The sequence below is a fragment of the Meriones unguiculatus genome, chromosome 11 (genome assembly GCF_030254825.1).
Source record: "Meriones unguiculatus strain TT.TT164.6M chromosome 11, Bangor_MerUng_6.1, whole genome shotgun sequence".
Lineage (NCBI taxonomy): Eukaryota > Metazoa > Chordata > Mammalia > Rodentia > Muridae > Meriones > Meriones unguiculatus.
Window position 1 is genome coordinate 16729972 of NC_083359.1, and position 121896 is coordinate 16851867.

The 121896-nt window shown below is 49.4% G+C and overlaps 2 protein-coding genes across 11 annotated transcripts; one reads left to right on the forward strand and one right to left on the reverse strand.

The window, feature by feature from the left end:
• Positions 1 to 43340: 43340 nt before the first annotated feature.
• Positions 43341 to 97737, reverse strand: P4ha2 (prolyl 4-hydroxylase subunit alpha 2). Of its 8 annotated transcripts, XM_021658242.2 has the most exons (17): positions 73665 to 73797; positions 72983 to 73112; positions 64829 to 64928; positions 64045 to 64141; positions 63504 to 63655; positions 60734 to 60871; positions 57319 to 57558; positions 55705 to 55898; positions 54807 to 54983; positions 49601 to 49671; positions 49233 to 49332; positions 48379 to 48432; positions 47913 to 47972; positions 47799 to 47864; positions 45532 to 45600; positions 45065 to 45161; positions 43341 to 43821 (listed from the first exon to the last, which is right to left on the reverse strand). In XM_021658242.2, the coding sequence occupies exons 3-17, from the start codon at positions 64908 to 64910 to the stop codon at positions 43751 to 43753; spliced, it is 1668 nt and encodes a 555-aa protein (XP_021513917.1). In that variant the 5' UTR covers positions 64911 to 64928; positions 72983 to 73112; positions 73665 to 73797; the 3' UTR covers positions 43341 to 43750. The 8 variants fall into 8 exon arrangements, with proteins under 8 accessions (XP_021513917.1, XP_021513912.1, XP_021513914.1 ...); XM_021658237.2 differs by lacking the exon at positions 47913 to 47972 and having other exon boundaries at positions 57319 to 57597; positions 73665 to 73799; XM_021658239.2 differs by lacking the exon at positions 47799 to 47864 and having other exon boundaries at positions 57319 to 57597; positions 73665 to 73799.
• A 195-nt stretch (positions 97738 to 97932) lies between these two features.
• Positions 97933 to 112161, forward strand: Pdlim4 (PDZ and LIM domain 4). 3 transcript variants are annotated; one of them, XM_021637336.2, is made up of 7 exons: positions 97933 to 98116; positions 103237 to 103388; positions 106962 to 107040; positions 110809 to 110990; positions 111136 to 111299; positions 111612 to 111729; positions 111850 to 112161. In XM_021637336.2, the coding sequence occupies exons 1-7, from the start codon at positions 98024 to 98026 to the stop codon at positions 112052 to 112054; spliced, it is 993 nt and encodes a 330-aa protein (XP_021493011.1). In that variant the 5' UTR covers positions 97933 to 98023; the 3' UTR covers positions 112055 to 112161. The 3 variants fall into 3 exon arrangements, with proteins under 3 accessions (XP_021493011.1, XP_021493012.1, XP_021493014.1); XM_021637337.2 differs by having other exon boundaries at positions 111136 to 111296; XM_021637339.2 differs by lacking the exon at positions 111612 to 111729 and having other exon boundaries at positions 111850 to 111920.
• Positions 112162 to 121896: the final 9735 nt, after the last annotated feature.

Consider the following 121896-nt stretch of genomic DNA (forward strand, 5'->3'; position numbering starts at 1 on the left):
CTAACTCTAGTTCCAAGGGATCCAGGGCCCTTTTCTAGTCTCCATGAGCACTGCATGCACATGGAACACATACATACATGCAGGCAAAACACTCATATACATAAAATTATATATTTACATACATACACACGTGTATATATATATGTGTGTGTGTGTGTGTATACACACACACACACACATATATATATAAATGGATTTGAGCTAACACCCATTAATCATCAGTCACTGATGACTTTTACCCCTGCTGGCCTCTCACTTTGAACTAATGGCTTCTTCTTCTTCTTCTTTTTTTTTACATTATCATTTTATTTTATTTATTCACACATATACTATATACATAATATAATTATGCATAAAAGAAATATAATACACAATATAATATTTTATATAATTATATAACATGGTTTATATAATTATATAACAAATGATATGTTGTAGAAGTACACACTTATTATATAACTATTATATAATTACAGATGTGTAATGTATATTTATTATATGTGTATCATAGCATTATTATTTATATATAAGTAGATATATATTGAAAAATCCTGGTCAAAGAGAAGAGTAACTTTGCTGGGAAATGTGGGAAGACGGAGCTACACAAAGTGCTCTTTGAGGTTCGTGGCTGTGAAGTGTTTTTCATCACACTGATTGGAAGGACATTTCTAACCATCTGTAAGTAGGAGGTAAGCCAGACTGGGGCCCTTGAACCACTGCATGATGGGAAGTACCAAAAGAAAAGCTGGTCCGCAAGAGCCAGCTGTGCAGCCACGCCATGTTTTAAGACATTAGATTTGAAAACCGTAGGGCTGGGGGGATGGACCAGTGCTTCTGGGCACTTGCTGCTCTTTCAGAGGACCAGAGCTTAGTCTCCGGCACCTACGCTGGCCCACTTGCTGTCAGATTCATCTGAGCCTAGCTCCTGGGCACCATGACTGACAACCCACTTCAAGACAGAGCAAGGGATCTAGGTAGACATTTCTCAAAGATACAAGTGACCAACAGGTACATGAAAAGATCCGCAGCACCGTTAACCATCAGAGAGACAGAAACCTAAACCACAGGGTAGAACATGAAGCAGGGGCTGGAGACATGGCTTAACACTAAGAGAGCTTGCTGCTCTTGTAGAGGGCCCAAGGTCAGTGTCCATCCTTGTGAGGCAGTTTACAACTGCCTGCAGCTCCTGCTCCAGGTGATCTGATGCCCCCTTCTGGCCTCTGTGAGCTGCTGCGCTCACCTGTACATCCACGCCCCCTCCCCACACACAGTTTTTAAGAAATAATAAAATTTTGTAGCAAAAGAGTGTTGATGAGAGCATGAAGAAGCGGGAACACTTGGACACTAGGATGAAGCTTCTAATTTGTCAGGTAGTAGAGACCTTGAACTGATTCCATCACCAGAGAAAGCCAGCAGCTACCCAGCAAGTTTAGCTGGACCCTTGTACCCAGAAATAGAACTTCATGTTGACTGAGATCAGCCTCCCCAGAGACTTGGTCCATACTACCACCCAAAATCAGAGTGCTTCACGCCATCATGGGGTCTGCGGAACATATCCTCAAACTAAGACCCTCACTAACCAAAATGCAGACGGAAATGGGGAAATGACTAAAGCACCCACTGGTCTCATTATACCGTCCATTACCAACAAACTGGAAGCTTGACAACATGAAAGAAGGGTCTCTTGAAGCTTTGGGTAAGATAGCAGCTTGGAGATTGTGCTCTGCAGAGACAGGTTCCTCTTCTGGGCTGCACTGTAGCCAACAAACATGGCATGCAGCATACATGAGTCCAGGAACTGCAGGGTGAAAATAGGAATGACCCCGTGAACACTGGACTGACTCATTGCAAGAGTGTGTTTCTTCTCCCTCCATGGCTGGACAACTGCACTATCTAATTAGGCAGCTATGTGTGGTTATGCACGGGTGTCTACACTTCAGTGCAATTAAAAATTCAGTTCCTCATTCATACTTGGCACATTTCAAGCGCTCAATGGACGCGTGAACAAAAGTAGCAAGGATGTTAGCACAGAAGATTTCCATTATTGCAAAACATCCTACCAGACCGCTCCGCTCTACCGGCCTGAATCCCAGAGGGAAACGCTTACATCAGGCGAGCCGGGCCTGGACTGTCACGTTGGAATTTAAACTATGCCTGTTCCCCTGTCACATTTTGCTCCTCGTGCTTGCACACCACAGGAAACACAGAGTCCCTGTTGGCAAAAGGCGTTAGCCCTAACCGTCAAGAAAGAGCCGTGATCCTGTTAGGTAGAAACAAGGTAGAGCATGACTCTTGGAAACCCACTGCAGACTGTTAGAAGTCCCTGCTAAGGAGCATGTGCATTGCACAAGCTTTCAGAAGACCAAGGTGAATGGGGGCTCAGAGCCCTTAACGATGAAGGTTTGGATCGCCCTCTCCTAGTGAGCGAATACCTGAGACTCAAGGCCCAAACAAAGATCACGACGGTGCTTCGGTTACTGCTCAAAGCTCCTTGGAACTCTGATATCTGAAACCCCCCAACTCTGAAAGCTAGGCGATTGGGATTCTCTGTGGTTAGGTTCTGTAACCACGGAGGAGGTGCGTGACTAAGGATGTAACATTTAATATGAGGTACGTAACTAAAACAGGATGGGCTGCTTCCAAACGTTATTTCAGTTAGGCTTTGCCTTCCTCACGCTCTCTGTATCTGGTTGACATCCGACCTAGGGTACTTACTTTCTAGACTGTTCACAGGTTGTCTCGTTACCATGCCAGTGTCATTTTCTTTTTAAGATTCGATTTAATTGGTGTGTGTGCAGGTGTATATGTTCACTTTAAGACTGTTAAGAGACAAGCAAATTCAGGGATGGTCATCTAGATAGGCCTGCAAGAGTTGGGCAAGCTGGAGCATGCAGGAGGTTGAAGCAGGAGGCTTACCATGAGTGGGAGGCCAGCCTGGGCTACACAATAAGGGTCTCACAAATAAAAAAGAAAAAATGAAAAGCAGGAAAGAATTTGCCAAATATTTGCATCTAGCTTCCAGAAAATTCAGCCTCAGAAGCACAGTTTTGTGGTGACAAATGCCCAGCTCTTTCCATTGAATCATTTACAACAAAGGAAATGACGGATACTGTGATTGTTCTAAGAACATGGCAAGTGGCACTGAAGACAAGAAGATAAGGAAGTGAGCCGTAATTGGTGTCAGCTTTGCCATAGCCTCGGTCCCCTGCCTGGATCACGGAGTGTCTTACAGCTGTTCCCAAATGCCCGCTACAGCAGCAGAGCCTGGGAGATATCTGCTACATTCAGCTCATAGCGGGACACACTCTGCCCCTCCGTACCATCCCCTCTCTAAGTCTTCCTGTTGGTCCTTGATGCCTCATGGGTGTGGCTCCTGGGTTCGTGGTTGAGAGGAGCTGAGGTGAGGTTTTGCTGTGGCTGATCCATACCGCAAACAAAACACTCTGGAAGCAGACCAGTTGAAGAGATCCACAACACCCTAGGCTTGATTTTGGTTTGTAGTCTTATTTCCCTACTTCACCTTGGAAAAACAAGTTGTGATTACTCTTCATTAGATTAATGTATTAAGCCTGTGTTCTGAATCATACACACATACAAAGAGAGCAATCCTTGCAAGAGAAAAAGCACTGCCAAAAGCCTTTGATCAAGATCCTTTTGCCCCCTCCCCCGCCAATCTGCAATGCTGTTACTGAGACCCCTGAAAAGGATGTTGTAGGTAATAACTTCAAACTGGGTAAAAAAAAAAAAAAAAAAAGTAATGAATTTCAATATTGTCAGCCATTTCTTCTAAAAAAGAGGGAGTCAGACACAAGACACTTTAGTTACAGAGAGAAATCAAGCCAAAGCTGGTGTATAAAGTTCTTCCCTACTGTCTAGCTTTCATACTAGAAGGTACCATGAACACTGCGGAAGAAAAGGCATCAACAGTATTTATTACCCATCGGTGAACTGTGAATGCTACCACACTGACCTGCCAGGCAAGATGTGAAATAGTGGCATGACTGTTACAAAGATAGCCAGCTTCTTTCTGGCTGGATATGAGGTTCACTCCACAAAAAGGAGTTTGTGTTTGGTACTGTATACCTTGTCAAAAACCCATGTCTTACTAAACTTAGCCATGTTGCTAAACTGCCTTCTAAACATGTGTGTCTATATCCATCGATCATTGCTGCTCTCAGCATTGTCCAAAGAAGCTGCTTCTGTTCTGGTCAGCAGTTAATAGAGAGACTCATAACAAGGCAAAGTGCCCAGACAAGTGACCATCGGATGTTCAGGCCAAAATGAGACACCTAAATCACACCCTCAAGGCTCAGGGAACATTTTGGAAAGGAACGCAGATAAAATGTAAGTAAGAGACAGAGAGAGGAAGACGCGCTGTGATGTGTTTTCTTCTGGATATGACAAAGATGTCAAACCCTGTGAACTCAGAGCAGCTATGATGCTACACAAAATCAAACCAACAAGATCAGTCAATACTCCAACACAATGGGTTAAAAAAATGAGAAGGTATGAAGATCAAAGGGGACGTACTGGCAGTGAGGGGGGAGTTACATATGATTAATATGTATCTGTATAAAATTGTCAAAAATGAATATGAGATTTAAAAAAATAGCGAGCCAAGTCACCAGTGAAGGGCATATTGTCTAGAGCTGTCACCCACAAGAGTGGAGGTCCAAGTTTGCCAGGCCTTCAGAAATGAATGCTAGTTGATGCAACTTGGAGCAGAAAAAGAAAAGTGTCTTGTGCGTATATCTAAAACTCCCGAGATTCATTTTTTTAATCTCCCATTGTTCTTTTATCAACATTAGCTAAGCCAGGAGCCCAAGAGCTGGCTCAGCAGGTACAAGTGATGGCCATGGAAGAGTGGAGACCTTGGTGTGAGTCCCAGGACTCTTGTGGAAGGAAAGAATAGACTCCATGGAATTGACCTCTGACCTCCATATACGTGCCACGGCACATGTGCCCCCCCCACCAATAATAATAATAGATTTAATTTTTAAAAATTATCCAAGTGAGGTGTTGGGGAGGGAAGAGCCCAGGGAGAGGCTGGATGATGGGTACCAGAATCCAGGTAGGTAGAAAAGACAGGTTCTATGTTCAGTAGCACAGTGGGCTGACCACAGTTCAGTCCAGCCTGGTGTGAAAACAGTTCAAAGGTTCCAGGCCAAAAACAAACAAACAAACAAACAAACAAACAAGAAACAAGAAACACACTCAGTGAAGAGAATGCTAACCACCAGCGCATGCTCTGCACCTCTGTTGTTGTGCAATTAACACATCTTAACAAAACAAAAACAAAAAAGGAAGCTGAGGCTGTAGTGCAGCAGTGTGCATGTCTAACAGGCATGAGCCCTGGGTTCCAGTCCTGCATCAAGCACGCGTGGTAGCGCATACCTATCACCCCAGCCCTGGGGAGGTGGAGGAAAAGTTCAAGGGAAAACAATAAAGATTTAAAATATCTTAAAAATGAACTAAAGGTACCTGGAGAGTTGGTTTGCTTACTTGCTTTTTAAGATAAAAGTTATTGGGTCTTAACCATCAAGAGTTAGATTCACCGTCAACCTTTCAACCCACACTGCAGGGGAATTCTACAGTTTCTGTTGGCCTTACTCAACGCATTTGGCAAACATTACCATACAGTGGCCCGTCTCATCACGTCCCAAAGCTTCAGTCTCTAACGGCCATGAATCTGAAGTGAAAAGAAAGACGGCAACCTTAGACACAGCTTTTTAAAATCACAGAAGACAGCTACTGCCTTTTTATAAATAAGGATGTGGGTGCTATGGAAAAACCCATCTCAGCCAAACAATGACCATACTTCCAGGATAAAGGACAGGAGTAGCCAGGCAGGTTGAGACCAGAGCTGAGCAGAAGGGTGGCCCGGAACAAACACCAGTCCATGCATCTGTTCATGGTGGGAACGGAAGATTCAACACAGGAAGTGAGTTAGAAAAGGTCGCTGTAAGGAATGTCACAATCAAACTATGTTTGGGCCTAGGTCCACACACACCTAGGTTCATGGGCTACTCACAGTGTGGAGAAGCTGGCTTTTGCTTTTAGAGTGCATGTGGCTTTCTTGGAAAAGTTATTTCAACAGTGCTAAGAGTGTGGTAGGAAGGGACATAGAAATGGGATTTGGAGAATAGAAACCTGAAGGCAACTGAGGCACACAGCAGGCGACTGAGGCACAGAGCGGGCAACTGAGGCACACTGCTCCAGAAAGGGCAAGCAGGAGGCCTAGCGAGTCTCTGCTTCAGCTTCCCACCAACAGGTCCATCTCTTTGGCCTGCAATAAGCTGAATTCTTTGGCCATGCACACAGAATCCCTTTGCTTTCAGGATTAGACTAGGTTGAGAAAAATCAGGTGGAAGAGAAAGGAATGAGAGAGCAAGACATGAGCCTGAGAGTCGGGGGAAATGTAGTAAAGATGAGGTGTGGGGACACGCACAGACACACCATCACATGTACACACACAGTGTAGAAAAGGCACCTAAGGATAGCGCGAGAGACAAGAAGTAAACTAGGAGAGAGACGCCAGGTGGACATCTGGCTCAGAACGGGATAAAGGGAAGAACTGCCAAACCAGGCTACTCCCGAGTTACCTTTGGCTGACCCCCACTTTTGACGTGAGAAGCGGAAGCTGAAGCGGCAGAAAAGACTGTGGGACACTTGGCCTGGACAAGGCAGCTTGCCAACAGCTTACTTCACGCCTACTTACACACTTATTGGCAAGGGCCCTAGGCAGAGCCACCGTTTGTTCCTTTCGGGACTTTTTTTTTTTTTCTCTGAAATACTGCAGCATACAGTTAAGTGTGGAGAACAGCACACATTCACAGGCACCCCACCCAGGCCTGTCCATCTTGACATCAGTCAGAAGAGGCAGAAACCAGCTACTCACGGGGCTGGAGAGATGGCTCAGCTGTCAAGACAAGTTCTGGATCCTGCAGAGGAACGGGGTTCATTTCCCAGCACCCATGCCGGGCAATGCACAGCAGCCTCTAATCCCGGCCCCAGCAGACCCAACATCCTCCTCTGTATGTGCAGGTACTTGTGTGCCACGATGCTCATGTGACAGGGGACAGATTGAGGGAGCTGGTTTTCTCCTTCTACCTCATGGGTCCCGGGATTGAACTTGGGCCATCAGCCTTGGCAGGAAGAGCTTTCGCCCACTGAGCCAGCCCCGTACCTCTCTGCCTGAGTTCCACTTTCTTTGAGACACCCATGAGCAGCATAAAGCTCTGATTCCTTGTTACCATTACAACTGTGTGCATAGATCAGCTGGTTATTTACCCATTCTCTCTGATGGCCACTCCATTTCCTACAGCTTTCTGCTATTAAATGGCCTTTGCATTTCAATGCTTTGTTTACATGCTCAGGTGTGAATGAATGGTTACTGGTTTTCAAATAAGGGTATGTATGCTATGAGAGTTACACAGTTTAGTAAGAAATATACAATGCCTGATGGCCAGCTCTTCAGTTTCTCTCATAGCTTTGTTCAACTTCTCTTTTAGAATAACATTCCTTTCTGTTAAAAAAAAAAATGGCTATATTTTCCTTACCTACACTCTCACTATGATGTATTGTACCAGAGAAAGCAATATGAAACACTGTTTTGGTAAACTTTGTCTAATGACTAATCAAGGACCTGTGTGCTGGCTAGTTTTATATCAACTTGACACAGGCTAGAATCATCAGAGAGCAGAACCTCAGTTAAGAAATTACCTCTGTAAGAGTGGGCTGTAATCAAGACCGTGGGACATTTTCTTAATGAGCGATTGGCGTGGGGCAGTGACCTTTGGCAAACCTCTGTCTCCAAAAATATTTACATGATGGTGCCTAACAGCAGCAAAATTACAGCTATGTAGGAGCAATGAAAATAATTCCTTGTTGGTGCTCACTACAACATGAGAAACTCTATTAAAGGGTCACAGCATTAAGAAAGCTGAGAACCCTTGACTGGGTGAGCCCTGCCCATGGTGTGTGGTTTGTTTTTTTTTTTTTTTTGGGGGGAGGATCCCTGGGCTGGTGGTCCTGCGCACTGTAAGGAAGCAAGCTGAGAAAGCCATGAGGAGCAAGTCAGCAAGCAGCACTCCTCCATGGCCTCTGCATCAGCTCCTGCCTCCAGGTCCCTGCCCTGATTGCCTTTGATAATAAACTGTGATGTGGAAGAATAAGAGAAATAAACCCTTCCCTCCCCAAGTGGCTTTTGTTCACAGTGGCTCCTCACAGCAACAGTATCCCTGACTATGACAACTCATGGCATTCAAAGCAGGGTTTTCTGAATTTAACTTTCTTTTGTCAAGCATTGCACTTAGTATTTTCAAATGGGCATTTTAGTCCTAGCTGGGCTATTTGGAATAAAAATCTTTTATAAAGTGAGGCAGTGGAAGTGAAAGTGAAAGATATTGTTAGTTGATGAATTTAATGTTTCTTCTGCCTCTTGATTATTTTCAACAAACATGAGGTACTAGCAGAGTGTTCCAGAAATGCCTAATGAAGAATTGGTCTAGAGCTACAGAGATTATGGTGTCAAACGCAGCTGTTCGTTTGGTAATAAGACAGGCTCTCACTGTGTAACCCTGACTGGTTTGGCTTGGAACATTCTGTGTAAACCAAGCTGATCTTGAACTCACGGAGATCTGCCTGCCTTTACCTCCCCAAGGCTATCATCAAAGGTGTGAGTCATCACACCTAGCTGACATGTACTTTTATTGGTGATGATAGTTTGTAGGATCATCTAAGTCTTGCCTCTGAAAGGAAAGGGCTCCTCTCTGTTGGAAAAACCCCAGGAGAGAGACGTCAGACCATAGCACTACCTTCTGGATATTTTGACACAAGAGCTTAGGAAGTGTGCTAGACCACAGGTCATGATGCAGAGAAGGTGCTATCTGGGGGTGAAAAGGGAACCTTGGAAAGTGAAATGCCCTTTAGAGGTTTGGTGGTGAAGAGGAGGAAGTGGCTGAAAGCAAAGGTCTTATAATCATGTAAGAAACAATTCAAAGAAGCACATTAAACGGACCACAGTTCACCAAAAATAAGAGGAACACTCGCCCTGAGATCAAAGACACAGGAAAGCCCACCACAATACCTATGGAAACCAAGGAGATGTCACTAGTCATGCTACTGTAAATAGCAAAATACAAAACAAAATCGTCTTTTCAGAGGTTGAAAACTCCACGAAACAGTCAAGCCCCGGCCATGAAACAGAAGAGACTATACAGGCTATGATAAAATATCGACTAATTAGTTACAGATGAACAGTTGCTAATATGATATCATAGATCAGAAACTGACAAACTCAGGGTAGATACTGGCAAGAAAAGCTATGGAGTAAGAACTGATAAAGCTCAGCAAAGACTACAAGAAACTCAGCTCAGAAATAAAGATTAACTCATACAGCGTCCAAGAAAGGAGGAGGTATGTCTAAACATGCTTAGGAACACAGAGGTCAGAGAGAAAAGAAACAAAAATCAAGAAAGCAGGGATAAACATTTAAAAAATAAGATCAGAGCCAGACGTGATGGTGGTGACAGGTGACTTTAATCCCAGCACTCAGGAGGCAGAGGCAGGCGGATCTCTGTGAGTTCAAGGCCAGCCTGGTCTACAGATCGAGTTCTAGGACAGTCAAGGTTACACAGAGAAACACTGTATCCAAAATGATTGAGAGAGAGAGAGAGAGAGAGAGAAACAGTCACAAACAGTAACAGACAAAGAAGTGGCAAAAAAAAAAAAAAAGAAAAGAAACAGGTGGATCTGAATGGAGTCCTGAAATTTTTTTTTTTTTTTAAAGAAAAGCCAGGTTGGGCTCTGATGGCAATTAAAACGTTTGCAGTGAAAGCAAGCCTACGGACCTCGTCCCACAGAGCTAAGTGTGCGGCATCTGGGGAAGCAGAGGCAGGTGGCTCTCTGAGACGCCCTAGCCAGCCAGCCCAGCTGATGAGCCTCAGGTCCAAGTGAGAGATCCTGTCTCAAAAAATAACATGAAGGCAGATGAGGTGGTCCATGCCTTTCATCTGAGCACTCAGCACGTTGGCTCTCTTATAAAGTATGCATTTTATTTTATGTTCAAATTGTCTATTGCTATAAAATCTTGGTAAATTATCTAATTTTAACACTAGTACATGTATTGTTTTAGGCTTTCTACAGGGAGGGAAAATCATAGCTATGCTTTCCCTTTCAAACACATATTGACTTTTTTTTTTTTTTTGCCTTAAGCACCAATTCTTCTGGTGTACATTAAAAAACATGAATATTAAGAAGAAATATCTAGGTTTGTTTCTAATTAATAGGAAAATGCTAAGGATTTCACCATTAAGTCTGATGTAAACTGAAGAGTTCTGGTTTTATTTTTGATAAACCCTTTTATCAGATTAAGGACATTCCCCTCTATTCTTTAAGAGGTTTCATCTGAAGCAAATGTTAGATGTTATCAAATTATTTTCTCGATATCTATAAAGAGGATCTTGTTGCTTTTTTTTTTCTTAATTCTTTTATTGTGGTGAATTAGGTTAATTTACTTTTAACAGGAAACCAACCTTCCACTAATGAAACAGATCTAATTTGATTAGAGACTGTCCTACTTTCATTTCTATTGCTATGACTAATACCCTACCCAAAAAAAGCAACGTACGGGGGAGGCATCTGCTTGACTCACAAGTCTAGTTACAGTCCATCATGGCAGAAGCCTCACAGTGGCAGGAGCTCCAAGCGGCTCATCACATCATGCTCATGGTCAAGAGCAAAGAGGATGGACACATCCTTGCTTGCTTGTCTCAGCTTTTTCCTCTCTTATACTCTTCAGGACCCCCGACCTAGGGAATGCTATTAACCACAGTGGGCTGGGTCTTCCCGCCACGATTAAGAATCAAGATGGCCCCATACAGACTTACCCACAATTCAGCCTTATCTAGAACAATTCCTCAGCTAAGACTCTATTCCTAGGTGATTCTAGGTTGTCAAGTTGACAGTTTAAAATTAGCCACCAAAGATGTATTTGTGCATTTTATACGTTGATGGATTTGATTTGCATAAGGTTTTGATCTGTGCTCAAGGAAGATGTCAGCCTGGAGTTTTCCTTTTCTAGCATCTTTGTTAGATTTGTTATGAGGCTCTTGGTGACCTTCTAAAAACAACTGAAATTTTTAGATCATCTTTTAAAAACAGATCATTCTTGTGCTAAACTATTCCAAGACATAAAAAAAAGCAAAAGTGCCACAATTTGTCTTATATTGCCAGCACAAATATTTCATTAAAATCAAATATTTCATTAAAATAATTTAAAAGATACAGTTATAAAATATTATTTAACAGGAAGAAAAAAAGAGGCCCAGCGAGATGGCTCAGTGAGTAAAGTCACTTGCTGCCAAGTCTAATAACCTACATTCAATCCTTAGAACCCACACAGTCAAAGGAAAGAACTGAGTCTCACAGTTGACCTCTGACCTGCACATCCATACACCATGGAGCCTGCCCATGCACGCACACACGCGCACAAACACGGCATAAATAGGTTTATAAAAATTCTCCCATTCTCGCTAACTAAAAATAGAAGCAAAGGTATGAAAATACTGACAAGTAACATTTCCTGATGCTTTCAACCTATCCTACAAGACTGAAAGGAAAGAGACTTTCTAGCTCCTGGAGGGTCACCGAATTTAAAAAACAAAAACAAAACCCACACCTACCCACTAAAGCCACTTTAGAAAGAAAAACAGTTTCAACAGAAGCAGACATGCCCAGGGACATCTATCACCCAGAATTCAGAGGAATGAGTTCTCCTCAGACTCTGGCAGATAAACAGAGAGGAGACCAGCTAAAGCCAAACACGTAACATGAAGCTTAATCCTTGTGGCTCTCTGGAGGATGACAGAGATTTCTGTGGGTGTGAACCAGACTCCCTGACAGCACTCACAAGTTTGTATAGTCTAATGAGGTAATTTTAGGACCTGCTCATAAATGAAATCTTAGGGCTGGGGATGCAGCTGTGTCAGCAAAGCGCCTGCCACATAAGCCTAAGGACCTGAGCTTGAGTCCCAGACCCCAAAGCTGTGTTGGTTTTTCTTCATGTGTAGAGCTGTCTTGTCTGCATGTGAGTCTGTGCACCAAGAGCCCACGAAGGTCATAACACTATGTTGGATCCCCCAGGACTGGAGCTACAGATGGCTGGGAGCCGCCACACTGCTGGGAATCAAACCCAGGTCCTCTGAAAGAGGAGCCAGTACTCTTACCTGCTGAGCCATCTCTCCAGCCCCAGAACCCAGATTTTTTTTAAAGAGGAAGGCATGGGGACGAACACCTGTAATCCTGGTGTTGGGGAGCTGGAGACAGGCAGATCCCTGGGGCGTGCTAGCCTGCGGGCCTTGCCCATGTGCAAGCTCCAGGCCAGTAAGAGGCCCTGTTTCAGAAAACCAAGCTGCCCACACACACAAATGTGCACACAAACATGAGAAATAAGTTGTAATTAAGCAAAAGAAGCTCAGTGTTGTAAAAAAAAAAAATGGTGTACACACGCACGCGCACACACACACAGATTATTCAGTGTCACCTGCTGTAGGGACATCCATCACATCTACCAGCCCTCTGAGGGAAGCCACTCTCACACTAGACTAGATCAGCAGCAACAGTCCCAGCACTCAGGCTTGTGAAAGCCTTCCTCTCCAAACACATTCCCAGGACATCCAGGGATGACTGGTGGAATGAGCGTGCTCTTGAAGCAGGGAGCTGTCAGAAAAGAACCTCTTAGAGCCTTCATCATTGAGCAATAACCTAATGTTATAAGATCCTGGAGTGAGAAGCACCTCCTGCCAGAACCCAGCTCGTACACCACGGCCTTCCCAGCCTTCCACATGTGTGAATGCAGCCTGGTGGCACATGCCTGTGACCCCAGCACTCTGGAAGGCGGTAGCAGGCAGATCTCTGTGAGTTTGAGGCCAGCCTGGTCTACAAAATGAGTTCAGGGTAGCCAAGGCTACACAGAGAAACCCTGTCTCAAAAAAACAAGAAAGAAAGATTAAGAGAGAGAGAGAGAGAGAGAGAGAGAGAGAGAGAGAGGAAGGAAGGAAGGAAGGAAGGAAGGAAGGAAGGAAGGAAGGAAGGAAGGAAGGAAGGAAGGAAGGAAGGAAGGAAGGAAGGGAAATGTTTGGGGCCAGCCTGGGCTACATTGCAGGACTATGTATCAAAAACTCTCTTGGTTATGCATCAAAATTCCACATATGCTCTACCAACATAGCAAGTGTAACTGCTGCATTTCATAATCTTTAAAAGTACAGAGTGTGCTTCCTCACTGTAGATTTGCAAACAGCTTAGCATCAGACTAAAACTGGCCTGAAATATGCAAAACTCTTTCTTTGGGAATCCTCTCCTCTTTTTTTCTAATAGGGACTTTTTTCTGTGTTGTCACCAAGCTTGGCATCCACTGCTATTACACTCAAAGCAACTGGTGTGCATTTTAAGTTTTCCCTTAGCCGACTACATTCTTCCAGGGCAGAGCCATATATTACTCACTTCCAACAGCCATTGCTATGACTGAGGCAAGGACACAACTGGATACAAACTGTGGCTGCTCATCCCCAAACAAACCAAAAGGAACTTTCCGGAGACAGCATACAAACAAACTGTAAAAACCCCACAGAATTAATCCAAGTAGGGGCTGGAGAGACGGCTCCGCCGGTGACGTACTTGCTGCCCAGATATGAGGACCTGAGTTTGAATCCCAGGAATCCCCCTAAAGCCCAATGTGGCAGTAGGCAGTAATAACACGTTACTACCCAGAGAGGGGAGGAGGAGACAGAAGCAGCTCTGAAGCTTGCAGCCAGGGATCCTGGTGCACAGAGCAGCAACCTACAAGAGACACTGCCTCAAACACAGAGGGAAGCGAGGACCAGCACCTGACATTGTCCTCTGACCTCGATACATCCGGGCATGTGCACACCTGTGCTCACACACAAACACACACACAATCCAAGTAAATATGTGATGGTGACACAGTACGGTGGGTGACCCCTGGGATCTCTGCTTCTCAGCAGGCTAAGGCAGGAGAATCACAAGTTCAAAGCCTGTCGGGGCTGCAGGTTTAGGACAGACTGGGGAAGTCAACCAGACCCAATAAATAAAAGGACAAGGGTGTATCTCAGCAATGGGACATTGGCCTGGCACCTGCAAGGTGCTAGGCTCCATTCCAAGAACTGAAAAAAAAAAAAAAAAAAAAAAAAGATGGAAAACGCGCTTCCACAGGCACACAAAGCGGAGTGGACAACCTGCAATGCCAGGCCCTTTGCCAGTCACCACAGAAAGAACTGCTAAAGGGGCTAGAGGACAGCTCAGCTGTTGAGAGCATTTACTCTTCTTATAGAAGACCTGAGTTCGGTTTCCACCACCTACATCAGACACCTGTCCTGTGTGCACACAAGCATGCACACGTAATTTTTAAAATATGAAATTATTCTTAAAACAGTAAGTATGAAACATAACTGTAACGCTCAAGAAGACCCAGGGAGCACTCGGGGGATATTTCAGGAACCAAATCTCACCTTCCCGTGCCTAGATCTCTGAGCACTCATATTGCCAGGTGAGCTCCAGCCTCTCAGGATGTTCAGCCTAGCCAGGCCTGTCTCCGTCTTTACACATCTCTGTCAGTCGTGCCTAGAGTGCTCTGACAAAGGGTCCTGGTTTGCTTTCTGTGGCTGTGATAAAATACTGATCAAAAGCAACCTGGGGACGCAAGTTTCTTCCAAGTTACGGTCCATCCCTGAAGGAAGTCAGGGCAGGCGTTCAAGGTAGGATCCTTAAAGCAGAAACTGAAGCAGAGACCACGGCATGATGCTGCCTGCTGACCTACTCCCTGTGGCTTGCTCAGCTGCCTTTCTTCTACCACCTGGACATTCACAGCAGGCTGAACTCTCTCACATCAACCGGTAATCAAGAAAATGCCCCACAGACAGACACACCCACAGGCCACTCTAATGAAGGTAATCCCTTAATTGAGATTCCTGTTCCCTGGTGATTCTCATCTGTTAAGATGACAAAAACTAACCAGCACAGGGTATCACAGCACGTGCGGTTTACAAACATCTCCCTGAGGCTGGAAAGCCAGGGTCACGGTGTCAACAGGCTCAGTGTCTTGGTAAGGGCCCGCTTTTAGTTCACAGATGGGGCCTTTTCACTGTGTGTTCTCGGGGAGGGAGAAGTGGACAGGTTCCCGTTCTTCATTCCTGACATGGGCCTGTCTTTTAAGGATACTAACTCCATTCAGGAGAGCTTTGCCGTCTCATTCCACATCTCCTAACATCATCACTTGGAGGTTAAATTACAGCATTAGATCCCAGCATATAAACGGTAATTCAGACTACAGCAGTGAGCCTGGTACCCTCTCTGCGGCGAATTCTTGGGGACACTGGTAAATAGCAACTTCTTGGTCTCCGGTGCCCTGTATTCGAGACTTCTTGCCCTTTCTTCCTCTATCAGCCTCGTAAAGTTTGGCAGATTCAGACCGATGGTGTTCCTGACAGGGCCCAGGTGGAGAAAAGCTGAGAAGAGGGACATGGTACAATTAGGGGAGGTCTCTTAGGAAAGATGTAAACAACCCCCTCTATCAAGCCGGTCTGACAAACCTGTATGGAATTCGGACACCGTCCAGAATATGCCTGTTGTGGTTTGAAGGTGAAATGTGTCCTCCAACACTCTTATGTGTGAATGCTCAGTCCCCAGCTAGTGTTTTGATGTTTTGGAAGGTTGTGGAATCCTCACAGGGGACACGGGTGGACAGGAATGGGCCCTGACCTCTGAGGGCCTGCCTCCACTTCCTGTCCAATCTCTGCTGTAAGGTTAGGAGTCCCGGATGCCTACTCCTGTCACCACAAAGCTGCCTGTGGTCACACCATGATGGACCATGTCCCCTCGAACTGCGAATCACAATAAACCCTTCTCCCTTCAGTTGCTCCTTTTCAGGTACTTGATCAAACAAACAAGAAAACTAGTACAAAGGACTGAGAGAAAAAGCCTCATTGCTCCTCCAGCCTAAGGGCTCTAGATAAGACAGGCAGCCGACGGTCCTGCTTTTTCTCACCAAACATGACACACCTGGTTCCTAATGTGCTTCCCATTACTGGTCAGCACGTACCAATCACAGTTAGGATGTACACTAGAGTCCTAGGTGACCTGAGTCTTCCTCGGTAGCTTCAGCATGAGTCACCGCCTCACAGACCCTCACCACATACAAGGCAGAAGTATGTTGGGACCCACTGTCATCAAAGAGCTTAGGTCAAGGTCATAGAAGATGGAAAATGGACCAATCAAAACTATCACCCAGATGTCTAACTCTTAGTCCAAGGGACTTACCAAAATGTTCAAGGGAGTTTCCAACGTCATGAAGAATTGAAGGATAGTTTCATACCAGACAAGGTCAGAGAAAGGCTTTAGGAACAGTGTCGGCACACTGACTCAGAAGCGTGAAGCCAAATTGTGTGAAATCAGCCCAAATATAAAACGTGGTTTTGTGATGGCTTAGTTGCTTTTTATGAAAAGGTGGCACAGGGTAGTCGAATGAGATGTGGCTCCTCCATCATCTAAGAATTCAGCATTTGAAGACTTTTTCCTGAGCACGATACTCGGGATCACCAACATGTTATTTCCCATAATGCATTGCCTAATCTACCAAACCCCGTGTCCAATGAGAACTTCTACCATTCTGAACACAAACTTTAAAAGTCTCACTTGTGTGCCTAGGGGAGCATCTAGTATGCATCAGGCCCTGATAAATTCCTCAAATCTATTAAATTTGGGAAATTTTAATTAGGGTTGCTCCATTCATTTGCCTTGCTTGGTTGTCTGCTCTGTGGCTGAGCGTTTGAAAGGGAAGGGAAGGGAAGGCACTGTCTGCCAGGGAGCCCCAGCTGCTCTTTATGTTTGAAACAGGTGTGGGTGAGTGGGATTGTATTCCTTCATACGCACATATGAAATCCTCCAAGAGAAAAATAGCAGTAACAGAAATAATGATGAAATTATGTTTAATTTCACCTCACTCCAAACTCATCATCATACCCTATCTATGTGTCTGTGGGCCGATCTTCAGGGCCCTGGAGAAGCAAACACAATCAGCTGCTCCACTCCCTTAGTTTGACTTTCAGCAGTGGCAGATGAGAATCCCCACCAGTGCTCCAATCACTCCGTCGCAAGCCTTGGGACTCGTACCCTTAGACCTCCGTGTTGCAGTGTGCCAGCAGGCTTAGGTAGGTAGGATCGATTGACTCCCCTCAGCCCTTGGCAGCATCTGACATCGCATCTTCTGGGCAGGCCTAGGTGTGGGGATCCCACAGCCTCTTTTTCAGCTGTCTGGCAGCCAACCGGCTTGACAATTACTTACTCTCAGTAGCAGGGATTGAACCTGGGGCTGTATGTGTGCTGGGCAGGTGTTCTACTATGGAGCCTTATCCTCAGCTCTGTCCTCCCAGTCTTGGCCTGCTGAGCCCTGGATGTCACGATGCCTCCCACTGTCACCCCTCTGCTGTTGCTCCCCGCCTAGACTCCACTACTGAAAATAGGTCTGAAAAAACAACTGAGTGGAGCCTTTGTTGGGCCACCAAAGAAGGCAGTGCAGGAAAGTGTCTATAGTCAGCTCTCTAGGCAGCCAGCTGACATAACTCAAGCAAAGGTGTGTGGACCAATCACAGCACGCCTTCCTGAGAGAAGGGGGGGTGAGGTTGCGGTGGCCCTCGGGCCTTGTGCTCCCAGGCTGCCCTGGGGGGAAATAGCTTCAGGTTCACGTAGAGTTCACCGAGGCTTGTGACAGCCAAACCCTGTGAGAAACCGTTTCTAACATCCTTGGCTGCAGCCACACCTGCAGGACTCGAAGATGTCTTTTCTGAAGACTTCCAGGGCATTCAAGATGGCCAGCAGCTGGCAGCCCAGCTGACAGGCCTTTCACAGAAGGCAGCCAGGATGGAAGGAAGAGTCCCGCTGTGGATCTGGGCAGCTCCCATCCTGAGAGTCAGAAGGAGTGCTTGCAATAAGGACCTAAAGGTGTTGTCACTAATACTAACTTAAAGAAAATTTTCACAGTGCTTAACTAACCACCCAGCCAACGTCCCAGAGAGTGGAGGGGTTCCCCTTATCTGTCACAATTTCATGGAAGTGGAAGATTCTCAATGGAATACTGGTCACATGTAAGGAGGAATGGAAGTTCTCTACTGCTGTAGCCCAGGAGTGTGCAGAAGCGTGCCCAACGAGGTTGTGAGATGATGGCTTAACTGGAGAAGTGCCTAACGCACCAGCAGGAGGGTCTGAGCTAGATATCCCAGAATTCCCCTAAAGAGAGCTGAGCATTGCAGCTGGAGAGATGGCTCAGTGCTCAAGTGTATATATTGCTCCTCCAAAGGACACAAATTCTGTTCCCGGTGCCCACTGGGCAGCTCACAACTGCCTGTAACTCCAGCTGCATGGAGTTCCAATGCCTCTAGTCTCTGAAGGTAGTGGGAGTAATGTCTACATAACACACACACACACACACACACACACACACACACACACACACAAATAAATTTAGAAAAAAAAAGGAATAGCAATAGGTTAGTGTGCATTTGTAGTTCCAGCATTGGGAAGGCAGAGACAATCAGATCCCTGGAACTCACTGGCCAGCCAACCTCACCTACTTATCTGGCTCTAGACCAATGAGAGACCCTGCCTCAAAAAAACCCAGGGTGGATGGAAAATAATGACACCTTTCTGCTCCTTGCTCCCTGATAGTGCATAAATAAAGCCCAGAGAAGTCCAGTGACTTCTCCCAAGTCATACAACTGTAAGAATAGAGTCAGGATATACTCTCAAGCATGGATAACCATAACTAGTGTTTATAATCATGAGAATATACATTCTCAATGGTGATTGAACAGGCTCAGAAAGGAGACAGACCCTCCTGTGCATTGTCAACCAGAAATGCACTTCTGAAGGGCAACCTTTCAAGTCTAGAACATAGCAACTTCTTTTTCATGGTTTTACCTCCATTAAAAAAAAAAAAAAGCAGAGGATTGAAAACTGGATCTCTCAGAAGCATTGTTCTGAAGCTGTTTCCGGGTACTTTAAACACTCAGCAACCTGATTTTATTGATTTACGATTCAGATGCATAACTGAAAACTATGATGCCACTGAAATAACTATCTAGGGGGCTGAAGAAATGGCTCAATGGTTAGACATGCTTGCTACTCTTACAGAGGACCTGAGTTTGACGCCCAGCACCCACACTAGGCAGCTCACAATCCCACCTTTAATTCCATCTCCAGAATATCTAATGCCCTCTTCTGGCCTCTGAAGGCACTACACACACGTGTGCCTACACATGCAAAGACACATGAAAGTACACATCATTTAATTATTTTTAAGTCTCAAACAATGAACGTTCAGTAACAGGAAGGCACGAGAAGCCATGATGCCAAAAATGAAAGTGAAGAAGAAGCAACAGCGGAAGAAGAAGTCTTTAAAAATAAAGATGAGACTGTAAGCCGTGGGTTGCCTCCTGGAACTTCCAGGTAAGACTGTTGCTGAAGAGACTTGAACACAGGACCGGGAGGAGGCGAGCTGGAACTGGCTTGAAGCCTCTCCCGTGAGGATGAGCTCCCAGGGTATCAGAAGGCACCATGCAAGCTGCTACGGGAGAAAAGTAACCAAGCAGCCTTCCCAGCTGTGAAGCCCAGGAACCACAACAATCGTTGGCCTAGCAAGCTATCTTAAGCGATGGTGGCATTTTTATCTTGTGAGTGACTGACTGCTGTCTAATCGGGTCTAAGGCCCACTCAATCGGAGGTAATTTGTGCTTGGTGCTGCAGATTTAGCAAATTACCTGTGCGAGAGGTCACAGACTCTAGAGGAAAACCTGCTACTGGTGTTTTCTTAAACCGATGTAATTTCTAACTGATTTCTAAATGCTCAACTTTATATCCACAGACAAGCGTTGCTCTCACTCCCAACCAAAGCAGCTTACTTTTGCAACAGATGGAGGTCATTTTACAGAAAGCCACAGCTTTCTGTAAAAATTGAGTGACTTATGGATGCCCATCCACCACGGATTAATTCATAAATCAACCCCTCTACCTAAGGCTCAGGAAATACACAGAGCCAGAGGGCCAGAGTACCAGGATGCTACTCTGTGTGTGTGTGTGTGTGTGTGTGTGTGTGTGTGTGTGTGTGTGTGTGTATGCAAGGGAGCAGTGGAAATTATGTAAATATATTACATATAAAATTCTCAAAATAATTTTAAAATTATTTAATTTTTAAAAAACTAAAAAATTTGAACATTTCATTTTTTTTCTTCATCAATGTAAAAGTCTGAAAATTATTTTAATCTTTTACAAAAAAAAAATCAACTGTTGGCTGCATGGTGGGTTTCCCCCCTTGTTTTCTCTCCTATGTTTGCTGGACGTTGGTTCAGTTTGCTTTTCTACAATAGACACGTGATAACTGATTTGAGATATGTGTTTCTAACATAAGAATTGGCATCTAGAAGCTTCCCTCTTGGCACTACTTCAGCTACACCTGTAGTGTCTGAAATGCTGTGCATTTGCTCTCACTCCCCTCAAAATTTTTCCCAAAAGTCCTCCTTAGGATTCCTTCTTTGACCCGGTGGTTCTTTGGGAATCTGTTGGGTAAATTCCACGCTTGTGAATTTCCCAAAATGATGTCCATTATTCACTTCGTACTGTTGGCTGCTGTGGACTTAGGTTCCGTCTGACTCAGCCTTCTGAATGGTTGAATGGTGGGTGGACAGCACCTAGCTCCTCAGCTACTGTTTCTTCCCTTTTCTTTCTTTGCTTCTTCTGGACTTCTGTTGTTATTGTTCATTTCAGTTTGTTTGTTTGTTTGTTTGTTTTTATACAGGGTTTCCCATGTGTAGCCTTGGCTGTCCTTGGACTCACTTTGTAGACCAGGTTGGCCTCAAACTCACAGAGATCTGCCTGCCTCTGCCTCCCTGAGGGCTGGGATTACAGGCGTGTGCCACTGCACCTGCCTCTTCTGGACTTCCTTTGTGCACAGGTTAGTGCATGGAGTGTTTTCCTACAGGTTGACTTAACTCTCCTTGTTTCCTTTCATACCTTTCTTCACCTCAAATTGAAGAAAAGATTGTGGTTTCTTTTTTCCCTTTTACCAATTTAAATCTGAATGTTAACCCCCTCAGCAAAATTTGTATTCCAGGTAAAATTTTAACACTAGTTTTTCCATCTGGCTACTTTTATATACATTTTTATCTATTTGTATTCTCTATTTGGTAAGAAGACACTCACATCCTTCTGTTCTTTCGACACAGATATCACCAGTTCATTGAAAATATTTATTAATAGCTGTTTTTGGTGTCTTTGTTTAGTGATTTCAGAGTCTGGGCTTCCAGCTTTTTCCCCCCTCACAGCCATACTTCCTGTTTCCGTACATATCTTGCATTTTTGGTTGAGAGCTGGACATTCTTAGCAGGATGATACGGGAATCAATAGTCCCAAATTTCCTGGTGTCCTGCTCAATGACGTGGTGGTGATGGTGACGTTTCTTCCATAGCTTTGCCAGAATGGGCCTGTGAAGCGTGTATTCTTGCATGGCAGCTGACGCCTTCACTCAGGTCAACTTGGTGGCCCACTAACGACTGGACAGAGGTTTCCTTAGAGGCCCAAGCCACTCATTGTTTTCCTGCCTTTGCTGAGAGATTTGTGCCTGGCAGCATGCTTTCGATTCTCTGATAATTATTTCTACTCTCAAAAGCGTCAGTCTGAAACAGCCTCGCTCAGATTCTGGGCAAAGAGGAGTTCCCTGGGACCTGTTGTTACTCTTACTCTCGTCTTCCACTTGCGATTGCTCTGCGACGCTCTCTGGTGGAGTGCCCCAGCTGATCTTCCGGGTCATTCATTCTCCCATCACCTGTGCCTAGTTGGTTTGGTGTTAGTCAAAGTCCCGTCACAAAAACAAAAGCCAGACCACACAGCAAATGAGGAAAAGAGCAGGAACCACACAGTGAAGTCAAAGGGAATTCACTGCGGAGAACGGAACTGTAGAAAGGAGTGACGCAGACAGGGATGTTAAAAGCAGCTCCCAGACCTGCATCTAGGGCACAAGGGAAAAGGGCTGAGTGTTAAACCGAGATCCGTGGTCGAAACATCTGAGTCCCACAGAGCTGTAAACAAGACCTCTGAAAATGTGAAGCTGTCCAGCTGTTCCTGGCACTCAGAGGGGAACAGTGGGGATCCCCAAATCAAGTCTCTCAATATGGAGCACGAGAGAGTGAGGAAATGGTTCACTTGGAGAAGCGCCTGCCTTGCAAGAATGAGGGCCTGGGTTTGACCTCCAGAAGCAATGTAGAAAATGCCAGCTGTGGTGGCATGCACCTAGAAGCCAGGGCCAGGGAGGCAGAGACAGACAGATCCGTGGTGCTCCCTGGCTTTCCTAACTTGGTGAGCACCAGGTCAGTGAGAGACCCTGTCTCAAAAAGAAAGGTAGATAACTCCTGAGGATGATGCCTGAGATTGACCTCTGGCCTACACACACACACACACACACACACACACACACACACACACACATGTTCACATACATGCATGTAGACATACGTGTGCACGCACACACATTCGGAAAGGACATCAATTCACTGGTATTGCTATCTACATACAAGCAATAAACGTATTTCTACAGTAAAGATGCTCCCAGGAGGCTGGCAGGGGTCAAAGTGGGAAGTCCAAACAACTCGCTCTGTGAGGGTTCCAGAACCGTTGTTGGACTGACAGGGACAGGAACAGCCAGCTAAACAGGAAGGAGCAGTGTCTCCTCCCTCCTGCCGTGCTCTGGTCTGCCTCTAGCGCACCTAGTTGGCAGAATCTGACAGGAAACCAACAGACAAAGGGGAAGTGTAGTTTGCCAAGCCCTGACTCAGAACCGCAGAGAGCACAGAGGGGAAGCGGGATGGTGACCTGAGGCCTCTTATTCCTTCCTATCCAGTGAATTCTTGAGTTCAAGAGTCAGTGTTGCAGAGAGTATATTTGGTTCCCGTCCCAATCTCGGGGCCTGTGAGGGAACTGTCACCTCCTTGCAGTCTCCGTATCAGCCATCATATGCACAATCACTTCAAGGTTGCCTCTCCCATAAGCACCTCTACTCTCTGAAGCTCACTAACAAGATGAATTCTTTTTTAGGCCTCACAATTGCGAACTCAGCCGGCAGGAAGCCAGCTGAGAAAGGGCAGGGGTTTGCCAAGTCCTGGCTCCTGGACCACAGAGCAGGGCTGTAGCCTAGATTTCACGGCTTAGACAAGACTTAAACTCTGAACCTTAGTTGTATTCTCTTTAGACTCAGCCTTGAGTTGATGTCTCTGCGGGGGGAAGAGGAGGCCAGTCCGAATCTGTCTGTCAATCAGTTCATCTACCTGTGTCTAACCTGATATCTGAACCTCTGAATCCCCGAGGTTGTGGGGCCCCGGATGGGTCGGTCCGAGGCACCAGTCCTAGTCAGCCTGTCGGTGAAAAGGTTCCTTTTCATTCCGGAGTTTTCCTTCACCCAACAGGACACGTGCTTCAGCACAGGAAGAACGTAGAGGGTACAGAGGGTCAGAACCGGGTCCAGGACTTCCAAGCTTGCTTCCCTGACACAAGAGCTCCAAGCGAAGGCGGGCTCTGTGAGCCAGGAGAGCCTCTTCCCAGGTCCCTGTGTGTTAAGGCTCACAAGTTCTCATGTTCACAGGGTTCTAGCCTCAGGCTTCACAATCAAAGATAAGGATGTCCATCGAGATGTTCAAGGTAACAACTTGCACAGCATATTTGGTGTTCAGGAAGGAGCCTGCACCTCACCCTTCACCTCAAAGCTAACTATGTCATGTGTCACAAGTGGCATAGAAACCCTGAGAGGCAGGGTCTTGTCAACACACAGGAACAAGCGTTGAGTTCTGAGGGCTAAGAAAGCCTCAGGCAAGACTCTAGCCATGCAACACACTCTGCCCATGACCGGTGACATTCTGCAAGGGATGCATAACAGCTTAGAGGCCATGAGACACCTTGCAAAAAGGATATAGCATGATTGTTTGTCCCTAAGGGGGGGGGAATATTTGTATTGCTGAGCTCCAGTCCTTTTATGACGTCCAAAGAAGTATCAATATCTACGCCATCCACACTGCAAAACATGGGGGAATATATGTGAAGGAGGCTTTCCCATCCTGGTGGAGAGTAGCCACATCCTGAAGACATATGCACCCATGCCACCTGACCACTGGCTGCTTACTCCAGCCAGCTTTCTCCTCTCTTATACATCGCAGGCTCCCAAGCCAAAGGAATGGTGCCTCCCAACACAGGCCGGGTATGTATTTCCCCGTCGGTTAAAAATCAAGCCAACCTTCAAAGACATGCCCACAGGCCAGCCTGACCTACCTAAATCCTCATTAAAACCCTCTGCCCAAGCCTGTTTAAGCCTGTTTGACTGGGATGCAGTACGCTCCATCTCTTTGCCTCAAGTCTAAAAAGAAACTGGCTTGTACTCGCCAAGTTGAAGGCATGACCAAAAGAGCTAAGAGTGCCTGCGATTCTCATGTAGCCCCTGGCCCCCGAGGATGTACCTCAGAGTGGTGACGAGATGCTGGCCAAGAGCTCAGATGCTTTGGAGGGGCCACCTGTCAGGATTCGTTCTTGCGAGGGCTCCTTTATACATCTGCTTTTCCACATATAGTCTGTGACAACTGAAAAACACAGGGAAGGCACCTTTGTCTCGGGTCCTGTGGAGACTGCTCTTCACCTCCCTGACTGCGACGATACAAAAGTCACCACTCTTTGACCATCTCCTCTACAGCACCTTCCACATGCTGACACTTTCATGCCCACTGGGGACCAGAAATTAACTGGCCCCTTTCATACCCATGACCCAATGCTAGAGGAGTAAACGGCCGGGGCCAGCCTTGCTCCCATCCCTAACTATAAGGGTAACCCAGTGATTATGTATAAGAGAAAGTGGTGACAAAGGCTCTTTGAGCTCCCGATACCATCTTGTAAATTCTACATAGCTCTTTTGATTCCCTTTGAGATGGAAGGGGCCACAGCAGTGTTACCCCACCATGGCAAGCTCCAAATGGGCAACTGCAGAGGATTTCTACATGAAACTTCAGGGGCCTGGGAACAACAACAAAAAAAGGGAGGGTACCATAGTAAAACCATATTAGGAAGGTACTCTTGTTACCTAACAAATATTGGGGGTCTTTGTAAGACCTTTTGTATGTCTATTGGATACATGTTTAAGTTGGATTTTAGCTGAACTTCTGACTCTCATGGAAGCACACTGTTCTTTAATATCAGAAGAGTCCTGTTTGTCGTACTGAAATGAGACATTGATGAAGGGAGCCCCTTATACAGGTGCTAACAGCCGAACAATTCAGGAAAGATTTACAAGTTTATTTCGTATTTTAATTTGCATAATAAAATGGTCTCCTTCTTTCAAGAACTAAAAGGAAAGGGTTCCACAGCTTTTTGTAACTAGTTAAAAGATAACTGCTGCTTCCTTTCAAAAATTAGTAAAATGAACATATGCCACGCTTTGGTATGTAAAAGCAGCAGAGGTGGCTTTCTGAAACTTTAGTCTTTAATGTATGAAACTTAAAAGTTATTTTTCATTTTGAGCATCAATGTTTGTTTGTCTGTTTGTTTGTTTTTTAAAAGACACTTTCCCCAAGCGATTCTAGGTGTGTCAAGCTAACAGTTAAAATTAACCAGGATGGGAGCTAAGAATCATTTGTGGAAAACACTACCCAGCCTGGTCAGTACCAACAGGTGTGAAGACCTCAGGCCGTGTGCAGCCCAGGAGTCCGAAGCCAGCCATCACTATGGTACTGCCAGGTTCACACTTTCACAGGTCGGCATCTGTGAGGCCTTTAAGAACACTAATTAGTCTGCAGCAATGACTAAGGCTAGGAAACTAACATACATGCATACACATGCAGACACATGCAGTGGAAACTAGATAACAAATGGCCACTGTCAATGCTTAAAGAAGCCTGTGTTGTCATAGGCTCCACGGAAGAGCAGACAGCGAGGAAGCATCCCTCTGGGACGTAACCAGAACTTAAGCATGCTGTAAATTGTTTAGTCTGAGGATGAAGCAATCAGGCTGAGCACGGAGGCCATACCGAAGACGGCTCCAATCTCTTAACTTTGGAGGAGACTTTGGTCCTCACAGTGATGGTCATCCAAAAGAGCAGAGATGGGGGCTGGAGAGATGGGTGGCTTAGCGGTTACGCGTGTTTGCTGCTCTTCCAGAGGACCACATCTAGTGGCCCACAGCCACCTGTAATTCCAGCTCCAGGGGCTCTGACGCAGTCTTACCCACACACAGACATGCAGACATACACACATACACAAAAAAGTTTTTAAAAACTGGCAGAGATTTTCAAGGAAACAGCCTAGAACAGACGGGGAACAAACCTGGATTTAACAAATGACATGACTGGGATATCTCTAATTACATTTGGTCCAAAGTGAAGGAAGCAGGGTGTATCTTCAAAATTTGAGAATAAACAAGAACGTAAGAAAGCATTTTGTCTGTTTATTTATTTTGTTTGTTTGTTTTTAAGACAGGGTTTCTCTGTGTAGCCCTGGCTGTCCTGGAATCACTTTGTAGACCAGGCTGGCCTCTAACTCAGAGATCTGCCTGCCTCTGCCTCCTGAACTATGGGACTAAAGGCGTGTGCCATCAGCACCTGGATTAGAGCATAATATTTAAAAAGCTGTCCATAAGTACACAGGAGACCTGAAGCCACTACTCACCTTTCACAGGAAAAGGTTCTTTATCAGTACAATAACCGATCAGATAGAGTGATCACTAAGGCCACCTCTGGTTCCATTTGCATCTGTGATACTCATCAAAACCCACTTCAAAGAAGAGATACAGGTTGTATTTTTGTGGTATTTTGTCGTAGCTCTAGAGTAAGAAATTTTCCATTTAGAATCTGCAATATCTTGAGCAAACTGGTTCAGCTTCCTAAGTTCTATTTCTTCCTGTGTAATGTGGTTCATGTAATGAGGACTAAAATAGATGTGACATGCCTGGCACACAGTCCTCTGTCCACTGTAACTAGCTAGTCATCGCTGCCTCATAAATGTAAAGTATCTGTTTGTTTTTAGAATTCCCATATTTCCCCAATTCTGCCCTCGCTGTCCCTCTTGCTCTCTCCTTTTTTGAATAATGATAGCAGCTACATTTATTGAGAAGTTACCTCGAGCCGGGCCCTGTTGTGAACGCCAACTATGTATAAGATCATTTAATACTTACAATTGCAGGGAGCTGAGCGAACTTATCGCCGTTTAACAGAGCAGGGAGGTGACCCCTGAGACTTTAGACCTGTCCAGATCTTACAGTCAAGCGGGAGATCAAAGCAAGCTGACTGTGAGGATCGTGTGTCAATCACCGGGCCATAGGCCACCTCAGCTTAAACCAAAGCGGATACTTCCGAGCTCTCTGGAGTCTTGTGGAGCAGCGGGAACAGGGCCACAGTTATGTCAGTGTAACTTTACTTCCTATGGTTGGGTCCCAGGGATCAAAGTTGCAATAACAAAAACACACAGTCAAATCCGTTAATAGTGATAAAGGGCCCAGCAGGTAAGGGTGAATGCCTCTAAGGCGAGTACCCTGACTGGATTCCTGGGGCCCACACAGTGGGAGGAGAGAACTAGAGGCGAGGTGTCCTCTGATCTCCATGGCTGCATACACCCACATTCATGTGCACACATTCACACAATAGATAAAGATAAATGAATAAATACATGTAATTAAAAAATTTTAAATAATGATAAGGCAAAGCTTTTCTTTTTCTTTTTTTTTTTTTTCAGAGTAGGGAGGATCCCCCCAAACCCCACAGCACACTCAGAGCAGGGTCGCACACTAACGGCAGCGTAAGAAGGGTGTTCTTACACTGAAAGACTTTTCTGTGTCCTCAGGCTTGTCTCCACCCTCTGGAGCAATGAGCTTAGGAAGGAGTGTGAAATGAGCTTAGGAAGGCTTTCACCTCGCCCCACAGTAGAACGGAATAGGTTGGGGTCATGGAACAGAGTTGGAGCTTGTTACTTCCTCCAGTGCTGGGCGACCGCAGGGCCCTGCGCATGCGCAGGCTAGCGGCGCGTTCTACCACCGAGCTGCAACCTCAGTTAAGCTCCGCGCTTTTCAAGTCTGCTAGTTCCTAAGCGCAGCGTACCTGCGTGCGGAACACACACTTTCTAAACATTGACCCTCACCTCAGTAATCAACACACTTTTGAGCCCGCTCAAACAAAAGGCAGTTGACTCATCTCTGACTTCTCCTTTTTCCTTTACAGCACTCATGCAACGCGCTGCCATATCCTGTCATCTCTATCTTCTAAATGTAGGCCAGGCCCAACCGGTTCTCACTGCCCACCGCAGCCACTTCGTCCACGCTACTGTAACCTCTCCTTGGATGATGCAATGGTCTCTAAAAAGAGCCGCTTCCTCCCGCCCTCGTTAACTCTCTCCTGTCTTTCTCACAGAGCGAGGACAGGAGAGGCCTGTGACCTGCAGGACAAACCCCTAAAGCTGTTCCCCTGCTTCCTTCCGCGGTCTCACACTCCCTTCTGGCTGATTCATCCCACCATGCTTTGCCTAACTTGACCTCCCCTGTGACTGCTCTCTGCAGAACAATAGTCTCTGGCCTGGGAACAATGGCATGAACTTGCTTGTCACACAGGGGAGATCGAATTTTAGTATGTGTTGAGGAATGAGGAGAGATAAGCCGTATTTGAACCATGGCAACTGTAACAAAACATGCTCCAATAGAGGTAATAGCCTCAGATGCACGGTTTAATTCATGGCTAAACCCTTACTGTAGCCGAGGAACTGAACTGTAACTTAATCAGTTCGAATTGAAATGGCTTTGTGGCTAGCAGCTGCAGGGCCAGACGAGGTGGACATGGACAATTACCTAACTCCAAAGTGGCTACATCTAGAGTCCAAACTTGGGCTGACTTTAGGGACAGTATTGGGATCCACCTGCGGATTTCAGTAGCACCCCCTCAATGAAGACAATTAAAATTCTCTCCAAGTAGGAATCAAATGTCACCCAGGGGCAAGCTCCCCAGCTGAGAAACGGCGGCTCTGGAGGCAGGAGGGAAGGAAAGAGGCTGGGGAGACAACGGCAGCACTTCGCTTACTTCTGAGCGAGCATGTTCACACTCGGTGTGTATACAGTGGCTTAAAGAACTAAATGTATCCTTTTGCTCTCTGTTGCTGCGAGAAACACCATGATGAAAAGCAACCTGGGGAGGAAAAGGGTTATTCCATCTTATAGGTTATAGTTCGCCACTGAGAGATCCCAAAGCAGGAAGTCAAGGCGGGACCCTGGAGCAGAACCCACAGGGGACGGCCCTTCCTGGTTTGCTCCCAGGCTCACTCCGTTCAGGTAGTATTTTTGTACAGCTCCGGCTCATCTGCTTCTGGATAGCACCCCCCCCCCCCCACAGTGGACTGACCTCTTGCGTCGATAAGCAATCGAGGCATGCCCCTACAGACATGTCCGCCGGCCAATCTGATGGAGGCAAGTTTTCAGCTGAGGCTTTCTCTGCTTCAGGTATGTCAAGCTGACAACTAGGACTGAAAATCGCACAGCCCTGGACAAAATGAGAACTACATACCTAAAAACCTAAGATGTTTCTAAATATCGGCAGCAAAATAAAAACAAATCAGTAATTTCCTGATACAGCGGGGAGAAAAATCAGTAAAAGAACGTTCACATGAATAATTAACAAGATCAGAGAAAGGGGAATCTCCACCTACGCAACTTTGAGACTAGGAGAACATTAGTGATTCTTTTTCCATTCACAAAGACAGGAAAACCAGAAACAGGAACCATATAAGGGAAGTACAATTGTCCTTTGAGGTTTTGTGCATGTAGTGAGATGGTTGTTATGGGACGCACATCCCACACCGAAACCTGAAGACCCTCAAGTGTCTTACGTAAAATGGCACAGCTGGAGCTGGAGAGATGGTTTGGTGACTATGAGCGTATATTACATTTGCAAAAGACCCTAGTTCAGTTCCCAGCACCCAGGCCGGGTGGCTCACAACCGCTTCTACCTCCAGAGGATCAGATGCCGTCTCCTGGTTGCCACGGGCACTTGCGCTTAGGTACACACACACACATACACACGTACATAATTTTAAAATATTAGAAGTTAAATCTAAACAAATAAAATGATACAACATTTGCATACAATACATATACAATTCTCCTGGATACTTCAGGTCCTCTTTAGAGTGTTATAATATTTAATACAGTGTAAATGCTATGTGAATATTTGTTACGTTGTGCTACTTAGGGGATGACGGCAAGGAACAAAACTTACACCTGCTCAGTACAGATGCAATTGGAAGTTATTTTGATGCACAGACTGTGGAACCTGCACAGTCAACTCACTTTAGAGGCTGACTACAGAGCATCCCAGTTTGGGAAGTGTCAGAACGGAAGAACTCATGAACTCATTGGGCCAGCTAGATAAATCTGGAACTGCAGTCTGGAGAGTGATAAAAGCTGGAGCAAAAGAGTCAAGCATTATCAACACACGGGCAGTATCTAGAAATCACAGTCACTAAGAGAAAGCAGAATGTCTAGAAGGAAACTCTGACCTATAGGCTGGGCTGTCCCCCTTACAAGTTGTTGGCCGGGGAGGCCTCTGTGGGGGCTAAAACAATCCAGCCCGCTGTCACTGCTTTTTATTGGCCACCAGGACTAAGCGATAGCACCCTATTGCTGAATTCAACCCATGCTTTTATTGTAGGCTGTAGAGAAATCAGGTAGTAACTGAGCTGAAAGATTCCTCCCTGCTGGCTAGCTTCCATAGTACCACCAGACGTGATGCGGGCTGCTGGGGGAGAATTTTCATAACAGTTTTATTCAGCTGTGGACTCTGCATGCTACAGGACTGATCTGACAAGCAAGGTGTACCCGCCATAGAGGAATGTGGCATGACTGTTGTGATAGTAATCAATCGCTTCTCATTGGATTCGAGGCCTACTCCAGAGGACGGAACTCATGTGTACTGTAAGCCTGTCCAAAAGCTCAGGGCTAGGGAAGTCACTGCTCCTACTGAGGAAGCTATGTCCATTTTGCTAGGTAAATATGAGGGGCCCTCCAGCCCATCAAATTGCTTTCTAAATATTTGTGTTTCTTCTTACAGATTACTGTTGGTGTCAGCTTTTCTTTTCTGTCAGCTTTGATCAGGGAATCTTCTCTTTGCAATGATGCAGTTACTGCAGAGACTCACAACTGGTCAAAGGGCTGACAATCAATGATTTTTAATACTCTGTCTTAAATTGGGTGTCATTTCACACACCCCAAAGAATGTCGGGAAAAAATGTGGAGGAGGAATGTTGTTGTAGAACACTGTTTTATGGCCGTGAGATGACTATCAGCCGCTGTGATTATCTGCACAAATCTCGCAGAAAATTGAGCCCAGCAACAATGCATCCTGATGTGGGGAGGGCCCTGCTCATGAGGTCCCACTCCCCCTTGGGGACTATCGTTTTCAGAGTCTATGAAGGCAGAACAAAGGCCCCGGCAGGAAGAGCTGAGAGCTCCCATCTTGATCCACAAGCAAGAGGCCGAGAGAGACATGGGAATGGCTCAAGCCTGCCCTCCTCCATCAAGGCCACACTTCCTAATCCTTCCCAGCCTGGGACTGAGCACTCAAACGTGCTAGCCGATGGTGGTCACTGTCATTCAGACCACCATCACAGGTCAGAAGAAGGAACAGGAAGCAGCTGGCCTCATTGCGCTGCAGTGTGACACAGAGGGAACTGAAGCTTTTACTCAGTCGGTCAGTTTCTCTCTCTCTGTTTCTCTCTCTCTCTCTGTCTCTCACACGCACGCTCTCTCTCTATCTCGTTCTTGCTCTCCCTCTCTGCCTCCCTCCCTTTATTTAATTCAGTCAGGACCCCAGCCTATGCAGTGGGACTGTCCGCATTTTTGGCAGGCCCTCCTAGCTCCGCACCTCACTTCCCACCTCCCCACTTCAGCTAACCTTAGATAAGCCCTCCCAGACAAGCCCTCTAGAGACTTCTTTCCACTGCGATTCTGAACGCCATCAAGTAGTCATCCAGACTAACCATCGTCACAGTGGCGACTAGTTGGGAAGAGGAAGGTGATGAGCAGGAGTAGGATGGGGAAGGACAGCGGACGATGGTCACAGAGAGAAACGTGATCAAAATACATCATATACATGGGGTAAAGTGGCATCATGAGATCAGCAATTCCGTATAACCAATATAGGCTAATAACACTTGAAAACAGGACCTGATCCAGGGCGCAGTATTTGGAAATTGTAGTCAGAGATGAAGAAAACACGGAAGACTGCTGGAGCACAGACATTAAGGTTGGTAGTTAAAACAGAGCAGCTGCTGTCTTCCATGACCTCTTTATAAAAACAAACGTTAGGCAACGTGTTGGCAGAAGCACAAAAGAGCCGGGAGAGCTATACGTCAGGAGACAGGGAGTCAATTTGCACCTCACTGGCTGCGTTACTCTTCACTGTGACCACACGGAGCCTTACTCGGGCTCACTGTCCAGAGGAATAAAGCCCCCTGGGGTAGGGAAGACCTCAGCCCACAGAGCCTACCGGGAGGCAGAAACGGTGAAATGAGAGCGCTCGGCTGATTTTCTCCTTTCCCCCTTTTATTCAGTCCAGTACTTCAGCCCATACAATCGCCACCATGTTCAGGGTGCGCTGCTCCTCGGGGGAGGACCTCTGGATACACCCTCACAGGCACGTGCCTGAGTGCACCTCAGCAACTCCCCAGGGAGTTCTACTCTAAAACAAGACAGGGTTTCCTTCTGCAGCCCAGCCTGGCATCACAGCTTGTGGTGATCCTCCTGTCTCAGCTTCTCGAGGGCTGGGATTGCAGTTGTAACCCCCGGCTCCCTGGATCTTTCCAATCATACTGACAAGGTCAACCATCACTCTGACCATCGAGGCAGTTGCTCTGAAACAGGGAAAAAACCAGGGATGGGTAGTCCTGCCAGAAGAAAGCCCGGGGCTCTATGCTGGTGGCCTGTTCACACAGGAGCCCCCGATATGCTTCTGTCTGCTTAGGGAAACGGTTACACCGAGGGATCCCTGAACGTCTGTGGTCTGAGCCGGCTATGGACTCAGAAACACACAACCCACAGTTAACCCAAAGTCCACCCTAGGCTCCTGCCTGCTCAGTCTCTGATGCTCTTTCTAAAAGACAGTTCTCTACAGATCAGACTTGAGGATTAAACAAGGTTTCTGTCTGAAGGCAGGAAAACTATGTCCTCCACGTGCGTTTCCGCAAAGGCACGCTTTTATTTCAGGGTCCCTTGAGGAAGCTCTAACACAAAAATCTGAATCAGTAAAGACCAGGAATCTCTGAAACCGCAGGGGGGTTGTAAAGGGAAGGTCCTGGAAATCCTCCGATTCTCAAGATCCTGAGTCAGTTACACGAAGGTTTTAATGCACTGGTGACTGGGTTTTCTTACACACCCCAATTTCATTTCTGCTACTGTGATAAAAACACTCCGACAAAAAGTAACTTCAGGGAAGGAGGGCTTATGTTAACTCACAGCTCCTGGCTATCGTTTGTCACTGTAGGAAGTGATAGCTGCAGGGGCTTGAGACACCTGTTCGCGTCACATCCGTTGTCAAGGTCCGAGAGTGAACGCAGGCTGGCTGGGGCTCAGCTAGCTTTGCCTGCTCTTACACAGTCCGTGGCCCTCCGACTAGGAGTTAGGGCTACCCACACGGGCTGGGTCTTCCCACTAGCAATCAAGACACTGTCCCACAGACACGTCTGCCAGCCAAGCTTCATAGAGAGTCTCTTCCCTGGTGATTTCCAGTTGGTGGTTTAAGCTGATGATTAAAACTAAGCATCGCACAACGTTAGGCATCATTTACGAACATTCATAGAATGTGAAACCCGCTCTAGATGTCGGTCCAATAGGGGTGTCCACTAGAAAGCTTGGTGGGAAGGTCTACATACGGAGTTCAAGAGGGGAGAAAAAAAAAGCCCAACTTAGTAAATCACAAGCATACATGTGGTCGCTATAGCAGTGGAAGTGAAAGGGAAACAGGAAGTGGACAAGGCAGAGGAGCCCACAGAGGATGCTGGGAATAAAGGGAAGCTATCAGCTGAAGGAGAAAAGGGAAAAAAAAATGCTGTCAAAAGTGTGTACCAGGCCCTGCCACTAGGAGGACCCAGAACGTTTAATCAGACAGATTCAGGGCCTGAGGTAAAGAAAAGGCTTTGTGACATTTCCAAGAATGGGAAGTGAGAGAGTAATCAACATGCCGCAAGGTTTCAAGTAGCTCACTGATGAAATGAAAATCAAGACCACTGCGGCTGGCTGGGATGACATGGGCATTAAGGCCAGCACCAGAGGCAGGCAGATCCCTGTGCATTCCAGACCCGACCCGCCCGGTCTACACGGGGAGACAATAAGTTCCAGGCTATCCAGGATTACATGGTGAAAACATGTATGGAAGGAAGGAAGAAAGGAAAGGAGGGAGGAGGAGAGAGAGAGAGAGAAAGAAAGAAAGACCGAGACAATCACAGCTGAGTTCAAGGACAGGAGGAGTGGGCTGGGAGACAGATTCGTCCGTGGTTAAGTCTTGCAATCTGTGGTTACCACAAAAGCCTGAAGACCCAAATTTGGATCCCCAGGTATCACCCTGAGCATGCTGGCTAGTCAGAACAGCCATATCAGTGACCGCTGGGTTAGGCTAAGAGACCCTGCCACTATGAATAAGGTGGAAAAACAATTAAGGATGATTCCCAAGGTCCCCCTCTGGCCCAACCCCTGCCCCACCCTCACACGCAAACAGAAGAGAGTTGGGCTGGTACCTCTGCGAGGTTCTGTTGCCTACAGATGACCTCTTAATCCCCAGTGTTTTACAATAGCAACACTGCCAATGAAGTTTTGCTAGAGTTTAGAAGAAGAAGGAATCACTATAAAAGTTAAGAACACTCTTCAACATGTACCAATCACAGGAAGGCAAGAAGCTTTTCAAGCGGGGGTAGGGGGGTAGGGGAGTATGGGGGTAGGGGGTAGGGGGGTAGGGGGGTAGGGAGTGAGGTGGGGGTGGGGATCTTTGGCAGTTTCCATCCCCCCGCGCAGCCTTGAGTCCCCTGAGAGCAGAAGCAGTAGGCAGGCAGAATCAGCAGCCAGTGGCGCCCTCTAGTGTCATAGTGAGGTGCGCACCTCAGGTATCTAGATGCTGAGTCCTTGGTCCAGGATCTCAGACCCTTGTTCCCTGAGACTTCACAGTTATAACTGCCTCTGCTATTTCTTTTTTGTGTGTTATCAGTTCCACTTGCACTAATAGAAGTAGGTAAGAAAAGACCATTCAAGAGAATCTTATTTTGGGGTCTGACGTCGCACATACGAGTATCAGCGGAAGAGTATAGCGGATTTAGCCCGAGTGACCTGCTCACATGGTCCAAGAAGGGGTAGTTGGACCGATCTCAACCAATCAACCTGTTCTTAACACCAATCACAGCCATTGAAGCTTGGGGTTTGGGCCAATCACAACCTTGCCTCTTAGTATGGCACCTCTGCCAGACCACAAAAGGAAGTGTTCTCCCTCTGGCCAATGTGGGAATGCTGCGGAGTCATTTAGAGTTCATCGGGGTTTGTGATAGAAAGCCTGGTAGTTTTAGAGAGCTCTGCACTTTCAGAACTGAGACAGCAGCTGGGTTGGTCATCATGTAGTTTTCTCAAGGTGTTCTTGGAATGTTTGAGATCGCTGCTGCAGGCCTCAGGGTCATCTGGCAGATGTTAAAGGGACAGTCCTTTTTGCATAAGGCAGCCAAGCCAGGAAGGAGGTGTCCAACACCTGCTAGTTTGAGTCAAAGTGTCCCAACCCTGTCTTTAATTCCATAAAAATAAACATCAGAAGGAATGTTTACAATCTTCACTTCAAAGAATCCACTATTACCACTAACCGTGGTTTTAATACAGATTAATGGTTAAGTGCCTAACACTTTCCAGTGCCCCAGGGAGAGGTAGGTCACAGGCTCATTTGTCTCCCCTGGATACTTCCAGGCTCTTTCGCTATCCCAACTGCTTCAGACAGTGACTGAGAAACAGCAGCACCCAGGGTAGCAGCACACCAGATGCTGGCCATCCCAAATGCTCAACTGTCCTTTGGAGCTGACAAAATTTCCTAGAGATGTTATTCATTCCACCAAACTCACACAGTGAAGTCCTAATATATAGTATGCGACTATATATTTGGAGACAGAGCCTTCAAGATATGGCAAGATTAAATGAGGTCACATGGCTGTACCTAAGACTGGTGTCTTCATAACGTAGATTAGAGCACAGACAACAGACAAGCCAGTGACCACTGCAGGCCAAGAGGGAGGTCTCAGAAGAAATTCAACCTGTAACATTTGGACTTTCAGTCTTTAAGGCTGTCGGAGAACAGATCGCATTGTCTATCCATTCAATCAGCAAGTGGCATTTTGTTCTCATGGTTCTTAGAATGCTCACCTACATTATAATTTTATTAGACATGCAAGGAGAAGGTTCCTTTTTACAATTAATTTCAACTTTGTAAGACTGAGTTCAACTAGATTAGGAAACTCAGCACTTGGTTTTGTCTTCTGTTGCTAGGATAAAATATCCTGACAGAAAGGAACTCAGGGGCCAGGCGTGGTGGTGCACCCTCTTAATCCCTGACTCAGGAGGCAGAGGCAGGTGGATTTTTAGGTTTGAGGCCAGTGTAGTCTACATAGCAAGTTCCGGGACAACCAGGGCTACACAGAGAAACCCTGTCTCGAAAGAACCAAAACAAAACAAAACAAAACAAAAAAACTGGTGGTTCAGGAACAAAGAGAGAATGAATGAACACGTGCTCTCTTGCTTGTTTGTGCTCAGCTCAGTGTCTCCACTCTCCACAGTCCATGGCCTGGCCTAGGAAATGGTGCCATCCACAGTGGGCAGGGCCACCCCACATCTATAAACTAAAAGAATCTCCCAAAACATGCCCACAAGCCGGCGAAATCTAGACAGTCTCTCCCTGATCTAGTTCTGGGTTGTGTCAAGTTGATAATTTTCAGCTTTACAAGGCAATTCATCACATACATTAAGACAAAAGAAAACTGACCAAAAACAAAAACAAAAAAACCCCTGAGAGGTGAAAGAGCATCTACTAACTTATATGTCAAACTGACTAAACCATGGTGATCGACTGTTTGATCAAATGCCAACCCCACTTGTCACCTCACACAATAGAATGCCAGAGATACCATCTTAGTTTTGCCAAACAAAAGGGAGATTTATGTTGCCAGGCAATCAAGGGCGGCTGTAAATACCAGACTATCAAAAAGTGGCAGAGGAAAGAGGAGTATAATGGAGGGCAGTGAACACCTCTTCAATGAGTAAGAAAGTGTGGGGGGGGGGAGGCACACAATAGATAGACATAAGATTTATAGTCTGCAGAATTAAAAAGACTGTAGTTTCTAGTAGGAAATTGGGCAGAGGATGAACAGCGGTGGGATGTTATAATGGTGCAGATTATAATTATTTTACTTAATTTATAAGTAAGTGTGCGTGTAGATATGCGGGTGGCTGTATGGGTGAAAAGACAGTACTGGATCCCTTGGAAGTACAGTTATAGGCAGTTGTAGGCTGCACAACAACTGTGAGGCCATCTCTCCAGCCACCACCACCCCCTTTTTTTTTTCTCTTTTGAAACAGGGTCTCACTCTGCAGCCTGAACTGGCCCAGAACTCACTGTATAGACTAAGCTGACCTCAAACTCAGTGATGATCTGCTCTGCTTCTCGGCGCTGAGACTGCAGGCACGCACCACCACGCCTGGCTGGTCTTGATTATTTTTAAAGTCATTTGTATATATTTGAAAGTGGTCTAACAAAGAAAGCAAAAGCTGTTTGTGCTCCAAGATTCAGTCCTAATGCTGTCTGCTCTAGTGCCAGTTTTCTGGTAAAAGTCAGTCCTCACTCTGACCTCCATTCTGTCACACACACACACACACACACACACTCACACAGACACACACACACCATAGGCACTCTCGCATACAAGCACTCTCTCTCAGCCACTCCTGCAGCTTTAGAGTCTCATTATCACACCTCCAACTTCCCACACCTATTTATGAGTTTCTCTGCTGCTCTTAATTGTTTAAAGGAAAAGACGGAGCTCTCTTCATCTTTGATTGCCCAACAGGTGTTTAATAGCTATTAGATAAAATGTAGGGGGGTTGTGTGTGTGTGCGTGTGTGTGTGTTGTTTGTTTTAGAGCAAGGACTGTGAGAAACTTCCAGTTCGGGTTTTGCTTCCCAGGCCTTCCCCTAACCTGTCAGGAGCCCCCATGTGACCTCAGGACCTTACCTAATTGTCCTAACTCAGGTTTACTACCTGTTCCCGGTGAAATGACAGGCTGTAACAGCCCCAGAACAGTACCAGGCACACACTGAAATGCGCACCCAGCTGAGTTGGTTAAAAGGACCTTGGAGAGCAGGCACAGCCTCTGAGGAAGGACTTAGCCCACGTTATCCCTGTATGAACACCGTACTCACGAGCAGACACCAGCACACGGCAGACTCCTTAAGGGCTGATGGGTAATTTAAGATGCTCATTATCTTGTTATAACAAAGCAGGGCATCAGGGACAAGGCTTTATGGATTTGAGTTATATTTCACATGAAAAGGAATAATAATAATAATAATAATTTAAAAAAAAAGATAGACTTCTACTTCCAGCCGAGATGGGATATGGTAGGGCAACTTTCAGGCTCCTACCATCCTCTCAAAACAAAACAAAAAACAGAAAACCCACGTGGAAGCTGGGGCCAAAGAGATGACTCAGCAGTACTGGATGCTCTTGCTAAGGCTCGAGTTTGACAGGGGACACCTTGTACCAACTGTAACTCCTGGTGGGGGGATCCGACGCCCTCTTCTGGCCTCTACAGGCCCTGCATGAACGCGGTGCACAGACACACACGCAGGCAAAAACACCCTTACACATACAATAACAATAACAAGAGGGACGCCAAGAAAAATAATAAAATCTGACTAAAGCTGCTCAAAAAAAATCTCCTGGGAAGCATGGAATTACTAAAGGAGAAACGGTTTGGGTAACAAGATCACGGCAGCTGAATCTCATGTTATGAAACCGAAAAAGTATGGTTTCTTTTATCCTCTAGACAGTCTAGATACCAAATATGTGAGGATCGGATCTGAGGACCTGCTCAATGGTGGGGACAGAGCAGAGAACACTGTAAGTGCTCAGGTGGGAAACCCTCAGGGGACTATAGCTTGGTGGGGGACAGAGAGGACACTACAAATGGTCAACAAAAGCTGCAAACCGACCTTAATCAAGCCAGCGCAGGCTCTGACTGGATCAAGGTCTCTTCTGCCTAGTAAGGTGTGAGCCCCTGTGCAGGAAGCCATGGCCACACAGGGCCTTTATCATTTGTCACAGGCAGCACTCAGAACTCAATAAAATGCCAAGAGTAGACCAAACAACCAGAAGATGGGGTGGGGGCGGTAAAAAGGAGAGAGCCACAGGAAATGAAAATCATGGAGTTATCAGACAAGGACTTTCAAGTAATTGTTTCCATTGATCCAAGAGAAACATAAAAGAAACAAAGGAATAATTAACCAGAAAACTAGGCCCATTAAAAAGGATTGGAGAGATGGTGTGGCAGTTAAGGGGACCGGAGTTCAGCTCCCAGCACCCACTTCAGGTGGCTCACAACTACCTGTAGCCCCAGCTCCAGATCTGATGTTCTCTTCCAGCCACAAATACACATGAATAAAAATAAGTCTTTTTTTTTTTTAAAGGAATAAGTTGGGGTGATCTCAGTAGTAGAAGCGCTAGCCTAGCATGTGTGAGGCTCTGAGTTCAGTCCCTAGCACTGGGGAGGGAGGAGGAGAGCAAAGAAGGTACAGTAAGGGGGAGAGCAGGAAGGGGAGGAAAGGAGGTGAAAAAGAGACAAAGGAATGACAAACAGATAAATGAAATATCTGAGCTTGAGCATCTGCGGGGAGGAGGCTGGAGACAAAGAAGGAAGGGTGAGATATACGTGACAAAGCAAATGCTTTTATCAACCAGGTTTACCAGGGTCTCAGAAAGAAAGGGAGAGGGAGAAATCAGGACAGAAACAATACTTAAAGAGGAAATGTCTGAGAAAATTCCAGAACCCAACAAAGACCTCAACTGGCAAATTCAGGATGCTCTGAAATGCCCAAAACAGGGAAAGGAATCCTGTACTTCATCACAGGAAGCCACACACACACACACACACACACACACAATGTTAAAAAGCTACTAACAAGGAGGGGAGGGGTTATCTTCAGAAGAGCAACAGGAAGATGAGATAGCCTTCATTTCATCAGAACTAAAAATGCTAAAAGACGCCACCAAAAACAGGCATTTGGAAAAGATAATGAACAAATTTAAAATGCCTATGCATCAGTAAGAAAGACTTGAAGAAACCCAAGGACCAACAAACATGAAAAGGTGCTCGGCATCGCCAATAAGCCTCAACAGGTACCATCTCCCTCAGCGAGGCTGCCAAAATAAAATACTATACACTGGACAAAATGAACTATTTCTTTATCTTACATCAAAAGTGAAGAAGTATCAAAACCAAGGTGCGGACAGCGGACTGTCTGACGAGTGTGTGCTTCCTTCATGGCCAACTATCCTCCTGCTATCTCTTTATATGACAAGAAGGTGGAGAACTCTCTGGTATATCGCTCATTTAAAAAAAAAAATGTGTGCTGGCTATTTTTTATGTCAGTTTAAGAGAAGCTGTCCACGAGGAGGGAACCTCAAATGAGAAAATGCCTCCATGAGACTGAGCTATAGGCAAGCCTGTTGGGCATTTTCTTAATTAGTGATTCATGAGAAAGAGCTTAGACCGTTGTGGGTGGAGCCACCCACCCCTGGTCAGGAAGTCCTAGGTTCTATTAGAAAGCAGAATGAGTAAGCCTTGAGGAGAAAACAAAACAAAACAAACAAAGGAACAACAGACTCCTTCAGGGTCTCTGCATAAGCTCCTGTCTCCACGTTCCTGCCCTGCTTGAGTTCCTGTCCTGATTTCCATCAATGATGATGCAGTTTAGTTAATCAGTGGTTTGTTCTAATCCACTGTATACCCAAATCACCAAACAGAGACTGGGGTTTATTTAATTAACCTAGAGCACAATGCTGGGCAATAGTTAGTCCACCCTAGGCTGCATAGTTTCCTCCCATTCAGATTTCACCCATTATACTTGCTTTTAGTTATATCTTAGGTCCGGTCCAGTCTCTCCACATGGTTCCAAGACCTCTCCTGAGGATCTCTGCTTCTCCCTCCTCCTCTCTTCCTTCTCCTCCCCTCTTGGACCAGGACGTCCCACCCCATTCTCACCATTGCACAGCTTTGGGGCTGGTTGTTTAATTTGCAATATAGAGAACAAATGGTAGCATGTTTACACAAACTTGAAACAGGTGATGCTTAGAATAAGCATCACAGTGCAATGTCTGGATTGAAACCAGATAGTGGGATAGACAAATCAGCATTTGATGAATGAACAAGGGGAAATTGTATATATTCCAAAAGAACATTACACCAACACATGACATTACTTTCAAAGACCCCACTATCTAACACCACTTGGGGGTCAGGATTTCAACACTGAGGGAGGGCACAGACATTTGGTCCACAGTGCACATCCAGCTAGCTAAAACCAAGAACAGGACACCACCAGACACTGGAGGAAGGACAGTAAGGACTTTCCTTTACTCCTGGTGACTGTGGGTGTAGACTGACCAATTACCCACATTTTCATTCCTAGGAAAAGACCCTAAAGAAATGTATTTGTGTGAACAGAAATTATGTACAAAAATGCTTATCACATCCTGTGTCATAATATACAAACACTAAGACCATCTCAAATGCCCACTGCTTGAGTGTTGACCGTATTATGATATAGTCCCATTGTGATGATTAATCTTCAGTGTCAACATTATAGAATCTGGAGTCAATGACAAGACACACCTCTGGGCAGCTCTGTAAAGGGCACTTCCAGGAGGATTTAATGGAGGGGTCCAGGACCCTCTCGACGCAAATAAGAACAAAACAGCAGCGCTCATGCTCTTCCTGCCTGCCTTTGCATCTTGCTGGTGAGTGCATCTGTCCAGTTGCTGCTACTGCTGCTGCTATCCTTCACTGCTTCTTCCATCTTCCTCCGGTGTAGACTGAGGACCAGTCACTCTCCAGAAGTCATCAGGCCTTCAGCATCAGATTGGGACAACTGAGTCACCAAACCTCATAGGCTGAACAGCAGCTGGTTCTCAGCCTCTCCAGAATGCAGCTGGTCACTGTTGAACTACTCAGCCTGCACTCTGCAAGATGATCTAATACAACCCCTTCATAATATATATTCTGTTTCCCTAGAGGACCTTGTATGAACTGTTAAAAACAAACTCCATGACAATACAGAGGAACCATTAAAGCAATAGCAAATGAAAGAAGCCAAACAGACTGATTCAGTTAGTTAAAAACTCAGACAGAGAAAATGAGGTAACTGTACTCAGTGACCTGGTCACAGAGGGAAACTTCAATGGGGACCACAAACCACCAGCCCATGGTTATCACTGAGCTTCGGGAACAGGGAAGATGTCAGCCTGGAGAGCCTCCCACATGGCTCTGAGTGCTGACAGAAAAGCGCTCTCCCTCTCTCACTCACACACACACATGCAAGCATGCACCCTTGTCTGTGGGCGAGGACAACTCAGTGTGCACTAACAGCATTCCAGCTGTGAACATCTGTTCTTCCCGTGTTCCCTGGGTGAACAGGTGAGCGAGCTTACCTCCAGTGTGCACTCTGCCGCGGAGGACGCACAGGCGTTAAAACCACTTCCAGAGCCCAGGACTAAAGCTTTGCTCTGCAGAATGTCTGCATGGCAGACATGCATGCACAGGCGGGGGAAAGCTGTAAGAGCGCCTGGATTGTGTGGTACACCTTCACGTGTGTACGTGTTTGTGTGTGCACATGCACGTGGGAACTGGCCATCCACTTCAGGCGTCTTCCTCTATTAGCCTCCTCCTTGTTTTTTTTTGGAACAAGTTCTCTCACTGAGCCCAGAGCTCACCAGTTTGGCAAGGCCACGTGACCAGCAATCCCCAGGGAGGCGTGTCTCCGCCTCCCCAGCTCTGGAATTCCAGGCACACGCTGCCTGGCCCAGCTCTTTCTGTATATACCGGAAGTCAGAATTCAAGTCCGCATTTGCGTGGCCAGCATTTTCATCTGAGCCAGCGCCAGTTCCTGGAAACAAAACAGAATAACAAAACCAAAACACTCCACAATACGGCTATTTGAGGCTTCTGGCAGGACATATTTTATTTTATTTTTTTGGTTAAAGCCACAACAAATAGAAATGTCATAAAAACAAACATGTAAACAGCATCAGAACTTTGGTTTCACTGAAACATCTTCCACCTGAAACATCTGAGGTACACAGGCACCGTGCTAGGTGCTACAGTCCGGCTCTGCTTCGGCCACGCCAATGCTACCCTCGGAGCCAGGGCAGGCGTAGGCCGGCCAGAGTCTGGGGCTCAGGTCACCCAGGACTCAGCCCAGGACACACTCTCTCAAATTCAGACAAGCACTGGCTCCTCCAATGACCTGCCTAATAGGAGCTGGGACATACAAAGGAATCCATCACGTTGAACTTGAGGATGACTTGGTCTGTGGGGCTACGGAGGGGTGGAGCAGAAAAGGACGTCAATCAACTTCCGTTGTTCCACAAGGCCTCAAGAACTCCTGTCCTCGCTCATGGAACCATTTATTGGAGACTGTGAACAGAAAGCAAATGTGATGATCCCCCCCTATCGGTCCAGCAGCCGAAATCAATGCTTCCTCCATGATGCCACTGCAATGTCCTGGGGTGGGGGGTGGGGCAAGCCACCGGTGCGCTCATGTGCTGTTGAAAGCACATGAGCACACAGACAATGGTACAAAAGTCTCCCAGGGACTCGATAAATGTATGCCAATTGCTGCTGGGGGCATACCGTGTGGCTGCCGCTCCAAGCCATACAGGGTGGGTGCGGAAATCCTCAAAGGCAGGAGCCCCTCGGGTAAGTGTGGAGGGTCTCAAGAAGCTGGGATAATGACAAGTAGAAACTGAGACTCGAGGGACGGGGAACCTGTCAGCACTGGGCGGGGCTCGGCCATGAGCCTCGGGCCCTGCGAGCTACAAGACAGAATCCCAGGGCTCCGGGTGCCCTAGCTACTGTCGCTGCCATGTTGTGGGCACGGAGCATGAATGTTCCTCAAACATGGATACTCTCATAAGGAATAAAAAGGTAACGCAGGGCAGGCGACAGGGCTTGTGTCAGGGGCCTCACAGTCTGAGCTTAATGCCCAGAGCCGTCCCCATCCCCCACCCCCATCTTGGAAGCTGAGAACCAATTCAAATTGCCCTGCCCTTCACACATGTGCATGGAACCTGTGTACCCACACACATACCCACAGGTACACACACCATGCACACACACCAACTCCGAGGGTTCTAAAGACACCTGTGGTCCCTTCCTGTCACAGCCTAGTCCATGCCTTTCCTAGCTCCCCACAGCTGCTTCCAGGGTAGGGTTCACCCTCTGCAGTCCAGTCCCAGCCTCCAGTCTCACCTCAGGCCTCCCCTCCTTCAAGCAACAAGGACAGCCAGTCCCCCTGCCCTGTTACCTAAGACGCTGGTTGTAGCCACATGCGTCTTGCTTGCCTTGGACAGACACCCTCTCCCCTCTCTGCTTCCGGTTCTCTCTATGCTCCACCAAAACCCTTGCCAGGGGCCAGGCTTGAGAAGGCCACGATGGACCTATGGTGCTTATGCAGCCAGGGCTTCCTCGGCTCTCTGAGCATCTCTGAGTGCGGGCAGCCAGCTGTGGCAGCCCGGCTGGGTGGTACCAGCAGCAGGGAAAACCTTTTGTGATGTGCAGAACCGACCGCAGTGAGCGGGTGCTTCTACCTCTGCACCTACAGACAACCGTCACATGCCAGGCTGAGGGCACCGTCAAGGGCACTGCCCTCTCCACTCACCCCACTTGCAGCCCACGAGCACAGGGCAGGCTGCGTGTCTCGTCCGATAGTCGCCTTCCCCGCTCCGAAGGAGGTTGTACCAGAACACAGCTGTGCCCTGGCAAAGAGGTGAGTGGTCAGGGCACAGCCTAAAGATCAGTCAGGGGGACCTGATCAAAGAGTCTAGAGCCCCCCCAACACTTGGCAGAAATCTCCCTTCTTTCCTGTGTTCGAGGGATGGGGCCCTAGGACTCTAGAAATGAAGTTTCCCCAAAAGTGCCTCCAAATGGAAGGAGCTTAGAAACCCAGCTGCCCTGAAGGGCCTTCCCCACCCTCCCTTCCCCCTGGGCAGAAGCAGGGAACACACACAGTTCAGGGTGCAGGTGAGAAGGAATTAAGCTGTATCACATTGACAGTGACTGGCTCTGGGGGACGTGGACAAGGTTTGAGCCCCGCTTCAGCATGTGACCCCAAAGAATCGAGCTTACCTTCTTGGGCCAAATTGCAGCTCCCAAGTCAGGGAAGACCGTAGCACCACCAGCCTCGACATCACTCATCTGGGAACATAAAGCAAAGAGCTTGGCCCCTCTAACAGAGAGTGGTAAGGCATGCAATGACCCTATCACAACCACGATCAGCATTGCCCAGAGGCTCTGCTCTAGGCTCACTACAGCCAAGAAAGACTTCCCCTCGCAGCCTAACCAGTGGTGTCCATCAGGGCAGCCTCTAAGCCTGGACGTTCAAGAGCAGACGTCCCCAGAAAAACCACATTCCGGTCGTCCTTGGATGGAAACCACCCGGGTCTATTTTAGGCTGTTTTAGGCTGGCGAGGTGGCTCAGTGGTTAAGAGCAGTGGCTGCTGTTATGCACGCCCAGTCTCTCATTGGTGGCTCACTACCACCCGTAACTCCAGTTCCAGGGCAGCCAAGGCCCTCTGCTGGCCTCTGTGGGGAATCATGCATACATGTGGTACATACAATACATATGCATACATATTTGCAGGTAAATAATCGTACATGTAAATACATCTCAAGAAAAAGGAAGGAAAGAAGAAGAAAGAAGGAAAGAAAGAAAGAAAGAAAGAAAGAAAGAAAGAAAGAAAGAAAGAAAGAAAGGAAGGAAGGAAGGAAGGAAGGAAGGAAGGAAGGAAGGAAGGAAAGAAGAAAAAGAAAGGAGAAAAAGCCGATGCTGGCCCATCTTGAATTCTCACCCAGAGCCTGGGCCTTACTTAAACCACTATGCTCAGCACCCCGGTCTAGACAGGAGTTCCCTATGACTTCCAATCTCAGGAGTACCCCTTTCCCGACGCGGCCATTTTTCTGGCTCCAGCTGCTCTAATTAGACCTTCACCTTCCCAGAATGCCGCACCGCCTCTCCTGTGGTAAGACTGAAACTAAATTACACTTTTACTTGGTGTGGGTTTTTGGTTGTTGTTGTTTGGCTTTGGTTTTGGCGTTTTGTTTTTCTCTGTGCTATAATAAAAATGCCCTATAAGGTAGTAAAATTTAGAGCTAAGAAATTTCCCAGCATGACACATACCAGCCTGACTGAAGGGGCAGGCGCTCAGCGGGCTCATGATAAGAAAGAGTTAACAACCCGGTGGTTTCCGTGGTGCTGGGGTTCAAGCCCGGTGAGTCTCCGAGTCAGTCTGACTTGCCTCTCTCTCCAGATAGACTAGCCTTTGTCTGTTTCCCAACATCTCCAACCCTCTCTCTCCTAGGCCTCCACACACACCTTCCCCTTTGCCAAAAAATATTCCACAGTTTTCCATTCAACTTTCAAGTCTCGATGACATGCTGTTTCCTAAATGAAGCCTTTACTGAACCCCATGCCTGGGCAAATTCTTCAGTGTTCATCTCCATAGTAACTGAACAACAAGCTCTCCCCCGGGCTTCAATGTCAGACTTCACAATGGGGACTGCATAGGGTCCATTCGGCAATATGTGCGCAGAGAGCAGCCTCCAGCACATAGTTAAAACTTAAGGAGGGAAAGGGGAGCTTTCCTTCTAAGCTTCTTGACTGTGCATCCTTAGAGTGGGCTACCACAACAGGGAAAGGTAAACTGACAGCCTGTGCTTGGGGAGGGGCAGCCGGAGGGAAGCTGTTTCCTTCTGAAAGCGCCCCCCGGATTCCCATCCCTCTGTGCCAGGACAGAGCCCACCACGGCTCTCGCTCCCAAAGTTCAGGGCAGCACTGTACCCCTCAAAAGGGAAGCAGGCCATGCCACAACATGCATGTTTGTGAAGGAGAGTGGGCTGAGGGAATCAGCCAGTGGAAAGCACAATTCCAGGACTCCACTTGTGATGAGGTTATGTGGTCTCGGAAAGCAGGGCGGCGGTGGGGAAGTTAACTCTGGAAACACTGTTTAATGCAGAAGAGCTTCCATTTTATGAGGTGAGAAGAGTTACGGTAACGTGGTAAATGATCCACATTAGGGGCGGATTTAATATCCCCGGAGCACACGGAGAAGTTGTGGTGGTAGTTTTTATGTCGTGTATATTTTACCACAGCTAAAAAAAAAAAAAATTAATCATAATTTTTTCTTTACTGTTGGCGTGGCGTGGGAAGGAGCCAGGGAGTAGGAGAAAGGCAAGCGCAGAGATGGGAACCAAAGCCAACTCTCTCTAGCCAAGAAGGGCACTGGGAAACCACTGTGCAACAGCTGATGCTATGAGGCCTGGTGGGGTGGGATTACGGGAGCCCTCTGGCCCCAGGGTCTCCACAGGGCCCATCAGGTGCAGCGGATCATACTCACGTAGTTTAGAAATGTGGCCACACGATTCCCAGTCCCTAAACGCTTGAAAGCATCGCGCTCATCGCTCTATAAAATTAAGTGAGAGTGAACAGATGCGCCCAGCCCAGTACTTACATAGTTAAGAAACGTCGCTAACCTATTCCCCTCCGTTTTGAGGCCGCTGTCAAAGGGGCGCTGCAACAGACAACAACTTTTATCCAAGTTTGCAACTCACTTACCACCACCCAAAGGACGGGGACAAAAAAGATCCAGGGGACGGTATTAAGTGTGCCTTCGGTTGAATAGCCGGGACACGGGACAGGATGGTAAAGGGAACCCCAGGCAGCATACAGGCAGGGGGAAGGGTCAAAAAAATGTTCACAGGGACCTAGAGAGGTCCTTTGCTTTATTATTGAGCCAGACACTCCGACATCGACAGGACACAACCAGGCTCCACCGGGCTCTGCGGGTGATTCACCGACAGCAGAGCTTCCCCCTTTCACCTGGGAGGTGGTGGAGACAGGGCGTGGGAGCGGAAATGTTTCTAGGAGATCCGGTCATCTCAAAGCATCCAGGGAACTACTCGCGCTTGGAGCCTTACCCTAGAGAAATCAAAGTGTGGTTCGTACTGTCCTCCCATCCCGTAGTTTGCAACCTGGTGAGAGATTACAGCATGGAAAATTTGTCAGCGGTCCCGACAGCCCCAAAGCACCCAACTCTCCAAAGACACCATATCCCTAGGCCCCCCCCCAAAAAAAAACAAAACAAAACAAACAAACAAAAAAAAAAACCCAAGCTGTGTGTGTGCACGCCTGTATGCTGTATTTGTATGTGGTGTGTGTACATGGTGGTGTGGGCACATCATGTCTGTGTGCATGCAGAGGCCAGACAAGGATGCTGTGTGTCCACTCTATCATGCTCTACCGTATCCCCTCGAGACCCTGAACCTGGAGCTAAGCTGTCACCCAGCAACCCTCCTGTCAGCATTCTCCACAGCGCTTGGGGTGACAGGAAGAGGCTTAGCCACACACGGCTTTTATGTGGCTGCTGGGACTGTGAATTCAAGGCTCACGTGGGCAGACAATGGCTCTACAGTTGGCGGTACTGTTTCTGGAGGCTGGAATCTTTGGGACCTGGCTAGCAGAAGTGCAGGTGTGGACTATGAAGGTTATATCGACTGTTGGTCCTGGCCAGCCTGAGCAATCCGGTTCCTGATCTGGCAAGTTGTGAACAAGCCGGGTTGCAAGCTCCTGATGCCAAGCCTCCTCACCACGGCGGGCTGAACCTGTGAGCCGAAGCAGCTCTCCCCTCCGCCGATTTGCTTCTGTCGGGTACTTTGGTTAGGAGACTAACTAATGGAGGAGGAGAGCCCTCTCACACAGCCTGAGGACTTTGGGAAAACACCTAGCCCAACAGAACCCTTCCCCAGTCATCCGGCCGCAAGGACCAGCCTACTTGCAACAGCTCCGCCGTCTCCACTGTCAAGCCTGTGATATGCTGCATCCTACGGTTGACCCGGGCCACGACAGGGTCATCGGCCTCCTCTAGCCAGGAGCTGGAAAACCAAGGAGAGGGCAAAAACCGAAGGCATGAACGGGCTTAGATGAAGTCCTACGATCCTTTCCCAGTCAAGGCCACCACTAATGGGTCACAGAGAGTAAAGGCTATGGAGAGCGAGGAGACGCAGCAGACGCAGCAGGCAGGATAAGCTGTAGCAGCAGCAGCAGCAGCAGCCTCTTGCGCCCTTGCTGGGAAGCTCCAGAGCCCGGCTTGAGCAGCTGTACCCCACCCACTCATCCCAAGGTACTGCTACTCCCACTCACCTTTTGGAAACTCTGTAGCTGGCGACAGTGAGGACGCCTGTCTTGGGATCACGAACAGTGGCTCGCGCGAGCTGAAAAGTCAGAGAGGACAGGGTTATCCTTCCATGCTGCAGGCGCCGTTCTGCCTATGAATTCTGCTTGGTCCGTACCTGTATCTCCCCCAAACAGGGCCTTTCTTGAGAGGCCCGCACCCACCACACTGCCGGAGCACAGTCTGATGACTCCACCACGCTCAGACCGGGCGATTTCTGAGCCTCGACCTGGGGCTTCTCTTAGCTTGGTCAAGTTTTCCCACCCTCTGCCAAGAAGCTATCCAAACACTGTCTACTGTGCCTCCTGCTCTGCTGGGCTCCCACTGCTCAGCAAGGAGACAGTTTTCAGTCCCGTGGGGCCCTCCCAGAGTCAACAGAGAAAACGACAGGAATCTGAAGTACGTGAACTGCCACGCAGAGGTCACCCATCACGAGCACGGTAACACACACACACACACACACACACACACACACACACACACACCCTCTTCCTCTACCTCAGCTCCCCAGTCTCCATACGAAGGCTTAACAGTACTGCCGGGAGGGATAGACTTGTTTGCAGCAAGGGCTCAGGGGCCTTACTTGTGGTGTGGACTGTCCTAATGGGCTCGCATGACATGGGCCTGGTAAGGACAGACATGTTCAGGCGGTAGTATAGGTGAGCCAAACGCAGTAGTGCTGACTCTTGCTTTTGACAACTATTTGACGGGTGCCCACTACATGCCAGGTGCCACACTGGCTGACCGAGACATGACCCCTGCCTTCATAGAACCTGGTCAAGAGGAGACAGTAGAGAACCAGCCAAGTAACTGTAGCATAGCACGGGTGTGCTTAATGCCGTGGGAGCGCAGCCACAGGGCATTAAGTGGCTCAGGTCCTGCGGAGAGCAGGGCTGACCCGAGGCATTCTCTGAGGCTCTCGTGTATGAAGGAATGCAGTTGCTTGTCTGATCCTTAGTAGGTCCAGTAATGGCCTGGGAGCAGAGCCTCAGGGAGCTGCAGCTTTGGATCCTAAGAACCAAACCCTCCCACTCTAAGGGGCTCTGGACATCAGTCCCAAGGCTGTGTGCTCCTCTCTGACATCCTTGCCCTTGAGATGTCCTGTCTTCTCCTTGTGCAACACTGCTTGATTACCTTCCTGCTGACTTTGCCCCGTTGTATGATGGCTTTTCAGGGGCACTGTCTCATTTATCTTCTGGAAACAGTACGTAAGATGCTGAACTTTTTAAAAAGCATGCGTGGCATAAGACAAAGCTTATTGGACCTCCTGAGCCCACCCGTTCCATCTTCTTTCTCTCTGATCCCCTGGTCCTTCCTTCTCAGGACCCTGGCACCGAGGAATGACCTGCTGGTCCAGGTTAGGGCACCATATTACAACAGCAGAGAAGAAGCATTGGTGCAAAGGCCCAGGAATGAAAGGGCACCGCCCACAGGATGCGGCTCCATGATGTAGTGAGATGAGAAGAGGCTAGAGGCAAGCAGAGGCCAGGGTCTGCTGCTGTCTTATGGTCAACCTGAGACGGGAAAGGCCTGATGCAAGGCAGGGACATTCCCAGTGGAATGTAAGGACTACTGTGCCACCCTATGGAGAGTTGACAAAGGAGAGACCAGAATGCAAAGATGACTAACGAATGTTAGAACAAGGATCAGGGCAAGAGGTGGTGGTGGCCTGTGACAGGAAATGACAGGAGGGATGGAGAAGGGGAGCCACACTGGAAGTCTGGTCAGAAAGTAAACTGACCCATCTGATCCCTTTGCCTTACAACAGTCTAATATTAAGATGGAAACCAGAATACCCAGGAAAGATGGTTTCCCTGGGCTCCTGTCTGCGGTCCTTTTCTGAGTCTGGTGGATGGCCATTCCTGCCTGATGACAACCATTGTCACTAGCCTGTGCAAACATCTGAGCCTCGGCATTGGCCCGGTGCCCAAAAAAGACTTTGGGCAGCTGTGCTCTGCCCTGGGGACAGACAGGGCTATTTTGAAAGCAGACTGGGGACTCGCAGACAGCTGCCAGGCATTCCCCACAAGCCAAGCTAAGCTTGCTGGCCCCGCTTCAAAGCCGGAATAGCATCTGCGCGTCCGGAAAGAAGAGGTCAGCTCATGACGGCCGGTGTGTATGCTTTGTCACATGGCTCCTGTTCAGAAGCCAGTTAGCCCCATGCCAGCCACCTGCCCCATCCGCGCTGCCCATGTATGCATGTGCACAGAGAGAAAAGCTCAGTGTCTGGGACTAAGGCAGGTAGGGAATCTCTGGAGATTTTGGCTTGACAATGCCAAAATCCCTGGGCTGGAAACCAGCAACATAGTTTTCTTCTCTAGAAACTGACCCAGGAAGTGAAAATGAGTCCTGGTTACAGTTATCCACACACACTGACTAGACTGACCCTCAGTCACATCCTTGATCCCAGCCACAGACCCTGTCTACTGGTGTGTGAGGTCTTCAAACCAAGGCTCTTCCAAGGCTCCCGGGCCCCAGGGCTACCACAGGGACCTATCTTAGGTCTGTCTATGAGTGGAAGCTCCTGGCCACCTCAGCAACCATAATTCTACTACAAACAACACAATAGGAGCCAACTCATCCTCCCTCCCAATCACCTGTGGTAGCAGGAGGCTGCGGAAATGGCAGCCCACAGTTATCTTCAAAAGAGAGGAAATAGGACCGAATCATCTATGGGCTGGAAATCGAAGAATAAACTGTATCAGCATGACACAGATACAAAACGAGCAAATCAATGGCGCACATAGCAGCAAATATCGGTTGGATTTCCATGATACTCAGAAACAAGACAAGAAGGTCCATTGCAAAAAACGTTCTAGAAATTCAAGGCAGCACAATGAGATGGTCAAAACGAAGGAGCTGTAAGTATTAGGAAGGATAAAACATCTTCCTTGCTGGCACATGGCAGTCCTGCCAAGATAACCCAAGAAAGTCAACCAAAAAAGTCAAGGAAGGACTAACTTTTACCACCTCTGACCTACCCAGGTCAGCTTCCTCAAGTGCCTCAAGGGAAAACAAAGATGGAGTCAGTGTCTTTGCAACAGACAACAGTTTATACACATAAAATGCCAGAGACAGTCCCTGTCACACCAACCTCAATAAACACTAGTTATCACTGTGAGAGATATTTCAAAAACCAAGTTTGACATATCAGGATAGGAACATGGCTCAGTTAAAAGAGTGCTGGCCTAACACATATGAGGCCCCGCTCTTGATTGCCTGCACTGTATAAACCATGTAATATTACACATCTGCAATCCCAGCCCTTGGGAGGTGGAGGCAGAAGGATTAGAAATTCAGGGTTGTCCATATATACACATATGAGTGGGCACGTATTTATATACGTATATATATATACACATATGTATGTGTCTATGCATATATATGTATGTATACATATATACACACATGTACATATATACATATATATGGCAAGTTTGAAGCCATTCTGAACTTACATTAAAAAAGAGAAAAATGCTATTCAATAATTAAATATATAATATAAATTATATACTAATATAAAAATGAAACCAGTTAAAATACTCTCAAGAAGAAAATTAATAAAAACAGAATCAATGAGAAATAAGCTTAGTTAGAAATGTGTAAGGTGTGTTTGAACTGAAAATTTAAACACATGAATAAGTAGAGAAGATGAAGAATATCCAGATTATACAGATGTACACCCTCCTCCAAGTCAAACAGTTCACTGTAGTCCGCACTGCAGCCCTCACCTCTCACTGCAGCCCTCACTACCTCACTGCAGCCCTCACCTCTCACTTCACCCTCACCATCTCACTGCAGCCCTCCTCTCACTGCAGCCCTCACCACCTCACTTCAGCCCTCACCACCTCACTGCAGCCCTCCTCTCACTTCAGCCCTCACCACCTCACTTCAGCCCTCACCACCTCACTGCAGCCCTCACCACCTCACTGCAGCCCTCACCACCTCACTGCAGCCCTCACCACCTCACTGCAGCCCTCACCTCTCACTGCAGCCCTCACCTCTCACTGCAGCCCTCACCTCTCACTGCAGCCCTCACCTCTCACTGCAGCCCTCACCCTCTCACTGCAGCCCTCACCTCTCACTGCAGCCCTCACTACCTCACTGCAGCCCTCACCTCTCACTTCACCCTCACCATCTCACTGCAGCCCTCCTCTCACTGCAGCCCTCACCACCTCACTGCAGCCCTCACCTCTCACTGCAGCCCTCACCTCTCACTGCAGCCCTCACCTCTCACTGCAGCCCTCATCCCTCACTGCAGCCCTCACCTCTCACTGCAGCCCTCATCCCTCACTGCAGCCCTCACTATCTCACTGCAGCCCTCACCACCTCACTGCAGCCCTCACCTCTCACTTCATCCTCACCATCTCACTGCAGCCCTCCTCTCACTTCAGCCCTCACCACCTCACTTCAGCCCTCACCACCTCACTGCAGCCCTCACCACCTCACTTCAGCCCTCACCACCTCACTGCAGCCCTCACTACCTCACTGCAGCCCTCACCACCTCACTGCAGCCCTCACCTCTCACTGCAGCCCTCACCTCTCACTACAGCCCTCACCTCTCACTGCAGCCCTCACCCTCTCACTGCAGCCCTCACCTCTCACTGCAGTCCTCATCCCTCACTGCAGCCCTCACTATCTCACTGCAGCCCTCACCTCTCACTGCAGCCCTCACCTCTCACTGCAGCCCTCACCCTCTCACTGCAGTCCTCACCTCTCACTGCAGCCCTCACCTCTCACTTCACCCTCACCATTTCACTGCAGCCCTCCTCTCACTGCAGCCCTCACCACCTCACTACAGCCCTCACCACCTCACTGCAGCCCTCACCCTCTCACTGCAGCCCTCACCACCTCACTGCAGCCCTCACCATTTCACTGCAGCCCTCCTCTCACTGCAGCCCTCACCACCTCACTGCAGCCCTCACCTCTCACTGCAGCCCTCACCCTCTCACTGCAGCCCTCACCACCTCGGTGCAGCTCTCACCACCTCACTGCAGCCCTGATCAAGAGCTCCCCAGATCACTTTTCTGGGCCTACGAAGTTTCTAAAAGTGACGCATACACCAGCCCTTCAACCAGGTGAGAAGGAATCGGCAAGCAGACAAACTGGCCCCCAGAGGCAGCTGGAGGGACTGTGGCCCAGCAGTGCCTCAGCAGGACCCACAGAGACACCTACTTTGGGCTTTGCGATCTCCTTGATCCTCGCGATCTCTTCGTCCGACATCACATCGTAGTACCTGACGATGTGCGGGCTGTCCCACTCATCTTCCTCTTTGAAGGGGGCGATGAGGAGCTGTGGCACCCTGTTGCCGTGATGGTACCTACAGAAAAGCTTCTTCTGCCTCCGGGGCGTCTGGGGAGCACAGAGCACAGGTCCCTCAGCCCCTCCGTGGCCAAGGCTATCCTCAGCTTCACCTCAGAAGAAAACCAAAGTCGGAAGTGACCTCACACAAATCACACAGCTCCTCTTCTCCCTCAAGATCACCTCATCCCCACAACTCCTGTGGCAGAGGACACTTCCTGACCCTTTCCGTGGAGATCTGACTAGGCCTGAAGCACTGTGGATGGGGAGAAGCCTTCCAGACGGAAAGTACTGGGAGCCAATTGGGGGACACAGGAAAGGTGAGAGCATCCTCATAAGGATCTGTTAGGACCAGTGGGACCCTAAGGCTCTCAAAAGACAGGGACACAGGCACCAAGCCCAGGAAGTGTCACCTTTCTCTCTCTCTCTCTTTTTTTTTTTTTAACCACTGAGTCTTATGTGTCATTTGTATTGTGACTGCCCTGGGGACCTGAGGCATATCCACATCCATCATTTTCCTCAAACCAATGAGGTAAATGATAGGCAGGCACACTGGGGTGGGTGGGGGGGTGCAACAATGCCCTGGGGGACCGGAATTCTCCTGGAGCGTCTGAGGGGACAATCGCCTGCCCTGCGCATCAGAGAACACCCAGCTCCCAGCCTCCGCAGACGCTGAGCAAAGTGCAAATGAGCAGCGGAGCTTCCCAGTGCTGCCTCCCAGGGCCAGCGCTCAGATGCCCAACCTGACCACCGGCCCCTCCCCAGGCCTCACCAGTTTGATGCCCTCCCCACGACACAGGCTCTCGTACACATCCCTCTCGGGCAGGTAGTCCGCAGGCCTCTCGTAGAAGTTCTCCTGGGTTGCTAGTCCAGCTTCCGTCTGATTTGACAACGGTTTTGCTCTTTCTTCCTCTAGCAACCGCTCAAAGTACCGCAGATTCCCTCCGGCTCGTTCATGGCTCGGGTCTGGAAAAAGCAAAACGTGAGGACAGGGAAACCTCAAGCATCTGTCAGGTCACTTACAGAAATTGTTCCGTGAGCCGTTTCTCTCCCGGCAGCCCACTGGTGTGCTGAGCTCTGCTGGCTGCTGTGTCTAACCTGGGCATATTAGTCAGAGACAGAGAGCCAACAGAGGCTCCTTCGTCTTGTCCAAAGAAGACGAAGCAGAGCACAGTTAGCTAGTAACTAGGGGGTTCCCTTCTCAAGCCTCCAGGAGGCCCCTCGAGTCTTGGGCTCTGCCTCCTCCCTGTGATTAGCTGTAGCTATTTAAAGCCACTCCTCGGAGTGTAGGGAGGTCTAGCAACCACGTCACACACTGGCTACAGCTGAGACACTGGTTAAAGAAAAAAAAGGGGGCTACAAGATAGGCCAGAGAGCTCAGCAGGTAAAGGTGCTTCCTGCCACACCTGACAGCCTGAGTTCTATGCGCAGGACCTAAAAGGTGTGAGAAGAGAGTACAGACTCCCTGGAGTTGGTCCCTCATCATATGTACACTGTGGCACTTGCACACTGACCCACTTAATTAATTAACTAATTAAAAAATGGAAGAGCCACAGCTCTGGCGGACATCCCAGCATCTGAAGTACCATAGCAGGATTCCTATGTCACTCCCCAGACCAGACTGAGTTCCAGAGGTGTTCAGTGACTCAAGACGAGACCCCACAGAAGAAGAATCAGGATGTCCTGACCCCTTGTCCAAGGCTCTTACTAACTCGCCTGACAGAATCTACAAAACCCTCCACCCACGCTGGCCTTGCAGGGGGCCTCACACTTGGGCCCCCTGGAAAGCAGTGATAAGCCAAATCCTCGATGCTCTGTGAAGCTCCAGACAACAACATTCTCATGTATTGGTAAGATGTGCAACTAGAGGGCTTTAATAAACCCACAGTGCTTTGGGCCTTGCTCCGCCCCACCTCACAAGACATACAAAGTACAAATGGCACGCTCTGTCCCACTTTAGACCTCAGGCCACTAGCAGATGGAATTACCGTCACTGTGGCAACCCGGAAGTACAGCTTGATTCTCAAGGGTCCATCCTGCCTAGTGGTGCAAGCCACACAACACTAGGCCCTTATTTTTTAAAGTGCCACAGAACGTGCACGTGTGTGCATGCGCTTGCAAACACATGCCCACACATGTGCCTGGGCAACACACACATGTACACAAGGATGTCACAGGCCTTCAAGTAGCCATCAGCAACCAGACAAGGCCTAACACCAGGACTGTAGGTAAGGAGCTAGTCAGCAGCTGGGAAGGCAGTTGAAATCACTAAGACTTTCAACCCGGGCCAGGTGACAATCAAACTGATTGGGTTCCAAGAGATGATCAAGCTGTGTGGCCCGAAGAGCTGAGCTCCCTTGCCAGCCCCAGCCCCTAACCTCCTTACCAAGAGAGAGCAGGCGGCGGGTGAGCTCTACAGCACGGTGCAGGTCACCCAGCTGGAAGACGGCATAGCTCAGGTAGTCCAGCACCAGGGACTTGGTTATGGGGGCCTCCTCCCCAGCATCAAGCTGCTTCAGCACCTGCTCCATCCACAGCACGGTATGATAATAGTCTCCCTCGTTGTAAGCTGTGCGGCCCATGCCAAAGCAGTCATCCACGCTCAGTGTGGCCTGGTACTTTGTTCCTGAAGCAGGAAAAGCAACAATCAGGCTCCGGAACGGCCCTGGGTTAAAGAAGGGAAACGCTCACTTTGGAGAAAGCCTGAGACACAGAAAGAGGGACGTTACCCAAGCTGAATGCCGCCCAGATGTCATGCCATACACCATGAACTATCACCGATATGGTGAGCATAAGTGGGTTGGGATGGCTTAGCTTAGAGTTCATAGTCTAAGCCTCAAGACTCCTCCTCTCAAGGGGGGCTGGGAGGAGCTTTGTGATAGGGGGTCCACGAATCCCACTGAGACATTGCCCTGAGGTCAGCGGGTAGAAGTCCTGTGGGTCACAGCAGGAGAGGACACTTGGAGGCATCTGTTGGCCAGGTAAGTCTGAAGCGTAGAAAACTTAGACAAATTCAAGAACAGAATTCAGGTGACATGAGAGCCATAGACTCGGGCAGTCACACATAGGGGGAATCTGAAGAAGGAAAGAACAGAGAAGGTTCGAGGCTAGCACTCAAGGGAACACAGACAGAGTGACATGAGAAGGGACGAAGAGGAAGAAGATATGGGAATGGGAACAGGTGACAGATACCAGTGGGGTCACAGAACGAAGGCTGCAGTCCGGCAGGGACATTGGAGCATCAGCTCGGTGGACCTCATGCCGGGTGGGACATCTGTGACCATGAAGACAGTTTCAACCTGAGAAACAGCAACAGCTCCCAGATGTAGAGCTTAAGAGAGGCTTGGGATGGCAAAGACTCCTGTTTCTCAGAAAATAATGAGGAGGCAGATCCCAAGGAACAAGGAGGGCTAGGACCTCCTGCAGGCCACAGAAGTCTCCCTGTTATCCCTGTCTTTGCCTAAGGTCCACAGTGGGCCTCTTCCCAGAAGGAAACCCTGCTGCAGGATGGCAGTGGCTGCAGAGACCGGAGTCTGTGCGTTCTGGTGACTCAGGATCTGACAATATGGGATAGAATGTCAAGAGAGTAAACACAGGATGGAGTCATAGGCAGCCAAGGATTAGGGGGCTTATGGGGCCCCTTTCCTTTCTCCACAAGTCTCCATGGTTCTACCCTGACTCTTTGGGCCCAGGAACCTACTATGACAGGCTGTGTAACACAGATAAGCAAGCTGTGCTCCGGACCTGGACGGGCCAGGTCTGTGAATACCTGCCCAGCTGAATGACTCTGGACAAGTTACCCAGCGTCAGCCCCAGTCTCCTATCTAAGCAGATACACTATCTACCCAAATCTACCTAAACAGAAACACCAGCATCAGTTTTAAAGGGCTAGTGCCAAAAATTCCGTGAGATGACAAATGAAGATGTCGCCTCAGGATGTTCAAGACCAGTAGCCATAATCAGCATGTCTTGTGAATGCCAAGAATGTGAAGAATGACTTCCAGATCTCAGCATCCTCCCTAGAAGCAAATTCAAGTGTCGGCTCCCTGAACAATGACAGCTAAGCTGAGGGCTGGAGGGCTGACAGACAGGGAGGAGCCCAGAGAGGGTAAGGCTGCTAGAGCAGAGAGATGGAGATGGATGCTGAGAACGATAAGCAAGGAAGCCAAGGAGGCAGGGGGGGCCTCAAAGACCAGCTAGAAGGAGACGTTGGGGTTACTCCTGAAAGCTAAGCATTGAACTCAAGTGGATAAATCTGTGCTTAGGAGCACCCAGAAATTATCCTGAGTGAGCTGGAGATACAGAAAAGGACGGAGGGCATTAGAGAGACAGAATCCACAGGCTTTAAGACTATGGCTTAGGCTGCCAATGGGCAGAGGTGCTTCTCGCCAAGACAACAGATGAAGGCAGAGGACAAAGAGTTCAAAACCAGAGAGGAAGGTCAATCTGGCCCAGGTGAAGTTCGTGCAGTCCACAGAATGTCCAGGTAAAGATGTCTACAGGCGCTGGCTTATCCTGCTTGGAAACCCAGGAGACATGCCTGGACAAAGAACACAGATCTGCATATCATCAGCGTATGATGGCAATCCACCAAGTGATGAAAAGAACGGGGCTCACCTGGGGAAGGGGCTCAGGGTGGGCAGAGGCTGAGGTTCTGGACAGGAACTTCCTTTGCCCTCCAGCCCCATTCAGGACACTCAGGGGCCTGTTAACTGTGGAAGGACCCTGTCAGTATAGAGCTCTCTTTTCTCACCAACCATGCCTCAGAGCTACAAACGCTTCGCAGAATTACCTTCTCACTCTAGCCTTATGGTCCGGCTCAACACCTGGCTGATGATGGAATAAAGAGAACCCTCCTCCCCCTGTCAGCTTAGCAGAGTCTTCCACATCAAGACCCCAGGCCTTGGCTGTAACCAGACATCTAGGGAGTAACCAGACATCTAGGGAGGAAGACAGCTCCTCTGTGCCCTGGGCCCCTCTGCTGTATCTCCCCTAGGCTTCTCAAGAAGTAAGGTGGTGTTTAAATCATTATGAGGTCCAACTGGATCCTTGGCTATTATCGGTTACAAACAACCTCCTAAGGCCAGCAAATCTTATAATCAATAGCAGTGGGCAAAAAGCAGGAAAAAGGCCAATTCAATTTAAAAAAAAAAAAAACAAAACAAAATGAGCAAACAAATAAAAATGGAGAAATGAATGACCAGACAAGTCAAGAGAGAAAAAGGCAGAGATCAGTACCCCAGACTCTAGAACATCCAAGAGAGAGAAGCGATCCTTGCCAGATGCTAGTGTGAAGTTCAAGTTATGCCTGCAATCAACCTGCCAGCTGGCTCTACCGGTCCAGTGTTCCTGGTGACTTTGAAGAACGGGATCACAGACAGGGTGGACAAAGGCACTGTGGGTACAGGGGTATGTGGGAACCACAGAGTCAGGGAAAATAAACCACTACCCAGCAGCCTCAGCAGGAGAGAAGAACTGGGCTCAAAAGAGCATTGGATCTAGGACAAGTGTGAGAGATGAGCAAAAACAGAACCTTCATGTGAAGTCAGGAGAGAAAGCAAGGAAAGGGTGACATACCAAGAGATGGGGGCGGGGGGCCTTGGACAGGACTGACCATATGAACTCAGAGAGAGAGCCCAGAGAAGAAATGGCTGAATGAAAAGGGGCAGATATCTGAATCAAGACATTAGGGCATGGGAGACGGGCACCAAATGGGACCCCAGCGCCGACAGTGAACTGCACCTAAGCCAGTCTGACCTGTCCAGACACTGAAGAGACACAAGTAAACAAAGGTGCGTTACCGGGAAGTTCCCCTCTGGAGATCGTGTCCGGGTCCAGTTTGTACGTGTCCTGAAGTCTCATCAGGGCTCTGGCAGCTCCAGACTCGTCCTCATCGGTGGGGAAGAACTGCCTCTGCACCGAGAGGTTGGCGACAAAACCTTCCAAATGACAATGAGAACAGAGGTCACGCTTGAGCCAGGGGAAAGAATCCTACTGGGACCAGGGACAGTCACTAGGTCCCTGGCTAATGAGATTTCCCTGTCCCTTCTTTCAAAGTCTGTTGGCGGGCCAGAGGTTCAGTGGTAGAACACCTGCCCGCATCCATTTGGGGTTCGGCACCAACATAATAGTAACAACAACAACAGCATCAAAGCATTTTCCTTCTTCAGGAAGTCCTCCCTGCCTTAGCCCTCCCTGTGCTGTTCATTTGGAACCAAAGAGCCCTGCATACAGCTTAAGAGTTTAGTAGTCAGGGTATGAGCTCTCCATTTTGTACCCAAGACCACAGCCTGGGTCCAGGTGGCTTTTCTAGGGCCCTCAGCCCTAGCCCCAAGCCGGAGACACAACTCCTGTTATTTCAGGGCTCTGAGTAGAAGACAGGCCTTGCCACACTAATGATTCAGGCCTCTGAATCTGCCTAAGGACTGGGGACAGGGAGGGGAGCTCCAACGCCTTCTGTCCCTGGCCTCTTTCCAAGTGTAGCAGCACCCACCGCCACCTCCTCTCATTACAGCAAGCCAGGGTGTCAGAAAGCTGCCCCATCCTCTCCTTCACAGATGCATCGTCAGGAACTCTGAAGACTTCAGTATCCAGGGAAAAGAAAACACACGCCCTAGATATAGACACTGTACTGTCAGGGTTCCCCCTTATTTCAGGGCAAGCATACAGTATCAGAGATGAAAACACGTGATTGTTCTCTGGATCTGTCCCATCACCTTCCAGGTCACCGTAGCATTTCCAGACATTGATGACAAGGCTCTCGGGATGGACACACAGAGACACAAACACACACGACGAGATCAGACAGCGGAGATCATCTGCAACTGTGCAGCCTTCCTTGCCTGCCGCTCCAGCAGGCAGGCGGAACAGGCTGTTCCGAGCTGTTCTGAGTAGCAGGCCCAGCCCAGGAAGGGGTGGGGGGGTCTGGGAAAGGCAGTGGCTTCTGGAGGCAGTGAGCTCTCGCAGGCACAGCTCCAGCAGAGCTGAGTTCACCAAAGCCTCCCCAGAGACTACCCAGCCCCCAGCCAGGCCCAACCCCAGCTGGTCACGTGGCTGCAACCAGTCTCAGCCAGAGAGACAGCTAGTCTGAAGTTCATCAGCAGTCCTAGCTCAGTGAAGAGGCCCAGCCAGAGGCCGGGAATCCCGTGGCCCACCTCCAGCCCACCCTTCCATTACCAAGATCCTCTCCTCTTCATAACTGGAACGTGTTCACACCGAGAAAGCACCAGCCCAGAAAAAGCTTTTAACAAATCCGTGCTCTGCCCTGTAAATACCATTGCTAGGAATCTAACTTAGAAAAATAATCAGAGGCAGACACGCCGAAAGGCATGGAAAAGAGAGCTGAAAAATTTTGGAAACAACCCCAGGTGCAAAGAGTTGACCAGGCTTACAGAATATCACTGGGACGGAAGAGTATCCATCCATTACAGTCACGGCACAGACACACTGAGCGGTGTCTGCCGAAGCTGGCAAGTCCAGGACTGTGCCCACGTCCATGTTGAATCCACACAGACAGGATTTGTTTGTAGAAGACACACTTAGAAAAGAATTCAGAGGAAGCCTGTTTGTTCTCCCGCTTCCCTCAGCACACTTGACTCATTTTTGATTCATTTGTCCCTCAAAGCAAATTCGTTCTTATGCTTCAGCCCATGTATAGTTCCCTTTCTTGTAACATGGATGTGCACATAAGCAGATTAATATTTTTTGGTGTGTGTATGTATGTGGGGTGTTTGTAAATGTGTGTGTGTGTGCATGTTCTCATGTAGGTGGGTGCGCGTGTATGCATGTGAATGTGTGAGGAGGCTCGAACTTGAGGCCGTGTTGTCTTCTTCAGTCACACTCTATTTATTCCCTGAGGCAAGATCTCTCGGTTGAGCCCAGAGCTCACTACTGACCAGCTAGTCCAGCTAGCCAGCTTGTCCTGGGAAATCTCACCTCTGCCTCCCCAGGGCTGGGATGATGCCAAACATGCCTGCCTGGCTATTAAGGCTTCTGGGGATCCAAACTTCAGTCTTCACACGTGCATGTAAGGGCTGCACCCACTGAGCCATCTCACCAGCCCAAGATTACAGTTTTTAAAAAAAAATATTTTTTAAGTTTATTTTGTGTGTATGAATGAGTGTTTTCCCTGTGTGTGTGTACCTGTGCCATGGGTGACCAATGTCCTGCAGGGGTCAGAAGAGGGGTCAAATTACCTGGAACTGTAAATACAGGTGGTTGTGAGCCACCATACAGGTGGTTGTGAGCCACCATACAGGTGCTAGGGACCAAATTTGGTTCCTCTGCAAGAGCAGCCTATGCTCTTCACCACCATACATTTCTCCATCCCCCGAGATTATAATATTAATGGTGTTTATCATAGAGTACTTGGATTAAGTAAGTGTCACGATTTTTATGTGATACACTTTACGTTCCCGAAGTTTGTTATAAAACCACGTATTACTGAAGTGTAATTAGAAAATGTCATGACAAGGGAACATTACAAAAGGATGGGATGTGAAAACAAAACAACAAGTATCCATTCCAGGCAGAAGCAGGCAGGCCGCAGGCACAGCTGATCGTGCTCCTCACCTGCAGCTGAGTCCTGCAGGACAAGATCCCCCAGTGCAGGCCAGTCTGTGTTCAACCGCTTCACCAGCTTATAGGCATTCACAGGATGAGCCAGGTACCCCTCGGGGTCGGCAGCTGACTTGCTGGTCAGGGCTTCCATCTTGCTGGCCCAGCTGCAGAACCAAAGGAAAAAGAGACTGCCACACCCACCCACAAAGGCTGGTAATTTCCCTGGTGAGGTCCAGGGCTCTTTCATCAAGAGATAATAAAGCATGAAAATAGTTAACTTCCTAGATACATCTAGCCGTTAATCTAGGTAAGAGCTGGGAACTCCAATGTAAATTAAAAAGTGTTAAGTAGAAAGAAAGAAAGAAAAAACAAAAAACAAAACGATGGTAGCTTCCTAACCCCTGTACTCAGCAACTCCTGAGGACTAGCAAAAGTTAACGGTAGGTCAGCTCCCCGGGTCACCTCTCAATGACTTCCTTTACAGACACATGGGATGGGCTCAGGAAGAGGAACAGCAGGGATGACTTGGGGGGGGGGTTAGGACATTGGCCACCTTTTAATCTTGGACAGCTTGGCTTCCTCCACAAGGATATACTCCTTCAGGGACTGTACGAGGTCCTTCTCTGCATAGATCAGGTCAGTCATGTGCCCTACCAGAGAGAAGCAAGGGCCGGTGAGAAGTGGATGAGGAATGGCCCACCCAAAGCACCAGTACTGAAGTGAATAGCCCCAGCCAAGTACGTTCCAGTAAACTGGGAATCATAGGGACTGGTAGGTAAAGGGGCCGAGTCGCTCACAAGGCCGTGACCCCCAACTTCAGGAAGACAGAAGCAGAGAGGTGTCAGAGGATGCATGGGCAAAGCACAAGGGCACTGGGGACTGCTGAAGGAGACGTTCTAAATCTCATTCCTCCATCGTCACTTGGCTGGTCCCGTCATAGCGGGATGGACATCTGAGGGATCGTCACATGGAAATCAGCTCTGAACTTTCAGTTGAGGAGAGAATCCGGTCCTTGCAACAGACACTGCTAGACCACCCTCTTGCCAAGGACTGAAGAGGACCTGAAAGCGGCTTGCAGTCTGCACCTCCAGAGAGGAGAGAGAGCCCAATTCAGAAAGCTGCCTCCCAAGACATGCGTTCATCAGGATCTCCTTGGGGTGCAGGGGGCCGGGGATGGGGGAAGGCAGGAGGGGGGAACCCACAAGCTCCACTCTCCCTCGTCTGGTCAAAATCAGTGACTGAACCATCCCCCCCTGAACGAGCCTCAGGCAGTAAGTATGTCCCCTTGCACTTAACCGAGGGCTGATTAGGTAGACGAGAGTTCTGCTGACACGTACCAATAGACGTGAAGAATTCTGCCCGCACCCAGCTCTGGACACCAAACCAGGACAGCAGGAACACAAACACCCAGAATTTCATGACTGGAAAGGGCAGTGTCTGCAAGGCATTCAGGAACAGTCATCAGATGGACACAGTGAAAAGACATGGGTGGTACAAACCTGGAAACTCAGCACTCAAGAGACTGGGTTAGCAGGAACAAAGTTCAAGGCCACCTGGGCTACAAGGCAAGACCCTGGATTAGGGTGGGGAATGATGTATGTGAGAAAACACATCCGTACATGCTGTGCACGCACATAAACACACACTAATATGCCACTAAATAAGGCATTCAGGATCACCCAGGGGAGGGGCCTGGACAGAGAACCCAGGACGCGTGCTCAGTTCTGCCCCCGGCCTGGGTCTTGTTTTAGTTTGTTTTCCATTCTGGAGACAAGGTCTCACTGTGGAGCCCAGGGTGGCCTGGAACTCACAATCTCTCTTCCTCAGCCTTCCCATTGCTGGCTTCCTGCCTGTCTATCTTGTCGCTTTCTAATACATATGCCAGGATGGTATCAAGAGCCGCATGAAGGAGGGTCCAATTCAGACAGCTGGTTCCCAGGATGTTAGGGTCACTGGGCTCTCAGGAGGGGACTAAGCAACTCTGCAGCACGCTCCACTCTCCCAAACCAGTGATGGAGGCCATGCCACCCAGAATGTGAAAACAGGCCCCAGGTGGGGACCTCCCTCTGTACATGAACTGAGGGTTGCTCTCACAGACATACTGGTTGGTCCTGTTGTCACATACCAATAGAGGTGAAGAATTCAAGGACGTGGCTCCTGTCCCTAAGAAAGTGACAGTACAATACCATGACAAAGAGAACTGAGATAGCGTGGCCCAGGGGACTTAGCAAGCTGAGGCACATAGCAGAGGGTCAGCAGAAGAGGACACTGACCTCTGACAGCCTGCACCTGCCACAGAGTGGCATTTCTGAACAGACAAGGCTCTTCCTGGAGTGGGGACCTAGACAGACACCTTTCCTGGCCCCTCCCTACTCATCCACAAATATTTACTTACAACCCGGAGATTCCAGGCACCAAGCTCGGCACTCGGAATACAAAGGTGAATCAGTCACACACAGTCAAAACACTGGGGCTAGGCTGCTGACACGGGGAAGAGGCCAGCCTCTGCCTTCTCATCTGCCTAGAAATAGACACAGTTCTGAGAGACGCGGCGGCAACCTGAGGCAGGCTTCACTGGCAGCTGGCCTAGGTACACAGTGGAGGCTTCAGACATGCCTCCTCATCCAACCAGGCAGACCAGAACGTGCTGGAGGGCCAGCACCCAGCTGAAGCCTGCCTAGGCTTCCTCTTCCGCTGTGTCTGGAATGGCTCTGATGGAAATTTACTAAAAAGAAAGCAAAGAAAATAGAGGAAATACAAATGCCCCAAAATATGTAGGAAAATCTCAAGAGTCGGGAGGATCTCTGACATGGGAGGCCAGCCAACAGCCCCTCAGAGTAGGGCTGATAAGAAAGCAGAGCGCAGGCAGAAGACCACACCAGATCTGGATGAAGGGGGGGGGGCTCCCTGCTTCTCCCAGCCGTGTTGCAGCTCACAGCTCTCCATCCCTCTCAGATACCGCCCACTGCCCATACCTTACAGGAATCGGGAGAAAGCGGCCAGGTTTCTCTATGACACCAATGCCAGCCGTCCTTTCTCTGGAATGTGCTGCCTGGCTTGGTTGAGCCCACCCACAGATCCCAGCCTTGAGACAGAGCCTCAAAAGAATCACACATGGGCTTTAGGAAGGGACTTTGAAAGCATCTTCAAAGTCCTGTTCTGGAAACCCTCTGGCCCAGAGAACTAGGCACCCCAAGGCAAGCGGCATCAACACTACCATTCTACACAGAGGGCATCTGCCAACCTCAGGGCCGCCGAACTCAAATAAGGGTTTCTAGAAAAGGTCACCTAACTAGGTTCAGGTGAGAGAAGGTGCTTATCCAAGCATGTCTGCACTTTGCAATGCGGGAAGTGTCAACCCCTGTACCACAGCTACAGCCAGCACTACCCAGGACAGAGAGCGTGGGAGGACATGTGTCTGTCCAGAGCCAGTGCTGCCAAAAGCCTTCCCAGGAGCCCTCAGAAATCCACGAAGAACAATCCAGGAGGCGGTCATGGTCAAACGCTGTTTTATGAAAACGCAGCGCCAGAGAACAGCACTACTGAGTTTTACGAGCTGCGTGCGCCCCAGGGTTTAGAGTAATGTCTGCCCTGTAGCAAGCACCCAACCAAGTATTCTTCACCAGATCTGTCCAGACGAAATACAACTGCAGAGTTTACACCTTGTACAGTAGAATAAGATAGGCTACCTAATAATAAACACTGAATGACAGCAACATGAAAAGGTCGAGGCAGTCTGGCAGAGGCCAGCCCTCAATAGTACAAACTGTATCTCCATTTTCTGAAAGGGAAAATTGATGCATGTATACAAGTAGAGAAGAACCATACTCTAACTGTATCATGGTAAAGTAATTTTATTTTTCTTTCTATGTTTGTTTTCCTGATCTTTCTGCAAGAAATTCTACTATAATACATTTTTAAAAAAATTATATTTTTTTGTAATATGTTCAATATGTAAAAGGGACAAAGTAGGCCCTTCTCAATTGAATTCCAAGGGGGCCTTGGCAGCTCTGGTGTCTGGACCCCTGTGGAGAGGTCTTGCAAAACCTGCCAATGTCCCCGCGACAGTAACTCACCCACCAGGCGACTGGCACCGTTTCTCAGGGCGGTGATTCCAAGACATACAACCAGAGGTCCTGGAGCAAGCCCTCTCTTTGGAAAGTACATTTATAACCTGGCCAAGTAGCCATGAAAAGATGTTTCCAGCTGCAGAGCAGCAGCGTCCTCAGCTTCTCCCCTTACCTCATCAGGAAAGACCCTGTGCCAAGTGCCCAGATGCAGCCCAAATGCTACAGCTTGCGTTTTTAACAGAGCATTTAACAGCCTAGCGACAAAACATGAGTTTGCAAATAGGTCTTGCCTGGCACTGGGCAAAATGCTGTCTGCCTTCAGTGAAGGGATAACTGCTCCCAGGGGCTCTTCAATCCCCCTTTCCCACCATGGCCCTACCTGCTACACTATGGCTAACTCTAGACTGGCGGAGCAGAGAGGACCCTGCTATTCAACCATGAAGAGATTGGGCACAGTTCCAAGCGGTCCTAACACGGAAGCACATAGATGCTTGCCAGAAGTGCACCCAAGTCTCTTTACAGACATCGTGCCTCAGCCATCGCCCTGGTCCGCCTCTAGCCCACCCTTCAGCTGTGCAGATCCACCTGCTCTGACCTCTCCCTCTAACTTTCCACTAAGCAGCCAGCAAGGCTTGCTGAAGCCTTTGGCTCGCCACGGCTGCCAAGATACAGCCCAAATACCTTAGCCCAAAGAGCCCTTGTAGCTCTGTGACCTGGCCCGGCTACCCTCTCCAGCCCCATTGCACCACCCCAGACCTCAAACCTTCAATGACTTCATGTGAAAAATATTTACCTTCGCCAAGAACCTTGTGAAAGCAAGATCTCTACCCAGTAAGGCCAGATGTTCTCTCTTCCCTCTCCCAAGACCCCATTTGAGTCCCATCCCTCAGTGTCCATTTAAGAATGCACAGAAAACGGTCAGTCAAGGAACGCTCTGGCCTTAGATCCACAGCCCCACTGCTGTCGTCATAGGAAGCGGGAGCTCAATGGGCCTGAGGAGAATGTACGTCTCAGATAAAGTGTATCTGTCCTTACATCATCGTTATCCAGTACGTGACAGCCACAGAGCCACCACCCCCCCCCCCGCATCAGTAACAGGACAGTTAGCAAAGAAGCTGTTGAGGTCCCCCACGCCAACACTGAGCTGGGTGGCTTTCAATCAATCAGGGTCTCAGCTGAACCTAACTCACCAAAACCAAAAACCTGCACCAGAAAAAAAAAAAAAAAAAAAAAGCATCCATGTGGCCTCATACCCACAGCCCTAGGCTCCATAGCGGGATGGAGTCACTGCTGGCCCACGGCGATTCCCAGGCTCCTCCCACTACCTCCAGACTAGCCTCTCCAGTAGCTACAGAAGAACTACATTGAGGAGCAAGGGAAAGTTAAGTTCCCCTGAGTCCTGGGTCAACCCCGGCTGATGGAGGATAAAATGCCAGCAGGAGTCTGCCCTTCCTCCAAATAGCTTCGGTAAGAAACCATCCCCAGGCATGGAGTCCCCATGGAGCTTACACACAGAAGTAGGGCCAAAATGGCTGAAGCGCTAACAGATCTCCATAGAGAGGGGCCAGCTTGCTGAGGCACCAGCACCTGCTTGTTTCCCATTCTTCTCTCCTTTCCCCTCACCCCAGCTGCCCCGCAATACACTTTCCAATAAGTATTAAGCACTTAAGCTCTGCCTCCAGCTCTGTTTTCTGGGAACCTAGTCTAAGATAACCATGGTTTATGTTTCCAAAGATCTTTCATTTCTACCATCTAATTCTCACAAAAACCGTGTAAGCCAGATAATCATCTCTGCTTCAGATACAGTACTCCCGCCTTGTCCACAGAGAATACATTCCAAGAACTCCAGTGCATGCCTAAAACCACAGATAGTATCAAACCTTGTATATGCTGGTTTTCCCTGTGAGTACATACCTACGATAAAGTGCAATTTACAAATTAAACACAGCAAGAGATTATCAACAGAACAAAATGGAATAATTACAGCAATTTACTGAAATGAAATTGCCCATGTTGCTGCTCCTGCATGCTGGGCTACTATTTAATAGGCTCCCTTGAACACAATCACTGTTAAAACTGTACAGTCAACCTGATAAACCAATGGCTACAGAGGATGGCGAGACTAACAACGGGTCGTGTATACAGCAAGGATACACTAAACAAAGGAATGATGCCCTGGGAAGACCAGCAGAGAATGGCACAGACTCCATCGCAGAGCTTAGGAGAGCTTGCCGTCGCTTATTTGTATTATTTTCCAATTAATATTCCTAAGTGTGGTTGACCGTGGGTGATGGAAACTACAGAAAGTGAAACCAGGAGTAAGGAGGAGGCACTGAGTCCTGTGTAAGATGTCAGAAAGATGGCTGAGGTTGTCCTATAGGGCTAAGCAACCCAGCTAAGGCCCCCTCTGGGAGACACTGATCCCATCCCATCTTACTCTAGTCACTGTGTCACAGCACATGTGCCTGCCTGAAATTGGGAAGCCACACTGTACTCATACTGAAAACTTTATCATGGGTGTCGCAGAGATTCACAAACAGAGCCCATGACATCCCTAGTTGGAGCCCACCAGGAAAAGGAGAGCACCTGGACAAAAAAATTCAATTCTTGAATTCAAGTGGGTAGTCATTTCTACTGGACACCTCACACGTTATCAGCCAGCCAGGCTGACACCCACGGAGCAGGTATACCTGCCCTGGGGTTAGAAAGACCAGTTAAGTCCTAGATCCAGCTGCTGGCATCTCCTGGCTTTGTGACCTTGGATAATCCTATACTTCTTGGTCTTCAATCTCCTCATTCACACAATGGAGATCATACTAGAACCTACCCTTGATAGGACTGTGTGTGAACTGAGTTAAACGACAGATGGCTTCAAGCTGCTGGTCATCGGGCTAATGCTGACCAATCTTCAAAACCAAGAGAGTCATGGGAACACGAAGGGACCTGAAGTGGCCAGTTGCTCAGCACATGGTAATTGCTCTTGGTGTGAGGAAGATCCTTACAAGGAGGCAGTGAAGGGATAAGGAACAAGCAAGAAGGTGAGTGATGCCTGGGTTCCAAAAATGCTAGAAGAGATAACATTCTCAGTTCAGGAGAGACTGGAATCAGCTGCCACAAAGCACACTGACACCTGGAGGTCACCGTGGAATTGGCTAATGACGGGCCCTAAAGCTCACCAAGGAAAATTCCCGGGCCCAAGGCATGGAGCAGAACCAATACTCCGAAATCTCTTCTATTTCTGGACTTCTGACCTGGCCATTCCAGGCTCCTACGAGTACCAGGCCTTGGGCTCTCCACCACACCCTGGCTCCCAGGAGTGCCAGGTACAGAGCGGGCAATCCTCTAGCAAGCACTTCCCAAGAAGCCTGGAACAGAGGCTGGCCTGGACCAAGCTCAGACAGATCCTATCAGAGCCGGGGAAATCACTATCCAAACACATAATCCTTGCCCTGCAGTGGCACCAGCTGAACAAAAACCTGTTTCTGTAGAAAGCCCAGGCCAGATTTTTTTTTTATCCTGCTCTGCTCTCCCTGAGAAGAAAAACTGTCTTTCTATCCTTCATTCCACATCCCCAGCACAAAACCCACAGACCAAAGGACTCTGCAGTCCCCTTTGCTCTGGGGCAGGCTGGTGTCCCACCCTTGGGCACTTCAAAGGTCTGAATGACTAGATTTGAATGTTTTCAAAGTTGAACTCTTCTTCCTGGACTGGTCTTTCACGTGCCTGCTTTACAGCATTTGCTGCCAGCCTCCATCTGCATAAAATTAAGCTCTTGACAGATCCCAGAAGCCAGGGACACACACCCTCAGTCCTCTGCACACTATCAGCCAGCGTGGCCACAAGTCAGCCAAGGCCTTCAGTCCAACCTCAAACCCTCCCAAGGATGTCGGAGGGCGCAGTCAAAAATGGAAGCTTTCTCAGGAGATGAGGAAACCCTCAGTTCCTTCACGCCACTCAGCCCCCAGAATTGCATATCCTCAGTCTCTGATAAGCACCCTCATGGAGGGCTCCTCCCTGGGCCCAAGGCCAGCTGCCAGTGCTAAATGGCAATCTCAGGGAGATTGTGAGCTGCCTAGGGGCGAAATGAGTGCCTCCTCCACCTTCCCTCCCTTCTCCCTCATTCTAGCCCCAGGCACATTCTAGCCAGATACCAAGTACACACTAGCCAAGGAACTGCCCACAGTCCATTGTGAGCAGCCCAATCTATAGATAAGCACGCCACTCTCTGCATCACCTCACTGCGGAGCCGTGACAACACAGACAGAGTATCAGAGGCCACACACAACACTTCAGCTGAGTTGTCATCATATCTGCCTGCTGAGCTCTCCAAGTGCTAAGGAGGGTCAGTATGACAGAATCTTCAGGATAAGGCCTCCGGCCAACTCACTCCATCCTTGCTACGTGGCCTCACTGGCTGGGCCACACAGTGGACAAGCCCGGCTGTGTGAGAACAAGAAGGCCCAAGATGAAAAGAATCCAAAGGTCAAACATCCTGTGCATGGTAAGGGAACAGAGAGGCTGTGCCTTGAGGCACAGAACTGTAGCAAAGGTCTACACGGGGGACACTTCAGAAGCCAATGAGATGCAAGCCAGGGGTTATCCCAGTCAGTTTAACAGAGAATTCAACCATGGGTTGACCCCAGTGCAACATAAGTTCAGAACAAGCAGCAGCTTGCAAAGACACAAACAAACAAACAAACAAACAAAACACCTTATAAATTCTGAACTTGACAACAGGCCTCTGAAAAGTCTAGAATGTTTGGGCATGCCGTAAACTACAAAGCAGCACACCCAGACCCTGTTCTTAGGACCAGGATGAGGGCATAGGGTGTCAGTAACCAGACTGTCTGCAACAAGAAACAAAAGCCTTCAAGTGTCATTCTGCGGAGTGAGGGTCCGCTGTGTGGCCCCAGCCAGCAGAGCCACGTAGCAAGGATGGAGTTGGCTGGAGGCCTTAGCCCAAAGATTCTGCCCTCCCTCCTTAGTTCTTTGAGAGCTCAGCAAGGTTGCTGTAGGGAGCAACCGGATGCTCTCCTACATCACAGTGACTGTCACATCAGAACACAGACGACAGGAGCACTCACCTGTACTTTCCCAATAAAACCTGGGGCAGAAGTTCCCTGACCCGTGCTCGCGCTGCAAGGGTTCAGCAGAGGACCCCTCCACACGCCAGCTTCTCACTCCGTGTGGGTGTGGCCTCTGGACAGCTATCTCCTAAGGCGGCCCTTCCCCATCACCTTGATTCCGCTAGAGTACCACAAAGACGATACTGGCCCAAGTCCGTGGCCACACAGGGTGTTTCCTCAGTCTGCGCGCCTAAGTGACCACTCCAGTTCACAGGAGCGCCTGCCTCCTGCCCTGAAGCATCCAGACGTGGACCAAGTCCACACAGCCCAAGTTCCATACCAACTCGGTACTTACCTTGCTGCTGCTGTAGACCTGAACTTTCTGAGTCTTCTCCTCTGCCAGCCTCTGTCCTTGAAGTCTCCAGCCACTCAGAAAGCCCTGTTTGTTCAATCAGGCAGCCAATCGCCACCGGACTCTGAAACTACTAAGGGGGAACATCAGAGTTTCGATAAGGATGTCCGACGGATAGGAGGAGGCTTTCTGATGGAACAGTCCATAAAGCTAGCAGGCGCCAAGCTGGTCCTTGCCAGGGGAGGAGGGAGGGGAGGGGAGGGGGAAGCCAGGGGTCTTCCTCACCCTAAGCAACGCAGCCTCCGGGGCCGGGCGGGCGTCTCTGTCTTAGATGGGGGGGGGGGAGGGCGACCCTGGGGTCAGACCGCCCCTTCCCGGGAGCCTGACCCGATGGGCCCGCCAAGTGACTGGCCCGGCCCAGGCCGGGCAGAGCCGCACCGGCAGGAAGGGCGCCGCTGACTTCACCGCCCTGATCCTGGGAAGGAACGCGGGCGGGACAGGAACCCAGGCGGGTGCAGAATCAGGGCGCCCGGCGCGGCGCGCGGAACATGGGGCGCGGGGCTGCTTAGGGTGACCCCGGATCCAGCTCCCTGCTCAACGCAGGGCAGAACGCACCTCCCGGCCACCCGGACCCGAGCCCAGGCCGGGGGGGTGGGGAGGGACGACCCCGCAGACCCGCGCTCACCTGGACACGCTCGGCAGCCGGCGTTTCCAGAACCTCCCGCGGCTTCGCCCCTGCGCTCTCCGCTCCTCCCTCGGCAGAGGCTCCGCCCGCTTGATCCTCCGCCACGTCCCCACCTCCCGCCCCCCGGGCCCGCCTGAGCCTGGCTCCGAGCCACTGCAGCCTCCGGCAAGGCCCGGGCCGTCCGCCACGCGCTGCACGTATGCGGTGCGCGCCTCCCTTCGCCGCGTGGGACCCCGCGCGAGGAGCGACGCCCCCATCCCAGCCTCCACCCCGGGGCCTCACGGCTGCTCGTGTCCTCTGTGGTCCTACCACTCTCCCATCCATCACCACCCGCAGATTGCAGGAGGCTGGCGTCACTGAGGTCCGGAATTGAGTGTCCCGGGAGGGGACAGGCTCGAGGAAGAAAAGGAAGGTGCGCTCAGTACAGACCTAAACCTAAACCCAACTGCTTCTCTGAGGGGCTCGCTCAGGCTGGCCTGGCTAGGGCTCGTCTGGCTATGTGAGAAGGGGGTTGCCACAGCATAGAGCATCCTGGGGCCAACCTATGGCTTATCACGCAGGCCAATGAGATTGGACTCGCCAGCCAGCCAGGTCTGAGGGACCAACAGCCAAGAAGGCAGGAGAGCGGCCGACCTCCGTCTGAACCGAAGGATGCCCTGGCGGCCGAGCAGGTTCCCACGCCTGCCCTGTGAGCTTGCCTCTTCATGAATGAGGGGAAGCAATCTGAGAATCTCATCAGAGAGCAGAGCCCAGACGGAGATGCCCGGCCTGTGGGACTGCCTCTGGAGTCCAGTGTGGATTCCCTATAATGGCACGGGCCAGGCGGACAGCCCAGACTAGGAAAGTCAGACACAGAGAAACAACTCAGAAAATACCACCCAGCCACTATCCGTGTCTGCGTCAGCCACCAGCCAGGGCTCGGCTCAAACACAAACCTTCCCACATCGGCTATGCCACAGAAAGTACAGTCTGCCCAGATCTCCCCCTTCTCTCTTCAGAGTGGTCATCCTTCTGCCCATGGGATCTTTCCCACTGGCCTATAAATACCTTCAAGCCATGGCTATGGAAACACATCCCTCAGCCCACCCTACTCAGCCAACCAATCTCTCAGGCCTTCCAGCTCTATGACAGCTTCCAGTTACTATATTATGTTTTTTCTTTTACATATATTAACTCACCCTTACACGGTATATGCTCTTTTCAATACATTCATTGTTTAATTCAGTTTGCAAATACTTTGTTTTTTGTTTTGTTTTGTTTTTTGTTTTTTGTTTTTTTGCCTCTGTGTTCATAAAGAAAATCAATGTATAGATGTATAGTTTTCTTTTGTTGTTCTACCTTTATCCAGTTTTGGCACCGGGGCAATAATTAATTTATGGAATGATTTAAAACTGTTACTTCCCTTTCTAATCTATAGGACAACCATCTGAGTGGCATTGGTGTTCATTCTTTAAAAGTCTGGCAGAATTTAGTGAAGCCACCAGGCCCTAGATTTTTCTTTGCTAGGACACTTTTTACAGTACTGCTTTAACAGTACTGCCTTTTATTTATCTGTTTTGGTTGTTTAGCTGCTCTTCGTCCGATGCTGGTGTGTACATTAGCTACTTTCTCCGGTGCTGTAATAAAACACCTCCCAAAAGCAACTGGAGGAAAGAAGGTTTTGTTTTGGTTCTTAGTCTGAAGGTAAGAGCTGTCACGACAGGGAAAGCATGGAGGTGTCCAAGGAAGCTGGTCACGTGGTGCGCAGTCAGAGGGCGGACGGAGGTGAGTGCTGGTGCGCAGCTCTCTTTCTCCTCTCTTTCTTTTGGTTCCAGGACCCCAGCCTGTTCACCTTCAGAGAGGGTCCTCAGGTAAGCCCTTCTGGAAATGCTCTTAGGGATACACCCAAAGCCATCTGTACTAAGCGAATGGAAATCCCATCAAGTCGGCATTGAAGACTGACCTTCACAGCAAGTTCACATGTGTCTGTGAACGTGTTTCTCCTAGATTTTCCAATTTGCTAAAATGTGAGCTTTCAGGATGCTCCTGTGGGTTTTGTTGTATGTTATTGTCCTCTCTCGTCTCTGATTTTATGAACTTGCATCCTCTTTCCCACGGTTGAGAAGATAACAGAGCCAAAGCCGAAGCCTTGTTAATCTTGTTTACCAACTCTTTGTTTTTGTTGTTGTTGTTGTTGATCCTTTGTGTTACTTTTTAGCTTCTGTGTCGGTTTGAATGAGAAATGTCCCTCATAGCCTCAGGCACGCAGACGCTGGGTTCCCAGTCGGCATTGTTTGGGGAGGTGCACGTGGTGCTGGCTTGCTGGCCAAGTGTGTCGCTGCAGCAGGCTTTCAGCTTATATAGCCTCACGATACTTCCAGTCGGCTCTTTCTGCGTGTGCTTGTGCTTGAGGATGTGTGTCCTCCCCTTCCTGCTCCTGCTGACGTGTCTACACTTGCTGTTAATGCAACCAAACACAAAACTGGAAACTAACTTAAAACATGAACGCTTATGTGTGTTTGTGTGTGTGTGGGGGGGGGGGTGTTTTCTCAACTGTGCGGTTCTTCAGAGAGCAAACGTAGATTTGTAGATGATGATGACGTCATGTTGAAACATCAAGGGGAGGCCCCTTACAAGAACCCCCCAGCCATAGGTGTGGATAAAATAAAACATCACACCGCAGCCCACCACCTCAACTGCCTCTGCTCCAACATTTTCTCTATCCCAGGAAAGGAAATCTCCACCCCCCAGGTACTTCTCTGCCCCAGGAGACATCCTGACCAATGGCACCCTGATTTGTCCCCCTCTTCCCCCATCATTAGGGAAAGACCTAGTGTTACCACAAAGGAGAGCGAGAACTCTGCGCCGGGCAGATAAATGATCGGATAAGTGGGAGGTCAGATGGGGGTAAAGCCCTTTCCTCAGCCTCTCCTGCCTGCGGTCCCTACCCTGGGGAAGGGAGGAGGCAAGCTGAGCTCCCAGCACTGAAGCCTCCTTAGCTGTTGGTGCCTGAGGCCTTGGCAACTACTGCAGCAGCTAGAGATGTGGTCAGGATTTACAAACTCCTGATCTTGGATGGTATTCCCATGTCATGCCCTCCTGGGTCAAACAATGCTACACAGAGGGCAATGTATCTGTTGACACATACTTATACTATACCATACACACACACACACACACACACATATATATACACACACACACATATATACATATATACATACATATGTATGGTATATCCAACCCTGTATGTACCTTAGCCTCCTCCTCTTCCTAGGCACTAAGATAAAATAGATAATGTCCCAATTGGCTAGCATTTTGGCTGAAGGCCAGGCAATGTAACAGGACTGAGGCCACCTAGTGGTGGCTACAAGGTTCAAAATGGGGTAAATGTGCTACCTAGCAGATCCGTGGAAGCCTGGGAGACCGCCCTGGGAAAGCCCATATAGGTACTGATAGTTCTCCTTTTCCCAACCCCTGGACTAGTTGTGGGTGAAAATCCCCTGTATGGCTTTAAGCCACCTCTTAGCTACCTCCCACATGGTCCGCTGCCACCAGGAAGCGCAAAGCCAGCACAAACTAGGCTATCATTAGCTATCCCAGGACTTGGAGGAGCTGTAATTACCCAGCAGATCTCCAGGAGGCCCCTAAAGTATAAATAATGAGCTTAGATTTCAGCATCCTCCCGCACTCTGCCTCCATCCTGGCCAAAACACTACACAATGCAGGCACCCAGAGAGCTAGGAGTCAGCTCCAGGGGGTGCTTACAGACACAGAATTTTCACGTTTTTTATAACCCTTTATTTTAGTGGGTGAGGGGCATGCATATGCCATAGCATATGTGGAGGTCAGAGGACAATTTTCAGGAGCTGATTCCCTGCTTTCCACCATTTGCGTCTGGGTGATGGGACTCAGGTCATCAGGCTTAACTCAAGCACCTTTACCAGCTGAGCCGACACTGGCCTCATGCACAGATACTTTGATGAATATACTATAATGCATGCTTTTAAGACTATAATGGCATCACACTAGCTGCCCTGTCCCTCTGCCTTCAACCCTAGGACCATATTGGGCCTGGGTATTAGTAATGAGTGAGGAAGAGGTGGAGGTTGAGGATAGCTCTTGGATATCAGGCTTAAATATGACAGAAGATTTTTGGGTTTGGTGATTTTTTTTTCCAGCAGGGTCAGGAAGCCAGTAGACCTGGGGAGGGGAGCAGTAAGAAGAGAGAAAGTCACAGATGTCAGGTGAAGTCATTGGGTACCAAAGAAGCTGCAGAAGAAATTTGGGTTTAGTGCTGAGGGCAGGCAGCTGTCTCCCCAGAGGGAAGGCAGAGCAAGGGAGCAGGGTCCTCGAAGAACATGCTCTCTTCTTCTGTGGGGATGGGGGAGGAGAAAGAGAAGAGCTTGAAGCTGAGCAGGGAGAATGTCAGAGCAGGCTACTTGACTGCTTGTGGCAGCCTTGACTACGGAATGGCAACAGTTAGAAAGAAAAAAGCCGGGATAGGAGAATTCACCAATAGCCAGAATAGGGAGGCTAAGTCCCACCCCTCACTCACTGAATGTCCCTGCTCAGCCATGCATGCAGAGTTCCGATTAAGCTCCAGCACCTAGAGTAGACCTTGCTAACGGATGACTAACCAACCACAATCTTCAGAGAGAGTAAGAGTGGAAACGGCAAGGCGGGCTAGCTCCAGAAAGCACACCAGCCCCCTGTGGCTGGCTGGCAGGAAAGCCTAATCACAAGGTCTGCTTTCCTGGATTGCAAGGCTCTTTCCTCAGCGAGGTAGCCACCCACTTAAAGACAGTCCAGCACTGATTCTCCCCGCCCCACCCTTCCTCTTCCCGGGCCTCGTTTTCCGCTCCTATTTTTAAAGGAAAGCGATTCACTTAACTATAATGAGACAAGTAAGCCACCCTGCATTCTTTCAGGGGTGAGACTGATGGCTCTACCCACAAGTGGCTCTGGTCCATTCAAGTTGTGTGAATGGTGCTCTCCCGCAGCCAGGGGTGCCATGCCCACCACTTGATGGCTTTGCGTATTCAAGACTTCTCCATAGGCTGGACCATCCTGAACATAGACGGTTTAGGAAGCTGTGACCCTGGTTTGGAGCTGGGCCCGGCTCCCTCTTATAATCGTGCACAGAGCAGCCCAGTTCCTTCACCTGCACAGACTATGAGCACACAGCCCTGTCCAAACAATGAATCTAGAAACCTCAGAACCCTCCTGTCTCCCTAACCCCCACATCAAACAGACATACTGAGCAGTGGTACAAGTTTCCCTGCCCCTCACAACAATCAAATCTTTGACACTTTCTATTCAAGTGTATTTCCAACATACCCTGCTATGAGATACAGGAGAGCAAATCAATCTGGCCTGGACTGGTTTGTGGTGCATTCACAGTAAGACAAGGTGTATCTCTATCAAACTTTTCAGGGGAATCCCCTATTCACTATCCTACACCTATGGTTAAAATCAGATGCATTATGGGAAAGGGATACGTACAGCAGGAAAATGACTGTACGATCTAATCTATCAATCAAAATAGAGAACTACCCGAACTGCACCCCTTACTAACCAGCCTCTTCTCTGGAATCCCGTAAAAGGAAACTCTTGAGTTCTCCCACTCCTGTGGCTCGCTGGCACTCCTGACAGCAGATTCCTCTACAATCTGTACTCCACACAGGTTTATTTTGATTCTCTGGCAAATCTTCATGAGCCCTCTTTTTCAGTTCTCTGAATAAGAGGCCAAGAACCTGGAAAAACCTAGCCCAGACCCCAACCATCAGCAAAAGATAGAAATAAAAGGAATTGGAAAATAGTTATCTCTGGGTACTTTGTACAAGATCACCTCATGGGCTAGCACTAGCTAACCCTAACCCCAAGCTACCACCACACAATCAGAGGAACCCGGGACTCCAGTATCACCACGGCCTGTTCCACCTGTCCAAGCACTCTCACCCTTTCTGCTGCCAAGCCTTGACTGCCCTGCTCGGATCAGCTCTGGTCACAGCTCTCACCTACCTCTTATTCCCCAAGTAGGCACCCACACCTGAACTTAGTCACTAGGAACGCTGGCCTAAGTCCCCAACTCACTCCTAGGAGACCAAGCCATTCATTCCTCTGAAGTCTCTGGCTACCTCCCACCACATCAGACATGTTCCAGAACGCTCAGATCCCATAAAAGCACATTTTGTATTTAACTGTATAAGAACATGGCTGAGCTTCAGCAGACTTGTTTCCCTGGCAAAATGTTACTTTTATACGCACACATAGTATTTGTATTTTCCCTTTTTGTAATTGTTTGCATTTTTTCACAACTCTGGAGAGCTGCATGAAACTCTGGGAAGCTTAATGCTCCCCTGTCCTTCTGTGACTGAAAAGAGAAGGTAGATGAGAGGCTTTCACCAGTCCCAAGCACCAACATAAACCACTCACAAGTGCACACCACACACACACCACACCACAAGCACCTGTGTAAGCACAGAGGGATTCACACATGTGTGCAAGTTGGCTTTGTCCCTTCACATGACAAGGGCAGGTGTGTCCTCGGTCACCTGGCCTCTACCTCTTCCTGTGACCTAGAACCTGAATCTTTAAACCAGAACGGAATGTGATGGGTGCTATAGAAATGACTCGGCAGGTAAGAGCACTTGCTGTTCTTGGGGAGGACCTGGTTTCAGTTCCCAACATCTACACGATAGCCCACAACCATTCCTAACTCCGGTTCGATGGGATCCAGAGCCCTCTTCTGAACTCTGTGGGCACCAGGCACACACATGGTACATGCACATACATGCAGGCAAAACATTCATACGTATATAAAAATAAATCTTTAAAAAAAACAAACCAAATCCTCGTTTAGAAAGACAGATGGGATGTGCATTGAATGTATGACAGGAGTCTACTGAGCGCATCTGAAAGACTCTAACTAGCAGTGTTTTCAAAGCAAAGACTCATGACCAAACCTTTCGCAGAGTACAGGGAATCATAAGAAAGAAGGGTAGTTAGTCTGATGGGGAAAGGACAGGAGCTCCACAAGGACCAAATATATCTGGGCACAGGGTCTTTTCTGAGACTGACATTCAACCAAGGACCATGTATGGATAAACCTTGAACCTCCACTCAGATGTAGCCTGTGGTAGCTCAGTAACCAATTGGTTTCCCAAAGTGAGCGGAACAAGGACTATTTCTAACAGGAACTCAATGACTGGCTCTTTGGTCTCCCCACCCCCGAAGGGAGGAGCAGTCCTGTTAGGCCACAGAGGAGGGCTTTGCAGCCAGTCCTGAAGATACCTGATAAAACAGGATCAGATGAATGGGGAGGAGGTCCCCCCCATCAGTGGACTTGGAAAGGGGCACGGTGAAAATGAGGGAGGGAGGGAGGGACTGGGAGGGAATGAAGGATGGGGCACGGCTGGGATACAGAGTTAATAAAATGTAACTGATAAGAAAAAAAAACAAACCAGAATCTGTCTTAATCCTCACCCTGGACCAGCCCTCTAAGGGCCTGAGTCCAACAAACTGTATTCCTCCCTCATCTGCAGGAACCAGTGCCAAGGGTGAGGAGGGAAGCTGGGACAGTGTCCCTTCCTGGCACTCTCACTCCACAGTGACCAACAGCCACCTGCCAGGCTCACCCCTTTTCTTGTCCAGGCAGTGTTTCCTTGTGCTCCATCTCCAAGTACTAGCAGCTATCTGTGCCTGAGGCAATAGCCTGGGGGAACTTGGGAAGGAAGGGCCTTTGAGCCTTCCGCTGAAGTGTCATCCTAGCTCAGACTGCCCTACCTGCAAAAATAAAGATGGCCACCAGAGGGTGCGTGACATCCACTATGGGACACAGTTAAACTGTCATCGAGGGCCTTGCTCAAGGGGCCCTCAAAGGGCATTCAATCCTCTACCCCGTTCTCCCATCCCTCAGCCCCGATTTAACCCCTCCTATTCCATTAATCCCTCCTATTCCATTAACGCTCTCTATCACTGTGTTCTTTCTCTCCTTCCCTGAAAGCCCCTGCCACGGCTCCTTTCTAATTTGCTGACCTCTCCGGGTATTTCAAATGGAACACACATATCTGAAGATTCAGTGCTAACACCCTCGTTTCCAGCTTACATATGTATGGTGTGCATGGGTAATACAGAATACCCATGTATTATATTGCTTCCGTTTATATATAAATTTCGTTGTTATTAACATCGGAACGATAGTTCATTATGTAAATGTAACACATTTTCATTATCCATTCATGGAGTGATCAACATTTAGGTTGTTTTCAATTCCATCATGAATAGAACGGCAATGAAATGGATGTAGTCTCTGCAGTAGGATACGGAGTCCCTTGGGTCCCAAGAGTGACACAGCTGGGTTATGTGGCAATCTACTTCCAGCTTTTTGAGGAACTGTCACACTGGTTTCCATGGTGGCTGTACCGGTTTTCACTTCCACCAGCAATGAATTAAATGTTCCCCTTTCCCACATCAGACCAGTATTTGTTATCATGTGTTTCCTTTTTATCTTAGTCATTCTGACTGAGTAAAAATGAAACCTCAATGTAGTTTGACTTTGCATTTTCCTGATGACTAACGATGCTAAAGATTTTTTTTTTAATGTCCCATTTTTTTTAATTGGATTGTTTGGTTTTTCGTTGTTTACTTTTCTCAGATGACTAATTTTTAAGGCGCCCTCCCCCCACCCACTGACTGATTGGGTGCCCAGGTCTCCAATACCACAAGTTTCAGCTAGGACCCTTGCTTGCCGAATCAGCATGGACACGTGGGCTGACAGCGGTGTTTTCCAGACCTTAGAGAGTGACTCCAGTTTGGAACTTCAGTACGAAAGATAGAGAGAATACTGGGAAGGTTTTCACCCAGTGAAAACTAAGACACTCAGCATTCAGTTAAGTTTACTTACAGCCTCCGAGGCATCCAGGGATGTAAGGGCTTATGACCCAAATCAAGGACTAATCATGCAAAAAGTTAGGGAAGGACAGGGAAGACAGAATTCTGGACAAACCCAGAATACCCTTGTTCCTGCTGGGCTGAGCTCTTGAGGAGACACAGGGCTGCATCCCTGGATTCCTAGGATGCTCCAGGCTTCATCTATGATTGGCCTACAAAGTTATGGAATATTCCATTGTGCTAAGGGAAAAAATAACACACAACAGATGTCACCTTTGTTGGCCCATGTGGTGGTTTGAATGAGATTGGTTCCCATAGGCTCATATATTTGAATGCTTGGTCCCCAGTTGGTAAAACCATATGGGAAGGATTAGAAGGTGTGGCTTTGTTGATGGAGGTGTGTCCCCAGGGCTGGGCTTTGAGTAAGGTTTTAAAAGCCAGCCCCATTCCCAGTTAGCTCTCTCTCTCTCTCTCTCTCTCTCTCTCTCTCTCTCTCTCCTTCTGCCTCCGATTTGAAGATTAGGATGTAAAGTCTCAGCTACTGCTCAGTGCCATGCCTACCCGATGTCATGCTCCTCACCCTCTGAAACTGTAAGCCCCCAAAAACATGTCTTCTCTGAGCTGCCTCGGTCATGGCGTCTTTTCACAGCATTGAAAAGTAGGTGTGTGCTCATCAGATAGCTCCCACCTGTCCTTCCACATTCCCGCATCGAGTGAACTGGCTAGTGAAATATGTAGACAACATCAGGGTCTCCTGCCACTGTGACTTCTGACTGAGCTCAACTAATGGGCTGTCAAATGCATGGGCAGAAAGGAGAAGGCGGATATGGAGGGAGCTGCCTGCACCTAGCCCTGAAGGCCTTGCTCAGTGACCAAAGACAAGACCAGCTGCCCTGACCATGCTGATGAACAGCAGGTCCATCATCCATCCACTCACTCAGCTTGGGGCCTCTCAACTTCACATGCATTTGGTCCACCGATGAATACCAGTAGAGATCCCCACTGGGTACAGCCAGGCTAATGCTCAGACGGGGCTGAAGAGATGGCTCAGCGCTGGAAAGCCCAAACTGCTCGTAGAGAGGAGTTCAGTTCCAAACTCCCATGCTAGAAGGCTCACAACCACCTATAACTCCCGCTCCAGGGGATCTGATGCCCTCTTCTGGCTTCCATGAGCACCCGCACGCACATACACCTACCCACACACCGACACATGCACATAAATGTAATTTTTAAAAAATCGTAAAAGGTCTATCCAGAATCCATGTTGTCATTTTGCCTTTTGTGGGAGAAGAGGGGGCATGGGTGAGAAAACTGTTAGTTAACTGTTAGTTAACCCCCATGCGACTCACATGGCAACATGAAGCAGAGGGATAATATGCAGTCCCCCCAAGAGGCTGGCCAGAGAAAGAGCTGGGTATTCAAGCACAGGGCACAGAATGAACAAAGTCATGGGTAAGAGGATAGAGACACAACAGCAGGTAGCATTTATAAACAATAAGCAGAGCTGATTACCCAGATGACATGTGTTACAAAATCCACAAAGCATTATCGAGTTGAGAATAATTATCACTTGAAACAGTGATTATTTTTACTATTTTTACTGAGTGAAGAAATCTGGGAGCTGGGGAAATAGCTCAGTGGTTAAGAGCACTTGCTGCCTCTTCCAGGGGGCCCATGTTCAGTTCCCAGCACCCACAGGAGGTGGCTTACAACCACCTGTAACGTCTGCTCCAGGGATCCAGCGCCCTCTTCTGGCCTCAGTGTGCAGATGCTCACACCTTTGCATATGCAGGCACACAGAGAGGCAGACACACAGACAAAACAAATGTGTCCATATTAACAGGGTTCCTTTTCTTTCTGTAATTTACAGATGTCATTCTACCACCCACAGATCCCCTCATCCCTCTCGCAGAGCTGATAGCCTGCAAGTGACGGCTCCACTGTCCCTCACATGGCCTTTCAAGACTTTGACCGCGATGTGCCTGAAGATGGTTTTCTGCACATTCATCCTTTGATGTCCCCTGTTGGTGTTGTGAAACTCTTGGCCATTATCTCTCTTAATATTACCCTCATCCCTGTTTCATCTCCTGTGGAATGACACTCATGCATATTCGTCTGTTTGACAATACCCCGTGTGTCTCACTGCCTTTTCTTTTCTTTCCCTTCCCTCTGTGTGTCTGAATATTTCCTAGTCTACTTATTCTATCGTCTCCTACCTCCATTCCATTCTTAAATCTCTTAAGTTCTCTTTTGTTTTTGCATGTTTATGTGTGTGCATGTACATGTGTGTAGAGATGTGCATGCAAGTGTAAGTGTGTGTGTGTGTGTGTGTGTGTGTGTGTGTGTGTGCACGCGTGCATGCACACACGAATATGGAGGCCAGAGGTTGACATCCAGTATCTTCATTTATCACCCTCCACCTTATGTACTGAGTCAGGATCGTTTGAACTATATCCTGTTGATTCAGCGCATGGAGCTAGCCAGCTTGGCCGAGTGCTGGGATGGAAGGTATTTTATGGGTGCTTGTGTAGAAAGCATTTTACCCACAAGACCATCTCCCTGCCTCAAATCTATGACTCCTTAATGTCAGATGGCATATTGCCTAGCTCTCGGGTCCTGCTTTATATTGTGATTCTATTTCAAGTGCTCTAAGCATCCATGCATTTTGTCTTTTTCTTCTGTTTTCTTAATCATTTTAAGCATCATTGTTTGAAGTCCCAGGCTTTCTGTCTATTCTCACTGTCTTTTCTCTTCGTCTTTAGTTATTTGGTTCACACATTCTGGATGACTTCTGTCAGACAAGATACCAGTAAGACCACCTAACTACTGCCAGGCTTGACTTCATGCTGTGTGTAGCAGGGGTGGTTCATTTTGTCTTAGGAAGTATCTTCTTCTTCTTCTTCTTCTTCTTCTTCTTCTTCTTCTTCTTCTTCTTCTTCTCTCTCTTTCTCTCTCTCTCTCGTCCTTTCTGGGGACTTGGTTGGAAACTTTGGTGTTTGCCAAGATGCTCCCTCCCGAACTGGAATTCCCATTGTCTTCCCAGCTCTCTGTGGCTGGAGTCATCTCCGTTCTTTAACTCGGGGCTACTGTTTGAAATCAGAAGAACAAACCCAGAGGAATTTGTATGCGACTGCTGGCCAACATCTCTACCACTACCTCCCTTCTGGAATCTTAGGTCTCACCTTTGGGGCATCCTTCAACTCTGACCTCTGTACCCAAAACTTGGGAAGACTGGTGCTTTCTGCTGGACTCGCCTCCCCATACAGCACAGTGTAAAGTGTGGGGTTGAGTAGGTATTGTTTCTGTTCTCAAGGATCATGACCCTCAGGCCTCACCTGTACTGGTTGTTCTCCAGGGCCTTCACAGCTCACTGTATAGCTGAGGATATCCTTGAACTCCTGATCTTCCTTTCTCCACCTTTAAGTCCACACCCATTTTATGCTGGTCTGGGATCAAGCTCAGGGTTTCACTCACGCTAGCTTAAGCATTCTGCTAACTGAGCTACATATTCAGCCCTGTTTTCTATATTTTTGTCTAACTTTTACCATTGCTTTTGGCAGAGGATTGGTCCGACATGTTTTACCCATCATGGCCACAATGGGAAGTTCTCTCCAGTCTACTTCTGGTGCCAAGTTAGAAAGATCTGGCAAGGTGCAGAACCAACAGACCTGACTTCCTGGCTTCTTTCCTTTCTTTAAAGTCTAAAGCTTTTCTTATCCAAGACAGAATGGTAAAAAGGTTACTCACACACACTCATAAGAAACTCCAAAACTAGATAAAGCATTGAGAGCAAACGATTACAAACATTAGATGTGAGGTCACTCTCATCCTTGAGCAGGGAAACGTACAAAGTAATTGCAACACTCATCAATGTTTTGGTTCTGTTTTTTTAATTTGGGGGGGTAGGGGGTTGTCTGGTTTTGTTGTTGTTGTCTTTTCCTGGGTCTCTTATCAAACTATGGCAGAGAGAAGCAGCCAAACAGAGCAACGGTCTCAATGAGTGATACTAGAGAGTGGAAATACAGTATGCATGTTGAGGTGACTGAAATAGGCTGGCAGAAGCTGCCCTAAGAAGGAGCTCCACAAAGCCACACAGGTCCACCAAGACGCTTGTCTGAGCTGCACACAAGCAGTGCTCTGTGGGTCTTTAAGCTAAATGAAGATTTCAGAGTCATAGGGCCACTGGCACCTGTTCTGATCAGCTAGAGTGGAAACTCTTTCCTAAGCTCAGTGCTCTATCAAAACCTTAGAAAGGGCTGGGGACGTGGTTCAGTTGCTAAAGTGCCTGTCTGTCAGGCACAAGGACCTGGATTCAGCTCCCAGAACCCACATTTCAAAAGCCCGGCATGGTGTGTGCTTATATTTTCAGAACTGAGGAAGCAAAGACAGGTAGATTCGTCAGGCCTAATAGCTAGCCAACCTAGCCTACTTGGCAAGCTTGCAGGCCGTGAGAAACCAGAAAGATCAGGGCTGGAGATGGCTCTGTGGTTACATGTGCTGATTGCTCTTTTCGAGGATCCAGGTTCAATTCCCAGCATACACATGATGGTTCATAACCCTTTCTAACGCCAACTCCAGTGTCTCGGATTCCCCCCTTCTGACCTAAACAGGCACTGCATGCATATGAGGTCAATCATCATACATAAAACAATACGAAGAAATCTAATAAAAATTTTAAAGATTTGTTTAAAAAAATCAACGTCTATCAAACCTTAGCCAAGGTTGACCTCTGACCTCCACATGCATGCGTACATTCACAGACCTGCACACACATGAATATGCACACACATATGCCCTCCCCGCCGAAAAAAAACTTAGAAAGCCTACCTCGTTAGGGCAGGAGCACTCTACCTACACAGTACCTTGGGCCTGCCCTAATAAAGCCTAAAATCTAAGCTCAGGTGAGCTAAATGGAGCTCTCGGTAAATTTGCTGTCTCATGAAACGCTGTTCCTCGGAGGAGACAATGACTCATATCAACAGCACAGCTACAGTTATCATCTGATCAAACGCTGTGAGGCCTGGGAAGAAGCAGAAAATAAAATACATAACTGAGAGGGGGAGCGATGAAAACGGATCCTGGAGAGCTGGACCTAGAAATGCAGCTGCCATCTCAGCACTCGAGGGTGAAAGCAGGAGGATCAGAAGCCCAAGGCCAGCCTCAGCTGGCTACAGAAGGCCCTGTTCTAAAGAGGCAGAGACTGGAGAGACAGCGTAGCTGGGAAAGCGTCTCCTGTGCAAGCATGACGACTTGTGTTTGGGTCTCCAGAACTCACCAAAGTCAGGGCTGGCAGCGCAGGCCAGTAACCGCAGCTTTGGGAGCAGGCGGATCAGCAGAGCTCATCGGCTGGCCAGCCTAGCCCCTTGATGAGCTTCAAGGTACAGCGAGAGGCGGAGGGACTTGAGAGACGGTTCGGTAGTTAAGAGCACTTCCAGAGGATCTGGATTCAGTTCACAACACCAACACAGAGGCTCACAGCTGTCCAGCTCCAGTTAATCCAATGCCCTCTTCTGGCCTCTGTATTCATTAGGGACTTGTGTGGTACACAGATACACATGCAGACAAAACACCACATACATAAAAAAAAAAAAAAAATAGCTAGGTGTGGGAAGGTTTAAGGTAGTGAACTAAAGGGGTGGGGCTGGGAACAGGAGGTTCCCATGGCGCTTGTGGCTACTAGCCTAGCTCCAGGGTTCAGTGAAGGACTCTGTCTCAGATGAATACGGCAGAGTGATAGACAGAACACGGTAGTCTCTGTGAACCTCCCACACACACACAGACATGAACTGTATTCACTCATATTCATGCTCATTCTGTGCGTGTGTGTGTGTGTGTGTGTGTGTGTGTGTGTGTGTGTGTGTGAGTATGTGCTCCTGCGCACAGAATGATATATTCAGTAGTAGATATGCTATGGGGAAAAAAAAATCAACCTAGTGTTCTCTGTCCAAAGTAATTCTCTTCAAAACCTGGGATGAGAAACGCAGGCATTTTCTACTAAAAATAAAATAATGAGCAGTAGATTTTGAGAAATATTAGAGGAAGTTCTTGAGGCCAGAGAGAAATGGTATATGATGGAAACTCGGTCCTAAACGAAGGAACACAGATGCTAGTACACGTAACAAATAGACAAAAGAACTATCTGACAGTTCATCTCGCCAGCTTCACTGGGCTCAGAATCACCACGGAAACAAGCTCCTGACATGTCTGGGAAGGATTTTCCAGATTAGGCTGATTGAGGCGGGAGGGTCCACTCTAAATGTGAGTGGCACCATACCAGGGGCTGGAGCTCCTGGCTGGCCTTCAGCTCAGAGAAATCCTCCCGCCTCAGCCTCCTGGGTGCTGGGGTTACAGGTGGGAGTCACCATACCTGGTTTCTTAACCTTTTGTTGACGGCAAGGGCTTGAGTTGTTTAGGAAGACATGATACAGTAATGACGTGTGAAAAGTCCCCGCACTGAAGTGTTTAGGTCCGTGTCTCCCCGCTGGTAATACTGTTTTGGGAGGTTGTGGAACCTTTGGGACTATGGCCTGGTTAGCAGAAAGGAGTCACTGGGGGCAGGCCTCCAGCATGATGGCCATTTCTGGTTCTTACTGGGGCTCTCCGCTTCCTGATCTATTAGAAGGGAATGGCCCAGCCCCCCAGCTACGACCACCAGTGCAGCTGCCCAGCCACCACGTCTTCCTCTCTCAGATTGTTTGTTCCTGTCAGTTATTTGCCATAGCATCAAGATGGGTGAGGTGATGCATATAGCTGTATATTCATTCATATATTATATTCATGTATATTTATATATGTATAGGTGTATATATTTGTATTTTTCACTATATATATACATATATATGCCTAAATAGCACCTTCTTGAAATATAGAAATTAACCAACAGTGAGGAAAATTTTGATCTGAGTTCAAGCTTGATTTCTCAATGGTTTCATTAATAGAGTCTTATCACCTAGCTCAAGTGGGTAACCAAGAGCAGTAGCAATAATCTGTATTATTTGGGGGGAGGGGAGGCTGTAGGGACCTCCCTGGCCAGCTATTCCTAGGGAGGTATTGCGTCCCTGGCACTGGGATTTTCATCCGTGCGCAGAGGCAATGCTAGTCTGTATCACTCCAGTTTTGGCATTTGTGCTGATGAGGTGAAGCCCTCATTTGTTGAACGAACTTCACCATTTATCTTCTGAATTAAATTCATGTTCGTCACGTACTACAGACTCTGCCATCCATACATTTATGCTCAATTATTTTAGATGTAGGACATATATACTTTGGAGTCTATAGAGCACCTCTTGTTCGGGTTTTCTCCCATATTTGTCTTTTCTGTTGATCTTTAGAGTCATCTTGCCAATACCTCCCATCCAAATAAATTTTGATTGGAATGTCATTGAATTTGTCCATTGATAAGATTTAAAATATTGAGTGATATTTTTCTTAGAAAAAATGGCTTCTGTTTGATACATTCTGTTTTCTTTTCAACCTACACATATCAACATTCCTAGGCCTTTAATGATCTAGTCTAATTCATTTCTGTTCCTGTGTTTCACTGTTAATGTGAATGTTAACTTATTTTAATACATTTAAAACTTTTGGTAAAAGTTTAATATGCAAGCCGGGCAAGGTGGTGCATGCCTCTAATCCGAGCACTCTGGAAGGCAGAGGCAGGTAGAGTTCAAGGCCAGCCTGGTCTACAAAGTGAGTCCATGACAGTCAAGGCTACACAGAGAAACCCTGTCTCAACAAAACAAAACAAAACAAAACAAAAAGTTTAATATGCATTTATTTATGTGTGTGTGCCTGAGTGAATGTGTGTGCACCAGACATATGCAGAAGCCCCTGGAGATGAGAGGAGTGTGTTATAACCCTGGAACTGGAGTTAAGGTGGTTATGAGCTGCCGTGTGGGTTCCGGGAAGCGAACCTAAGTCCTCTGCAAGAACAGCAGGTGCTCTTAACTGCCAATCTGCCTCTCTAGCCCCTATTTTCATCATATTTTTAAATTATCTATGACTCAACACTTTTTAAAGAGGCTATTGATATCTATACACATGTATGAATTTATTTCAGTCTACTCTACCCTTATGGATTCCCCATTCTTCATAGTAGTTTTTCAATTGATTCTTCTGGACATCGGAGATGGACTAACATTAATATCTGCTAAGAATGACCCTTTGTGTCCCTCTGTTGGCTACTCGGTTCCTTTACTTATCTCTTATGTCTTGTTTCCTAGTTATGACTGCCAGAGGAACACTGAAAAATAGTGGTGGAAAGAACATTGTTTGGAACCGATATTAATGGAACTCTCTAGACTGTTAAGCCCAACTGGATTTGGGGTTCTGATATATTCTCCCCCTACCTCTCTCTGGCTCTGGAACACCACGCTTCTCTGAAAGAAAATGCTTGTTCTCACTCACTGGGCCAGCAATACTTCATGCTCCAAAGCTTGATGTCACAGCTCTTTGTAGACAACTCAGTCCTGGACACAGCCGCTTCTCAGAACCTGTGAAGCCCAGAGTGCTGAGCCAGGCACTTTCCAACACTCAGTCAAGCCCAGACCCAGCACCTCCTCTTCCTTTTCCCTGAGGTGAAGCGCTTTCTTCTTTAACCTCCACACATGAATTCTTCCTGTACGCTCTCGCGTTCTCCTGGCATAATCTGGCTTCCCATGTGGGAGAGGCGAGCATGGTCGCCCCATACCTTAGGCAGGTCTACCTTCCCATGGATACAGAGAGTTCCCAGAAAGCACTTGACGTGGCTAGGTATCCTTTAGGTTGCAGTTCAGGACACGTGACCACTCCACGGCCCTTGTCGGTGGGCGTGAGAGCTGTCGCCCACACCGCGATGCTCAGCCCAGATATTACATACAGCAACGGTCTTAGTTTTGGAAAACAAAGGAAATGAGGGAGGGTTTGTGAAGCTTCTTAGGAGCCAAGAAAATAGCCACCCAAGACAGGAGGCTGACTCACAGGCCCTGCTCTACTGTATTCTCCCAGCGGCCTCCAGCAGCTCCAGTTCAGCTTCACCCTCACAGGCCTGGATCTGGCCTTTCTTGCTCTAATCCCCATAGCCCCTTGCACCTGGATTCCCAGACTCTAGGCCAGCTGGCAACTGCTAGCCTCCAGCAGCATGGCTCTACCCCATTCTCTAGGCAACATGGGAGGTCAGGCTCACACCAGATGGTCACAGTTGGGGTGTCCAGGGGCCAGACCCGGAGGTGAGGTCAGCCTTGAATAGTCCTCACCAGCCTGGGACTCAGTCATCACTGCCTACAGGGTACAGCATAACACTTCACCAAGACTGGTCAGGGTAAAGGAACTGCTCCCACGGTAGGGAACATCACCCACAGACACAGAAAGGAAGGGGTGGGTGGTTGGGGATGCAGCTCGGTTGGTAGCATGCTTGCCTAGCACACTTCAAGCCCTGGGTTTGTGCTCTAGCACCATATAAAACTGGTGATTCCAGCATGCGAGGGATAGAAACAGAAGGATCAAGACCCAAATGTATTTAGCGGAGGCCAGCCTGGGCAATAAGACATCCTGCTTCAAAAAGCTTCAAAAGTACAAAGAATAAAATACGGAGCTGAGAAGGTAGGCTGGAGATAGGCCAACGCCCATTGGACACTCTGTCCCATTAGCATCATGACCTCATGACCCCCTCAGCAGCAGGAAACAGAGGCCTCAAATACGCTAGTGAGAAATTCATGGGCAAAGGGGGTGTGAGGCTCCATCCTGAGAAGAAGAGCCAGGAATTTTAATCTTTGCAGTTTTTTCCAAGTGAGGCAATACAGTTGTGCATGTTACAAAGGCTTAATTGTTCAACTCTCAGCCTTGAACAGTGCCTGACACAGAATGCTCAAAAATACCCGTTGACGAAATGGACAAATCCTAAATAGCATGTGCCATAATTCCGGAAACACTATTTTCCCATGTCTCATTTTTAGTTTCCTGGAGGGGTAGACATAGAGACATAATCTGGAGTTCCCCAGCCAGCCAAGGAGCCCCAGATGTCAGCTCTAAAGGTTGAGAACAGTCAGGGGTCTCCATGCTTGAGAATAGATGGTCCTGGTCAGGTCACTGCTAAATGTGTCTGTAAATGCGTGGCTAGAACAAGGCTACAGCCGTACAGTTGTGCTAGGAGTTCAAAACCCACACCGCCATGAACAGCAATATGTCGGGCAGGTGAGCCACGGTAACTGGACTGCTGTAGCCACAGGCCCTATATCTTTTCCGTCATCTCTACATTTTTTGGCATTGCCTTTCCTGTACCACGTGACAGTGTCTCTCTTTGCGGGACTGAGAAAGGAAGGATCATGAATCCTTGCTTTCATCTGGGAGTGGTGCTGGGAAGGCCCTGGCCAAAATCGTTGAGGACATGAAAAGAACACAGATCCCGGTCGCTCATCTCAGGAGCTGATTTGTAAAAGGGAGAATTTTTTTTTCCTCATGGTGGTCAGTGTAGCAAGACTGACAGAGGCCGCCAGCCACCAGGGGAAGCAAAGCGCCCCAGAGCTTTTCAAAGTATCATGATTAAATTTCATTGTCAGCTTGACTGGATTTGGAACCACCTAGGAGACACCTCTGGCCATGTCTGTGAGGGCAATTCCAGGGAGATGTCACTGAGGGAGGGAAAGCTCAGCCTGAGTGGGAGCGGCATCATCCCATGGGCTGGGGAAGTATCAAACTGAACAGAAAGAAAAAACATAAAAAAATAAACAAGAGTATGAGGTGAGCTCCTGTCGCTCTCTGCTAAGAAGCTGAGGCAACATGGTCGCTCATCTCACACCCCTCCGGCCTGTATCTTCCACAGCATGGTGGCCTGTAGTCTCAGGCTATGTGTGGAAATAACCCTCTCCTCTTTAAGTTTTTTGGAGTCTTTTTGTCTTGGGGTGCTTGGGGGTGCAAGTATTTTATCCTAGCAACAAAAACAAAAAGCAGCTAATACTGGGGACTCCAGGGAGAATTAGAACATTGGAAGCTTGGGAGAGGCTGGGTAATCCTGGGCAGGCTGCCTGCATCTTTCGGCCTGAATGACAATTGTGTGAGTACAAAGATGAGGGTCACCCTAAGGCAAGGTCTCGGTTGCACAACATGCAATCCCATGGGTTTCACCGCCATGACTGACAGGCTGTCCTGTCACCTCCCTGTCAGGGCTGGGCCACCCCTGCCTTTCCCACCTGCCTTCTGCCACCCCTGTGTGAGACACCATCCACCCTAACACCCTTCTTCTCCCAGGCCTCAGGGCTTACCTGGGCCTCATGGACTCAGCTGGGTACACCTGTCCCCGCCCTGCCACCTGAGAGTCTGTTGGGTCCCAGAGCAGTCTGGTTTCCTCTGGGAAAACAGAATCCGAGCAGGTCTGACGGGGGTGACAGAGGCACAGGTGTTGACTACAAGGACAGCCAAGACACAGCTATACACCGGCAGAAGGGTTATCAGCAGGAAGTCCACCCAGCATCTGTGCTCCAGATCAACCGCCACAAACTGCGTGAGTTCGAGGCGGCCCCTCACACGCACACCCAGAATCTGTTTCTTGAAGAGGTTTGTTTCGGCTTTTCTATCAGCCCTGGCTGATAGGAACTTGGCTCGGGGACAGCATCTAGGCCTCTGTTGGCAAAATCAGTTTCATTCCTGCTTGGCCCCTGGGAGACTGACTTCCTCCAGAGTTCCCAGCATCTCAGCCCCCTTAAAGATGGTACCCAGCACCCTAAACCCCAGCCTCTTAAGTCCTGATGACTGGGTCTAGGCTGGACACACAGCTGGCATTTCCGAAGTTGTTGTTGAGGGATTGAATGTCACAAAACTGGAGCTGGAAAAGTCCCTTTGCCACAGCCACGCCCTCTTCTGTGTTCTGTGGAACCAAACACAGCTTAAGGGCCAGCTGAGCTGAACTCTTGATAGAGTTTTGTACTCCCTGGACATGCTGGGCATAGTTTCCAACTCACCTTACAGGCTGTGCCACTCCAGCCCTCCTTCTTTTTTCATATTCCTTTCCTTTTTCCTAGCCCATGACTCTACCCTTTGCAGAGTCCCTAGACCCTGCCTAGGGCCTGACTTGGCTCCCTATCACCTCTAATCCCTCAGGAGGTCCAAACAACCCTCCCATGGCCTCCTGTCTTGTCCACATAGACTCACCAGCACCTGACCTCAATCACAGGTTACTGAGAGAGCATGTCCTTGGGTGGTCAGAGGTAATACAGCCTGGAGCTGGGCCAGATAGGACACAGATATAGAGCTTTTCCATTTCTCTCCTCTAGTTGCCGTCTGGGATCCTGCTGTGGTCAGAACTGTGGACTGGGCATAACAGGAGAGAGGACAAGCCAGCAAGGATGCAGGTCTCCAGTGAGGCTAGCGGCTGGGGTCTTGAAGGAGGGACACATCGGCTGGGTCTTGAAGGAGGGACACATCGGCTCCAAAGAGCTGAGCATGAATACACCAGAGGTCACTGGGCTATAGCAGCTCTTAGTACTCTGGCCAGCACCGTGGCCTCTCGACAACTTTTAAGTATGAGCTGGCCTGACAACTTTACTCTACCCTGGACAGTCTGAGCTGAGCATTTCCTCAGCCTGAAGTTGCTCATGCCCCGCCCTCCCCTTCACCCTAGACTCAGGCCCAAGGGCATATCCCAAGGGCATCTGTTCCTGCTGGAGCTTGCCAACTCTACCAACCCATCAAGGAAAGAGCACTGTGGTTTCCTCTGGCCTTGAGAAGCCATGGTTACACGTAGAGGGCCTGGGCATCACGCCCTGAGCCACTTGGGGCTCCCTTGAAGGACAAGGACAGTAAGTGTGGTCACTAAGGTAGCAGGAGTAGAAGTCTTCATTCTCCTAAGCCCTCCTCACACCCTCCTTGTGTCTTTCTGAATCTTGGCCAAGGTCTAAGCTAAGATAATGACTCCCATGACAATTATCACATTGGTAATAGCCAGGTTCTCTGTTGAGTGCTGGAGAAAGTGAGATAGACACAGTTCTTGACCTCATGGGTGCCTCAACCCTAGACCTTGGCAGCCCCAAGCCTTGGCCCATGGAGGCCACTCAATATACTTTTGTTGGAAGAATGAGAAGTGCATGGAAGAGCAGTCTGGCTAAACTCAGCAGTCCACACGCCTGAGGACACATGAAGACCACTGTTGAGACATGACCAGCCGCCACCCATCCCCACCTTAAGGAAGTCTCTGCCTTGTGACTTGTTCCCCCACCCCACAGGGATTCAGCAACACTGCAATCTTCCAGGACCAAAGCCCTCAAGGCAGGAAGGAAACTACAAGGCCTTCATGGGTGTCTGAGAAGTGTCTGAGAAGCCATAGGACTTGACAATTTAGTAGATAGACCTGCTGCTCCAATCATGTCAACTCAGCAATAGCCTCCAGCCACACAGCCTACCCCGGCCTCTCTCCTCTGGGAAAACGCTTTTAGAGGTGGGCCTAAGAGATTATCTTAGGTAGGAATGTCACCCATGTAGACTGTGACAGCCATGGACCTGGATATTGTGCATCCATCTAAGCTGCCGAGGCCCTGCACAATGTGCATACAGCAGATTCTAGAACCATCACCCTCATCTCCAGTCCTGTGAGAGAAGCTTCTGAAGAAAGTTGCCAGCAAGGTCATATTCAGGAAGACTATGACCCATCCCTCCCCAGCAGAAGGCGATGATGGGATTTCAGGATAGGAAGATGGCAGGTCTTGGAGATGTATAAATCAATAGAGAGAAATGGTGAAAAGGATGCCTGGTGAAAAGTTCCCAGAATCCACCGTGAGGTGCATTGGGAGGGAACTTCCACAGATTCCTGAAGACCTAACTGCTCTTCTCCCCCTCCTTAACTCCCACCCCCAGCAAGGTTCATCACTGTCACATTTGCTGTGGCTCTTAAGAGTCCAGATGAGGGAGTCTCTGACCATGGCCCATGCTGTACATTCAACCCTTAGGACAAACAGTGGTTAATGGTGGTTGAACCCATTCTAGGATCTAATTGCTGGGAGCTTCTGGTCTGCAGTCTCCAGGCACCATGCAAGGTCCCAGAGCAGCAGCAGTAGAGAGGTAGTTGGGTATTCTGCTGGCCCCTCCCATATGGGGCCCGTCCATGTTTGCATGAGGCCAAGCACAAACCTCCTCTGCCACACAGTACTGTGAGTCCAATGTCTACTCTCTGTGAGTCCTCCTCGCTCTATACACACTCAAACACGCGTCAGTGTCACACTCATCTCTCTCCTCTCCCCGCTGAAGAGAGAATGGCACCCTCCCTATCCGGAAGATACCCTTGGATGGGGGGGGTCTACTTTGTACCTCTCAAGTCTTCCTTTTCCTCGCCACGGGGGAGACATCTGGATGGGCGTCCTGCCGTTGCAGCTTTCCGGCAGTCCTTCTTTCTGCCAGGTGTTGGAGATCAAGTGGTCTCTCCCCATCTCACACCCCAGTGAGCCTCCTAACAACAGGGCCCTTACCGTCAGCCAAGAGGAAGCACAGGATTGCCAAGAATATTGACTCAACTAGGAGCCTCCTCCGGGTCTGGAGAAGCAGTTGACGTCTGATGTGATCGTGCTGAGATACCCAGAGAGCGGTCTAGACAAGCCATGGCTCCTTTAACGGGTGTTAAGGGACATCCCTGGAGTACAGCGGTCGGAAGTGAAGACGTTGTGGAGAGAAGGGCCCTGGGGGAAGCGCTCCAAATATTTCCACTCCTCCGAGGGGAGACTGCGCCAGCCGCTCTCCTTTTCAGAAAGCTAAGAGTTACAACACTCCTGGCGGAGAAGAGAAGCCCCGAGAAACGGGGATGCCTGGAAAAAAAATCGTGCACCTTGCTTCTAGACGCCAGACAGGGGTCAGCTCCTCTAGGAAATCTGCTTGGCCTTTGCAAACTAGTTTGGGCACCTTTCTGTTTCTGCTCCACCCACACCTACCCCCAGACCGGGGGATAGAAGACCCGAGGCCTGGTGCTGTCCCGGGTCTGTGTTGGTAGTCCAGGGCTCTTCGGGCTCAAGGTTCCATCTGCGGTGGTGTTCAAAGGGCTCGGTATGCTGAGACGTGGGGAGGCAGGTCGGCCCGCCAGAACCTGGAAGTGGTTTGGGAACAAGGCGGGGGCCCCTCCCCCATCAGAGCCACCGCAGCCCGGCATCCCTCCCCGGGCTAGAGCACCGGCCCGTAAAAGAGACTTCAAAGGGCCGTGCCTAGTGTCTGAGCTTCCACAGCCGGCTCGGCTCCGCAGCTAGGCGGGACCCAGACATCCGAGAGGACCCTATTCTAGGGGGCTTCAGTGAGCGAGTAGGGGGTGCGGGGTTTAGCCCGAGAAAGTGAGGGGCGGATCCTCGGATCCCCCAAAGTGGGAGGGTCGGGAGTCTGAGGGGCCAATCGGTGTGCGCGCGGGGCGCGGGCACGGACGGAGGGGGGTTCGGGGGCGGGCAGCCCGGGGGCGGGGCGCAGCGGCCAGGCGGCGGCAACCGCGGCGGCGGCGGCGACTCCTCCGTGTCCGGCTCCAGCTCTGGCTGCAGCTCCGGCCCACGATGTCCCACTCGGTGACCCTGCGCGGCCCTTCACCCTGGGGCTTCCGCCTGGTGGGCGGCAGGGACTTCAGCGCGCCCCTCACCATCTCGCGGGTGAGTCCGACCCCCGCGGGGCAGCGGGGTGGTCCCGGGGGCCGAGACTTTGTCCTCCTAGTAGACCCAGGACTCATGATCCTCGACGTGTCCGAAGCTTGAAAGCAGAAAGGTGGGTCTGGGCGACCCGCATGCTATGGATGAGAGTTTCGGCACGGCAGCGCAACCCTACCTCCTTTCCCTCCCAGCCTGCCTGCCTGTCTGCCCCGTTTGGTGGTGAGACTCCCCAAGAGTTCACACACCAGCTCCCCGCTGCTGAGTTTCTTTAGGGGAAGTCACTCTGGGCCAGGGAAGAACTCTCAGACACTGGCTAGGAGTCTGGACAGCGCTACAGAGGCCCAGAAACGTCTCAGACCCAACCCTGCCTGAAGTTTTGGGACAAAGTAACTGAAAGCCCACTTCCCCTGGGGTGGTCCTCGGAGGGTCTGCTGTCCCGGAGAAGTTCGCCCACTTCCCCACTCTGAACTTCAGCTTCTCCTCTCTGACCTCAGCCACTGTAGGGGAAGTGACCAAGAGGGACTGTTGGCCTCCAGGCAAGTGTCCCATATGAGACTATGAGGCATGATTCCCCTTCTTTACAAGCTAACACAAAGCCAGGGACCAGCCTCAACCCACTTCCTCGGTGGTTCCCAGGACCATACCCTGCTACTGGACCTGGGGCAGAGGAGCAAGAGGAGGGGGCACATCCTTAGAGAGGTAGTTGGGTTGGAGATAGAGGAGCGGAGGAGTTCCGGGCCTGAGGTAGGGATTCCCCAGCCTTGGAGCCTAAAGAGCCAGTTTGGAGGGAAGGGACAGATATGGAATACGGACATCCCTTCTCCTCACAGAGGCTTTAGGTCTCTTTTGAGTCTTTGGGGACTTGTGTCAGGGGACCTGAGAGCCACCTTCTTCCACTCTAACGATTCCTCTGGCCCTGAAGGCTGGGCCAAGTTTTAGAGACTTCTTTTCAGTTCTTGGGAAGAGGTAGGCACTGGGTGGGTGTGGAATCGTGGAATCCTCTGAATGGGGGCCTGGGTGACAGGCAGGACCAGCTGTCTTCGGAGGCCTCCCACATCTGTCTTCACCACCAGGTCCCTGTGGCCAAGTGAGGTCTGCCTTCAGCACATCCGGAGACTTTCATCTCCCTGTTCTCCCTAGAGGTCCCTGCTCTCTCTCTCTCTCTCTCTCTCTCTCTCTCTGTGTGTGTGTGTGTGTGTGTGTGTGTGTGTGTGTGTGTGTGTGTGGCGGGGGAGGGGTGCAGCAGAGCATCTATGTCTGCCTTGTGGGTCATACTATGCCTCTGCAGAGGAGGACTGGAGAGGGTGTTAGACCAGCCAGCAGGCCAGGCACCCTGGGTGTGAGGCCGCTGACAGGCTCAGTGGCTACGGCTGGCTGCCGCAGGCGACTGAGAGCTAAGACATCTGTTGCCCACGCGGCTGCCTGTCCGACAGGGAAAGGCCTCCACACGTCAGCAGAGGCTGCCCTGGCCTTGTTTGGCACTGATGGGGGCTTGGTGGGAGGAGATGCAGGCCCCTGATGGACAGACAGTTTGGGAGAGAAAATTCCCTTTTACCCGCCAAAATAATGTGGCGGTAGCTCAGACATTAGGAGCGAGGGTGACTGAGCCTGGGTTAGGGTGGGATTTGGGAGATTTACGGAGCTGGGGAGGCACAGGCCACAGCTTGCCCAGCAGGTACCTCAGGGGTAACACTGCAGGGACTGATGATCTGAGGTTTACTGATGATCAGTAAACGGCTTCTGGAGTCCTTCCTGTGTCCTCTCAGAGACCCTGTTATGTTTCCAGAGTCATCCTGGCCCAGAATCCAGTCGAAAGGGAGAGCCTTGTGTGGGCAGTGGGGCAGCTCATGTTTGACTGTGCTGGGAGCTTACAGTCTTGCCCCAAGAAGCCTCTGGGATCCCCAAGAACAATGTACAGGGCTTCTTCCTTATAGGCAAACTGTAATGACTACTGGCCTTTCCCAAGCACCACTGTGTACCAGGCCCCACCCTCTCCGGTGTTGGAACCAGCACCTTCCCAGCAACCAGCCCTTGGAAGGAGCGTTGCTGTATGCCTAGCCTCCTGTAGAGAAGTTAGATGTCCTAGTTGTCACCGGAAGTCCCCATAACAATCCTTAGACACCCCCTTCCCAGCCTCAAATTGTAGATTGGGACCCTGAAGCATAGAGAAGTTAAAGTAAACAGACAGGAGGGGTGTGAGCAGGAATCCAGGCCTGTTTGGAGAGATAATATGACCCTCAGTGGCTCCCACCCACCACAGGCTTCTGCAGGGGGCACAGCAGGGGCTGAAATGCAGCAGGTGAGAGGACTGACTCATAAACCCCAGATTCCCATCTGACCTCACCACTCCCATCTTCCCTTTGGTCTGTCTGATTATCGTGTACTGCACAGCTAAACGACTGACTGAATTCCACCCCCCATCTAGTGCTTTCCTTGCATAGGACATTCCGTGGTTCCCAGGCCCATGAGAAATGCCACCATCTCACCCCAGGGCCTATAGACTCTACAAAATCTGACCCCTGCAACTGCTCTGTGCCCGTGTTCCCTTCACTAATGATACTCGAAGTCACACGAGCCTCCTTCCTACTAGGTAAGCTGTTAGGACACCGGGTTCCCACCCGGAATGTTATCTCCTCCTGTGACACCCTCTTCCTTTTTGCAGAAAAATACAGCGGTTAACCGAGCCCAAGCTTTGATTTGGACCCAGCTGTCCTAGGTTAGGATTTTTGACTCAGCCATTTATTAATTAAACATTTGTCTTCTTTGAACCTCGGTTGCCTAGGCTAGGAAATGGGCTTGCCTTGAGAACTCAGGAGACAATGCATGTACCGGGCAGCTGAGAGTCACGGTTTCCTGGTTTCTCACCCTCTTTGACCAGAGCTCCTCAAGCTCAATGGAGCTGGCCACATCCCAGCCACCTCTGCTTCCAGGAACTTCCTCCACCTACAGGGATCTGAATGCACCCCTTGTGCCAGCTGAGTCATCTTGTAGCCGGCTAGCCCTGAGGAAGAGGACTCTTGTCCACTGGGGGCCTGGGCCAGGTGTGGCCCTGTTCCAAGCCCCTCTTTGTTTATCTGTAGGTAGGCACGAGAACAGTTTTTGGCCTCACCTGGTGGCCGAGAGGTTGCCCTGTGCCAGATATGGTAAAATGCTGGCAGAGATCAGGTTTCATGAAGAGCAGGGAACCCTGAGCAAAAGCTTGACAGGAGAATGGGATCAGATGGTGCCAAGTGGGCACCTGCCCCAAGAGGACAAGCTTGTGCAAGTGCCTGGTGCCCAAGCCAGTGAGTGAAGAGTCATGGTGGACTGGTTGGCTAGGGCATCCTGCTTCAGGAGAGAACGTTCCTTGACAGAGATGAGGAGATAACTCAGTAAAGTGCTTGCCATGTAAACACACCGACCTGAGCTTAATCTCCAGCCCTTACATAAAAGAGCCAGGTGTGAGGCTGGGGAGATGGCTCTTTGGGTAGAATTCTTGCCTAAGGACCTGAGTTTGGATCCCCAGGACTCAGGTAAAAGCTAGCTATGGCAAAGCGTAACTGTAATGTTAGCGCAGGGGCAGGTAGACAGACAGCTCCCTGAAGCTCACTGGCAAACATTTTCTTGACTGAGCCATCTCTTTAGCCCCTCCTCCACCTCTGAAGAGCCTGTGGCCTAGCGTTCAGGAGTTCCTCACTTATGTGCTTTCCTGGTTCCAAAATGCTACTGCTAGCCAAAAATGGTGAGCTCCGGGTTCGGCAGGGGTGCCAGGCATGGTGGTGCACGCCTTTAATCCCAGCATTCTGAGTGGCAGAGGCAGGCAGACCTCTGAGTTCAAGGCCAGCCTGGTCGACAGAGCAAGTCCAGGACAGCCAAGGGCTACACAGAGAAACCCTGTCAAAAAAAAAAAAAGCCCTGTCTTAAAAAGAATAAAGACAGAAAACAACACTGGATGCTTCTACACACACACACACACACACACACACACACACAGGCTATTGGGCACATATACACATACCACACATGGGGGTTGGGAGGAGAAAGAATATTTCTTGAGGCAGACTATTTAAGGGTAAGGCAGTTTGGGCAGTGCCCACATCAAGCTTCTAGCCAAGGAAGTGCCAGCACCTGCCTTTGTCCACTCTGTATTCGAAACTGGTTGAGCTGAGCCTGCCTGGGTTGCCAGGAGCTCCGACTCCCAGCCCCACTGATAGGAACAAGGTCATCTGCAAGTCTTGAGCCATGGAGAGGTGCTGGCTGCTAGTCCTGGGCAAGAATGAGGACTCCCTGTCTGTCCTCTGTTTGTTTCCGGGGTGCCCTGCCACCTCAGTCCCCAGGGTTCTTATTTAGATATCCCTGAGTCTTTCTCCACCCCCATCACATGACCTCCATCAGATGACCAAAGGTGCTTGAGTCTGTTGGGTCAATAGAGGACACTGTGACCTGCGGGGGAAGTCAAGATGGAGTTATGACCCCAGAGGGTAGGCTGGTAGTTGGAACTGGGTGGATTTGAACTTGCTTAAGGAGGTGATTGTGCACACCTCCTCTTTTTAATTGTAACGATGCACTAGGATAATGTGGGCACAAGGAGTTTGTCTCGGAGGAACTGGGCCCTGTGCCGAAACCTAAAGGAGGAGTGGGCCAGTTAGTGAGCAGGGTTAAACAGTCGGGGGAGGGTACCAGGTGGAAGGGGCGGCAGGTGGGGCAGTGAAGATGTGAGTGCTGGCTGGTGCCTGGGAGTTACCCTACAGGACTTAGCCGGGGGTAACCATGGCATGGTGGAGCGGGTAGGTGGATGTGTGGTGGGCATGAGAGGTGCGATCAGATAAGGTCAAGGGCTGCTGGAGTATGGCATTGCCAGTGAGATACTTAGGACATGCCCATGCTCTGTCTTAGGTGTATCTACACAGACTATAAGGTAGCATTCCGCTTGTCCGAGGCTAGAGGAAGCTCCTCATACATCCTTACCTCTAACAAGGTTCAAAGGGGCTGGAGACTGAGGTTTTGAAGTCAGAGGCCACGAGGGGTCCCAAGCCAGGTCCCACTGGTGCAAGGCCGCACTGACCGGATTCTGAGATTGGTAGAAATCTAGCCCACCAGGTCACATCATGACTGTGCCAACCGTGTAATTTTTCTAACCGTAGGTTCATGCCGGGAGCAAAGCGGCCCTGGCTGCCCTGTACCCAGGTGACCTGATCCAAGCCATCAACGGTGAGAGCACAGAGCTCATGACACACCTGGAGGCCCAGAACCGCATTAAAGGCTGCCACGATCACCTGACACTCTCTGTAAGCAGGTAAGCGTGGGCCAGAGAGGTTGGAGGAGATAGGACGGGTGCTGGCGGGCACGTGAGCTGAGCAGATGCAGCCTTTCTGCCTCAACTCAGAGCGTCTCATCCAGGCCCGAGCGAGGGATCGGTGCTGTCACGGGGCCTGAATAGCACGGGTTGGAGCTGGGAGCAGCCTTTACAATTTAGGGCTCAGAGTGCTTTGTTGCCCTTCTGGCAGCAGAAATAAGATCTTAAGCTGGGTGACACATACCTGTTATCCCCATACCTGGAAGGCTGAGATAGAAGAAGCAAGAGTTCAAGGTTAACCTGAGCTGCGTGGTGAGATCTTATCTCAAAACAAAAAATGCACATCAATCCTTTCCCCTCCTCCAAGGGACCAGTTTGATGAGTAGTTCCTCTCCAAACTAACCTCACAGTGTAAAACCTAGTGTAGGCCCCACTTTACAAATGAAACTAGCAAGGTAGAGGACACTTAAAGTCATATAATCAGGCAATAATATACATACGAGCTCTCGCCTTCTCTCCTCCCTCATTCCCCCTTCTCCCTCCCTCCCTTCCTCTCTCTCTTCTCCTTTAGTGGCTGCCAACTTTTCTGACCAATCCCACAGCTGTTCTGCCTCAACAGCTGACTTTACCAGGGCCCGTGATTCTGCTGTGGTTAAATCTGGATTTAGAACAAGCTTTTTCTTCCGTGGACCATGTAATGCTGTGCATCCCATCATGAAGGGATGAGGGTGGGATGAATGATGAAGGTGCTGGGATGAAGGCTCCGGTCTCTGCCTTGCTCAGGCCCTGGCTCTTTAATCAGTTCCCACTAGCAGCTGGCTTAATTCTTGCTGAGTGAGATCTCTCCACCCGCCTTCCCTGCCTGGGCCGAGAGACAAAACTCAACTTTGCCACATTCACTGCCAAAAGGGACTTTCCACGACCCCCTGTAGATCTCTGTGGACAAAACCACCCCTAAACCACAACACAGTTAACCCATGCCTGATTGATTCAATGACTCAGAGACTTTAAATGTGATAAGAAGGGTTATAAGGTAGCCCCTGTTTGTGCCTGGTCTGTGACCTGATCCCTGTTGGGGTCAGGAACCTTGGCTATGCCCTTGGCTCTGAGCAGCCCTGCTGAAAATCTATGGTCCATTTGGCACACAGCAAGCACACCAAGCTTCATCTAGACATGAGCTCCGTGAGCCCGGGTTTCCTTTCCCATACTCTCACTCTCTGCCAGACTGAGGCATGGCTGGTTAAGGAAAGCTTTGCCCGCAAGTAGCCTCTGAAGCCTCCCAGCTTGGCTGGGTTCCTGGGCCCTGACTCACCTCTGGCTTTGTTCTCTAGCTGAATGAGGGCAGCCCTAGGGATGGCGGAGCTTTGGAGAGACTCAAAGGGTCCTGAGTCAGGAGATTCCCAGAGAGAATGATGTCAGGGATGGTAGCGGGGTGGAGATCCCCCTTCCTTCCTTCCTGCCTTCCTTCCCTGGTCATTTGTTCCAGTCTAGGCATGGATGGAATCAGGAGGCCACTGCCCTGTTGCATTTTGGGAATTACAGACTCTGAACGCCATGTGGCCATGGAACAGATGAGAGTGCATGGAGCAGGCCACAGGGCCACCTGCCTTCCAATGAGCACTTTACCTCCCACCCCAAACTTCTCCAGTCCCACATCAGGGGCTGCCTGGGGATCTTGACACTGAATAGTGAGGAGGTTCACTGAGGCTCACTCAGTCAGAATAAAACCAAGGCTTTCTCTCCTTCCACCATCTCCAGTCCTCCCTCACACTCCACTTGGCGGGGGATGGAGGAGGGGGATTTAAAACACAGCCACCTAGACTAGATCCTCAGCCCAACCCTCTTTCTACTGGGCCCATCTACAAGGCCTCTGTTCCTTCACCTTGTCCAGTCCATTCCTCAGGGCTTATGCCTGAGCCCCAGACATGTCCTCTACCCCTTTAATAGGCTCTGCAGGGGGTCAGCCTAATGACCTGGCTAGAGTGAGGGACTTGGCCTTCTTAGAACAGCTTCCCTGCCTCTGGTACCCTGCTGACTCCCCCACAGCCTGAGATATGCAGGAAAGGCCTTGTTTCCCTCTAGACTTATTTTACATGGAGCCCAAGTCAGGCATCCAAGAATTCAAGTCAGATCACATCGATTGGGCCTGTCTGTAGATCAGGACCTTCCTCCTGTAAAGTACAACTCTGCCAGAGATGGTCTCTCTTGCCATCAGTTGGTACCTGTGCATGGCCCAACTTTTGTGCCTCCTTTTGTTTTACTGGGCAACTGGAGTCACCTGCACAGCCCAAAGCCTCCATTTTTGTCTGACATCTTGGGTCACTCTCACGACACTGGGTGCTTTGTGGGCTCTGACCTCACCCCATGTTTGGAAAGGTGTTTAGAAAACTATAAGGTAAATGGGCATCCCTGGTTTGTCCTACTGGAATTCAGAGTAGGTAGAGGACATGGTTAGAGCTATTTTAGAGGAGTCACCCAGGAACCCAGGTGGGTGCCTGGAGACAAGGCTGTGAGGGAAGGACTGGCTCCGGAAGACTGAGCAGAATGAAGAGGTGTGAGTACAGAGTCAGTGTGGATACAGGGTTAAACCACTGAGCCATTGAGCTGGGCGTAGTGGCACACGCTTCAACCCCAGCACTGGGGAGCAGAGGTAGGTGGACCTCTGTGAGTTCAAGGCCAACTTGGTCTGCAGAGTGGTTTCCAGGTCACCCAGGCTTATAGAGAAAGACCTTGTCTCAAAAAACAAAACAAACAAACAAAAAAAACCCAAAACCCTGAACCAACCAAGGAGAGGAGGCAAGAGTGAGCTTTTACCAGAGTCATGAGACTTTCTGAGGCCCCAGGAGGCCTCTTGGTAGAGGGACATTATTTCCTGCCAATCCAGGGTCCACACACCCTCCTGGCTTGCCTTTCATAGAGCTGCTGAGTGGCAGGGCTGGGCCCGTAGCCTTTAGGCCCGCCTGTCCTGCTTATGGCAGGTTTACGATGTTTTTCTCCCTCCTGAGCGGTGTTTGGCTTTTGGTTTCTATGGCGAAGCAGGAATTTCCTAATGGCCTGTTTCCCATCTGGGCTGGGCAGGCATCAGTGATGACTCTTGCCTGAGTGGGTGGAGGCAGCCAGAGGGGAGGTGCTCCCCCACAGCCTCCATTTCACCTCCCTGAGAGCCACTCAGGCCCCGGCCAGAGGCTGTGGAGGTCAGAGGATGAACCGGACTGGCTCCCGGCTAAGCCATGTGTGAGGTGTGAGGTGTGAGGCCTGGCTCGCCTTGCTGTGATCTGAGCCTCCCGGAGTGGAGCTCTCTGCCGGCTACAGTGAGGCAGGAGAGTGTCTGTGCTGCAAGGCCTCTCCTGCAAACTCTTCAGGAATGAGACCAGAAAAGCCACTGGCAGGGAAGGGCAGCAGACCTGAGCTCGTGGCTCCTTGCTTTGGCAGACAGCGCTATGCTAAAGGAGGGCGTGTTGAGACATCACCCCACTCTGAGCCCCAAGCCTAACCCCTCCTGTCCCTGGTTCCCAGGCGTCGATGAGGGGACTAGTAGGCAGATATATCTCACCACCCCAATTCCTGCTGCAGGCCTGAGAGCAAGAACTGGCCCAGTGCCCCTGAGGACAAAGCTCAAGCACATAGGATCCACATTGATACTGAGTCCCAGGTATGTACAGATACTGCTGGCCTGGCCCAGCTGGCTCAGGGTGAGCCCAAGGCAGAGGAGCCAGGCATGGCCCAGAGATTTCACCTGTACCGGTGAAATTCTCACATTGATAGTCAGATGGCCAGGACCTACTGAAGTAGAAGGTTCCTCTGGGACTTGCCTGCCCCTGTCCCTTGCTCTTGAGGGAATGAGCACCTGCAGTGGGCTTGTCCCAACTCCAAGTTATCCTGCATTCTTGGCAAGGGTGCCTGTGGCAGGCTGAGGCTGGGCTAGGTCTTGGCTCAGCATTTCCACACAGGGAGCTAAGGTTTACTCCCATACCCAGAGATGCTGAAGGGGGTGGGGGGGAAGAAGTCAAGAGACTTGGAGAGAGATGGGGGTGGGGAGGCGGCGGCCTCAAGCTGTGAGGGATCTTAGGCTATGGCGGCTCCAGTCTTGCACTGGCCTTATGTATTCTGTCAGAGGCTGGAGAGGTTCTTTTTTTGTATCACATACGAGTTGCCGCTGCGGCCCTGTCCTCAGGAGAGTGAGGGAACCCAGCTGCTGCAGGATCTCACGGGACAGGGAGTGCGCCAGACTCACATACCTAGGCCTTGCTCCACACCCATGGTCAAGGTCAATCCTGGGCTAGTCTGCGATGTAGCTGGATCCAGAACATGCCACATGTGAGGTGTGGCTTCTGGACCTGCTTTTGTCTATACAAAAGGGAAAGGACCAGGGCAGAGAAGAGGTTTCAACAAGAAGTCAGAGAGGTCTCCTAGAGGAAGGGTATCCAAGCCCAAACCCTAGGACCTAGACAGAAGGGTGTGGGAAGAGGAAATGTACTCCGGGAACACTTGCAGACCCGTGGGTGAGTGTGCCCCGGGGTCAGAGGTCAGAGCAGTGACTGGGTACGGTTGAGGGAGGCTCAGGATGAGGTGAGGCACAGCTACCAAGAGGCTCTTAGGTCCCTTGTCCCGGACTTCTGCTTGTCCTGGGAAACGCCTGCATCTTGGAAGCCTGCTTTGCTTTACCTGAAGGCCTTCAGACAGAGAGAAGAGGACAGGCCTGGCAGAAAACGCAGGCAGCAAGGAGCAGAGGGTGGGCAGCTCCTGGGAGGCACCAGTGCTGAAAGGACAGGGCAGACGTGGTTGGGAGTCACCAGCGGCTCAAGACCAGTGGGTTCCGAGGACCAGAGGGTCAAGCAGCTCCCCTCAGGGCTTGGAAAGCTGGGGTGCAGAATGGCTCCCCTGTGGGGCTTGGAGGCTGAGGCTGCACAGAGGCTTCCAAACAGGGTCAAGCGGCCAGGGCTGCAGAGCGGCCTCTCCCACCCCCATTCTTTTCCTCCCAGTCTCCTTCAAAGGCCAGCAGGGATGGCCCTTACTGTAAGGGGAGTGAATTTCCACAAACAACAGAGAGGTCCCCCAGCTGCTGCCTCCCCCCCCTTTGTACTTAAAAGGTCGTAGGCTCCATGGGTGGCGACAACAACACCCTCCCCGCCCTTGCAGGGCTGTGTCCCCAGGAGCAGACACAGGGCTCATTGTCCCCACACTGCTCCCACCTTCTGAGTGTGGGGGTGGAGCTGGCTGGCACCATCTGAGGAGGGGGAAACCACACTTAGCCCTAGGCCAACACAGGGCACCGTTGGCATGCATCCTCAAGTGGAACGGAGCCTTAGGACCACAAGACCACAGAAGACCCTCTTTTCTCATGGCCCGAGTGGAACAGAAGGACCTCGGGCCACCCAGGGAGGGAGAAGCGTAGCACTAAGGAGAGCTCTCTGGAGTAGGGGGGCCTTGAACAGCCAGACCGAGAGAGAGCCACCTGTTCCTGTGGCTGCAGTGTTCGTCTCTGTTCACAACGATTATCCCATGTCTGGTCACGTCTTCACTGACACCCTTCTGAGATTTTAGCAGGCTCACCAGTGTCAGGCTGGAGCTCAGGGCGGGGAGCCTAAGGTATGTGCACGCTGCCGCCCAAAGAGAGGAAAGGGCACACAGGGATTCCCACCAACAGCCATCCAGCCAGACAGCATGGTGTGTGATTGGCATGGAGTCCGTTCTCGTCATCCTCTGCTGAGGAGCTGTGATGTGGAGACCACCACATTCTCCAGTTAGGGTTCAGAGAGATGGAAAAAGTGCACCAGTGAGTGATACAACTGTCACTCACACACACACACACACACACACACTGAGGTCACCACTAGAAAAACTGCTGCATGGGTGGCCATGGGAGGGGCCATAGCTCACTAATGACCCTGAAGTCAGCTCCCACACCCTGCTGGGTTGGGGGTGAGTGAGGACCTCCATCCTTCCAGTCTCTGGTTCCTGACTCCCATCCCTCTTTTTCTGTTGAAGTTTCATGCAGAGCCCAGCCCCAACCCCCCTCCCCAGTCCTACCCCTACCTACCACAACCCATCTGGTCCCCATTAGAAGCCAGCCCTGCCTGCCTCCCTGTCTGCCCTGCGGACGCGTGTGTAAGAGCGCTCAGGTTTCTAGGGGCTTTCGTTGGGCCTGATGGGGGACTGGGGTCCTGCTGCTGTTGTTGTCGCCACCGTGGCAGTGTTAATAGGGGGCCCAACTTGGCCAGCAGGCCTCGGGCTTTTGTTGGGATCTGGGGAGGGGGCTCCTACGGAACTGATTCTGTCCTGCAAAGATCAGGGGTAATTAAGGCAGAGCCTGGCACGCTTGACTGTTCTGGTGCTAGAAGGTGCCTGAGTGCCCAAGCTGGTCTGTTTCTTGCTAGGAAAGGTTTCCTTTCTTCCTCGCCCAGGCTCTCTGGCCACACTGCAGAGCAGGAAGGCATATATACATATGATATATACATACATACATTCTCTATATATACATATCTATATATATAGAATGTCCACATAGATTCAGGCTGAGACACACTCACAGCCCAAACTTGAACCTTATCCCCTAAATGAGGCTACTTCTCCTGCCTGCCCAGGTTTAGCCACAAGGCCTCCCTCAGGATGATCAGCAGTGACTCCCAGTGTGTGAAACCCTGCATACATGAGCAGGGTATGTAGGGAGACTGGCTGGTGTGTGTGTATTGTCCTTACCCATGTACGTGTCTTTAAATGTACGTGCCCTGTTCACATTGCTGTGGGTGTGCCTGCGCGCCTGTGGGCTGAGGGCAGCACAGCTTTGGACTCTGCATGGACACAGGCACCCAGACGCTGTTCAGACCCACACCACAGGGTCCCTTCCCTGTCCTTATAAGCTGGGGGACAAGCACAGGCCATTCTTCCCCCAGCTCTTTCAGCCATGGACACTAGGTCACTCTAGGGGTGGTGGGGCCCAGTCTCTGCTCCTTGTCTGCTCTGCCCCAAGAAAGCTACCTTTTGTAGCTTTCCTGAGAAGCAGGGATAGGATGCAGGCCCAGAGGAGCTGACCTCATGGTAGCACCCCTGCACCTCGGACTTCCCTCGGAAGGGCCTTCAAGAAAGCACTAAGGGCCTTTTCTGACTATAGGAAAAGAGTTGCTTTTTGTATTTTTAGCCGTGGATCCCTTTTCTGGCTGGGCACAATAGCCTGGAAGGGTCAGGGCAGAGGTAGCTAACCAACATAGAGATCTGGCATAGCAGGGTGGAGGAAAGTACATGTCAGCAGGAACAGCCAGAGGTCAGAGGGCTCCTAGGGCTGTTACCATACCCTAGAGAGGTCAGAGCAGTGCTCAACAGAGGACAGAGAGAGCTGGCATAGCAGGGGGAGGAGGAGAGTCAACAGGAGTGATCAAAGGTCCTCAGGGCCTCCTAGTACCTCCAGGCCTCACCCTCACAGGATGGCAGTCCAGCGACCAGCAGGCGGTCCTCAGTCTCTGGGACAGGGCTGGAAGACAACAGATCAAGCCTGGTATCTCCGTATGGTCAGCCACCTCGCCTTTCAGTCCCTCACAATGGCAGCAGCAACGAGGTCACCCTGCCAGCCCAGATGAACGCTCTGCATGTGTCTCCACCCCCCAGGTAGGACAGAGGCCAGGGCCTTTGAAGCCACACCCCTTCACATCTCATCCTGGCCCTAACGCTCCATCTCAGAACCTCACGCCTATAGGCTGCCAGAACCAAGGCTGGGATTGCCACACTGGCCTTCCGTCTCTCTCCTTCCCAGTGCTGACACAGCCAGGGTTCTCCCTCGGAACCGGGACTGCAGGGTGGACCTGGGCTCAGAGGTATACAGGATGTTAAGGGAGCCAGCGGAGCCAGCAGCCTCGGAGCCCAAGCAGTCTGGATCCTTCCGCTACTTGCAGGGAATGCTAGAGGCTGGTGAAGGTGGTAAGACTCCCAACACCTTACCTCCCCACCTCCCCTCTCCCTACAGTGCTCAGCTCACCCCCACCCTTCCAACCCCAGCCGATCCACACCTTCCAATCAGCTGTCTCTCCTCAGCCTTTTTCTTGGCCTTCAACCAAGCCTTCGCCTTCTGATTTCCACTCCACCACCTCGTGGTTCCCCCTTACCTCATATCAACCAAGTGCTTCCTCTCCAGGCTTCTGGTCGCCAGGATCCAGAAGCAGCATCCTGCTGAAATGGGGGCTCTTAGCTCTCACCTACCCCGTTTCATACTACCTGCACTCCGTGTTTCAGGGGAACGGCCTGGGTCTGGTGGTCCCCGGAACCTCAAGCCAGCAGCCAGCAAGCTCGGCGCTCCACTGAGTGGCCTGCAGGGCCTACCAGAGTGCACGCGCTGTGGCCACGGGATCGTGTGAGTACCTGCCCCGCCCACCTGCACGGTCCACGACTCCACTTCTGTTTTCCAGGGCCCCAGAAGGAGGCTTGTCCTAGAATCTGTCAGTCACCTGTCCCTCTGTCCCCCCTACAACAGGGGGACCATCGTCAAGGCGAGGGACAAGCTCTACCATCCCGAGTGCTTCATGTGTAGCGACTGTGGCCTGAATCTCAAGCAGCGCGGGTACTTCTTCCTGGACGAACGGCTGTACTGCGAGAACCACGCCAAGGCCCGAGTCAAGCCGCCAGAGGGGTACGACGTGGTGGCCGTGTACCCCAACGCCAAGGTGGAACTCGTGTGAGCTGGGAAATCTTATCCCGCCCCTGCTTCGTTTAATATCCCCTCATGGCCCGTGTAAATATATGTCCTCTTGGCCTCTCTAATAAAGTCCCTCTGCTTGCCCCGGAACCAGCTGGTATCTGGCCTGATGGCGTCTAGTACAGGCCGCAGCTCCAGTGCGCTGTAAGATCAGTTCAGGTGCCGGGCTTGTTCTAGACACTAGCTTCAGTGCTGAGCCAGACAGGCCTCATGTTGTTTCCACAGCTTAGGTTGGAGAGCAGACCGAGTCAGAAGGGATGGCTTCGTTAACACTAGAGCTGCAATATAACGAGGAGCCCGGCGTGAGTGAGGTCAGGAGAGATGGTAGCTGAGAACAAAGCAATAAGGAAAGCAAGAGTTCTCTACAGAGCCAGGAACTATTCAAAGCTAAATGTGGACCATGACGGCTCTGGTGTGCCTCTTGTCTGCGTGAGTGGTTGGGATGGTCCCTAGAAACCTCCAAGGATGGTGCCCACTTCCTGGTACTCTCTTTTCCCACGTTCCTTTCTGTGGGCACACACTCATCACCAGCACCATTTCTCTCCTCCTCTTTCTTCATCCTCCCACTAGGGGGCAAGCTTGATTGTTCCTTGAGACAAAAGGCAGCATCTTGGAAAGAACACTTCCTTTCCCTCTAAGATAGCTGGTCCTTTCTCCACCATCAGTAGAAACTACACTCCTTGGATGCTTTCCAGTTCACTGGAAGTGGGCTCTGCCACAGACCTTTTGGTTACATAAACCTATTCAAACTCACTTTCAAAAATACAAAAGTTACATGGGTTGACGAGTGACTGCTGACAGCCGTGTTTTGTACAGTCTGGAGAATGATCTACCCTAGCTATGTTTTCAGTTTTGGAGGAGTGAGTTTATTAAACGTACAGTAAGGTAAAGTGAAAGAACCGATGGCGGGCGTATGGATGGTTAGAAGTGAAAACAAAATCAACTTGGCACTCAAAATGTCCAGCAGGAATTGACTGAGGAAGGTCCCCTAATGCAGTCCGCTGGAGTTTCTGATAAAGAAAGCTCCCTTGGGTGAGGCTTCCTGATAAAAGGACAAAGAGCAGCAGATGGAGATGACATCATCAGACAGACAACCCCAACATCCAGCAGAAACGGACTGGGGAAGCTGAGGCAGCAACTGAAGTTTCTGAGTGAACTCTGAGCTTCAGCTCCTCCTGCTCCAGGTACTTTTATACCCTGGGATAAACACGGGTAAGGCCTGGTGGAGGTGCCCCGCCAGCTCTTCTCAAAGACACAGTGTTCTCACTCCTGGGCTGTTGTGCTGTTCTCACCTCCATGTCACAGAGTTAGAAGGGCAACCCATCCACAGACGGGGGTCTTAGAAGGTACTTTGATGGGGGGGGGAGGGAATGGCTCAGTGGTTAAGAGATCTGGCTACTCTTCCAGAGGACCCAGGTTCAAGTCCCACCACCCACACGGCAGCTCACAACTGTCTGTAACTCTAGCTCCAGGGGACCTCCCCCCACCCCACCCCCGCTTACTCCTGGTGAGAACCTACCTTGGCTCTTTCGTTTAATGAGCCCCGAATAATGTCGTCCGTTTGTAACAGGAGGCTGTTACCAGTTCCCATTCTAACCGTCTGCACTCGGCAGGGCCTGCTTTCTCCCTGTCTCCGACACCGAGCGTTTTTCACACGTTTCTCTGTGGTAGACAAAGCGCGGCAGGCAGGAGCGTTGCGTTTCCTTCGCCCTGATGATGAATACTGTGCACGGAAGGCATGCCGCTGTCATTTACTGCGTGCTCGCTGCACGTCGGTGCTGAAGGAACAGCAGGGAACGGTGTCCCTTCTCTCGCTCCCTGGAGTAGTCCACCATGTGTGTGTGCGTGAGTGTGTGTGTGTGCACGCGCGTGTGTGTGCATGTGTGTGTGTGTGTGCGTGTGTGTGTGTGCGTGTGTGCGCGTGTGTGTGCATGTGTGAGTGTGTGTGTGTGCTCGCGCGCGTGTGTGTGTGTGTGTGTGTGTGTGTGTGTGTGTGTGTTACATTAATTTTTGTTTTAGTGTGTGCACAGGTGTGTGGAGAGCAGAGGGTGCTGTTGCTGTCTTCCTCTATTGCTTTCCTACCTAAGACAGGCTCTCTCACAGGTTCAGTGAGACCAGGTTGCAGGTCAGCTCCCGGGTTCCTCCTGTCCCAGCCTCCCCAGCACTGGGATTACAGGTGTATGCCACCATACAGGAGTTTTTACAGGAGTGCCGGGGGTGGGGTGGGCGTGGGGATCTGGACTCAGGTCCCCTTTCCCGAATGAGCTGCCTCCCCAGCCCCTTTCCCTACTCCCCTAAGAATATTTGGGGCTGGATTTTATCCCTCCGATCCATGTGCTGTTCCTGTGACATCACATGGCTTTAACCATGAGGACATTAGAGTTTAACAATTAATCTTTCCACCTCATTCCTCCTCTACAAACATGTCAGATGTGCTCCTGCTCATGTCCAGTAGTCAGTGACTAGGTATGCTGTGCTTGGGAAAACAAACACCTCTGAACCGTGACTGGGGAGCTCCCTGGATCTAGAGAGAGCGGGAATAGAGATCTTTCCTCTAGAGACCCCCTTCACACTCTCAGAAAGTTCTATCTCTGTGGCCCCCTTCTATTCTTGAGCCTCGGGTACAACCTGCTTTCTCCTTGAGCCCAGCCTGGAGCTGTTTATGTCCTACCCAGACCCCAGAGGGTATGGGCGGTCTAGGGTTAGCACCTGTTCTTGCACGTACATACGTGCTTTTACATGCACACACACACATACACACGCACCTTTTCCCTCTGCTGTCTTCATCCTCACTCCAATTCCTATAAGCAAGTCCTGGAAAATGACTGCCCAATTCCTACATCTTCAACCTTAGTTCATCTATTCACTAAATACTGACCAAGAACCTCCCGGGTACTGAGCATGTTATTAGGAAAACATTTCAGACAAACAGAACAGGAACATAAGCTGGGGCTGGAACTGCAGCATCACAGTAGGGTGCTTGCCTAGCATATACAAAACCCTGATCCAATTCCCAACACTGCATGAAATGGGGGGAAGGACACCTGTAACCCCAGGATTGGGAGGGAGCATGGCAGAAGAAGACTCAGAAGCTTAAGGCCATCCTTGGCTATGTAGCAAGTTCTAGGCTAACCTGGGCTATCTGAGATCCCATCTCACACACCCAAAAGTACAAACCATCAATGGTAGTATGAAGGAAATGAGGTCATTCAATGGAACTTTATATAATTTGCTTTATATGAGGGGTCTGGAAAGCCCTCACGGAGCAGGTGACCAGAGCAGGGATCTGAGGTGGGGATGAGCACCTGTTGGCTAGCATTACCAACGGAAGGAGCAGGAAATGCAAAGGGCAAGGGAAAGGGTTGTGCTCCCGTGTTCTAAGAATAGTGAACGAGGTGGCTGCCTAGCAGATGAAGTCAGAGCGAAGCGGGGTGGACGGGATAACTGTGTTGACCTTGTAGGTCTTGGCAAGGATTTTTGGCTTGTGCCCCGAGATGGGAAGCCAGGGAGCTGGCATAATCTGGGCTTACAGTCTAAACAGGATGGCTCCGGCTGCAGTGGGAAGACTTTACTGTAATGGGCAAAGGTGAAAGCAGGAAGGGTGACTGCGTCCATCCCTGACTAATTCCTAACTAGTCCGCACCTCCAGTCGAGGTCTCAGCCTGGCCTGCCCAGGCTTGCCTGTCTCCAGGCCTCTCCTCGGTCATTTCCCCACATAATAACAAAAGGAAGTTTTAAAATGGCAGTTACTTCTGTTAACTTCCATGCTTCCTCACTGCTCGTAGACAAAGTCTAAAACCCCAACCCCTGCTCACAAGGCCCGGTGGGGTCAGCCCTCCTATGCCCTGCTCACACCGCTCTTGGATCACACAGTGACCCAATCTGTGGGCTAAGCATCAAGCCCCCTACCCCAGACTCTCCCATGAGTCCTTGATCTTTGGAATTTCAAACCCAATCTTTCCTTCTGCTTCTCTGAATGACAGACAGGCTTTATTTCCTTCCCTTACTCCTAGAGACCTGCTGTGCTTCCAAGGATGAACTTGAGCTCCTGATCCTTCTATGTCAGATGCTGGGTTATAGCCGGGTACCACCGTACCCAGCTCCCTCTAGGTGACTCAATGGAAGAAGAACCTATAAAAAATGCTTGAGGGTACTCAGGAGGTGTATGTATTAAGCAAGAGCTGTCCCGTGTCCCTTTGCCACTGTAGAGAGCTGTGAAATCAGACCTCATCTTCACTAGTGTCTGACCATTTGAGGCTGTAAGGCCGAGAGGCCTCAGTGGTTCCTACAGGGCCCAGGCTTGGCATCAGCCATGTGCGCTCAGAAACCCACTAGAGAGGTAGTCAGTGAGTATGTCTGTCTCCCCTGTCACTCGGAGACTGGGACTCAGAGCCACTCGCTCCTCTTCTTTACTGACAGAAGCAGCAGTGGACAGACAAACACTCAGCTCCTTTTCTCACCTGTAGGCACACAGGAAGCCAGTGCCCAGCCACAGACTCAGAGGAAGCAATTATATGGATGATCTAACTATAATGGGATTAACGTGCTCCAGGCCTTCCTGCTGGCCAGGTTGTGTGAGCTCAGAAAGGCTGATGGACTTGTCATGGTCCCATACCAGCTAATCTCAACAGCGAGAAAAACTAGGACAATTGCATGTTTCCTCCTGGAAGAGTACTGCTTGCTCCACTAACAGCCAGGAAAGTAGGGGGTGGGGGTGGGGGAGGGAGCTGAAATGGCAGCTGGCCAGCTGGCACTGCAATGTGGGGTTTAAGGAGACCACCAGAACATGGAGGAAAAAGGTGGGCAATCCCCCTCCCCCGCCCAGAGGGGACATTGATTGGCCCAGCAGATCTTGCTTGTCTACCAGAGAGCTGACAGTCTGTCTCTTCCTTCTCTCTCACTTCCGGGTTAAGCCTTTGTGAGGAATCAAACACAGCAAAGAGGCAATAGAAACCCTCCAGCCAGGGCTACTCCCTGGCCTGGGTGGAAGGCCTCTAGCCCTCTGTTTGGGCCCTGACAGCCCGCTTGGGTGTTGGGGGTGGGACTGTCTTTTTTTCTCTTAAAAAAAAAAAAAACATGAACCACTAGGGTGGCTGCTGGTGTCCAAAGTTTAGGGCTCTATGGAATCCCCCATGCTGCAAAGCTCCAGAACGTTCCTTCCTGCCCAAGGTGCTTCTAGACTTTTGCTTATTGTGGGGAACACCTTATCGCATCAAAAAGAATCCCAAATCAGAGGGCTGAAGTGACACTCACCTTGTCAACTGGTGACAAGAAACTTACCCAAAGAGAAGCCACCTTCTTTTCTGTCCATTATGGCTGCCATCAATCCATGGGTGGGTCCCTCTAAACTGGGGCCCACCAAGGATGCTTCACACCCCTCCAACCCCCCATCAGGTGGCTCTGATGGGGGAAAATGTCCTGATGATCATCCCTTTACAAACCTAGTGGCTTTAGAAAAGGCAATAGAAGAGACTTGCAAAACAATTACTTCCTCCGTCCCAGCAGCTCCCTCTGGCCACACCAAATCTGCCGCATACCCTCCTCTTCCTCCTAAGCCATCATTCTGCAGGCTCTCCCTCAGCCCCTCCCACTACTACCAAGCAGCTTTGTATGTCCGGGACTCCACTGTGAGTCTGGAGATCCAGGCATTCCCATTTCATGTTAAACCCCCGCCCCCCGCAAGGTAAACCTTAATTGGTACCCTTATCAGGCCGGAGATTTAAAAGCGCTCAGACAGGAGGTTAAAGAAGACCGCATTCACGTGCAGTGGGCCAGATCTCTTCTCTGAAGTCAGATCACCGCCCAGGATTGGCGAGACATTTGTTGCTCTCCTCTCGCCGGCCCACTTTCCCTACAATGGGAAACTAACTCTATACAGGGATGAATGCCTCCAACAATTCAGGTGAAATCAGGCCCAAAGCAATGTCACATGGGGGTAGGATGAACTTTTTGGCCAGGGAGCCTTTTCCACAGGAGCCCAACAGTCAACTCAGCCACCAGGGATCAGGTCCATCCCTCCTCTCTTGAAGCCTGGGACGGGATTAGCCCACCTTCTGGCTTACAAAGCCCCAGCTCCTCCGTGCTCTTCCTCCACTGAAAGCAGGAAGAGGCTCTCTCTGACTTTATTCATAGAACAAAAATGAGCTTAGAAAGAAAAATTCCTAACCTGTTAGCCAAAGACCTCCTTAAAAACTTCACGTGAGAGGGTATGGCTTCTGAGTGTAGGCTTGCCTGCCAGGGCCTTAAAGATGAATGCTGACAGACTGTGTCCACTCGGGATATTGGGACAACATCCCACCAGGCTGCTTCTATTGGCCAGGCCTTTGCAGCTGTGATAAAAACAGAAGGGGCTTATTTTAATTGTGGTAAGCAAAGGTACTGGAAAGACAAATGCCCTGAGGGAGCCCCCCACACACACACACACCAAAAATGCCATCATCCCCATGACTGTCTGTCCTGGTGCCATAGGGAATTTCACTAGAGCAAAAGCTGTCACTCTCATTATAACAAGGATAGCAAGCCACCGGAGCCTTTCAACTTAAAATGGTGCAGCCCTCAGTCCCAACAGTTAGAGGGGAAAACTGCTCCAATAAAAAGGCTTTATGGGTCTCCAGCATCTCAGAAGGCTCTCACCCGAAAATCACTATGAAAATAGGAGACAAAACCATTCAAAGGCCTTATTGACACTGGAGCAGATAAAACCATTTTAAGGCAAGAAGTCCTGCAAGGTTGGGAACTAATTCCTGGATCTCAGCTTTTGGGTATAGGAGACTGCACTCATGCTTTTCCTCCCCAAAACAAGTGTACAAATGGGAAGACCCGGAGGGGTCTACAGGCTTGATATGTCCTCTTGTGGCCAACATTGCCACCAATCCTCTAGGAAGAGATATTCTGGAAGCCCTGGAAAGTACCCTTTCTAGTCAGCCCAAAGAGAATTACAATAAATGACTGTCGCCGTCATAAAAAACTTAAAATCCTTCCCCCCGGGTTTCCCCTAATTCTAAGGGTGGCTGTTAAACATAAAACTCTCTGCCTTGACTGGCTCTTCAGTGAGCCTATCTGGGTTTAGCAATGGCCTCTATCAAGGAAGAAAGTTAGTAAAATAATAACTCCAACTTCACCATCTTTGTCCTTCCCGTAGCCCGTGGACCACCTGTGTGTTCACTATTAAAAGGGCAAGGGAGTGTCTTCAAGAACAGACCTCTTGAAAGGATAGTGAGATAAGTGGGGTGAGGGGCCTGTTGGGTGAGCATGAGGACCTGAGTTCAGATCTCAGTACCCAGACCTTTTTTTTTTTAGGTCAAGTGTGGCTCTGGTCGCATGCCTATAACATCCCCCCCCCCATACTGTACAAAGTAGAAAGACAGGAGGATCCCAGGGGTTACTAGTCACCAGCCTAAGGCCAAGTTCAGTGGGAAGATCCTGTCTCCAAGAAAGAAAGTGGAGAGTGATGAAGTGGGACACCAGATCTCCTCTGTCCTCCACATGCACAGAAACATATACACCTGCACAAAGCCACGCCCACCAACACACCATATGCACACAAAAGTAGACAAACACACAAACTTATATATGTACATGTATACATATGCACACATAAATACACACATACATGTACACATACATGCATATATATGCCATCCCTTGGAATTCTATTTTAAGCTAGAGAGTGTTGGGCATCTGCTTCATATCTATAAGAACTTCTCACTTTGAGAGAAAATTCTAGAAACTGTCTCTAGTCCTAAGACTAATCTTTCTTAACAGGCAGGCAGACACTACCCTTAAGGTTTTTGAACAACAGAAATGCAGCTACCCGGGAGAGAGAGAGAAAGAAGAGGGTTTTATAAGCAATCTTGCTGTTGGCAGCTGTCCTGCAGTTCCCTTGATGTGACCCAGAAGGAAGGAAGAAGCCATCTGCAGCTAGATCCTACGGCTTCTATCCTGAGACTTGTCACCCACTAAAGCTGGGACATTTTGCAAACAGAAGGGACACCAGCAAAAGGACTACCCAAACTGTTCTTAGAGAGGGAAGGTAGGAAACCAAACCAGTTCATTTCAGTCTCTCTCAAAAAGATGAAGACTAGCTGGACTAGTGCAAACCTTTAATCCTACCTGGCACTCGGGAGACAGAGGCAGACCTCTGAGTTCCAGGCCAGCCTGAACTACAGTTCTAGGATAGTCAGGGCTACGCAGAGAAACCCTGTCTCAAAAAATAAAAATAAAAACAAACAGACAAAAATCAAAGATAAAGGCTAATGGGGCCAAGTGCCTCTCAGCCTCCCTTCCTTTAGCGCCATCCAGGTGTGCACCAAGGTGGCCTGGGTCACCTGGGAAATAACTGGCAGGGAAGCCGAGCTCTTACTGGACACTACAGGTTGATTCCTTAAAGAGGTACAATATCTGAGAGAGAGTGTGACAAGGACTGGGAAGAGGTGAAGTTAAACCTTTTCTCAATCCTCTTACTCATGCTGTGGGTTCCTTTTTTAAAATAAACATTAATTACGTTTTGGTTTATTTACCTGGAAAGGGGCAGGCCATAGCACACATGTGAAGGTCAAAGGGCAGCCTATGGGGGTCTCCTTCCACTTTGTTAGTCCCAAGGCTTGAACTCAGAGTATCAGACTTGGCAGCAGTTGCCTGCCACCTCACCAGCCCCAGAGTGGGTTCTTCAGTGCCCATTTCTGTCTGTTTCTGGCTGTTCTATTCCCCTCTTAGGGAGATGTTCTAGTTGGGTTTCTGTTGCTATGGCAAATACTGTGATCAGAGAAACTTGGGGAGGAAGTGTTCAGCCTACACATCCAGATAACAGTCCATCATTGAGGGAAGCCAAGTCAGGAACTCAACAGGGGTGCTGCTTCCTGGCTTGCTCCCCATAGCTGGCTCAGTCTGCTTTCTTATATGACCCAGGACCACCTGCCCAGGGGTGGCACTGCCCACAGCAGTCTGGACCTTCCCACATTAATCAGGGAAGTCCACCCACCCAGCCATGCAGACCAATCTTATGGATGCATTTCTCTCAGCTGAAGCCCCTTCTTCCCTGATGACTCTAGCTTGTGTCAAGTTTGTGGCAAAACAAACAAACAAAAACAAAACCTAACCACACCAGGCTCATGATCTTCCCCAGGGGTCATGCAGCTGGGCTCGCAGTGTTTCTCCATGAAATACCATCAGTTCCTGAAGCTAACCTCTGAACATATCTTAGCTCAAGTCATATGAAGCCTGAACACAGGGGTGAGAGGGACAAACTGTCAGCATCAAAGTTACCTTGGAACAAGCTAACAGCTAAACATGAAACCACAACTGGTGTCAGGGCAGTGAGTTGTGAGCTTTTAAAGCCAGGCTTGCAGCTGGAGAAACAGCGCAGCGGTTAAGAGCACTGGTTGCTCTGACAGAGGACCCAGGTTGGGTTCCCGGCACCCACCTGGCAGCTCACAACCATCTGTAACTCCAGTTCTGGGGGATCTGACGCCCTCTTCTGATCTCCATGAGCACCAGGCATGAACACAGTACACATGTGAGAAAAAAAATTCACACAAATAAAAGTAAATAAATCTTTACTGTTGTAAGGCTTAATATGCTTCTTCAGGTTTTCCAATGATATTTCCATTTTACTGGTTAAGAAACTAGGCAAACTGCGGTTGGAGAGATGGCTTAGAGATTAAGAACACTGCCTGCTTTTCCAAAGATCCTGAGTTCAAGTCCCAGCAATCACATGGTGGCTCATAACCATCTATCGTGTGATCTGGTGCACAGGCTGCTGTATAAATAAACTAACTAAAAAAAAAAGAAAGAAAGAAACCAGGCACAGGAAAATACAGTTCATAT

Bases quoted from the DNA above. Each gene is read 5' to 3' on its own strand.
- P4ha2 (XM_021658242.2), bottom strand. From the start codon at position 64,910: ATGAAATTCTGGGTGTTTGTGTTCCTGCTGTCCTGGTTTGGTGTCCAG. The intron at 55,899-57,318 runs GTAAGGAGGTTA...TGCTTTTTCCAG, and splicing joins CCGCCGCCTGCTCTCTCTTG to ACCCGAGCCATGAACGAGCC. The intron at 48,433-49,232 runs GTAGGCTGGTCC...ATCTCTCACCAG, and splicing joins AGACGGCGGAGCTGTTGCAA to GTTGCAAACTACGGGATGGG.
- Pdlim4 (XM_021637336.2), top strand. From the start codon at position 98,024: ATGTCCCACTCGGTGACCCTGCGCGGCCCTTCACCCTGGGGCTTCCGC. The intron at 98,117-103,236 runs GTGAGTCCGACC...TTCTAACCGTAG, and splicing joins CGCCCCTCACCATCTCGCGG to GTTCATGCCGGGAGCAAAGC. The intron at 111,730-111,849 runs GTGAGTACCTGC...CCCCTACAACAG, and splicing joins CGCTGTGGCCACGGGATCGT to GGGGACCATCGTCAAGGCGA.